The sequence below is a fragment of the Chroicocephalus ridibundus genome, chromosome 3 (assembly GCF_963924245.1).
Source record: "Chroicocephalus ridibundus chromosome 3, bChrRid1.1, whole genome shotgun sequence".
NCBI classification, from domain to species: Eukaryota; Metazoa; Chordata; class Aves; order Charadriiformes; family Laridae; genus Chroicocephalus; species Chroicocephalus ridibundus.
Window position 1 is genome coordinate 91453447 of NC_086286.1, and position 144179 is coordinate 91597625.

At 40.2% G+C, this 144179-nt stretch overlaps 2 protein-coding genes across 5 annotated transcripts in view; one reads left to right on the top strand and one right to left on the bottom strand.

Moving 5' to 3' along the window:
* Positions 1-543, bottom strand: part of TPBG (trophoblast glycoprotein) — a 6995-nt gene extending 6452 nt beyond the window's left edge. Inside the window, exons 1-2 of one of the 2 annotated variants that reach the window (XM_063330100.1) lie at positions 386-543; positions 1-23 (exon numbers count right to left, since the gene is read on the bottom strand). The exon at positions 1-23 is cut by the window's left edge and continues 6452 nt beyond it. The gene's annotated coding sequence lies outside the window, so the exon portion shown is untranslated. Of the gene's footprint in view, positions 24-332 lie in introns of both variants that reach the window. The other variant, XM_063330101.1, reaches the window with a different exon arrangement.
* Positions 544-28016: 27473 nt separating this feature from the next.
* IBTK (inhibitor of Bruton tyrosine kinase) lies at positions 28017-90068 on the top strand. Of its 3 annotated transcripts, none has more exons than XM_063330103.1 (28): positions 28018-28244; positions 36087-36756; positions 40141-40237; positions 41735-41859; positions 42838-42948; positions 44176-44346; positions 45446-45563; positions 47349-47529; positions 48772-48895; positions 51112-51289; positions 52740-52914; positions 53741-54337; positions 55649-55735; positions 56689-56771; positions 56883-56920; positions 58658-58754; positions 59147-59248; positions 60207-60324; positions 61925-61985; positions 62714-62841; positions 64636-64748; positions 65385-65533; positions 66271-66434; positions 68139-68231; positions 69395-69550; positions 76639-76791; positions 85399-85531; positions 87862-90067. In XM_063330103.1, the coding sequence occupies exons 2-28, from the start codon at positions 36433-36435 to the stop codon at positions 87985-87987; spliced, it is 4002 nt and encodes a 1333-aa protein (XP_063186173.1). In that variant the 5' UTR covers positions 28018-28244; positions 36087-36432; the 3' UTR covers positions 87988-90067. The 3 variants fall into 3 exon arrangements, with proteins under 3 accessions (XP_063186174.1, XP_063186173.1, XP_063186172.1); XM_063330102.1 differs by having other exon boundaries at positions 28019-28244; positions 69392-69550; positions 87862-90066; XM_063330104.1 differs by lacking the exon at positions 76639-76791 and having other exon boundaries at positions 28017-28244; positions 69392-69550; positions 87862-90068.
* The last annotated feature ends 54111 nt before the right edge of the window (positions 90069-144179 follow it).

Consider the following 144179-nt stretch of genomic DNA (forward strand, 5'->3'; position numbering starts at 1 on the left):
CGCTCCGCTGCCCGCAGCGGGACCTGCGGTAGGGGAGGAAAAGGGAGAGGGGCAGCGGAGGGGCGGCGCGGCTCCGCTCGCCCGCCTGCCCCCGGCACCGAGCCTCGCCCCCCGCTCCCCACACGTGGGCGGCCCGGGGGAACCCGACGAGCATTAAGTTTTTCCCTCGTTTCCAGCTCACGCCGCCGCCTTCCCGCCCGACCGGCGGAGCACGGAAAGGAGGGAAGGGTCTGTCTAACCCGCCACCCTCAGCCCGCCGCCCTGGGGCTCTCCCTTTCCCTCCGCCCCGCTCCGCGCCACGACCGGTGCAAACTCCCGCCCGCAAAACCCACCGCCGAGCGGAGCCGAGCCCCGTCCGTTCCCGGTCTCCGTCCCCGTCCCTCACCTCCCGCCCCGCGTCCTGAGCAAACTCCGCCGGAACGAGGAGGAGCCGCAGCCGAAGCCACCGCCTGCCCGCGACCCCGCCGCCAACTCCGCGCCCACCCTCGCTTCGCCTGGCCCTGCCTCCGCTGACAGGAGAAACCAACCGCCGCCCCGGCCGGGGGGGGAAGAGCCGCCGGCCGCGCCTGCCCCGAGGGGCGGCCCCGCCGCCGCCCGCGCCCCACCCGGCTCCCGCCCGCTCGCCGCCCCCGCCACCCTGCGCCGCCGCCGCCGGGCCGAGGGAGCCCGCCGGGAGGGTCCGCTGGGTTTTCCCCCGCTCCCCTCGCCACCCCCGGGCCCGGGTGGTGCTGGCGGAGGCTCACCTTGCCGCCCAGCGGAGCCGCGCCATGTGGAGCTCCCTTCGGCGCGGCTGAGGGGGCGGCTGGCTCGGCTCGGCACGGCATGGAGCGGCTCCCGGCCGCCCCGCCATGGGAGAACCTCCGGCAGCGAGCGCTGCCAGAGCCCCGTCCCCAGCTCCCCGCCTCGGCAGCGCCCTACGTGTGCCTCGCCCCGACGCGGCGGCCGGGGCCCGGCTGCTGGCCCCCGTTTTCCATAGTTTTCTCCATCGCCGCGGTCGGGCCAGCAGGAATGGGAAATCCCGAGGGATTTTCCAGGGCGAGGGGCGCCCGGATCCCGCCCTGGGCCTGGGTGCGGGTCGGAGCGTCGAGACGGGGGGGTGGGGGGGCGCCGGCAGCTGCCCCGTCCGCTCTGTTCAGGGTAACGGTTTCGGGAGGCGGCGGGGTCGGGGGGGGGGCGAGAAGGGGGAGCAACAGCAGCAACAGAACAACCTGAACAAGCTCCACAAGCCCCGCGGGAATCTTTAAAATTTGTGAAATAAATGATGATAATCATTAAAAAAAGTGGAAGAAAACTTGCAAATTGACAGTTCAAGTGTGAGAATTAAACTTCATTATGGTCTAAGTACCTATACACGTGTAAAATATTTACCGGTTTTGGTTGCTATGGCTGTTCCAGAACTGCCTGGGCACGGCTAGACAATTTGGGTGGTACAAATGCTGTTCTGCAGAAGGACAACTCGCTTGAGTTACTCCACAGGGGGGATATTTGAGGAAAACGTGATTGGTGGGAGCCATCACCGGAGCTGCATTGCGCCACTGGTCCCTATGAAGTGATTGAGACAGTTAAATCATGGAATCATAGAATGGTTTGGGTTGGAAGGGACCTTAAAGATCATCTAGTTCCAACTCCCCCGCCATGGGCAGGGACACCTCCCACTAGACCAGGCTGCTCAAAGCCCCATCCAGCCTGGCCTTGAACACCTCCAGGGATGGGGCATCCACAACATAACATCTAATTAACACAGAGGACATACCAATGTACTCAAATAACCACAGTTTCAGCAATGTGAATCTGAGCGCTTTGGATCTGTGACTCCTTTGGGCTTTCCTTACCCTTCTGATGACTGCTTACACAAGATTTCCTTCTCTCCATATGTCAGCGTGATGTTCCTTCTGCTTTCCTGATCAACTAGAAGGTTCCCACCTTCTGGAACCTTCTTCCATTTTTGTCTCCTTTCAGATTTCCGCAAATGCACAGCAGTTCTGTGCATGGCCCTTAGTACTTTCAGGTTAGTATGCTTGTTTTTTTGGGTAAAGTCAGCACAAATCTCACAGCTGTCAAAAGTCATAGGGGGAATGAAGACATGAATCCGTTATGAAAGTCTTGAGAAAATTTCTCCCAGTATCTGAGGAATAATGAGCTAAAATACTGATACCCATAGGATTGCGTTCCCTTCTCTGGACAGACAGCGGTATTATGGCACAGAACACAAACTGTCTGGGGTCAGGGTGGCAGCAGGGGCTGCACAGCTGATAGACCAGGATGCTCTTTAGGTGAAGATTACGGAGAAAAGGACGTACAGAGTGGCTGAAGTAATAGTGATACAAGTGAGATCTTGGACTCGCAAGCTGTTCCAGAAGTTTGGGAACTTATTGCTTTGATGTTGAGTTTGAGAAACAGTGACACTGCACTGCAGGAGTTTTTTAGTTTGTTAAAGGGTATATGAGTTCCAGATCCAAATGCCTCAGTATGATGTTTAGAAAAGTAGACAGGTAAAGATATCACACATTTTGTAAGAGAAAGACATCCTAATCTATTAGAAATCTTTGAAAAAGTTTTTGGAAAAGTTTTTTAAAAAGTTGGCCTCCTAGACAACAGTGAAATTCAGTGACCAGTAACGGATAGTTTCCAAAAGGAGACAGCTTTTAAAAACAAGTAACTGAAAATACTAACAACAACATCTGAGATAAATTATAGAAAAATATTTATGGAGCGTACCCATAACTGTTTTTTAGAAAATGTTTAGATATGATGTCAATTTTAATGGAAAATACAATTAAGGACAATTACACTGATCTGCTCACGGGGCTGACCAAAGTTGTCCTAGTGGCTCCTGGCTCTCCACGACTGTCTAGATGGATCTGTGCTTCTTGCCCTGGACACCAGGTTCGCTCTTTGGGAAGGGAGCATGTTTTTGTTATGTGTTTGTGGAGTGCTCCCTGACAGGTGCTTGTATGTGCTATAGTAATGCAAATAATAAATAACAAATATTTTCCTATTATTTCCTGTTATTCCAGTAGCAAATTGCACCTGCTAAGCCTTCTTAAACTTGCTAGAGGGAGAAAACCACTTGTACATCTGCTCTCTTTTCTTCGTATTTAAGTAAAACAACTTTTCTCCAAAAAGGAAACAGTAATTTCTGGTGAATATAGTTTTACTGAGTCGATTTCCTGGACATGTTTGTAATCTGTACTTGGAAAAAGAAGAAAAAAACCCTGATGTATTTTCAGGTCAGTTTTGGCTATTATGATTATTGATTTGTGAATTTGCATTGCCCAGCCCATAAAATCTCATCGCATAGTTTTTTGCATAAATTTTATGCAAAAATTTTGAATGAGTTAAAATGTAGTACTTAAAAAGGTATGGTCTTGGCTAAAGGACTCAAACTGGAAGATAACTTCCCATAAGGAAACTGTTCCTGTGGATGATACTCCTATGGCTTGACTAAGAAGCTCATGTTCAGGTGGGGGGTTGAGGCGATGCTTCAGTCTCTCGGTGGTTCTGCTGCTCCAGGCTGCGTCTGGGTGACCTGCTGGTCTTCTGGAATCCTGAAGGAAACCTCTGACCATCCTCCTCCAGAAGATTAAACTTCGCTTCACATGACAGTGATGAGAACTGCTTGCTTTTGAAAACCAGTACCCCAGTATTTCATGTCCCCCAAAGTGAAAATGTGACACCTCCCTAAAGGAATGCAGAGAGTCATGGGGACAACCTGCGGTAACTATTCTGCTTGGCATTGTTGGAGTTGCTATACCCCTTTTATGGCTCTCACCTTAGCAAGGAATAAAGTGGCATTTGTAGATGCTTATCTCCACTGTCCCTAGGAAAACCTGGAAGATTTTTCTAGACACTGACATTTAAGGCTGTTAATTAAGTTAATTGAGATGAATCCCATCCTAAATAATCTTCACGAAGACCTTTGGCCAGTTACTAAGTAATGCTGGATGCCTTTTATGAGATTTTGAGTGGCCTGACTCCAGATGATGTCCAAGGAGTTGGAATAGTGTGGAGCAGGACTTCATGAAGTAGCTAACACCTTTTAATTAATTTATTTATTTATTAAAACTGACTGGGAAATTTGTGTTTCTTCTGTGAGATGTTTCTGTGTTGTCTCAATATTACATGAAGATACTCAGCACTTCCCAGGAAGTGGCCTTGGAAGGGTATTTATGATGTGCTAAAGATTATACACCAAGTGAGCAATAACGCAGAGACCAGAATTCTTTTCTTCTACCAAAAATATCTTCCCACAAAAGTGGAAGAACAAGCTGCAAGTTCCATCTGCTTCCTCACATGGAGAGATCCAGCAGGTCCTCCAAAGGACACCTTCTGTTTCCCTCGGGACTTGGTTTCATTTGAAGAAACACCATCAGAATTCTTAAAATGGTGCCGTAAAAATACTTAGGCAACAAAATGCTGCCTTGAATTTTTGTTTGAATGTTTTATTCAGCATTTACATGCTCACACCCATAAACACTCCTGTTCCGGTTTTCTTTCTAGGTGCACGTAAGCTTCTGTGATATTTTTAAATTTTTGTATAAGTTGAAGCAATGCAGAAGACAATCTTCAAGTAATTTATTTCTTTTTAATTTAGCACCTTGTTCCAGACACAAAAACGCCCTGTCTAAATGATCTGCTGGTCTGTTATGGTTTTCACTGTCTATATGATGAACGCAGGATAAATCCTATTACTATCTATGTATCTATGCGGAAATCATGCAGCCATTAATCGCTATACAAGACAAGACCATGTTTGCATTTTCCAGTATGCTATCCATTTTTATGTTGGAATATCAAAAGTCAGTCTAATAGAAAGAATGTTGATTTTTAATACCATGGAAACATTAAACTTTTGCAGTACTAACAGAAAAAGATGTTAACTAACTTTTTTTTTGGGGGGTGTCTTTAAAAATATGTTAACTGGGTATCTGTAATAATGCACTGTTGCAAATTCTGGGGACTCCTGCATTTATGTGGAGACTAAAGGGACGGCAGGAGACAAAGCGCCCCCACCCAAATATGAGCAACACTGAAAACTGGTGAAACTGTGAAGACAGACTCTTTACCTGTTCCCCCAGTTTCCTGGTAGTGTTTTTTTGTTAAAACCTGTTACTCAGATGAGAAGGAAACGATGGTGACTTCCTCCAGCGAAGCTAGCTACCAGAGCTGGGGCCAAGAATACGCTAGGAAAAGTGACTTTTCCTAGGGAAGAGGACCTGCTGTGCTCCAGGTGCTGCCGCTGTGTGCGCATCCCTCTGTCCGTACTCCAGCTCCGCATGCTCTGACATGTAGAGTGTCTGCAACAGGAGCCAAATTGAACAACCGCTTAGAAGTTCATCAGAATACAACTGAGAATTTGACATGCTTAAACGGGTCGGGTTAAACTTTCAATCCTGCTTTTATTCTTTTCTTGCTCAGGAACAATGCACGTCTTTTACTTTCAAGCTACCCTTGATAGATTGCTATATGGATTTTAAAATGTTTTTTTTTTTTCATTATTTTGATTTTAACAATTTGAGGTTTAGTGCTATGACGTAGAGTAAGTTTCATGTAAATTCTACTTAGATTGCAACAGCCACTAAAACTCTTCCTTCTGGGAAAATAAGCCCCCTGATTTTAGTCCATTTTGAAGGATTAAAGGGACCTGCCTTCTGATTACTCCTTATTCCTCCAGTTCTCACTGCAGGGTGCTTTATGTGAGCAGGCTTCAGCTAGCAAGCTTGTATATTTCTCATGTCCACTTGGGACATCCTTTCAAGGAGCAGCAATCTGGAGGTCTGACGGCAACGCTGGGAAGTCGGCAGAGAGTATGTTCCTTTCTGCCACGGTGACCTGCCTTGCTGCACACAGTCACTCCCAGCAGATGCTGAACTCAAAGTCCTGGTTCTTGGGCCAACTTGCAATCTTGTCTTAGTTGCAGTGTGTGAGGAAGGCACCTGGTTGGATCGAGGTGCCGGGTTCCAGCTCACGTCTGCTACTGGTATTTAGGTATCTTTCAAAAGACAGCATAGGTTAGGGCAGTCGCCTAGCCGCAGTGAGGGAAGGAAGGGAGAGCTGAAACACGTTGCGTTCCCTCCCGGCTCTGAGGAGCAGAAACCCAGATCTGCAGGGAATCTGGGCCAATGTGTTCCTCACACTTCAGACGACAGTCCCACTCATTCCTCACTTGGCAGGCTGTGCTGTGCCGAGGTTTCGCAGCTGCTCGTGGTGCTAAGGGTGTTTCCCGGTTTGCCCTGCTTCCCCGGCGGGTAAGAGCGGCTGGCTTCAGCAGGCAGGGCTGCCGGAACTCTGCCTGCGGAGGACTGCAAGTTGGGGGTATTTCCGTGTGAAGCCTTTTTCATGAAAACAAGTTCGTCTGTTGAAACTGAAAGTCTTCATAGGGAAGAGTTGAATTTGATGAATTCCCCATTTAAAAAAAAAAAAAAAGGCAGCATATAAAAGGCTCAGCAGATTTGTGAACATATGGGGTTTGATTCTCCACTGTCTTACACGTTGTGCTGTTGTTTACGATCTGACAAAGCAGATGTAAAATGCCACCTCGCTGCCTGGGTAGGATTTGCCTCCACTTAGTTACAGGTATGACTGAATACACAAGAATAAAAAGCCTGGTGAATCAGTTCCCTGCTTCTTTTCCTCCATGATCACTGACCCTTTGTTACCTGCTTTTGACCACCATCACCTATGTAGGTTTATATTGTCCTCCTCTACAGAACTCTTCCTCTTTTGCTTTGCCTTGCCAGCCTTCTCCTGCTTTATCTCAAGTCTTTGCATCTTTCTGGGTTACTACATCCCAGGTGTTTTGAAAAGAATGCGTATTTAGGACCTGGAAGTGGGTGGGAGGAACAAGGAGGACAGTGATTATTTTGTGGGCGTCGAACATTCTGTCAGCAAAGGAGGAAGATGATACTTTCCCTCCCCATTAGCACCAGTGACTACACCTGAAATACTGCATTCCATTCTGGCATCCTACGGCTAGAAAAAATGACAAGAAAGAAACAAGAAAGAAAGAAAGAAAAGAGCAGTAAAAGTAATTAGGAGGCTAGATGTACGCTAGATGTACGCTGACTTATGTGGAAAGACAAAATTAACTTTAAAAAGTTTGGGCAAAGGCTTGCCCAAGCAAAAGGCTACAGAAGATACCTCTGTTTCAAAGCAGACTGTAAAACAGTGAAGAGGGGAGCTAGTTATACTAATTCAAGGTGGGTAGAGATAATGGGATAAAATACAAAGAAAAATGCATGCTTGGTATAAAAAAAAAAAGCTTGCCTCCACTATAGAACTGTCTCCTTAGTATACTGCATTAGTGGTAGCTTACCGTACCTAGTTAAAGAAAGTACTTCAGAATTCATAGTAGGTGGTTCCCTGTGCTGTAATCTGTTGAATAAACAAGTGAAGACACGACTCTAATACATACTTATATTTCTGCCATGCTTGGAAAGAGTCAAAGACCACAGTGGCAGGTGGGTATATGTAAATCTGTATGTATGAAAGGCAAATCTTTGACTTTTCCTGACTGCTTCTTGCAGCTTTGTGAGTGATTGCATGTTTTGATAGGAATGCATGTCCCGAATTTTTTCTTTCTCTTTTGCTGTGACATCGTGGCCAAGAATCACAAGTTCTTCTGCAATAATATGTAGAAGAAGAGCCTGTTCTGGCAATCTCTTTCTAATAAAATTAACATCGGATCAAAACACCTCAGCTTTCTCTGTTCAAGTTTGCACGCTTAAAAATATACTAGTTTTAAGGATTTCATGCAATAATGAAGCATGGTAAGTGTCATCACCAGGTAGCCATTGAAAGTTAATGCTACTGGGCTTACTGAACTATTTTAGTATCTTTTATGAGTATTACATGCATTTTACATCATAAAATCTGTTATTGTATATTGTATATAAAAAACAAATTATTTGTTTGATGCCATAAATGGTTTGAGGTCTTCCCCATTAGGTTTTTATTCCTGAATATAAATGGTAAAGAACTTCAGTGCCAGAAAAAGAGCCAAAGTCTTGTTATGGCATAGGAGCAGAAGTCCGCCTCATCCAGCATTTTGTCTCTTATGGTGTCTTTCCCTTTATGGAAGAATGACATTAAATTCCATACAAACATGAACTCCACAATATTTTTTTCCAACCTCCAGTGATTTGTGGCTGAGGGACTTCTCAAGCATGAGCTCAAAAAATTTCAGTACCATGAACATGAGCGCTGTTAGCTGTATTTTTTCACTTGCAAGATTTTCCCATCAAAAGATTCTCCCTCTGTTAAAATACTCTTCTCTTTTAACCTGAAATTTCAAAGCAAAATTCGCATCCGTAGTATTTGGAACGATTTTTTAAAAAAGTAAAACAGTCAAAAGTTTACAGCATCTCTTTCCATTTTCTAGCTCTGAAAGATTTCCATTGTAGGAGGCCAGAAGAATGGAAAAGATGGAAGTGAAGCAGCGGACCTAATCAAATCAGTTACACTCTGTGGCAAAATAGAGGGAGAGGCATGAGAATGAAGGGAGCAAAATTCTAAAATATTTAAATTTGTTATTTCTGAACATAAAGAGAAACAGAAAACATTTGGGTTTTTTAATATATTTTTGATCTATCTTTTCATATGATATAACTAACATGTGACAAGGAAAAGTATTTGAATATTGTTCTGGGAGAAACTTTTGACCAATCGTAGTTATGAAATTCTCTGGTCCTCTGAATATATTTATTTACAAATATTGAAAATATTTATTAAGGAATTCAAAACTACCTACTCTTAAAATTAAATTAACGTACAAAACATGTTAATTTTAGATTTTTGATATATTTGTAATGCACTTCGGCGTCACAGTGCATGCTTAAAACTCTTAGAAACACACTTGCACAATATAGGTCCTGCAAAGTCCGCAGATAAAGTTGTTGGCTTGTTTCTTTGTTTTATTAGGGCCTCCTTGTGACATATTCACAGAGCAAAAATGCCTTGAAGGGGTTAAAATGGCTTTCTGAAGCTCTTTCCCTTCCCTGGGTGCAGATGACCTCCACAGAAATGCAGTATGGACATGGAGCCCATGGAAGGGTTGTGCTGGTTTCAGGGTGAACCGTGCATACCTGCAGTTTATTTCACTGGGACTGAGGAGAACAGAAGCTATCTGAGACTGCTCTGACTCACATTTAGGACAGAACAGTCACAGCCCACAGCACAAACTAAGGCTCTCGGATCCTATGTCCTTTTCCCTACTATTCATAACTCAAAAAGGTAAAAGGTATTTATAACCTTGAGTGCACAGATATAGGGGTTCCCCTAAGTGGAAGAAAACTGTTTCTATAAGTTACAGACTTTTTCGAAAGACAGCATTAAAATGTTTTTGTTATGCAATGTTGAAACAAAAAACCCCAGATGTATTGCTTGAAACACAGCAGAGTGGGGAATGGGTGGCAGTGTCACAACCGCCAGCCTGACTGAGCCTCCAGAGGGGGTGATGCAAGACAACGTAACAAAGGTGTTCTCGCTGAGGCTTTCCTGCTTGAAGAGTTTTATGACATGAAATTAGATCCAGGCTTGCAAAAGTCCCTTCTTTTACAACCAGGTTAAAATATTCTGAAGTTCAGGATGCCGATACCAAGTAAATAAACATGACATTTTAAAATTAATGTGGTGCCAGGGAAAATGGCCAGAAAGCAGTTGTTAAGATGGTTAAATCATCTTTAGGTCATGCTGGGGAAAAAAAATATCGCACTGAAGTTTTCAGTGCTGGATATGTTTTATTGCTTCTAATATAAATTGGCTGATGATCGTTATTACCATAACTGGGGACTGATCACATTGGGCCTGGAGGTCTTGGGTGCATTTAAGCTGCGCTAAATGATACTGGCAGTGAGTGCTTTCTTGAATGGAAAACAGTTTCCGTACTTAATAGCAATTCTCATGTGAAAAAGCCAGTTTTTACTACTTGCAAAAATACAGGGACATGGCTTGTTACATTTATATATTGCTATTCCAATGAATAGGTGCTGCATAATACCTTGACATTTTTGAGGCTACAAGTAAAACTTTTTTTAAAATTTTACCATTCTACAGTGACAGAAAAGTAGCTTGCTCACTTTTTTTGCACTTTGCAGTATTTTGTTTATTCCTTCCAGTCAGCTTGTTCTTGCCGGCATGCTTAGACAAACTGCAAACTCATACCGTTACAGCACTGCTGCAAGCCAGGAAACAGAACCAGATGAGATATTAAAAAAAAAAAAAAAAAAAAAGGCAGGATGCATTCATTTGTTCTTCACTGTGTTTTCAACTGAAACCCAAAAGTATTACAAAGATAATCATCTATTGCTTTTACATAAAGTAGAGGTAGCTTTTATATATGGCATGACAGCTGAATCTCCAGTCAGCTGGCATTTTGTCCAGCATCTTGTATCAGTTTGAAAAATGCCTTCACTTGCCAATCTCACGTTGCCAAGTCACAGTTCAGAGTCGCAAGAGAACAAAGGCAAATTCAATAGCTGGAAAAATACAAGAGAAAAAAGACTGTCCTCGGACAAGATTTCATTTAATGCTGCTAGGAGCTCTAGCACTGGCTAGAACTGTTTCAAAAGCCTGTATTCTTCTGCTGTTCCTTCAGGAAATAATACGTTAACGTACCTCAAACCCAGTGGAGCCACCCAATGGAAAACTAACTACAGAACGCACACACTGCCAGATGCTGTTCTTTGTAGCTGCGGCTAGAGCTAGAGCTACGAGTATTTCAGTTAACCTGCTCTGAAATAATTCAGGTATCTCTAGCCTTACAGTGCAATCTGCAGTAAAGATAAAGGCTCTTCTAAGTTTTGTCCTCAGAAGTTACTGATACTAAGAAGCCCATGTTTACTGGTTTCTAAGTCTTTCTGACGTTTTTGAAAATTGTACCCGTATTCTAGCAAACATACCAAAAAGCATGCCTGTTATTTGGTATGTAATCTGTACAGAGGGTATTGGCACTTGGGACAACAATGCACACATTAATATTAATGGACATTCTTAGATGCTCTGTCCCCTCTCCCCACCCCTTACTTTTTGAGGGCAAACATGATTGAAAGTTGATGGAGAAAATGGTTTTGGAAAATAAATGACAGGCTGATTTTTAGCTGATCTTTGAGCACGCATACAAGATGTATGCTTTGGAAAATACTTAAGATACAATCATCACTGATATTTCCTGAGCACATCCATCACCCTCATGGGACATGTCTTTTCAGAACTCTCCTTCATGCATACATTTCTGTGATTTTACAGATACTTGGCATCATTCAAAAAATCCCTTTCTCCTATCTAAAGTTAATAAAGGGCTTCAGAAGCAAACACAGAGTCACACTTGGGTCTTTTGGAATCAATGAAGGAATCACTCATCGAGCTGAAAATCTTTCTTCATTACAGCAAAGAGAAAAAATGCTGACCATGTCATCGTGGACCTTTCTGGGCAAGTCTTTTCTGTTTTAGTGAATTTGTGACAGAGATCAAATATAGCTTGCAACCCTTTGTCAGCCCTGCTGATTAACTGAGGTTTTACAGACTGCCTGAGAAGCACGTAGCTCCTTGGACAATTTGACAGCCATAACGTGGCATCCATCCCTTGCATCCCCTGAAAGCTTCTGAGTGCCTCTCAGCTTCCTGCTAGGACGTTCTGCTCTTTTTTTCTTCTGCTCCTTCACATATAGAGACTTGCATGGCTATAACTGACTCCTTAGCTTGTGTATGTGCCGTCTGTCCCATGAACATTTCTCAGATCACAGCTTGACTTGTCTTTTATGCCCACATAGAGGTGCCTTTAATTACTTTCATCTTTCAGGCTGAACAAAGGGTTTGGCATTTTCAAGGATGCTTTTAAAATCACACTCCTTTTCAGTGACAGCATGTTACCAGCTTCCAGGAGCACAGGATGATTGCCAGGACTACTGGCCACAGTTTCAACGAGCCAAAGATTTTAGTGACTTGGTAGACAGTGACGGTTCCCCCAAACCCCATGGATCACTGAAGCTTGTGCTTTGCCTCAACTCTCAGCACTTCATTCGGTGTCTCCTAAATCTCTTTGAAAAGCCCAAATAGAACCCAGCTGTATGTGCCCACTGATGGATCATTACTTAGATATTTGCTCTGGATGGTGTGTGATTATTTGTACAAAGTATTAACCCGTGTAGAAAATGAGCCTGTATAAGTAAAGAAGGAAAACATACATTGAAAAGCTCTCAAAAAAGGCTAGGACTGGCATTTTAACCAAGATGTGCACCAGACAGACAATGCTGTAAAGTCATGAAAGCCACAGGTAATGTGACAGTCTGCAGATGTTTTCAATGGGAGCAGAAGCTCAGTAGAAATGTTTTAATCTGATTACATAATTACTTACATTGCAGGCTCAGAATTAAATAGTTTTCCAATAGGATGAAGTAATTCTCAGGTTTTATAGTTGCCATTTACACTGGTAGAGATACGGAACACGAAAGCTAGAACAACCATTTTGTTATCTCAAGTCTTTTTCAGCTTTCTCAAAAGCTTGTTAACTCTTCTCAATATTTCTTCCTCAGTTAATGCCTTTGTTTGTTTCCTTCATGTTAATTGATAATAGGCTAATGAATAATCCATCAGCATGTGAATTCAGATTCTGATTCTCTGTGAAGATGAATTCCTTCATTCAGAAAAAAACAAACCCCACTTTAGCAAATGCTAACCTTGTTGTGGTTCCAGGTGTTTAATTTATTCATTGTGAGTAACTAAATTCTCAAGTCAGGGCACTTTTTAGGACTTCTGTTTCTTGGTTACAGAGATACTGTCATCCCCAACACTCAGTCGGTGCCTCTACAAGGTAAATTTATACTGTTTGTAGACTCTTAATGAGTAGAATAGCATTACTTAAAAATGAAGGTTCTATGTGTAATATGAAATATCTCCCTTGGGAACAGGGAAAAAATGGAATTAGCATTTCTTGTTGTTGCGTAAATTTTACTATTCAGTCTATAAGGTAAAAAAAAAAAAAGATATAAATTGAATTACACTTACTAAATCTCATGTGTTACCTTGCCAATTGTAGTCTTAAAGAAGGTTTAGTCATTGTTCGGGCAATGTCATTAATAGTGAAACATGAATGGGGAGATGCATCCCATAATTACTTTTTAATGGCAGCTTCATCTTGGAGAAAAAAGTGCTGTAATTATTTAATCTAAAAATAAAGATAATTTGTAGAAAGCAATACCAAGTGTCTGAAAAGGTCAAATGTTGATCTTCAGAATAAAAGCGAGCTAAATATGTTTAGGCACGTGTTAATTGTGTATAGCAGAGGTCTTTAGTTGGATGGAGAGGAGGACTAGTTTTTCATTCAATTAATTAAAAAAATAACCTTACCTCAAAGCTTGGGGGTAGATTTGAACAAATCATCTTTTCTTTGTTTAAATTATGTTTGCTAAAGGCTGAAACTTTTTTTAAGCACAGATGTCAAGTGAATTTTGAGAGGAGTATTTTTAGTTTGTTAAGCCTACAATTGACTTTCCGTATCTCAGTGGTTGGCTTGTTTACCCGCAGTAATAAAACATTTCTGGTTTTGGAAAACTAACCTGTCTTATATTTATACAATCAGGCTCGTTTATATTTTTGGATTAGTACAAAACTACTTTCTCATGGATCTATGCCGCCTCTGTGTAAATGCGCATGGGACTGCGTAAATACCTCCATCCTGCGTGGAAGAGGGGGGATCCACAGCAGAACACCTTTGCACGTGGATATGTTAAGCTGGAACACCAGCCACTACACAGGTTCCTTTTTTTTTTTTTTATACTAACCATTTCCTCACTGGCAATGGCATTTGCCTACCTGAAACTGGTCCTGATGTGTAACATGGAAATGTTGTTTTTTCCTATCTGTAAGTGACGTTGGACTGTTCCGCGCACTGCCAGATAGCTTTGGCAGTGAGGTGACTGACCACACTCTAAGTTTTAAGTCAACCAGAACTTTCCATTTTATTCAAAATTCATCACTTACGTTGGCTTTTTTCCTATACTGTTTGTTCCTTATTGACCTGCTATAGCTGTTTTCATTTCCTTTGCGTACCAGATTGCTTTGACTGCGTTAATATGCTGAGACCCACTATTTTTATAGGAATGGAGTATAATTTTTTTCTTTTTCACTGTAAGCATGTCATATAAAATACCTGGCAGCCTGAGAATCCCAGAGATGCATTTTGTGGAGCAGAAGTAAAAAACCTGCTTTTGTTGCAATGGGAGGAAATTATTTCAGGTGCAATGTTACATGCAAATTATAGAATGTATTATTTTGCTTGCAAGATAGTCTTTGTATAAACACAATAATGTGAAGATAAAGAAAAGGATTATTTTGACAGCTTAAATGACTTGTTTACTGTATCTTTTTGAAAAGTTAATATCTTTGAATATTTTCCACTTTTGATGAGGCAGTTTTTATCATGTTCTTTTTTGCTAAAGTAGCATTTCTCCAACCTCAGATATGGCTCCTATTACAGTTACGACAGACTTAATTATAGAAAGGGAATAACTCTGCTGGGTCAGAATGGATTTAAAACTACAGAAGCTGCTTGACTAAATTTCAATGCTGATTTTACAAACAGCTCCATATGTTACATTTCCGTTCCTAGCCGAGTCCCATGAAGTGAGCTGCACTCCAAACTGGGCGCCGTCTATACAGAGACAGAAAGAAAATCAGCCCTGTACTAGCATTTGTACTAACTAAAATACTTCTACTTGCCTGTTATTCAGTGTAAGAGTAACAGAAATCTAGACCCTTGGGATAACGCAGTGCTTATTTCTCACCCCAGGAGAAAATTTTACTTTAGGAAAACAGGTAATGAGAAAGGACTACAGGTACTGTTGTTTTTTAAAAAGAAGCCTCTCCTACTTTGTTTCTCTGGAAGGCACTGATTTTCATTCAAGCAGAGTTAGTGCTGAGCTCTTTTAACCCATTCCTGTCCCTTGCTAGTTTCTCCTTTCCATGTCTGGACTTTTCTGGGAGCCTGGTTAAAGCTATTCACCAGATTGCATTGCTATGGTCACCCCATTTTATTAGTGATGTTGTTCCTTTTTTGTACTTTGGTATCCTAAATTCGTCTACAACTTTCATGCTCTCTGATACTGCCCCTATGGACAAAGTAGCTCTTCAGCTGTCAAAAAGCTTCTGTGATGATGTGTAGAGCATCCTGGAGATATCCAATGGTTTTCTATAACTCACCATAAAGAACAGCCTCTAGACAGTGTAACAGATGTATTAAGTATTAATGTTTCACAGTAATCAACAGATTTATGAGCTCAGCTGAATCAGTTTTTGTTATTATCAGCATTTCTCACAGGATAGCTTCAAAACTAATTTTGAGCAAGCTGATAGGTATAACCTTGTGCAAATGTTTTTTTCCTTCTTTCCTTTTTATCTGAATCCTTCATAAGGAGTACTGGGATTTATGTGTCTATCTTATTTTAGAGAATTAAAATGTTAATAAAAGGGCACGGGGGATAGACCTAAAAAGTATTGCGAGTTAAAATGGCTTGTGAATGGGTCATAGCTGAAGTACTTTGAGTCAGCCCCGTTTGCTTAGTCTGACTAGCATTGGTGTAAACAATTATAAGCTGTATATATGTATGTCTGAACTATGCACAAACACTGTAAATACCTACTGCTGCATGACTTCAGTACACATATTAGTAAAAAACACCAATTAGGCATATTACAGAGTCACAGACCTGAACTTTTCCCAGCAGCTGTAGTCTTACAGGGAGGCTGTCATGTCCCCTGGGAGGCAAAGGACTGCAAAGGAACGCTTTCCTCTCCCCTCCTGCAAGCGGCACAGGCAGCTGTTGATAGCCTGGCTTCTTTATACAGAAACATTATTCTTTTCAGTACTCCTCTTGAAGCATAAAGGATGCACCGGGAGAATTCTCTCTTGCATTGAGAGAAGAAATTACCTCCCTACCAGTTTTTCAGGTGCGTGAGGCAGCTGCCTAGCGTTTCAGCGATATTGTTACAGGCATTGCTCTGCTTGCTGTCCATCGGTAAATACTGATAAGTGCCACGTAAGCGTGCTATAGAATGAATCACTGCCATTTGTTAGAGTGACTGAGCTCTCCGTTGGAGGTAACGGGATGACATTGGTTCATATGCTTTCAGAAAAACTCCTGAAGACATTTTTATGGACTTTCTCTCATTACGTACCTACATTTTGGGATATAAGAAAAGCAAACCTAGATGAAGTGTCTGAGTTCACTGCAGATTTTCTTTTTTTGCTTCCTTGACTGATGGGAGAATAATAGTTTTGTTTATCTTCTGCTGTCCTAGGCAGCTGGTAATTCCTATTATCCTTTTCTCCCTAGATTGTTTTTTCCTTCTGCAGGACAGATTGGAACCGCAGACCTAATCTTCCCCTACTTTATATCCTACGCAACCACTTACAGGTGTGTGTATAGTGTCACCTTACCAAAATGGCAATGCTTTACAGAGATATAAATTAGAAGGTACAAGCAGTACAAGCAATATAAAGAGCAAGATAGGAGAAAATCAAGTCCCACGGAGAGAGAGAAACTATGTTTAGGTCTTATACCATCTGGACACGACTTTTTGTGAGTGCTTATGAGTTTAAAATATCTGTAGGTGCTGAGGCATCTGAAGGTTCAGTGGCATATGCCATTTTTACGCCAGGAGCAGCTGAGTCCCAGATCCGAGATTTACTAGATATTAAAGGGAGATACTCCTTAAGAGACTGGAGCAGACAGATTAAGCTTCTTATTTTTCAGAAGCTGCCCTTAAAAAAGAAGTTTTCTGTTATTTTCTTCCCCTCCAGCCTGTTCTTTGCATAAAGCTGTGCCAGCTTTGGTGTTTGGCTATGTGTGAGGACAGGGGAAATGCGTCTGTGCAAGGATATTGCCTGTACTGGTAATAACAGAGCTCTTTGTTGGAAGGAGGTGAGGAAAAGCTGGCTGTAATCTGCTCATGCTGAAAAAGGCTGAGCACAAAGCTTTAAGTCATATAAAAGCAGCCTGCAGAAAGAAAAAGGACCCTGAGGAGGGCTTGTAACAGCAGTGTCCTACAGAGTAACCACTGAATCATCACATTGACTACATGATATCATTAAACCCCATCTATTTGGACTTGTTTATTACAAAAATTGTGTATCATGTCTCATCCCTTTCGCAGCTGTGCAACAGCAGTCACTTGAAAATTCCTTAATGGGTCTCTAATCTCAGAATACCACCTCTGAGTATCTTTTGCCCCAGCCGTGGTTTAAGGATAGCATAACGCCACTTAGTATAAAATGTGCCTGCACTGGTAAGAACACAATAAAGGTTTTGTTGTGCTGCTGTATAGCTGAGCCAAGCCATAAGACAATGCTGAGGTGAGACATTGCTGCACACTCTTTACTGAGGTAACTAAAAGGTAGACAAAAATAATTTCTCACAGGTCAGCTCATTAAGGATGCTACTGAAGTACGGGGAAAAACAGGCTCCCAAGTTACTTTTTTCCTTTCCTCGCTTTTTGGGAGCTGAACCAAATTTGCTTAATGAGCTTTGGCATGAAAAATTACCTTTATTTGTTTCTTCCTACTATTTGCTATAAAAATAGAGCTGAGAGAGCAAGGAAGAGTAACTGGCAAACAAATGGGTATGTTCAGAGAGAAACAACCATTAGTGGGGAACAAAAAGTGGCAAAATAGCTTTTCCTACTCTTCCTGACCTCTTCCTTGAGATGAAGCAAATGTCAGGGCACAGTGGGGCAGGGGGTCGGGGTGGCAGGGGATCCCCCTGGGGCGGGCAGGGTCTTGCAGCCAGGGATCCCCTGGGGTTTTCTTAACTACATCATCGGTGGGTGAACTGATATCCAGCACTCTTACAGATGAGAGTTGCCCCCGGTCTTTTTTTTAAAAAAAAACATTTTCATCTGTGAATTTTTCTTACTTAGTCTTTTTCTGTACTATTTTGCAGGAGAAGGAGCCTGTACTCTTCGTGTTCCCTATTATATTTTCACTGTCATTATGTGAAGTGGCTGAAATAGAATTAGTACGGTGAGCCGGCTTGGAGGTTCCTGGCTGTCATAGTGATTTTAAAGTATTTTACCACTTATCTGGAAAATGTTACATACCTCTGCTAAAACTTGTGGTCTGGGCAGTATTACACTAATATTCCAGCGTTATTGCTGATAAGAAAGGTGTTGGAAGGGTGCTGTGAGCTGTGTAATAGACTATGGTGTAGAATGCAATGTTTTCTTTGTTAGCAAAGCTGGCCTGCGAAATTCCTGCCTCTCTATCCCATCCTCTGTCCTAGACATTCATTCCCATGTCTGTGCTGCAGTTTGCTCAGTTGTGCTCAGGCAAGTTTGTGAGGCTCTGCTCAAAACAAGATCTGGTCTGATTTGGGTCAAAAAGAGGGTTTTTTTTTTGAAATCCACATCACTTCAGGATGTAGCGTAGATCTAGTGATGTGGGTCTACAATGTCTTCACTGACCTGAACAAATACTTACTGGCTTGGTAAAATGTAGCCCAAACCTGCATGTAATTTGCCCTCACAGGTTTACTCTGTTTAAAAACAATTTTAAAAAGCACCAAGCTGATAAGACTGCTTTTCAAGAAGTAGCAGCCACTTATTCTGGAAGCAATTTACTGCTGACCAAACTCTCAAGCAGCAACACCTAAGGAAGTTGTGTGCATGGTAAAAAAAGACTTTTAAAAATGAAGAATGAATGAATGCCTCTGCATTTTTAACATCTTTTTGAATTTCAAATGATACAGGTTTCATTTCATTTTTTGAAGTACTGAACATTAACTGAATTGCCACTTACAGATTCTGAGCACAAGCCCTTTTATCTCTCGTCCGAATGGTGCCAAATTAAAACAGTCGCATGTTTGCTCAAAACAACATCGAAATTACATCAGACTGTGACTGTTCCTCAGTCGGCACTTCAGGTCAGTCTCCCTGTTCTGCGAGCCTGCCCGAGCCTGGAAACGCTCCCACTGCCTGCAGGTACCTTGGCAGTAGCTGAGCAATATTTAGCACTAAGATAGCTGTTCAGATAACCACCAGACCAAACAAATGCGAGAGCGTGTGGACGTGCTCTGCGTCAGAAGGAGAACTGCACATGACTGAGGGATGATTTCAATTTTCAAGGTCTGGAAATAGGATTGCAAATTTGCTCTAGTTCCAATCAGATATCTGGATGGAGTCCTCCTACTCCACGCAATACCTTTAGGTATTTAGGTATTCCCTATTGGGAAAAAAAGGGGAAAGAATTGTCCATCTTATGGGTTCCTTTCTTTTTCTCCTGGCTGTTGGTTATTAGGTGTCTTTCATGTTAGAAATAGACGTTTCTCAGCTGAGTGAGGAAAGCATATGTTCCCAGATAACAGGACTTCAGCAAAACTTGGGAAAATCTAGTGTTTTTCCTGGCTGAATTGAAGTCTCACACACCACCCTCTCTCCCTAATTTTCATTCTATAATATTTGAATAGGCTTGTGATTAGGTAAAAGAAATTCACTCTGTCTCTAAATGGTACCATAACTATTTAAAACAGCTAAATACAAAATGAACTCATTTACTTGCTGTAGTCTGAAAAGATTTTTCCCTGATTCTACTTCAGGAGACTATACCATATTTGCTAGAAATTTTAGCTTTTTCAATTGTATTTTCCCCTCATGTATTAAGAATGAGGCTTTCCCAAATGCTACTAATAAATATATATTGCTTTTTTTTTTTTTTTAAACTCGGTTTTCCTGAATACCTTTGGAGAAGCAGGATGAAAGGAGAACAAATGTGTCTCGACAGTGTCATCTAGTGGCAAAATATGTACGAAGCTTTTGAAAGAGCAGCAGCAGCTGAGCTGAGCTGGACAGTTAGCCATCACCTTCTTTTATACACTAATGACTGATCCACAGATCTGTACTTTTTTGGGAAGCCTCCCTGCAGGCGACTGGAAGACTTATTCTAGCCAGAACAGACGAGAGAGTGCTTCTAGCAGTTTGCACAGGAGACGATGAGGCCATCCATGTTGCTCTGGGGAAGAGGTCCACGCTTTTAGTTCAGTTGCTAAGAAAGATTTGCCCTTTGCACACCTAAAAATATTGCCTGTGTAGTGAAGGCAATAAAGGAAGATTGGTATCTTCCAAGTGTTCCTGAAGCTAGCTTGACACAGAAAGTCAAACTACATGAGCATAAGGACTATGAATTTGTGCTTTGTGGGGAACTGGTATAGTGAGCGGAGAAGTGTTGTCTCAGTTAGCAGAGCTAACAGGGACTATATAGGAACTATTCAAACACTGGAATATTTTTAAAAAAGACAGGGAAAAAAAAATCACCTTTTTTTTTTTTTCCTGTTTTTCCAAACACCTTCACTTTGCTTATGTTTTTGCTACTGTGCTCTGGTGTGTTTGCTATATTGCAAAAATCCAGCCTACCAGTCATGAAGATGTGGATCATCATCTTGATTTGTCATCTGGCAGCATGAGATGTACCCTCTCAGTCAGAAGAGGCAAGAGAAGCATACGTACAGGCAGCACACATGGTTGCCCAGGAGCAACTGAAGAGTTTAGAATGAATGTAAATATAGGAGCTGGCTTGATTCTTCAGAGCAAACTTTTATGAAAATAAGATACAGCTATGAGTGCAGTGAGAGATGCTGAAATTGCATTCCTTGGGCTCCCTTTTTTGGAGGTCTTAGTCTTGGGCCCTAGAACTAGGTCATTAAATTTACTGTCCATTTGAGAAAGAAAGCAGAAGAGAGTCAAGTGGTTTTTGTATTACTGTTGTTCAATCCATGCTGTCTCACAGGCACTCATGATTTTTTTGGCCTACAGTTCCAATAAAACACCCCTTTGTATCTGCAGTCTGATACTGGCAGTTCATACTGCAGCAACCAGCGCTAGTAGGAGAGAGAGAAGTTTTCTACCTGGAAGCAAAAAAATGTAAATAATTAATCAGAAACAATGACATCAAACTTTATTTTTATTTACTTTATCAAAACTTACAGATCAGCAGAGTGTATGAAATCCATCAAGTATTATAAATCCTCTTTGTGAAACCAGAACAAATCATATAAATGATTATTTCCATCATGACTTGACTGCTAATCTGTCACTACACCTGATTTTACTTTCAGTAAACTTTGAATAGCATATGAAGATGCAATTTTTTATAATGGAAAAATGCTCATAAGTTTTCAGTATCCTTAAAGGCTATGATCGTGGTTCTATGGTGACAGGTCATAGAAAAATCGTACTTATGCCCATTAGAATGGCAGTTCATAGATATGCTGCTGCTTGGCTTTTGCTATTAGAATCTTTAGTAGACACTCACATGGATGTATCAAAGTTGCTAGAATTAATGTTGAAAGCTATTAATCAAAAATTCTTACAGCTTTTATTAAAAAAAAATATTCTATACATTTCCTGATATATTCTGTCTGGAATACAATGTACATATGCATGATCTTTTTAAAGTGGGCCTCAATGATAGCTGGGAAAGTTGGAATTACTTGAAAGAAAAAACGAACTTTTTTAGTTTCTAAGGGTTTTTTTTTCCCCCTCCTACAATTTGGCATATCTTTGTTTCAAAAATTGTAGAAATAGAGACTCTACTCATGCCTTTTACAGTTTTGCCTGCGCATTCATTTGTAGTTTCATCACACAGTAAACCAAAACTGAATCTCAAATTTTAAGTACTGAAATATTTACCATTTCTTATACAGACTTTCATTCATAGTTTTCAACATACTTTTGATAGCCAAAATCATAATCCCCCTATTTCGCAGGGGACTCAATGGTCAGAGTCACGCTCATACAAGGGACAATTTAAAGCAGGTAAATTAAGTTCCTGTTTCCAGCAGTCCTAGTAGAGGAGCTTACTCTGATTCTGCATGGAGACGGCCCGTGCTAGGAGTAAGGAAGGATGAATATTGTCCCCACTGCCTGAGGCAATATTCAGTAAGGCACTGGCAGAGCTGAGACAAGTTCAAGAGAACCACCTTCAGTCCTGAGCCTGCACTTGACAACCTCCGCGTGTGAAGGAAACTGTGGTGTTATGTTTTTTGCAGCAGGTTTGCTCTGCTAAGCCTGCGACCTGCTAACCAGACTGTACTGTGGTGTCACCTGAGTGTCAGAAGAGATTATCGACTGTAGATGGCACTGCAAGGTAAGTGCAAAGGTGCGTCTAGTAGCTGTGGGGATTTTAATCTCTTGAGGTTTTTTATCTCCCAATCACTCTGAAATCAGTGTCTGGAAGATTAAAAAACCTCAAAAGAGGTTTTTAAGACCCAGAGAAGACCTAGAAAGAAGTAAGGTAAGGCCAGAGGAGAGACCTGTGTGGAGGTGATGTAAAGGGGATGCTATGCTGTCTTTGCTAACGTACTATTTAATGCAGGGCTATCTCATTTTGGGAACCAATACCTCCCACAACAGTGGTGGGTCACTGCAGAGATGGACAGGAGTGGTGACTCCAGCTGCTCCCGGCATCCCTGGGTCATGTAGCTGGAGCAAGACAACCCAGGTCCCCAGGCGCCACTTCAGCTGGGCCATGAAGTCCTGCAGAGAGCATGCTGGTAGACTCAGAGAGACAGGCTGCATTCCACTGTGCCCAGTGCTGTGAAGTGCATCCTGACCCACGGCACTTTGGCAGTAGGTGGGCACCCTCTGCCACCCAGACTTAGTGCAGCAGGACCATACTGGCAGCAGTTCTGGGGACACTGCAGCTCTCAGAGTGCCAGACAAGCATATCAGATGTCTTGTTCAGGGATAGCACCAACCTAGCCCAAAGAGCTGCATCTGGGCATGCAATGGCCAGAAAAAGAAATCAGCTTGTCCTGGTTTGAGGTAAAACAGAACCAATTTTCTGATCTGTAATTTTACTTTTTAGCTGGGCCTCTTCTAACTGACTGAAGTCTGAAATTAACAGCATATTGTTCAGACACTGTTCACTCTCAGAGTGATAAGACCTGATTATACCAAGGAACGGTACGCACAGAAGCTCTTGCTTAGACTTATTGCTGTAACAACCAAGGTCAGCTAACTTCACTGTTTGCCCCGTTAGAGGGTCAGAAGCGGAGAAGTGTAGAGAGGTCCCACCTGCAGGGAGGAGTGGATGGGACAGGTGACCCAAAACTGACCAACTGACCATATGCATCACACTCAGTATAAAAGCTGAGGGATCAAAGGGGCAAGGCTGCTCTGGCTCGCTCTTTCTTTAATGGTTGACGTCTGAGGAGGACCCTGTCTGTTCATCTGCCTTTGATACCGATCTGAGCATTCCTGACTCTAGTTCCGGAATTCAGCTCCTGTCCGTCGCTGACGCCAGTCTGGGACTTTCCCTGTGTCTGCTGGTGATGTGATCGTCATCCTGGGAGCTGGATACGGTTTTGTATATATTGTATACTTTTTTCTTTAATTTTTATTATTCTATTATTATTTACTATTTCCTTATTTATTATTATTTTCATTAAAGTAGTTTAGTTCTTTTTTCTAAACTCGTAAATCTCCTTACCTCTTCCTCTCCTCTCTGAGGAGAGGTGGGGGAAGGGCCATCTGTCGTTCTGATCGGCCAATCCAGCCAAAACCACGACACAGCTGTACTGCAAACTGGATGTTTACCTACTATTTACAAAAAGTTTTTGAAAATAACAACCCCTTTTTTCCTATCATCAGAAGGCGGCAAGAGAGGCAGTTCCTCTCCACTCCCACATATTCAGAAGCTATAAACAGATCCTCCATGCCTCCTAATCACCATGATCTTGCCTCTCTGTCCGTGAGATGGCCACAAGACCACCAGTGTTATTTGCAATGGCTATGGAGTCCGAGATATGCACTACAAAGTCCTTAGGAAGACCAAGAGAACATCCTTGATTCTCATGTCCTTCCATCCAACCTCTCCCTTCCAGAGGAGGCTGACGTTCTGAGGTAGCCTACAGCCTTGTGTCTTCTATTTTGGAAGATGAGCGTGGAAGATGTGCAGAAAAGATAGACTACAAATTGAATTTTCTTGCTGCACTTATACAATAAAGTTCCCACAGAATAAGAAAACGCTTTGTTTAAAATTACTCTTCTGCAAAATATTTAACATCACAACAGATAACATCCACTTCACAGGTACTGCAGTTTCTGATTGTATTGATTATACTCCAGTCACTGCAAGTAGCTGTCCCTGGAAGAGTTCCCACAAATTATTATCTCTTACTACCATTTCGTTTTATGTATGTTGTGCCCTTTTCCACAAGTTTTTGCAATTTTTTTTTTTTTCATATGGCAATTCTGTACATATGTGAGACAATGCTTTCTTATCACATACACCTCATCACTGGTGACAAACTATCCTTTTGGGGTACCTGGGCTCATATAATAACAGAAAATATACCTTGGACATCAGAAATGCTCCCAAGGTCTAATTACACAAGTTGGAAGTCTCATGAGTTAAAGAAGAGATGTCAGAGTATCTGACACGACAGGGCTACATGGAAGTGTTCCCAATCTTGTGAGATGAAGAACCCACTTTGCTGAAGCCACGGTTTGCGACTGAGTGAAAGCTCCTGGGCACTCACTGCATCTCCATTTCCTACTTCACCTTCACAGAGGAACTCTCAAGTAGATTGAGCAGAATTCAGGGAGTCCCCATACTTCACCATCCTCCTTCCCTTATTATTTGATGCTCAGGCTTCTCCACATTTTTCTCAGAGGGTATATGGAATTGAGTAACCCTGCCTCTTTGAGTTAGAAGATAGGCTTTCTTAAAGCAAGATGCACATATTTTAAATAAATTTGGAGATACTTTACTAGTATAAAAATGCTAGAGCGTGTGGCTATCTGATAAAAAAATAGTAGTTTTCATTACACTGAATTTTCCTTTATTAGTTCTGTAATACAAATTTCCCAGTATTTTGTCATCTTTTTTTCAAGTTCATAAAAGAGAAAGATCATGAGGAACTTAGTTAGTATCAGCAGAAGGTAAGCCTGGAGCAGATTAATTTTTTCTTCAGCAGAGAGTATTACTGCTGCCAATAAGAATTATTACTCAAGGCTCTAGAGGATACTGGTAATAATTAGGCCAGCTAAGGCACATTAATAGAAATGTGAAGGAGGAAATCTGTCACTCGACACTTAGTATAGCTGAAAAGGAAAAAATTAATTATTTTCATTTTTGATATATAGACTGAGCTTTTTGTTACTGGCTGGTAAAAGTAATTACCATCTTTTTTCAATATTCAGAATCAATTTCTGAAATCTGTTATGAGATTGTTACAGTGATAACAGAAAGTGCAGAATACATTTTTTCCCTACTGTCACTTACATCTTCCCCTCTAATTCCTCCATTAGCTTAAGCCTGGTGCAGCAGACAAAGCATGGAACTTTACCTCAATATTTCTGCAGACTACGATGGATGGATGGATGGATGGATGGATGGATGGATGGATGGATGGATGGATGGATGGGATCCATAGGTGACCAGAAAGCTGCCTAATGGGGTAGTGTGTTCCCTATAGCCTAGATCTATCTCCCCTAACTTTAAATGAGTATACACATTTGGAGCATGCTCAATCTATAACCCTTCAACAGTGAATGAACTGAGACAAAAAATACACTCTGTAGACTAATTAAGCCTCTCAAAATTGATGTTCCTCCTCAAATTCTGAAGATGGGTAAGTATACTTGGTTTTCAAGTGCTGCTCTTTCAAGTCTTTGAGGGATTTTTTGACTTAAAAGTCTAAAGCTGCTATAAAAGCTAACAACAGTGGTGAGAGATACATTTTTTTTCCTATAAAATAATTACATATTTATTTGTGATAATTCAGACCTTTTCACCACAGACTGAGAAAAAAAAAAAAAGATGAACGATTCCTAACTGCCAGGAAAACACTACATGCTTCAGGAACTCACAAATCTGGCTGTTGGACTACCCAATTAAAAAAGACTCTTTGGTGACTTGTTAATAGCTTTTCATCTCCACTGCCTGTAATTTCTTCTTAAAGGCTTAAAATAGTATATTTTTCTGCAACAATGTTGTCATTTTCCACTGGTAAAAAGCCCCGAAACAAAACCAGTAATTTAAACAGAGCCTTGAGTCAACCTGTTTGAGCTATTTTTGTTTTACAATGTTACCTTATCACCTCAACATATCTCTGCAAATCAAACTACATCATTCTGATTCTGTGAATGGTATTCATTAGCTTGCTGCTTTTGCAGAGGCAGCACAAGATAGCAGGAATTTCTATTACTGACCAATGAGCTGGGGACAATTAGAATTCCTGAACAATAAACAATAAATAAAGTATTTAGTATCTTTTTTTTTTCCATGAAAATATTAAAAGTCCTGCAAAGGACATCAAACTCTTGCATAGAAACCCATTGCTAAAAGTCTTTGGTTATTCTGTCAAGGTTTTGGCTGACTCAGACTCCATCAGGTCCTATTCATGACTCAGTATTATTTTCCAACTTTTCTGTGTCCTTTGTTGTAGTCTTCTATTCTTTGCAGTAGTATTTTTTATGAAAGAGCTGAAGGACAGTCCAGCTTCTCAGAAACTATTTTCCTCATATAGAGTCTATTCATGTTGTCTTGGGCCTTGTTCTACCTTAAGCCTCTTGATCTTGTGCTGTTTACCTCTCCAAAGGATGCCTGTCCCAGCTATTCACCTGAATTCATTATTGTACAACAAAGCATTGTTTGTGACTGACTTCAGCTGTGTTTGGACCTCCTTATCTCCCCAGACAGTCATTAATGTTCTTAGGCCAGCTGGCAGCATGCTTGGAGCAATGCCACTTCTGAGATGTGTATATGACTGAAGCAGAAAGAAACTAGAAAAATAGAATCACTATCAAGATCATGCATAAATAAATTTCACATAGCATGCAGGGTTAGTTACAATGCTGAATGACTGCTGGCAAACCAAACATTTATACAGTGAAATACAGAAAGCAGATTGCACAATCCCCATTAACTGGGTTGGATGGCACAGGTAAAAATGCTTGAGATTCACCTACATACAATTTCTACTCAATCTTCCCCAAACTGAACTGCTGCTGAAGAACACATGTAACTTTTTTCAACTCCAAATGTTTTGTGGTTTAAAAAATAACTAGGCTGGTTTACATTCTTTTAATGCTTGCACCACACAGGGGACAAAACTGTGGCTTCAAAGAAACACGCAGAAACTCTGGCTGTTGGTAGTAGTATGTTATTAATATATTTCCTTATTTTAGAAAAAGTGATGTGTGACTCTTTTACTCTGTATTTTATGTTAGGTACTTGTCTTGGTTCCTAGCTTCCCACCCTAAAACACTAGACCTTAATCCTGTTCCAGATTAATCTATACCACTTATTACACCATCCAAGACATTACTTAAGAAGTAGAATTGAATCGAGCCCTCATGGTAGTTTACTTGAAACACACATCCAGCGAACCACAGGTAATTACTTTCCAAGGGGAGTTTTTCAAAGCCTTGTGCACAAACCAAATTTCCTTATGAGACTGCTGCCTGAGTTGGTGTCAAAAGCCTCACAAAACCCAAGCTGCTTTCTATGATTCTGTCTGTATTAGGCCACTTGCTCTGTCAGAAATTTCATTGACTTAAGACAAACCACCTCAACACAGCCTTTTCAATGCTTTCTCTCACTTCACTATTTTCTAGAAACCTGCCAGGCTCATTATGTGACTGTTTGCTTTCCAGTCCTCCTGGAGAGGCATGATCTTGCCAGAAACCCATCGTCTCTCTGCACAGCCACCCACACTGCTTGTCTCATGAAGGCTGACAGGAAAAGGCACTGAAACACCTCAGCTTTCTCTCCTTCACCTCCTCTTTCCCCATTATTTTCATCCCCTTCCCTCCCTCCCTCACGACATGCCTCGCCACACCAGCCCCTCACACCTCCGCCGGCCATCTTGATTTGACCCTAGCGCCCCGCGGGACAGCCCGTCACGGCAAGCCCCGCCTCCCTCCCGGCACCTGACCGGGCCGGGCCTGTCAGTCAATCCGGGCTCCTCCGCGGGGGTGTGAGAGGCGGAGCCCAGGCGGCAATCGCAGCCAATCGGCGTGCGAGGTGCGGCGGCTCTGCGGCCAATCGGCTGCCTGCTTCTTCGGGGGTGCGGTGGTCGCTGTTCCTGCGCCCCGCCGTGAACTGCTGGCACAGGCTGTCGCCGCCGTCGCTGCCTGAGGTGTCGCGGTAGCCTCAGCAGCCTGGCCCTGCCCCGGTGTCACTGAGGATGAGCCCCTGCGCTGCCCAGCGCCCGTCCCACCCTGCCCGCCCGAGTCCATTCATCTAGCGACTGGTGAGGGGCGGGCCGCGACCTGCTGATGTGTCCGGAGGGGGAGCCGGGCCTGCGGGAGGGGCAGTGACACGGCTGACCCTGCCGGAGGGGACGGGACGGTGGCGGCGGGGGGCTGTAGGAATGGGGAGAACCCCAGGCGGGAGAGCCAGGGAGGGTGAAGGGTAGTTGGCCACGTAGGATGGGAGGGAACCGGCTTCGAGGCGGAAGAGAAGTGCCTCGGTCGCTTGTTAAGTCTCTTCTGTCGCTCGTTGCTTCCCGGCTACGTGGACTTGTGTAGTGTGAGCCAAAAGAGCCACCTTGCCTCCTGCCTGGCCCTCGCCTGTGGGTGGCTTTTTGAAACACTTCGGACCTTTCCCCCCTTGACGCTGGCAGCAGCCTCTGCCAGGTTTCCTTAGTTGGAGGTTCCCGAGAAGGCCGTCGTGTTTCTGGCCTTCTTGGTGATACTTGTCTGTGGTTTTTGGTAGCAGCTCACAGTGTTGCTGGCTTTGAGCAGCAGCATAAGCACCAGAGAGCTGAAAACTCGTAGTTAGCTTAAAAGGATATTTCCGTGCTGTCTTCTTAGGGGCCAGCCACCTGATCTCTGAAATCCAGACCTTTATTTTGCTGACGTGGTCAGTGTAGTTGTCTGTCTTCGTGGAAACTGACCACAATTTGTAGTTTACAAAAGAATAATAATCACCCAACAACATCTGATGTGGGTACTCTTTAATAATACTGTACCAGAAGTTCAGAGTTTATCCAGAAAAGTCAGCTTTTCCTAACGTTTGATGTATTTATCTGATACAGTTTTAAGTGTGGTGAAATTCTAGAACACATTTGTGTTTCATTGCTCTTGACTTATCTTCAGGTTATCTGTTTAAATAAAAAAAATCTAGAGCAAGGTCCCAGTGTATTGTGGAAATGCCTATAATTACACTCACTGTACTTTTTTCTATGCCACTTTCTGTATGTTTTAATTTTTTCATCAGTGTTAAGCTTTTTAAGTAGTTTTAACTGTTTCTAGGTAAGCCATGCACAGTATTTCACAGTTTACTGTTTATGTGCTATGATTCCTGACTAATAGATCTGCTCTGACGTGTTGTAGCTGAATTTAGCTACCAATGGTACTTTGGTGGTTTTTTTTTTTTTTGACAGGCGTGTCTGCCTTTAATTGGTAGTGCTTGTTAGCACTATTAGGAGCACATGGATTAGAGTTGCTGGATCACTGAATGTCTCATCCTGATAAGGATTATGCTGTTACCGCTGTGAAGGCAGAAGTTATAGAAAAGTCTGGAGAGAACCTCTAAAGGTCACTTGTGCCAGGGGCTGTGCCAAGCAGTGTCAGAGAGGCCCTGGCCTAGTGAATGAAGGGGCTTGGATCTGCCATGGCCCGGGGGACATAGCAGGCATGGTGGAATGTGGTGTTTTTTAAAGCAGGTTGGGTTTCCTCCATAGCTTTACTTCTAGGCAGGCCACATTTATTTAAAACTTGAACAGATTGCTTGCTGTCTAGCCCACTTTGAGAGCCTCGTTAGCATTCAATTTATCATTTGAAAGTGCTTCCTGACATATAATGTTAATCTCTTAAGAAAATTGAACAAATGACTACTTATCCCTCTGTCACGGGTAACGTGGACTAGAGTTTTGATTTTTCTTGTTTATGTAACAGCTGCCTTATTCAAAGGCTCTGGGTGGTCTGTAGAAAACACAGCTGAAGGATAAAATAGATCCAATTTGCTCAGCCTGTACTCAGCGTTTTGTTTTGTAAACCTTCTGAATCCTGGTTGCTCTTTCCAAAGTTTTCTTCTACTTACATACTTCTCTTGGTGTCTGAACTAGAGGCAGCACTCTACTTGATCTTTTGTATATTGAGAAGAGCAGAATCCTTGCTTTCTGTTCCTTGTATTGTAATACTCCTGTAATATGGTTGAGAAGAAGCTAATTTTTTTTAAAAGACTCTATGTGGGAATTTCTGACTGCCAAACCTATGTGGGAATTTTGGACTGCTGGGATAGCTTAGATTTACCCTTTTTTCCTTATATATTCAATCACTTTTCCCCTCATAAAATATATCGTGTATTCAAATAATATTGTTCAAGGGGTTAAAAAGTCTAGATTTAAACCCAGTCTTCAAAAAATGTGCAGGAAGGCTCTAAACAGTTTAAACTGTCTGTGGCTATGTAATCTGAGTAGAAGTTTGTAGTCTAGCTGTTTTTTAAAGCCTTGGACAATGTGCTGCTTATAGCTGAAGGGTGTGTTTGCTGTTATTTATCTAGGAATTCATCTATGTTTCCTTGAGGATATGTTGCTTAATGCCAGGCCTATGTTTATTATATTGCTACCCAGCTTCAATTTGCTAGTCGCTTTTGTCAGACTCTGAACTACTACTTTAACATGAGTTAGTGAAGTTTGCCTTTAGGTAAGACTGCAGTCAACAGAAAGTCTTGGAAAACCAGTAATGTGATAGGAAATTCACATGGCTTTACTTCTGTAAGCTTTAGATTTGGTAGTTGTTTTTTTTTGTTTTTTGTTATTAGCTTAGTAATCAAGTAGTCTGTGTGGTTAAGTTTGTTTTGGGTACAAATATTTTCAGGATTTCCATGCTGTTACGGTTACAGGTCTTTTGTGATGTTATGAAACAAGTATGAATGGACCAACGTGGAGAATATTATTAAATGTCAGTGTGCTTGTTTAAAAAACAATCCCCCCTCCGCTCCACCCTGGAAGTCTAAGAACTCGTAGTACCCTTATAAGGATGGACTTAACCTTCCTGGAGTGTATGATACTGCCAGTCATATCTGTCTTCATTTAGCGACTAACTGTCGAAAGGAAGAGGAAATGAATTTTGAACCTTCTGAACAGCCGTACTATTTATACTATTTCTTTTTTTAAAGTAGGGGTATTAGGATTAACAAGGAAAACTGTAGGCTGCTTCTATATGGAAAATAGAAACAATTATTTAGTTATGTTTTAGGAGACCCAAATACTAGGTAGTTTTTCACCAAGTACATCCTAGATGCAACTGGTATTTAGAAAAAAATCAGGACCACTTTAAAAAATAATAAATAAAAAACAATGGGAAAACAGCGAAGGGAATGAGGTTATGCCAATTTAAAGATCAAATAAGGTTTTGAGAAATATTTTCTTAGGAAAGCGGCCTAAAGCTGGGTTTCAAGGCCATGTCACTAATTTGACAATTGAGTTACTTTAGTGCAGTGCACATGGAAGATGCAAAAGTAGCAATCTGTCTTCAAGTGTCACTGAATTCTAACTATCTGAATCTCTTGGTTTTCTCTTCCAGTTCCATGTGAGACCACAACAGCAGCTACTAGCCACTGCCTTGGTACTGGTATCCACATCCATGTTAGACAGATCTTGCTATATCTAATACTGAGTATTCGAGGCATCACAAAAACTTGTGCTGAATATGCTCTGCCTTCACTGGGTTTGTCTTCTGAAAGACAGTGACTAAGAGACAGATATGTAGCAGGGGATCCTAAAGCTGCCTTGGTATCATCTCTTTCTTCTGGCTTAATTTTTGTGAAATTTCACGTTACCAAAATAGAATTGATTATATATATTTTTACCTATTCTGGGAAGTGTCCTGGATAACAAAAATAGGTAAACAGAAGCCTTGGACTTGAAGACCACAAACCCATCAGAAGTCCCTTGTAAGCAGCTTTGATATGCAGAGAGATTTCTGGAGCTCCTCAGTGGGAAGCTTGAACAGAATCTCAAGACTTCACATCTGTGATCTGCCCTCTGCTGTTTGCAGGAAATGAAATCTATCATCATCCTCCTTAGTCATTAAACTATTTGTTAGCTTAGTCTTACAGATGTGTAGAATACTAGTTAATTTCATACTTAAGAGGTATGACAGCTATGATTTTGGACTTTTTAGGCAAAGATTTGGCACTTTTTTTGCTATTTGTAGTGACTTCTTGAAAGTAACAGACTTCTCCACAGTAGGTGGAGAGCTTCTTTTTCAGCTGTAGGAGTCCTGACTCCATAAAGTCGGATGACACATCTGACACACTCCTCCTTGCTCTGACAGCTGTTGTGTGGTGGTGCTTTGCCCTCTCTGAGGGGAAGAGCTGGGTGAAAGGGCTCTACCTACTCGCTTCCAGGAGGCAAGATACCACAAACACTCTCTTGGTACTTAAGAATTGCTTCCAAGTTGGTTGCGATCTTTTAAATTTCTCTAGCTGTGAACATGTATAATAAGTAGCTCGTGTCTCCAAGGGAAAAATTAGAAACCCACTTGCTACTGAAATAAAACATCTTTGGGATGCTCTGAATACTGCTCCAATTCCTTCATTTTTTGCGACATTTTCCTATCATGAAAATGTTGATTAGGGTCAGTTTTTAAAAAGAACTTGAATTCCAAATGATACCTATTGTTTCATACAAATGTTTAAAATATGATAATCTTATTTAGCTGTTTGTCTTTCACTAATTACAGCATTAGGAAGACACTGGTATTATAACATGAATATGATTAGCACTGAGAAGCCTACAGAAGTATCTGCAAATAAAAGCAGAGATGTGTAATCATAAGGTCACTGTATTCTAGACACTTAGATTCAAAGTTTAAAAAATGGTGGTGCTGTTCCTATTTTGTGATTATTTTAGGTGCTGATCGTTCAGTTGGGACTCCATATACTAGGAGTAAACATTTGGACAGCAATCACAAGGTTTTCACATAGATGTAATAATTGATTCACAATTTTAAAGTTCTAAGGTTTTACTTAAGGACCTACTTTGTATTTAAAAACAATCAGATCTGATGGTTAACCCTTTTAAGATGTTCTAATAACACAATATTGTGTTACTGGTGTGCCAGTCTTTATTGCAGAGGGGTGAAAACTTGATCTACGGCCTTCTGTCTTGAAATTGGAGGTGTATATATCAATGTACTAACATAGTATCTAGTGTTGTAATGTTTATAGTAAAGGAGGGCTGGGTTAGAATGACTTATAAAGAAATAATTCAGCAGACTCGAATTTCACATAGCTGCAGTAAATGTCACCACAATGAAATTAGTGTGAGGTAGGCAGGGTTGTGGTTCTATATAATAGCAAACTTTTTACTCTTCTAATGTGTGTTTTGTTGTCCACGTTATTTTCATGTTTGGTGAGGCTTGAGCTCAGGTGCTTTAAAGAAGTTTTTTCTGGCCTCACTGTTCCTTTCTTGTAATGGCATAAGTTTCTTTGGAACCAGGATTTACTTGCTTCTGAATCCTTTTCTCATGCGATTCAGTGTCTTAAATAGGTGTGTACTGCACAAGGGAAGGTATGGCATGGGGCACGGCAGGACTGCTTCCTTGGGTGGTGGTGACATTTCATACCAGTTTACTGAACAGATTAGTCAACTTCATTTTATGACTCCCCTATGAGTATTTTTTCTTGGTTCTGTTTATTTTTACTTTTCTTTCTTTGTAGCACTAACAGCAGTGCCTTAAAAATGAGCTATATTTAAGATACACATTACAAGACATATGTAAAATTCATACTTCTTCCACAGCATAATTTTATTGCCTGGTGGCATACTGATGAAACGTGAGAAATTGGTTTGAGGATAATAACACTTCAGATGTTTTTCCTATAGATCTACAAATATATATTTTTTTAAATTATTACTATTTAGAAGAGTGTTTGTTGCACTGGCAATCGGAGTCTGCTGATAGCAGTCACCTGTCATGCTTTGATTCCTTGGAGCAGCAAGTCAGGCTGCGTTCTTGAAACTAGAGCTTTTTTTCCTGGGCTTGCAACAGTGGTTCGCTTTTCTTTATACTCTGAGGCTTTGGAGAAGGAGGAAGGAGAGGAGTCCACACAGATCTATGTTAAACTTCTTGTGTTACTGCTGAAGTTTGTACGTTGGTTGTAAAATGCCCTGTAGAGTGAACTCAAGCTCGCTGTGACAAATGTAAACTAAACGGTTGTGTTCAGTTTTGGTCTCTGAAATATTTCTAAATGTTACTCTTGGGCAGGGATGGGAGACTAAATTGTAATCAATAAGAACTACTTTTTTTTTTTTCATGTGCCTGCTGTTTGAAATTTGTTTGAAGGTAGATACTGAACAACTTTGATTTGTAGATTTCCATTCCAAGTATTTAATCCCTTCTGCCTGAGGTGGAAAAGTAATTGTTGAAGGCTGTGTCATGAGATATTTAAATGAATACACTTGGATTAGAATATTTTTTTTTTTTATTGAAAGTTTAGATTCCATTACTAATGTTTGCTCTAGACTGATTGCTTTCAACTTGATGGCAATCTTGATGATAATTCTTAAAATAGGAGGAGGACTGGGATTTCTCTTTTCTCTTCCGAACAAAGTAATTTTTTCCTTATGTGTCTTTGCATATAGAGACATTGACAAAAACATGGTTATGTGTTCTGTGCCTGACAAGCAATGGAAGCTAAGATCAGCAGGCTGGAGGGGCAAGGAGTGGGATGTGCACATGGTTACAATTATACTGACAGCTGAGCTGGAAAGATAGCAGGTGTTATTTGTTTGCTGATTTGTCCTGTGGATTTGTTAACATATTTACTCTTACTTATTCGCCTTTCATGGTACCACTGTCCAGCTTCTTTTGGAATATTATACTGATTGGTAGAACAATTTTAAGCTACAGTTTGCATAGCAAGCATACACATCAACATGTGATTGAATACTACTTCACTCAGTTTGCAACTTATGCTTGAAAAGATTGAAGTGTGAAGTTTTTGGGGACTGAATAGCAGTTCACATTAAATTATGCAGTGTATCTGTGATGTGTATAGCTCACTTCTGTTTTAGATGGGTTTGTGTGTGATTTTTATACTGCTGTCTGCATTTCTTGTACTGTAACCCATTTAAATGTGACTGCATGCATTTAATAGGTGAGATGAGTGCTTCTGTCAGGCCTTCTTTACTTTTGAGAAAGTGGGTGCCAGAGAAAGTTGGACGGACATACTCTAGATGACCAGATAAGTAGAAATGCCGTATGCCCCAGATGATGTTTTCATGAACCAGAATTTGTATCTTTGCCTCGTTTTCCTTCTTCCTCCCTTACCCTTTCCAACCTAGGCCTTCGTTTCCTCTTGCCTACTTCAGGAGCTTTAGACCTTTGCCTTTCATAAGTGCTTATTCTGTCTGAATTCACGGCCTTGTACGAGTTTTTTTTCTTTTGCTCTGTTACCATCCTTCCTCTCACATTTGGCAGCAGCTCTGGGGATTGTGGGGAGGAGCCTTCATGTTGATTGTGCAGTAGAGGCTTAGCAGGGAGATGGGTAGGCATTCAGGCCAGGGAAGAGAAAGTAAACCAGAAAAAAATCCTTTTTTTCAGTGGCTAAAGTAAACTCTGGTGGTCCTTCCCTCCTTCTGGGTGTGACTGACAAAGCTTCTGTTAGCCAAGATCTACTCAACATTTGTGGGGATTTTTTGGGTGGGTGGTTGGTTTGTGGTTTTTTTTTTTTTCTCCAGCGGTCTTTCAGTTCCGTCCTTCCTTTCTGATCACAAAGTAATGATATAATTACACAGAAAACAATGAGGGTCTTAAGGACCCTAAGGCTGGGAAAGCAGATATCTTTTTTTCTCTTCAGATTATTTTTTTTTTTGATCCAGTTCTCCGTGTAGCCTCAAAGGTTTATGTCAAAGAAAGGAAGGAGGTGCCTTTGGAGATTGGGGTGGGGAGTGGAGTCATGTCTTTTTAAACTGACTAAATCCCTGAGTATAAGCTCAGATGGCGTGGAGCAGGTCAGTAAACCCTTGCCATGTTGCTCCTGTACTTGGAAGTGCTAGTTTGATATGCACTGAAATTGGTACAGGTGCTGGGGAAAAGAATTGTTGTTGACTAATCTGTTCTGGTTTGTTCTCTTTCAGGTCTCCCTTGCAATTATGGAGTTTTAGAAGAATAAGGTAGTGTGGAGGGGGAATCCCCCTCTCCACACTTGAGGTAGTTCACTTTTGGAATTTTCTACGGACAAGAATATTTGTTATATAAGATGGTGAAATAAGACTTCTAAAAAATATATATTTATAAATATTTATTTGGATCAAGTGCCAAATATAGCAGTACAAAAACTTCTAATGGCAGCTCAATAAAACTGGACTTACATCCTTGGAATTACAAGTTTTTTAAGGCACTGTGTTGTGTACTGAATTGGAGTGCCTTGATATACTTAAGGGGTCGTTCCCCTTAAGAAGAGGAGCAGCTTCAAAAGTGAAGATGAATTCTCTCATGCCAGACTGCACTTCAAAGTGTCGATCTCTACAGCATGCTTTGGATGTTATTTCTGTGGTAACCAGAGGAAGTGAAGGCCAGATCAAGGCCTTTCTCTCTTCTTACTGCTACAATGCTGCAACTATAAAGGATGCCTTTGGTAGAAACGTTATACATCTTGCTTCATCTTGTGGCAAAAAAGGTGTGCTAGACTGGTTGGCTGAGACCAAAGGAGTAGATCTCTTGGCAAAAGACAAAGAGTCTGGATGGACAGCTTTGCACAGAAGTATATTCTATGGATACATTGATTGTGTTTTGTCATTACTGAAGGTGAGTGATTTAGAACTGTAGTTTTCCTTGGTGTCTACAATTTTTAGAGTTGTATTCATTATGTAAAAGTGGGCTTTTAACCTCCGTGAAAGCCTCTTGAGGGTTGTCCTAATACTGCATTTAGATCACAGTGCATTGATTTACTTGAAAGTTGCCTCTGTTCATAAAAGATCTCTGCCTTTCCCCATGAAGAAATCAGCACTGAGTAAGGATCCATGATTAATTGTGGACTTCCCTGAAGACTGGTTTGTGTGGATGGTATCAGGGTCAGGATCTTAAAAGTGGAGAATGGTCAGACTAAAGATACTCTAAAAATAGACTCTTCAATACTTACACCAATTAGTGTTTTCAGAGAACATAAAATAAAAGCTTAAATGGAGTTCTAATTGGAAATTAATCTTACATTTGGGAGATAAGCACTTTGAGATACGGAACATTTTATTAATTGAATCCCCATTTAATTCATATTTTAACCAGGGCTTTTGCTCAGTCCCCCTCATTCCTTTCTTGCGACTGCTATTTCTTCCCTACCATTGAGCACGTTGTGTATTTTTTTTGATTGCTTTTCTGTTCCACCTTTCCCAAGTAGAACAAAGGGAAGAGCTACATATGGTTGGGATCTTCAGGGTCCCTTTAACCACGTGAGAAAATTAAATATTTGTGTCTCAGGGTTACTTAAATGTAAACCTTTCATGGTTGGAACTCATTTTCCATTTTGAGTTCAGCTTTTTTAAATTGCAGTGACTAGCTATTTGTAAGCATTAAACTCTGCTTTCAACAAGCAGTTTAAGCAAAATGGTTGTGGATCTAGCACACTGTAATTCTTGACGGCCTGGTAACTGTTAAATATGTATTTCATGTGCTGTACTCTTACTTAGTGAGGAGGTTTTCATTAAACTTCACAAAAGTAGGTGTTTGTGTGAGAATTGTATATGATTCTGTTTTCTAGAAAACTGGAAACTGTGTATGTGATGTATGAAAAAGTTTTCAGTTCTCTAGTGTATTTGTGTGTATCTTTTGATGTTTGCTTACAGGAGGCCTATACAGGTTTCCCCACAAGTATTTTACTTTTCTATCAGTTGCAAAAATGAGTGAGGTTTTTCTGATATTCCTCTAAGAAGCAGAATGAAACAGCTCATGGAGTATGCTCTGTCACCCAGTTCCTTAACTGAAGCCTCGCTGCTGTACTGCATTGTAGGAAGTTATTATAGCAACAACAGGAAGGGATTATAGAATAGAATTACGAAATAGCTCAGCTAGAAACATATCTCTGAAGATTGTCTAGTCCAACCCCCGTGCTCAAGCAAGGTCAGCTAGAGCAGGTTGCCCAGGATTGTCCAGTTGGGTTTTGAATGTCTCCAGGGATGGAGACTCAGACATGTCCGTTCCAATGTTTTAATACTAGTCCAGTAAAAATGGTTTTTAGGTTTAAACAGAATTTTTTGTATTTCAATTTGTGCCCATTGCTGCTTTTCCTGCCACTGGATATCACTGGGATCCCCACCCCCTGTTTCCAGTCAGGTATTTATTATACAAATTGATGGGACGTCCTTCCCCACCCACCCTGAACCTTCTCTAGGCTAAGCGTCACAGCTCTCTCAGCCTTGTCTTCTGTGTAAAATGCCTCAGTCATTATTTTCATGGTCTTTTACTGGACTTGCTCCTGTACGTCCATGTCTGTCTTGTACTGGGGAGTCCAGACCTGAACCCTGCACTTCAGCTGTGGCTTGCCAGTGCTGAGTAATGCCTACTGGCAACACTCCCTCATGCAGCCCTGGATGCTTTCACCATTCTTAGCTGCGAGGACACACTGCTGGCTTGTGGTCAACTGGTTTGTCCACCAGGAGCCCCAGGTCCTTTTCTGCCAAGCTGCTTTCCAGCCAGTTGGCCTCCAGCTGTATTGGTACAATGGGCTGTTCCTCCCTAGGGCCAGGATTTACGCTTCACTATGTTGGACTTCATGAGGTTCTTCTCAGTACATTGTTCCAGCCTCAAGATCCCTCTGAATGGCAGCACAACCCTCTGGCTTATCAGCCACTCCTCCTGGACTTGTGTCATCATCAGCCTTGCCGAGGGTGCACTTTATTCTGTCATCCAGGTCATTAGTGGAGATTTTAAACAGTACTGGCCCCAGTATCAACCCGTGGGGTACTCAACTAGTATGGATGACAGACTTCTGTTGCAGGCTGGAGGCAGTCATGACTTATTCTCAGACTTTATCTAACAACAAGTTTTGCTGCTCAGCAATTGCAGTTTGTTATTACAAATTCAGATAATGTGTTACTACAAATTCAGATCAAGAAGCCTCTGTTCTGCTTGTGAATGATCTGTGCAGCTGCCAAAGAGAAGAATATCCAGCTACCCATTAAATGATAGAAATAGGTTGGTCTTTCTGTCATATAGTGAATTAATACCAGCACTGTTGCTAGTAGGGTTGCCTTTACAATTTGCAGAATGTGTGTTGTTCTTCTGGCTAGTGTTTTTCCAAATAAAGTTACAGGTTAAAATCCCTGCTGCAGATGTGGCTAGCTGTCCTTCGGTCATGCTTGAATGGATTGTGGTCCCTTGATTTTTGTGTTTCATGTGTTTACTTCTTAAGTGTGAAATTCTGTAAGTTTTTCTTTTATATTAGGCGTGAGCTGTAGTACATAGGTACAGCCATATTATCCATTAGGTTCTGCTTGGGGACATCTGCAGTTCTTCCCTTCAGTGGTCTGATTGATGACACTTGACTTCCTTAAAACCGATGCTGGTGTAGCAGCACTTTTTTGTATTGAGAAAATGGTATTTACATAGAACATCTACTTCTCTCAAAGTTCTAACACAATGAATAACCAGTTCATGTTTTATGCTTCTGAAGCTTCCTTGCTATCGTCTTGTGTGGCTGTTCGTATCCTCTTGCCCTTTTTCAGCAACTCTGAATCACTGTTCCCTGCTTGTTTTCAAAGCCATAGTAGGGTTTTTTGATCTTCTCAGTTTTCCATTTTGTCAAAACTGATTCTGTAAACATGCTGGTGTAAGAAAATGTTTTCTTCAAAGCTGGTAAATGCATTTTTGGTAAATACTTGCCCTTCCTAGATGGCAGTGCTTTATCTTCAACTGTATTTCTTTTGTGTTTCCCTGATTACATTTTATTGCTCAATTCCAGTTGATAGGTCAACATGATGTATATGTAGTTGAACAGAATGGCACTGTTTTTTTTTTTTTTCATATCTGCTTACAATTTACTTGAAAGAATATTAAGGTTTTCTTTTATCAAAATTAAACTTAAATTAAAGATTTGTTGATCTTCTTAAACATTTACTTGTCATACTTAAAGCTGCAAAGTTTAATTTTGTTTGTCTCCCCCTCCCCTTCCCTCCCCTCCCCTCCCCTCTCTTTCAGCATGGCGTTAGTCTGTATGTTCAGGATAAAGAAGGCTTATCAGCCCTGGATCTTGTGATGAAGGATAGGCCAATCCATGTGGTCTTCAAGAAAACCGGTAGGAAATCAAGTAGTTTAAGTTGTATTTTACAGGGAAATATGTTTCAACAGGGCATAAATGTATGTACCACTGTGGACAATATTTTCTGTTTCTAATTAAGACTGTATAAGTTATGAGATACCTCAAGCTAGTGGTAGTGGAGCCACTAATATTATAAGACAGCAGGTGCAGAATCCGTATAAGGTGGTAGGCATAGGATGCACGTATGTAGCAAAAATAAAGGAATAATGGCTGACTTAGAAGTAAAAAAAAAAAAAGTGTGGGTGATGTAATAGGTAACCCAAAGAGGTTGTGGAGACTACAACCTTGGAGATATTCAAAACCTGAGAGAACATGGTCCTGGGCAGCCTGCTCTGACTGACCTTGCTTAAACAGAGTTGTTGGACTTGATGATCAACAGAGGTGCCTTTCAACCGCAACTATTGTGTGATTTTTATTTTTTTCCCCCTCTTTTATCTCAATTCAGTTTATCAGAGAGACTTCAGTATCTTTGAATTTGATACAGTACTTCACATCACTTCTGTGTCTTTTGTGAAAAGGGAGGGAATATGTTCTTGAATCTTCAAAGTATTTTTAGGCAAGGCAGCTTGATATAAGCTATTTACAGTCACTCTAAATCCAATTTCTCCAAATTGGAAATGAGTATGTAAAAATAACTCTGAGCACACAAGTTTTTCTTTGACAGGGGGTAGTTTTTGCAGTGGCTTCCATTTATTTTTACACTGGTTTATGCTTTTTGAGAGGGGGTAGTTTTTGCAGTGGCTTTTATTTATTCTTACGCTGGTTTATGCTTTTCTATCCCCCTTCATTCCCCTTTTCTCCATGTCCCCAAGTTCAGTCTTGTTGTACAGAAAAATGTGTTCTTTTCAACTTGTTTCCAGTAAATTTAAGTATTTTTGGTGACACAAATCCTGAGTTTGGCCTATTTTTAATTTTATCTTGTAAAATATCTTAAAATTGTTTAATCTTTCAAGTAGTAGCTCAACGTGATCAAATATACATCAATTTCAGTTTCTTACTCATCAGAAAATGGTGGTCAGATATCATTGTAACTGAATGATTATTTAAAAAATATAAAAAGGTAGTTTTTGGTCCCACCTCTGATCCGAAAGTGTTTATGGTTTTCATGCATGACAGGATAACCTTTTTTTGGGGAAGGCTTTTTACTAAATCGAAGCAAAGCATGTACAATCTAAGGTAGTAGTAGAGTCTTCTGAAAACATAACAAATAAATTTGCTGGTGAGGAATGCTTGCATGTTCTGCAGCTGGAAAATATGTATAAGTAATGTTGATCATCTGTACACTGATGTTAAACATTTTGTCGTAGCACCTTCCTTCTCCTAAGAATAAAACTTTTAAAAGTTCAATTTTAGGTAAAAATCAGCTTTCCCCTTCAAATTTTAAGTAGAAACAGCAGGAGTTGATTTTCAAAGTCATTATGTATGAGACTTGTAAATTTCCAAGCTGCAGAGAGAATTTTTTTTTCATTGCAGATCCCACTGAGGTCTACACCTGGGGAAACAATATAAATTTTACTTTGGGTCATGGTGGTCAACAGGGTAAACATCATCCTGAATTGGTGGACCTTTTTCCTCGGAATGGCGTGTATATCAAACAGGTATTCTGCAAGTATTTACGTAGGCACGTTTCTTGGTGAACTTGGAGGGGTGTGTATGGGGGAACAACTATTGAAGATGTTACCAAGTTTTGAAAATTTGAAAGAAAAAAAAAGTTGGGTCGGCGGGTTTTTTGTTGTGTTTGGTTTTGTTTCCCCTCTCTTCTTCTTTCTTCCCAGTTATTTCTGAGCAAGCAGTTCAGAGCAGCTAAGGAGTACTAGAGTTAGGCTTGCTGTATTATGTTCTTGCTGCTTCCCCCCTCCCTGATCACCCTCAGTTAAATCATGGTTCTCTATTTTGGTGGAGAAAATGTTTTTTGATGTTATTTACCTTGGATATATGGCTTGTATATCATTAAATAAATTCAGAAGCATGATACTTCTGTAATTGTGTTGAGTTTCTGACCTCCTGTGCAACTCCTATAGAGAACTGAAGTGTGACAGTGAATCTGATACATGTTGAATTAAAATTCTTCTTGTGTTGAAAGCAGCATGCGCTGTTTAGCGCTCTTCCTGTAACAGTAGTTTTGTTTGTAGTAACTTCTTGGGACTTCAGTTTAAGACAGTTTGAAAGTTTAAAGTACAACTTGAACAAGCATTCAGGGCAGACAATCAGTGCCGCAGTCATAATGTGTTTCCTTCATCTCTTCTGAGGCAGTATTGTTGCCCTTAAAACTCAATCTTTTGAGCTTCTGCTAGCCTGTAGGCTATCTTATGTTAATAAACATGAACTGTAGGTCTCTTCAAGTAGGTTAAGGCAGTACATAATAAATTTAAAGTAAAAATTTTGTGTGCCCTGTGGCTTGATTTGGCAGTCCTGTGCTTTAATACTAGTATCTTACTCGTATTTACACAAATGGATCTTTATTAAAGCTGAACTTCTTCACAAAGTAGTTCTGGCAGATGTTTTCAGGTTACCAAGAAAATTAATTTGTCCTATACCACCTTCTCCCTACCACTTTTTTGCCCTTTTCCTTTCAGGTGGTACTCTGCAAATTCCACTCTGTATTCCTTTCCCACAAAGGTCAAGTGTATACATGTGGACATGGACAAGGAGGACGCTTGGGTCATGGTGATGAACAAACATGCCTGGTATGCTATCTTATGCTATCTCACGTAGTCTACATTTATTTCAAACAGCAGGTCTAAAAAGTGAATTAGGGTTTCTGTGAGACTACTTTCAAAATCAGTTTACTGTTGATTTCAAACAAACCCCCTTCCTCCCTACCAAATAACAGAAAGAAACCCTCTCCAGTACTACTAGTGAAGTGGCAGGGAGTAGAAGAATGCGCATTTACATGTATTTTAATTTTAGGTAGCTAGGTGGTGCAGCCAAACTTCTGTGTTATGGCTAAGTTGTTTTAAAGGCTAGCTGATGCCAGATAAGTGGAAGCAAATGGTTTTTGTCTGGGCTGGCTTCTGAAAGAGGTTTGCGATACCGTCTGATGAGTGTCAAGGCTGGCACAAAGGAAACAGCAGTACTGTGGAGCTGTAGTGGCACGACAAGTGATGGTAGGGTTGCTTCTTACTAGACTTGCACAGATATTAAGTGAAAACTTACCTATCACTTTCATTTGAACAGTACACTGTTGCAATATGCAAACACAAAATTTGAGAAGACTAAGATACGATGACAATACAATTCTTAGACTGCAGTATCTTATCCTGTGCGCGCTATCTGATAGTGTGCATTTAGTTTGCAGCATAATAATTTTTTGAAATTTCTGTTATCAAGTATCTGGTAGAACTTGATATTATGTTGCTGGATGTTATAGTGAAGACTAGATCTCAATTTCTAATGCTTTTTAAAAAAAAATGCAGTTCCATGACATCAGAATTTTTTGCAAATTGCTGTTTTGAAATTGGGATGTTACCCAGTTGAATAATGGAGAACTTGCATTAGAATGCATGAAGAGTCAAAGATACAGAACTGCTTCCTTATTCTCTGGAATTTTCCTAGGGTTATTCTGTATTTTGGAGGAAGGGAGAAGTCTTTATTACTCATGGTAATTTAAAAAGAAAAACAAAAGAAGTAATAGTTGATATTTGTCCATCTGTTCTGAAGATACAGTTTCCAGCCTAATTTCGGAGCAGGTAGTTTAAAAATCATTTCCCCTGATAGCACAGGATGCATTTCAAATGAAAGCAGTTTATCTTATTGCATTGGATGTGGTAATTATATTAATGAGTGTATTATATGTTCAAATGCATTTTCGTCTGTAGTTCAGTATTTTGTCATGACTTTCTGTTGGTGTAACTTTAGTTTCACAGATGGCCACTGGTCAATATCAAACTTTTTCTTTTTTCCCCCTTGTTCAGGTTCCAAGACTTGTGGAAGGCTTAGCTGGCCATCAGTGCTCCCAGATAGCTGCAGCTAAGGATCATACAGTTGTTTTAACAGAAGATGGATATGTTTACACATTTGGCTTAAATACTTTCCATCAATTGGGTATTCTTCCTCCTCCTGCTAATTGCACTGTTCCTAGACAGGTAAAAATAACATCAGGCAAAGCTTAGTTGTCTGTTGGTTTTTGTTTGGTTTTTTTTTATTTTAATATTTTAAACTTTTTCAGAACAACGAAGTTGAATGTGAGTTTAGGTGAGATCTTGATTCTGTGTTAGCGTACATCTCAATCTTAAATACTTAACTACGTGCTGATAAAAATCCTAGTTTGTCACCTGAACTGTACTAAAGTTTGTAGTGCTAAGTGTGATACAAATTACAATTGCCAAACCCCTTTTCTTCCCCAAGCATTCTGTAGCTGAAATGATGTAAAAGTAATAGGTATGTATTACTTGAGATTCATGGTCTTTACTCCTTTTGAATCACTGGATGATAGATCCCAGGGTTGATGTTTGTGTCCTTTGCTGGAAGCACTGTTGATTCTTGGAGTAATAATGCTTTGGGAAGAATAGCAACAGGGAAGAGAGTGTATGAGCGTCACCAACCTGACTATATTTCTATGCTCAATGTATAACTTTTTCTAATATTTTAAGTAAATAAGAATTACATTACCTTTTATTGAAAGGAAGCTTCATCTAGAGTAGAACAACGTTGCACCACCAGTGTTAAAAAAGTAGGAAAGAATAATTGGCCAGGGTGCAACAGCATAGTGCTTTGGGGTATGATAGGATGCTCTTCAATAGTGTAATATATCCACAGTATTTGCTTTGATCTTTATCATCTTGATTTGAAGTGTGGAGTTAGTAGTATAGTGTTCTGCAGTGTGTTTAGGGCGTTAGAAGCTGAAACATTTTAGCTGATACTTTTGCAGCACCTGAGTTTTCCTTGGCTGTCTTATATGTGACCTGTGCAGTCTTGTTCAACATCTTGCATATAAAGACAGCCTAAGGAGATTTGATTCTAGTTCTGATTAGGTAATCCAAAAAATTTACTACTTTGTCACTAGCGCAATAGTGCCCCACTTGACAAACTTCTGAAATAATGCTTAGTTATGAGACTGTATGTGGATGGATACCAATGCTTCATTCTTAATCACTTTAGGAGTTAAATGTTGTCAGAAGTTTGTACATGTGAAATTCACCTGTTGCTGCTCAATATTAAGATGTACTTTGGATTTGTGCTTAGGTTCAGGCAAAAAACCTGAAAGGTAGAATGGTGATTGGAGTGGCGGCAGGCAGATTCCATACAGTGCTATGGACTAAGGAAGCAGTGTATACCATGGGGCTGAATGGCGGCCAACTAGGTAAGGTAGAAGCGTTCTGAAAGTAAACCCCAGCCATTAAAAGATGTTATTCATGTTGTTTGTACTAAAGCTGTCATCTGCTTCTCGCAACAGAAGCCTGGTTAGAGCTTTCTCTTTTCTCTTTTTTTTTCTGTGTTTTTTTTTTTTTTCTAAAGCAGTCTGATGACATCATCCCTTCACACTTCTTTTGAAGAATATTTTTCATTACTGCCAGTCACTTTAACATTTTGAGATGATGGGAGCTAGTCAGAGTTAGCTTTGTTATTTGAACTCCTTATAATTCGGTTGCCTTCCATTTATCTTATGTGGTCCTGCTACTGAAGACTTTTAGGAGACAGAATGTTGCTGTTTGTGTGGCACATAACCCCAAGGCATGCTTGTCTCCTTCCAGCAGTCTGGCCCCTAATAAATTATAAACTAGCATTCATCTCTCCTGCCTATGTCCTTCTTTCACCACGCACTATAAACATGCTACTGATAACTTTTTCCTAACTTTTAAACTGAAATGCTTGCCCATATCTAGAGTCTTTTTCAACCAACACCATTACCAGAATCTTCACTTAACTCAGTATTATTCTAAGTCAAGAAAGAACCTAATAAAACGTATGACCAACTAGTGAACTTCTTGATTGTTTTATGAATGGGATATTTTAATTGCTTTTGTCTTTTTTAATGAACAGGTATTGCAATATTGGTTTGGATTTGCATTTCCGCAGTTCTGTATCTGTGTGCAAACAAAACTGTTAGCTAGCTCTGGTACTTACAGTTAATCTGCATCAGTTCTGACATCAGGTTCAGACACTTTTTTTTGTGTTCCTATTTAAGATTGCAAAGGTATGTGAAAAAACTTGTCTTTATCAGAGAAGTATCTTACTAATGTATTTTTTTTTTTTGTATGCACCCATATTATAAGTTTCTTTGTAGTTGCTTGTGTTGTTGAGATTATTCTGGTATGCACATGGGCCAGTGCAGTACCCTATGGACGCAGTAATTGGATTGTTAGTGGTATAGTTGTGTCAGCTGGGCACTATGATAGACCTGTGGTAAGAAACTTGCCTCTTTAAGATGTTCTGACATAGCACTAGGCTGTCACATTACAGGGTCGCTTCCAGCTCTGGAGGTAGCTCTGCTGCTTGTTCCTGGATATTTGTACCCACATCAACTCTGTGGTGCAGACGTAAGTGCACACACAGCAGGGTTATGTTATGTATGAGATTGTGTCAGGTTTCCTGACGCAGCAGAGCGGTAATGGCCTGTTTGGTTTTGTTAATATGTTTTCAGAGATCTTCCATAATATCTCCAACTTTCTCTGTTGTTTCACGTAGCTGCCTGCCTTCATGCTTATGTGCACTTACAGCAATTTCTAGGACAAGCTTGTTTGGTATCTTCCAATGGCTGAAATCATCTATAGCGTATGCCAGTGTGATAGTATTTCTAGTGTCTTGAATTGTAATATGGTCAAATAAATGTTCTTTCTTTGGAATCAAAGGCAGTACCACTGCAGAGTCTAACCACATTAAATAGCTTTCCCTGTGGAGTATGCCTTGCTTCACTTTTTTTTTTTTTTGTTTATCGAATTTTGAATGTTTTCTGGTGTTTGTGGTGAACTAACAAGTGTATGTGGTGAGTCTCTTATCTGTCTGATTATTTTGAAGATGAATTATCTAACTACATAAACAGTCTTTTAGAATTTAAAGGTTCTTCAAAGTAGTGTAGCAAAGGTCCTTTAAATGAACAATGTGTGGAATGGCACATAATGTTTTTGGGGTATGTTGTCTTTTCTAGGTTATCTGCTGGATCCGAATGGAGAAAAATGTATAACTGCACCTCGCCAAGTTTCTGCTCTACATCATAAAGATATCTCTGTGTCCTTGGTCTCTGCAAGCGATGGTGCTACAGTATGCGTTACTGAAAGAGGAGATATTTATTTGCTTGCAGACTATCAGTGCAAAAAGATGGCTTCGAAGTATGTATTAAATTTCTAATTTGTCATGAAGCACAAATAGGTGAAGATTTCACTCTAGTCTTACACTTGCAAGCTATTAGAAAGGTTTTTGTGCATAAAGTAGAGATGATACAGTGCTCCCCTGAGTTTTCTTTATTTGCAGTTCTTTCATATGAACTGTGGCTATCTCTTTTGTTTATTTGGTTTTGTTATTACATGAGGCTAAGGTGCCACGTGCTGTATACCAAAGATATTTTAAAAAAACCCCAACATACTAAGAGGAAATATTTTGTGCCATAAGTTTAAAAATATTGAAACTGGTATTTTTTTGTTCATCTATTAGCCTGAATTTGTATACATGCACCTTGCTAGAAGCATTAAAGATCTTCTGTTCTATTTAGTTATGTGGTTATGATTTGGAATCATTAATTTGGGGTCTGAATTTGATAATTACTGTGGGGATATGGTATGTTATAAAGGGTAATTTATGTTGCAAGGGGGAACTTAGGACATCATCTGGTCCATGTGCTAAAACCTGAATGTAAAACTTGTTGAAGAAACTGGGCCCATGACTCATAAATCAAGGAAATGATTTGATCCCATTTTGTTTTACTTAGCTTGCAATAACAGATCAGAAGAGGTAATTAGCATTTTTGAGCAGTTAACTCCCAGTTAGCTGTTCAGCTTCAGACTTCAAATTCTAGCAGTATTTATTGACATGTTATAGTTTAATGATTATTTTATACTTAATTTTCTGCATGATTTTAAGTGAAGAGGCTGGCACTTGGAGAAACTTAATGCCATATATTCTGTGCTTGCGCTAAGAAACTGAAAAGAGATGACTTGCATGTTTTTGATCAGGTTAAAAAAACAAAACCCACCAAAAACCTGAGAAACAGCCTACTGGGATAGGATAGGTCATTTAATACAAACAGCTAAATTAAATTTATACAACTATAACTTTTGTAATGCTGGAGATCAAAGCCAAATCATATGCTGATTTTCATTTATGGAATTTGTGAAGAACCTGTGGATGTTGTGACTTACTTAAAAGCAAAGCAAAAATTACAATCTACTAATAGTATTTATTGGCAGTTATGTTAGCAATACCAATGGGGAGAAACTAAACTCCAGCAATTTTTTCGTGTCACTACCTCATCTATTTTTTTTACTGCCTTTCCAAATGAAAAAGGTAACTCTGTCACAGAATCAACATCAATACACAATGAAGAAATACTAATTTAGCCTTTTGTGTTCTTTCAGACAACTGAACCTTAAAAAAGTTCTTGTTAATGGTGGATATTTGGAATATAAGGTAGATACCCAGCATCTTAAAGAAAACGGGGGTCAGAAGATTTGCATTCTAGCACTGGATGAAGCTGGAAGAGTAAGTTGTGTCCCTAGAAATCGTAATTATATAGCAAGTTGCATACTGATTAATGAAACTTTAAACGTAAGAAGTTGACATGACAAAATCATGCATAGATAATACCCAGTTTGTTTCTGTAGAGCTGTTAGTGATTTTTTTTTTTAAAGGGCTATGGGAAGGCTACCAAAGTAATATACTGTGGTTTATATTTAAATCTGTGAACATTTAATAGCTTTTCAGTTAAGGTGTGAACTTCTTTACTTTTACATAGATAAGTGGTTATATAGTGTATGTGGCGTGTTGGTTTTTTTGCTTGGTTTTTCTTTCCCCATCTCTTCTTGCACTCCACCTACCCGGTCACCTTTACGCCCTCCAGAAATAGTGTAAGAAATTGTCTTTGGACTTGAAAGTTTTAGAGCCTTTGCTGAAAAAGCAGCTGTTCTGTGGATGAGGTGTCCCCTTTATTATTGAAAAGTTGCAGCTAAACCTGGTGAATGGCTTAGTATTTATAGTTAAGTGTAGACTCTGTGTTGACTTAAAACTGGAATACTATGGCCGATTTATTGTTTCCTTCCCTCATTCTTTCATAGAGCAACAGTTTATAGGACCCTTCAAGCCGCCAGCCTTTTCCAGATCTGCTCACCAGGCTATCTAATCCTTCAGTGCCATCTAGTGGTGTTTACAAAAAGGTTTTGTTACTGAAATAATGCCTTCTTAAAGAATGTTAAAAACTGAGCTTGTATATCAAAATAGGGAGGAGTGTGGGTATTTCCTTTTCTTTCCTTGCATTTAACTGAATTATGTTTTGGGATGATCTTATCTGTTTATTAGGTCATTTGTTGTCTCGGAGATTATAAACTTCTAGTTCAGTATTTGTTCATGTGAGGTTTAGCCTCTAGCATCTGTAGTATTGGTAGTGCCCCTTCAACATCTTTAGGACACTGCTTTAGCAGTAACTAACTACGTTGTCTTCCCGCATCAGTTAGGCATTATGAAGTTACTGAGTGAGGAGAAGGATAGGGTCTTAATACTTCTGTTTCCTGACTCAGCACTTCCTGATCTGGCTTGATCGTACTCTTTTTTTAAGAGAGTACTGTTTAGCCTGGAAAAGAGACAGCTCAAGGGGGATCTTATCAATGTATATACATACTTGAAGGGAAGATGTAAAGAAGATGGAGCCAGGCTCTTCTCAGTGGTGCTCGGTGACAGAACCAGAGGCAATGGGCACAAACTGAAACAAAGGAGGCTCTAGTCTGAATATCAGCGAGCACCTTTTCACTGTGGGGGTGAATGAGCACTGGCATAGGTTACCCATGGAAGATATGGAGTCTGCATCCTTGGAGATATTCAAAAGTTGTCTGGTCGTGATCTTGGGCAACTGGCTCTGGGTGGCCCTGCTTGTGCAAGGGGTTGGACTAGATAACCTCCAGAGGTCCTTTCTAACCTCAACCGTTCTGTGATTCTGTAGGGCTCAAGACAGGGGCAAGGAAATGGGTTACTCAAATTATTTTGTCCCCTCCTTATTTAGGTGTTAACAGACCTGTGCAGGCCCTTCAGTGGGAGAAGATGAAAGAGCGACTTTAGTGCCGCTAATGCCCCATGTGGGCTTTACTTTGTTGCTTCATGCTCTCTTCTTTCAGACATCTGCAGTATACCTTGTTGGGGTCTTCCTGTGCATGCATTTCTTCACATTTCTGTGAAATGTTTTGAAGTTGTGTTTGGTCGTGATCTCCATTCCAAAACCTTGGCTGGTACAGAAAAAGTTGAGATTTTTGTCAAACAATTAAGAGGAAATGGTTTACGTTTTTGGTGTGCTAGCTTTGAATTTTGTCTAATTTATAAGCAAACCAGTTGGACAAATCTGTAAATTAAGAACTAGATTAAACTTATTTCTTGGCATGATGACAGCTTTTGCTGTCCTTGATGAAATGTCAGTAAACACTGTCCTATAGATGATTGCTATGAAGATGTTTGAATATTCAGAGCAGCTTTTCAAATGCCCTTCATGGGCAAATGGATCTTGATATCATAATAGATTTTTCCCTGGTTTACTTGTGAGTTCTTTGTAATAGATGCTCTCAACACTTTAGGATATAATTTTGGAGAATGTCTTTCTCCTTTTATATGCAACTTTGAGATGGCATGTTCTTGTGTTTAAAAAAGCAGTATGTAATATAAAACTGCTTTTGTATGGTAACAAGACTTCCCCTTTCTCTGAAAAAATGATATTTTAGGTGTTTTGCTGGAAGTCATCTAACAACTCCATGAAACAGTGTCGTTGGGTGTATGGCCGGCAAGTCTTCATGTCCGATGTTGCTTTAAATAGGAATGAAATAATGTTTGTCACACAGGATGGTGAAGCCTTTACAGGGAAGTGGCTGGAAGAAGGGAAGAAAGTCTCAGAAAAGAAAGGTTAGCTATGACTTCTTAATCGTTTTTAAGTACTTCAAATCAATATGAAAGTTTAATCTTATCTTTACAGTCTCAGTCTCTAATGTGGTGAGTCTTTTTTCTTTCCTCTGTGGCTTACAGTTAGCAGCATTGACCACTACTGTTCTCTTTCCTCGGTAATACTAAGATTTACTTGCTTTGCAGCCTTCAGCTAACCTTCAGGTGGAGATGGCCAGGAACAAAAATACTTCTGAAGAGTAATAGTAGCACAAAGGTCCGGTGTAATGTTCTTGTCGCATATTAGATGACCAGACCTAAGAGACTGGCATTGAATAAAAGAAGGAGCATGTACTTGCAGTACTAAGTCTGTGAAACCTTATCGTGTTACCAAACCCTTATGTGTGCATAATACAGGGTCCAGAGCAATTTCTGCCTTATTAACTTGGCCCATGTTGCTGAGAGTAGGTCCTGATGGATTGTTTTTCTGTGAGGAAGATACCTGTCTACTGCAGGACAAGATTTTAATTGAAACCGTCAGTTCTATTCATGTAGGGCTCTTAAAACTCTATGGACAGAAATGGATTTATTTCCAATCTGGGGCGTATTTGAACTTATAGCATTATGTTGTAGTTCTACTTCCTTTGATACAGAGATTCTATCTTCAGTTTTATCAGTCCATTTTTGCATTCTTTCACAGAAAAAAAATAATCTTTCCTCTTGCTCAATCCAGAGTTGCATACTAGTTTTACTCTGTTGCTACTTTCTTTTATTTTACACGTCACATACTAGTTCCCTCATTACAGAGGCACCAAACGCATCTCCTTTCTGCACTATTTGTCCTGGTGCTGGTATGTGTCTGTAGGCAGTCGTCTTTTTTTTTTTTTTATGCTTATTGCTCTTCTTTTTTTACTTGTTCATCACTGATCTGTGATGGAGAACTTCTGGTTTTTCGAAAGACTTTAATGAATGTGGTGAATGGTACGCATGTATTCAGTTATCCAGTTCTTGAAAAACAGTCCAGTATTTGGAGAATATCACATTTTTTCAATAGTATTTTTTTAGTTTGGGTATAATTTAAACAGGTGTAATATGAAGTCTGAAGGCAATTGTATTATATCTGCTGTAATTGACATGACAGGAAAAGATAATCTCGCACAACTTGTTTCATTCCACAAGAGGTTGCATTGAATATTAGGTGGAGTGTTTTCCCTTACACGAAGAAGTCGCAAAACACTTCCACAAGAAGTTCTGGATAAAGACTGTCTTACATGTAATGTAAAGGCTTATTCTTAAAATGTCTTACTGTATTTCAGCTAAGCGAGCTGAAATCTTCAGCACAACTTAGCCTTATTCAGTGACTCCATCAATGGATTTACAGATGTCATAAATCTTGCCTTTTTGTTATATCAGTTGTGTTTTAATTAGCTGGACGTTTCTTGCTTTTTCTCAATTTTTTTTTTTAATTTATCAGAACTTGTATCAAGCCTTCAGAATTCTTCATGTGATGTGTCTTGTGAACATGATGCAAACAGCGTGTATGAAAGAATTCGACTTCAGAAGCTTACTTTTGTCCACCGAGCTGTTAGTATTGCCACCGATCCTAATGGCTGCAATTTTGCTGTTTTACAGTCAGATCCTAAAACAAGGTATATTTCAAATATCAACAACTGCAATTTTTCTCTTTTTTTTGTGTATGTTATTGCAGTTAAATCATTCTGCTTTTCAAAACCACTTTTTGGCTCATAATAGAAGTCACAGTAAACTTGGTTATCCATACTGCTGGAGAAAAGCACTTGCTAGTAAACAACTGTGTTGAAGTTACTCAAAGACCTCAGCTTATATGTTTGCATAATTACTATAGATAGTCTTGATGTTTTATCTAGAGTATTTAAGGCAAACATTTGCAATGTATTTCTTAACACACTCTGAGCTCTAAATACTGCAGAGATTCACACCTTCAGTAATCACCAATGATCGTTTTCAAATAAAAGTGAAAAGTGGATCTTTCTTTGTTTGGAAAAAAAGTTTAAAATAAAATGAATGAGTACTGAACTATGTTCCTTGCACTCTCGCTATAGTTTCTAATATATCTGATAAATAAGTATTTTCTTTTCTTTCTTACTGCTTTGGATTGTAATATGAAATACAGCAAATGTTTCTGTGTTTTCTTGTTGGAAAAATTAGTTGAAGATAAGATAGTTCTGATAATACATATTTACTGCCTACATTATAAAGACAAAATACTATAATTGATAATCTGAAGCTAGACATATCTTACATATGTGGTTTAATTGCCTAAATACCATATTATTAGTTTGTTTTGTAAAGAATAGGACAAAAAATGTTGAGTAATCAACCAATGTAAGAAAAAAAAAAAAAAAAAAACAAACAAGCCAAATCACTAAACATGCTATGTAAAATTTATGGAGCTTGTAAATAGTGGGGTTTTTGATGGATTTCATTTTGTTCCAGTCTCTATGAAATTCCAAGTGTGTCATTATCAAGTTTTGGAGAGGATTTTGGCAAACTGTTAGATGAAACAGATGAAATGGACAGCATCCATGATGTGACTTTTCAGATTGGCACAAGAACTTACCCTGTGCACAAATACATCTTGGCTGTACGCTCCGAATTCTTCAAGAAGCTGTTTGTTTCCAGTGACAACCAGCTAGACACTCCAGACGTCTACCGTAAAGATGAAGATGCTGTTGGATGTGATCTTTATGTAATAGAGAAAGTTCATCCAGATCTGTTTGCGTATCTTCTGCAGTTCATATACACTGATACTTGTGATCTTCTGACTCACGGTTACAAACCAAAAATCCTGCATAAAGGAAAATCGGAAGAATATCAAGATACTTTAATTTCTAACCTGAGCAAAATGAGTTTTGATGAAAATGTTAATGGAAAGTCTGCATTTGAGATTTATAGAAATAATCAAGTGCAAGTTATAAATGAAAAACAGAAGAGCAAATCTAAAAAAGGCAAAGTTGTTGGTGAAGAAGCTAACCTCATAAAAATGTTGCAAAGTGCTGCAAGGAAGTTTGGACTCAGCAATTTAAGTGGCAGGTAGGTGAGAAGAAACGCATTTATATTCTGGGAAGCTCTTCACAGAGTGTTTTTATGTAGGCTGATATGACTTTAGTTGTTATTAAAGTAGAAGGCTAGTTGGGGTTGATAAGTTTGCCTTTTTTTATTGCTTTTATTGTTTGTAAGTATAAAAGTCTACAGCACACACCATGCCATCTCTTTAAAGCAGCATCAGTTTGTTTTGATGCTCTTCGCTAAGAGAAAGCATGTATGACTTTTTTGCATAATGTCAGAAGCAGACTTTCGTAGCATGATTATGTACTTAAAACACCATTTTTCAATAGGCTTCTATATGATGAAATGTGCTGTTGGCCTTTATTGTCTCCTAGAAACTCTTGGACATTTGTATTTAAAATATCTGTCCTGTGTGTCTTTTAAGGCATGAGCTCTCTGAGACTTGACATCTGATGCAAACTATCTGACTTTCCAGAACGACTGTAATAAAATGTCAATTCTTGTTTTGTTAGAGACAGCTGATCTAACTGAGTCTTGGGTTGATGAATTTCTATGCTGTGGTCTGTAGTCTACCGTTTCTTTTTTTCCATTGACAACGAACATATTCAGTGTAAAACTACACACTGCAAAGTTAAATTCTTTTTTAACTGATGCATTTTTAATGTTAACTTGATGAGACTAACGAAATTGAGACCAAATTACTGTAATACTCGGGTTTTTGGGTTTTTTTCTGCATTTGTCTTTTCCTTTCAAAGGAGGGTAGTTTTCTTCACTGTGTTTTTCCAAACACTAAAATTAATCAGCAGAGGTGTGAAGCTGCTGCTAAAACTGAATTCCCAAGTAAAATTTCCATGTTAAAGCACTTTCCTTTTGAAAGTGTATTGATTTGTAATCCACCAGCAGCAGTCCTGTGTCTTTACCATCCCATTCATAAGCTTCCTTTGATGAATTAGGGTGCTAAAGAAGCTTGTGGTGAAACACGCATCTCTTCCAAACCAGTCTTTGCTCAGATAACTGACTGGTAGCAGTATATGTAAACTCCTAGGTTTTTGACCCTGTGATGATGGACCTAACTGTAGCAGTATAGCTTTCATCTAAGATAATAAATAAGGTAGCTAAGATCTGGAAAGAATGTCAGTTACACTTTGCATCTGCAGTGAAGACTTTCAAGTGATAACTGTGCTTTTCAGGTTTTCTGTGATGAATGATTTTGATACTTTTTCATATTCACAGTATGAGCCTGCTGAAGTGCTGTTACTTTGTGAAACTGTTCTTCTTAATGGTTTGAACTGTGTACTAATTGTATTACTTATTGCTAATGTTAATGATTTGCAGGTTGGATGGAGTCAGGTTAGAAAACGGAAAAATTAACGTTGTCAACAAGAAGAATGGGAACAAACCGAAGTTACATCAGAAGAAATGGTAAACTTTTAAAATCAAGCTTCCCCTACCCCCACCATTTTCCTCTTAGGTCATCTCTTTATCTGTTAAGTGTAGGCTACTGTTGATCAGCTGTATTTTAACTTCTGGTGTACACTTGTCTCTTTCACAGTAACTCATGTTTTAAGGTCTCTGTAGACGCTTATAGGCTGATCTATGAATTAATAATCTCTGATAGATTGTGTATGGTGTGGTTTTGGCTCTCTTGCCATATCTTAATGTGTTCTGTGGATTAACTGAGTCATAGAATACTAATGCCAGGAGAAATGTTGTGTGTAATCCAGTCAAAAGCAGTTTGACTTTTGCAAATATGCTTGCTGTGACAGTAAGACTACATGGATTGGAAATAAGTAAATGTATAATATTTTTTCTAATTAAGAAAATCTCTGGAATATCTTTCAACAGAAAAATTCTTTACGCTTTTATCAAAGTGATACTTGGTTTTTAATTTCATTGGTGTGATTGAGTTATACTCAAAGGCTTGAATTGTCTATTTACATAGTAAAAGCTATATTGCACAGAAGTAGTGTTTTCACTGAATTTGGATTACTTCATTCTCAAAATGCATTATCAAAGCTTATAGTAGCTACTAATGTAAAAGAAATAACTAAATTAACATAGAATGTTTAAGATTGACTAAAATTAGACATAATTAATTTATTCGGTCATATCAGTTTTGAAACAGTAATTGACTGTTTTGAAGGAAATACTTCAGATAATTTTTTTTGTCCAAAGTTGAGCTCTCAAAATTCTATCTCTTGAAACTATTGTGCCTGTACTTCTAAGTTAGTTTTATATGATATTTTTAAAGTTTATGTGTGTTTTTATTTTAAAGGATAAATCCTAATTTGCTGAAGTAAGCATTTACTTGTAGAGTTTACAACTTGTTGCTCTTCTGAATAGTCTCAGTTCTGATCATATTAAATCTCTCCTAGTTCATACCTCTGCGATGTGACACTGAAGTCTTTAGATGGAAAGGAATTCCCATGTCATAAGTGTGTACTTTGTGCAAGACTTGGTATGTCTGTGTATTTTTATAGATATATATACACACATATAAAATATAAGTCGTATTGTGTTTTTAATTGAAACTTTATTGCATCGTGAACTGAAATGCCTTTCTTTACAGATTATTTTCACAGCATGTTAAGCAGCTCCTGGATTGAGGTAAGCTTGCTAATAAACATGTGTGGTAGTATGTTTTGTTGCATCAAATAAGTGACAGCTTTTCAGTTTTTCCTAGAATTGCATATCCTAGGGAAAAGGAAAGGCTGGATTTTTTTGGATCCTGTTTGCAAGAAAAAAAATCCGCACATTTTTGGTTATTCTATATTTGTACTATTGAGATTGTGAATTAAATGAGAGTAGTAAAAGTAATAATATACATCAAAGGAAATTAAATTATTACTTTTGTTTTAGAGGCTTATTTTGAGCTAGTTCATGAATTTATAAAAGCTGCTGAGCTGTTCTTATTGGATACTGCTTTGGATGAATTTTCATTTTCTTTCTGTAAAAGATAATTTAAATAATATGCATTATGGAATAGCTTTTCATACATACTGAGTGAAATATACAGCAGAATGGAGAGTCACTGTGTAGAATCTCTAGTTGACTTTTACCGTTAATAAATATCAGGGACTATTCCTATTAGTCACCATCTACTGCTTCAAAAGGTGTGGATCTTTTATTTGTCTTGGTTCCTATTTGTGTGTCAATGCCCTGGTTGTTCCTGGACATTGTAATTTCACTAACTGCCTCAAAGTATCTGAATACTATTGAGAATGCTTATTGAAAGAGAGGAGAGGTGTAAATGGAGAAGCATTTTTCAGAGACTTAAGAGCTGAAGCAGCGTGCAAGAGTTTTCTCAACTTTCATAGCTTTTTGGCAATACGTAAATCTAAGAAACTAGCAAAGTACTGGCAGTTCTCTTCTGCTGTGTAACAGAACTTTACCTGTCCTCTAAGTTACTGTGCTGCCTTTTCCTCAGTCATCCCTGAAGAAACATATCTGAAACACTGTGAGACAAGGGATTGATTGATTATTTTTTCTGAAGTGTTGAATGTCTGTTTGTATCGGTGAATTCTGTATAAGTTGTATGTAGTTCATAAATTATTATTTCATAAGTAAATCTAAATCATACTAAATTCATAAGTAAATATTTTGTGAATCAAGTGCTCTAGGTGTTGTATAAAAATCTTAATGTCTGTAAGAGGTTTTTAAATTTCATACAGGGAATATGTCAGTACCAGTAGCATGTTCTACAGCAAAAGAAATTTTTGTATAAAGCTTTGCTTCAGTACCACCCGAAATAAACCAAAGTTGTTAAGTAGTGACGTTGCATAAACTTGAATGGTGACAAACAGGTGGTTTAATGGGTAACGTTTACTTATACAAAAGCTTTACCTTAATGGTTAAGATGGTTCTTCAAATGGAGGGTTTGCCGAGGACCTTGTTTTCTGAGGGATTAACAGTAGTGGCTACTTTCATTCTATTCTTGCATGGGAACTTGTGATTTCACTAGATCTTTTGCCTTGAAAGGAAAGCAGTTCAGTACTTTCATGGGGGATTCTTGTTCTACTCTTAAATGATTGTGGGTAAAGTAATATAATCAGGAAAGATTGTTAGAGAAGAGCTCAAACTGATGAAACACTGAATTGTTTCATGGATATTTATTCAGAAGTTTGGGCAGATTTTAATTGTTCTGCTACAATCAATTATTAATTTAAGAACTTGAAAAGATTTTGTCCAAATGCTTAAATAATTGCTTAAGTTTGAAAATGTGACCCTCAGTCTGAGTCATTTGCTAAATAATTGCTGTCTTAATTTTGTATTTTATTCCAAGTAGTCAGCTTCTTTTTTTGTTTGTGTTTTTTTCTCTTTTTTTAAAATCCTTTTGCCTTTTAGGCTTCCTGTTGTTCAGCTCTGGAAATGCCAATCCATTCTGACATACTGCAGATAATTGTAGATTACCTGTATACAGATGAAGCTCTTGCGATAAAAGGTGCCATTAATATATTTTCAACTCAACTGTAACTCCTGCAATTTTGATATTTTTAAAATAGAAAGTGAATACTTAATATGCTTGTGTTGAAGTTTTATGTAGAAAATCCAAATTTTTGTGATGCTTGCTTTAGATTTTGAGGTGATGGCTGTACCCCAGGCCTTTTGGTACCTTTTCTTTAGTTTGTCAAACTGTAATTTTCCTTTTTCCCTCCTTCTCTTGCTTCAAAAAGTGACTGCTTTTGCTCTTCTAAGCTATTCCTTGCGCTGCGAAAATCCAGTCACAATTTGCAAACCCATTACATTTGTCTTTTGGTAAAATCTCATTAAAGCTGTATGTGTTAGAGTTGCTTTGACTTGCCCACAGTGTTTATATGATGCTTTGTTTTCCAGATTCTCAAAATGTGGAATTCATATGTAATGTTCTTGTGGTAGCAGATCAACTTCTTATATCCAGACTCAAAGAAATCTGTGAAGTAGCCATTGCAGAAAAACGTGAGTTCTTCCACTTGCATTATAAAGGGTTAGAGAATAAAAAAGGCTTTTTCTTTTTTTAAGATGTTAACATTCTTGCCTATTACAGCACAGAATTACTTGGTTATATTCCTTTGCTCTAATTAGCTTTTGCTGTTCATTGCATGGCTGTTAACAATTGCTTCTTTAGTCTGGGTGATGTTCTAGGTTAGCATAGTTTTACATTTCTTAAGCATGGTTGTCTTCATCTTGCACTCTTTAATAAACAAAAAAGGCAAAAGGCAAAAAAGAACCCCACCACAAATCACTACAACAAATAAACCAAACTTTTATAAAACCTTTATTTCATTGAATTCAAACTTCTTGTCTTTAAAACATGATGAAATGTATTCTGTGTTCCTATTTCTGTCCTCGTATTTGGTTCTAGTAGTCCTTCTGTTGTTTGTTTGACACTGTGCCACTTCTATATGACTGTGAAGGTCTGTGTCTTCTAGAAAACACTAAGTGTCTTTGCTTACCTTCATACAAGAAGTCAGCATATGATTTTTTTGCTTGGGATTTCTTACTGGCTTCCATTTTTCTCTTTCTCTCCCCCTCCACTCCCCTCTTTTTTTAATTCCTCCCTGCTAAGGGAATATTTGGAGCTTTAAGAACTGTTTATGCTGTATATGAAACTTGCTATTTTTAACTTTCTTTTCGCCCTTTGTTTTGGGCTGCCGAGTTTCAATATATTGAAACTGTTAACGTTTGTAGATAGGGCCTTTCTGTTTCTGTGAAGCATCCATTGCATTCAAGCTGCTACGAAGTTATGTGGAGCTTTCTGTAGTTTATGGCCATTTGACCATTAGCATTTTTTCTAGGAATGGAGAAGTATACGGTATGTTTCAATAACAAGGTCACGCTGTGCAATGTGTTAAAAACTGCTGCATGATACTGCAGCATGTTATCCAGTTTAGTTTGTTGTTTTTCTTCTTTGCAGTTACTTTAAAGAATGCTGCCGAGCTGTTGGAGTTCTCAGCAATGTATAATGCTGAACAGTTAAAACTGTCCTGCTTGCAGTTCATAGGGCTCAATATGGCAGCTTTGCTTGAAGCAAGGTAAGGAGGAATGCAAACGTCTTCATGTACTAGCTGTTAAATTCAAACATCCCAAAAAGGCAAAAGGGTTGGAAGAACTAATAGAAGCAGTTAAATCGTCAAATGCAACTGAATGTTGCAAGTTTAAAGGGAGGCTCTTTTTTTCCAAACAGGGAGAGAGAAACTAGTTAACTATCTGTACATACTGTACCAGTTCTACGGTACAAAACCTTACGTTACAATTTCTCATGAAGAGCTTGAATTAAGCAGAAGAAACTCTTGAATTCAGTGGGCTTTGAAATTATGTCTAATCTTGTTTGGGTTTTTTATATTGTTTTTGAAGATGCATAAAACTGATGTTTTTTTATTGTTTGGTTTTTCCTTTTTTTTCTTTTAAAGACATGATATTAATATGCAAACTGAATTTATTGTAAGTAGGTTTATTATAGCTGGTGCATTTTCAAAAGAGGATGGGCCTGCCTTTCCGGTCTCTTTGCTTTCATTGTCTGCAGTGTGGGCTGAACAAATTAATTGATTACTTTTGCTTTCCACAATGATTCATCTAGTGTTCTAAGAAGTTGAAGGTGTGCTCTGGCCTTCCTTCTCTTGATATATTTGGACAGGGCTTCAGGTTGCTTCTAGAATACATATCATCTTCTCAGAGCAAGCCTTATCAGCACTGATGGAACCTATTTTCTAGCAAAGTCTTAAACCCACCCAAAACCCCAAAAAACCCAACCAACCAAGAAAACCCAATTCATTTCTATGATTGGTCCCCTCTGTCCACTCCTAGGCTTTTCGTCATGCTTCCTTTTATCTATAGAACTTCTTAGACATCCGAGCTAGTTCAGAATGCCAGCACTTCATTGCTATGTCACGCAACTGCTCCGCTTGTATCACAGTTATGGGAATCCATTCATACAAACAATTTTCCTCTTCACATCTTTATAAACATTTGGAGAGGAGGGTAAAAATTTTTTAACGTTATCTTAGGTATTATTCTGAATTCAGGTTTGTTTCATCTTAAGCCTGGAAAGGACATGCAATATTCTTACTACAGTTAAGACTGTATCTGCATTTTAGTGAAAATCTGAAAATGTCATTATTGGATAGAAAGATTTTTAATCTGAGACAGATAGAATTTAGTCATGACAGCTTTGGGCAAGGAGAGTGGCTTAAGGGGGCAAGACAGTTCTGATGAGTAAAGTTTGTTGCGGTAGTATTATTTTTTGCAATTAATATCAAGGAATGTTGTGTCTGAGTTTTATAGAAGAATTTACATAGACTTGGAGTGTTAAGATACATGTCAGGAAGACTTGAATGTATGTAGAAATAGGTAAAGTAATGACCAGTTTGTGGTAACTTAACTATCTAGGTCTATGTTGGCTGTGGCCTCAAGTAAAAGTTGGGCTATCTGGAAAGGTTGTTGGTGTAATCCTGCTTTACAACAAGGGCATTGACTAGTTTATATTTTGTGTTTGTGTTCTTCCTTCTGACTCTGTGACCACAATGAATAGGTAATAATGTAGGTGATATTCATCTAAAAAGTTAATTTGAATTTTTCATTAATGTGATTTTTTTTTTTTAAGCTGGTAAAATAAATTTGTATTTATTTTTTTAGGACTCTGGATGTATTAAGTGATGAAGTTGTAAAGGATCTTTCTGTTTATTACAGGAAAATGGTAAGTGGTACAACTTGAGTGTAAGCTGACTAGGTTTAAAATGAGAACGGATGGGTAATAAATACATACCTGCAGGGTCTGTAGATGACAGGCTGCATGTGGAACATCTGACTCAAAAGCTAAGGTTAGCTACTGCTATTATCGCTCTCCTGGAGCTCATATTTCATTATTCACTATCCACTGCTGTAACAGTATTGTGGCCTTTAAATTAAGTAATTATACAAATTAAACATATTAATGTTCTGTAATTAACAATTGTTGCATGAAAAAACAAAGCAAAACCTGTGGAAAAGAGCATCTATTACTTAGGAGAAAGTAAATGGGAGTTCTCCAGTGTAAAGTTCAGGGTGATCATATAGATCTTAAAAGCACTAAGAAAAAGAATGTGAAAGCTGTACTTTATGCAAAGGGAAAAACCAAGGCACATTATAATCCAGTCGTCTTCAACTGTACAATAGTAAAAGATGAATGTTTGCAAAACCTTGAAACATTTTTTTTGTCATGAGTTACAGGCAGCTGAAATGTATGCATTCTGAGTCTGTTACTTAAAGTAATTCTCCTTCTGTTTTGCTTAAAGATGTAATTTAAGTTTATAAGCTGGTTAAATAATTACTTGATCTGTAAAAGTATTTCAAATGACAGTTGGTTTTGGTCCTTTTACAAGAGATCATATATTTGCTAGCATACAATTTAAGAGAAACTTAGTGTAACGGCATTTACAACTGCAGATTCCAGCTATGGTCAGGAGAGTAATTACTCCATATCCAGATGGACCTGATATAAGTTCTTTTGAGCCTGAGGAAGGAGAGAACTTTGTCTTTTTAAGGGAAGAAATGAATACAGAACAAAACTCTCAGTAAGTATCTATTTTTTGTCAACGTTTTTAACGAGGTGAGATGTATATGACATTTATCCCCCTTTACATGGTGCCTGACTCTGTTTGGATTCAGAATTGAATTCCTAAGAAATAGGAGAAATGGAGATTTCAAAGACTGTTCTCAGTTCCCTTAAGTATTTTAAAATGTTGCAGAACTGCAGTGGAGCACTTTTTTCAATTTATAAATAGCATGTAAGTAAAGGTAGCAAAACAAGCATGCACAGTAGTATTTGGGAGTTATGCATGTGATGAGAGTACCTGTGCATGTAGGAGGCCAGCTGTGGAGTTCATTGAACTTCACTGAACTAGGAGAAATCAAAAGAGAAAAAAACCCCAGACTTTAATGTACTATAGATTTGTGTGGAAAATTGTGATGATCTATGTTTCTTAATATTAGCAGAATTGTCATACAGAATGGGAAGTTTTGTAGTATGAGTTTTTAATCTGTCAGTTTAAAGTGGCTGCTGTCTGGCTGTAGTGTAACAAAACAAGCAACTTGTTTTTAAGAGGTGCTAGAAAATGTGATCCAAACAACTGTAGATCAGGTAGTTTGGTTTTGTGAACTTCTGGTATTCTGTCTGTGAACATTTGTTCTGAAGACATAGGGGTGAGAGCAATGCAGTCTGTAAAGTCTTGTCGTGCTGTTTTTCTCTGATAAGCAAATAATAGAATTACAACTGCTTTTTTTGGTACCATTTTTTAAACTGGAGAAATTGACTATGACATCACAACTATGAAAAGTTAATTTGATGGGATGACTTGGTAACATGCTTCCAACATGGATAGTGAAATATGATGTTACTGTGCAGATGAGACCTCACCTGCGTATTGCGTGTGCTGTTCTGACCACTTCTGTCAAGAAAAGTTATGCTAAATGAACTAGGACAGATAAGGACTCATAGCTCAAGGGAACTGGGAGACTATTTTGTATTAGACTTCAAGCCTTTCATGTTTTTAAAGACTTGACCGTAGCCTTTAGGGGATAGGGAAGTCCAAGGACTAACAAAACCCCCCCGACCGTTCTGAGGTTACAGTATTGATGCAGGAATGAATAAGTACGTATGTAGTGTAGTTATTCCACAGAAAGCTTCTCAAAGAAGCTTTTTGAAAATAGGGTTACTGTAGCTGTGACTCACATAACTCTGAGGTTCTAGTCTTGATAAAATGAAAGATGCCTTTTATTTGATTCCACTGTTCCTAATATAGATAGGAACAAGTGACATTCTGGTAACGTAACCATATACTTACTTTGTTGTAGAAGTACTATTATCTTGGTGGCAATATTTGTGTTGGGGAAAAATGAGACCAACTGTGGAGTTTGTTGAACTTCACTAATTTAGGAGAAATCAAGAGGGGGGGTAAAAAGTGGAGACTTGGATGTAGTTTCCTTTATGTCAGCTGCTGTGATGTGTAGCAGGTTTAATCTGACCTAGGTGGCAGCGCCAGCCTGTGCAGCTGCTGTATCTTCCACTGTCTCAGCAGAAGGCTTTGTGCAATGAAGTAGACCAGAGACTAGATCTGGACTGGAGAGAATTATTTTTCTCTTCCTCCTGGATTTTTCACCACCATCCCCACCCCCCCCCCCCCCCAATTGTGTACTAAATTGTTGTGCCAGTACATAAGCAGAGCAGGAACAAGCAGCAGGTGACAGCTGGTGGGACCAGGTATTACTGCTTGAAGTATAACCGCTTGACATTGACACTGATAGTTTTGAGGCTCAATTTCTTTGACTTGTATTCATCTTAAGTTTTTTTGTTTGTTTGTTTTCAATAGGGAAGCCCTTTTCAAAAGAGCAAAAACTAAGGCAAAAAAGAAACCACGAAAACGATCCGACAGCTCTGGAGGATACAATCTATCAGATATTATTCAGAGCCCAGCCTCTACAGGTCAGTGGGAAAGAGGTATAAAACCAGAACATAATGTTTAATATGCAATGCGATTTCTGTATTTCAGTAAGGGAATCTTGCAAAGATTATTTCTTTTCTAGTGAACACCATAGTTGAATTTGAATAGTGAATTCTTAAGTTTTGTTTAAAAGCGTGTGTGTCATATTAAGCTTGTGCCCAAAGTTCAGATTCTGTAAAAGCATGTATTTTATCAAATAAAGTTAATGGACAGTTTCCCATGTGGTTTTAATAAGTGGAACACTTCTGCTGCTGTGGTTTTGGGCTTTTTGTAGGTTTTTTTTTTTCTGGAATATATAAAAAAAAAAAAAAATTAGTCAGCGTTTATTGGAAAGATCATAGAATTCTTCATTTTCAATGGAAAAGTGTCGATGTTACTTCCTAAAACTATATGTTGTGAGACAGAGAAAGAAAACTGGGAGTAATCTTATTCTGAAAAAATATTTAAGATGGTCTTAAATTTGCTTATACTTATTACAGTCTAGTGTACTGGCCTAAGTAAACTTCTGGTTATTTTGTATTCATCACATCGAGTGAATGACTTTTGGGGTTTTTTTTAAGCATTGTTTAATCTACCTCTCATGATTTAGTAGTTTACTCTCTCTTCTTATTTCTTAGGCTCAGTAAAACTGGATAAAACTAACTCTGTAGAATCACTTCCAGAACTCCTAACATCTGACTCTGAAGGTAGTTATGCAGGAGTGAGTAGCCCCAGAGACTTGCAGTCCCCTGACTTCACAAAAGGATTTCATCCAGAGAAGACTGAGGTTGGATTTCTTTATTCCTAGCCATTTTTTTTTGTGTTTATCTACTTCATCAAAAGCAGTGTTCTTATTTTGGAGTGTTTCTGAGAAGCTGTTGTCCTTAAAATGGAGTAGACAACTTCAAGTAGTTATTGTTTGTCTGATAAAGCAAATAAAAATGAGTATTCCTTATTAAATCTTCTAAGGGTAATTTCGTCATGTGATACCATAATAATTTTTATACGCTGTAGTGTTCAGACAAATTCAAGCTGAAAGAGTAGTTACGTAAAGTCTTCATCTACTTCATTTAAAATGCAAAGCAAATCTGAAGTTCAGAAGCCAAAAAAACAAAACCAGAAGCCAAAGAACTCCAGGGAAATCCTGCTGTTCTTTGACTACCGTAGTTGGACAGAAGTATGGTCCAGCATAACTGAGGCATAACTAGAAAGAGAAATAAGTTTGAGAGAATTGTGCCTGTGTTAAGTGTTAAAACTTCAGAAGTTAACATCTCTGAGTGAATTTTCCACTATCAAGATGCATAATTGGACTTAAATGATTTGGGGTGAAGTGAGGGAAGGAAAAAAAAAAAGGTACAAATAGCAGACTGATATGGGATTCACTTTGTTTTTGCTATTTTTGGGGTATCCTTTAAAATCTTTTCACTTAAACATCATTCACGTTTTTTGTAGGATCACTTTTTTTTTTTTCCTAAATGAAAAAATACAAGAATATTTATTCAGCATTTTTCTGTCTTTTTTTAGATGAAGGACAAAGCATGCAGTCAGGGTATGAAACCCTCTCAGCCTAACAAGGAGTTGAAGTTGTACAAGGGATCATCAGCACTGACGCAGTCTGTTCCACAGTGCATTCCCAGTGCTAAAAACAGTTCTGCAAGCTCTCCCAATTGGGTAGCAACCAGTTTCAGGTGGAGTAATAGTTGTGGTGCCTACCTAACTTAGAATCACTGTTCTACACTTGGTAGTGAATGCTGATAACTTTTTATTTTTTTTTAACTGCTACCAGTCTGGACTATCTGGACAAAAGATAATATCTTTTTTTTTTTTTAAGGCCTGCTTGGTTAACACTTTGTAAAATACTTGGCAGTTTTTTGTAGAATCAGACCGTGCCTGAAGCCATTAGAACCACCATTGTACTTTGACATTTTTAAGGCATGCCTTTAAACAGTCTGTGAAAATCAACGCCACAGGTTTAACTGATGCAGTAATAAAAAAATTATTAATTTTTATCTGTAGCGGTATCTGCATATGAAAAAGGAGCGGTACTGTGATAGATTGAAGTTCTGTCTTGCCTGGTGTCCTGTCTCTGACAGTTGTCAATAAAGGTTGAATAGAGAAGAGTTTAAAGGTTTAGGGAATCATATAGCGATAATTTCACACAGTTTTCCCAGGCTCTGTTGGTTTGTGGCTAATGGGCTTTGGGCTTTGTGGCTACAGGTGATAGAGCTGTAGAAATTAGAAGTTGCAGCTCTGAAGTATATTGTTTGGTGAGCAGGGTCCGTTAGGAATCTGTTTTGTCTCATTATGTATTTGGGCAAACCTAGTCTGGGCAGAGAGGGTAACACATCCCACAACCAACTCTTTGGCCTTCAAACTGGTTGGAAGAAACTTCGCCTTCATCTGCTATCTTAGAGTTCTTTCTGAACCTTTTTTAGAGGATTGCATGAAAAGAGAACAAATAAAACCGTAGGACTTTGTTGTAATGTCACTGTGCCTTTATGGGTTTCCCTTGTACTCTTTCTTCACTTTTTCTAGTATTGCTGATATGATGTCAAGAAAAAGAAGGCAGCACTGTTGTGTAGAATGTTTAAAGGATTAATACTGTAGCATATTTGGTTGAACTACTGTGGAGGAGCAGTGACAACAGGCTTTGGTGTGACCTCCCAGGGGTTAATTCACTAGTTACTCTATGGCAGTTGGGTTTATGTAGGGAGAGACAGAGGCAGTGCTGCTTATGTTTTATTTCAAAGCTTGTCCTTGAATCTAGTGGTAGCACTGCTTAGTTTACAAATGTCTTTATGTGCACAGGTTTTAATTTCTAGTTTCATGTAAAGCTTGGAAATGTCTGGATTTAATTCATGTTTATTTCTGTGGAAGTCTAAAATTAAGCCATTTATGAAAAATAAACTGATTCCTAAAGTTTGAGAATATTACTAGTGTTTGTACAGAGCTCAAACTTTGCAAAGAGTGTTCTGTTTACCATGTGAAATAATTTTAATCCTGTTCTTCAAAGAAAGATCTAATTCAACCTTCATGAAAGAGCAGTGAGTGATGCCTCTGTAGTACTTGGCATGAGCAGTTGACTACTAAATCAGTATCCTGGATTTAGGTATCTGATTTTTTTTAAAGTAATCATAGTTCACATCTTTTTATTTCATAGTGTAATGCGTCTTGAAAGTATTTTTATAGTGAGCTTTTAAATATGTATATATTTATAAAAGTTTTGTCAGAAACATTCTATTTGAGGTTTGCCATAATTGAGGAAACAGACATAAATTATACATCCTGTTACCAGTCTTATGTATGATTTAGAGGATTTCAGTGAAGGCTGGAACTGTGGAATGTAAGTGAAAATGAGTGCCTTGTAAGGTAACTTTTTATTTTTCATTTAGCCCTGCCAGCCCTCCTGCTATGGATCTCAGAACCATCATGGAAATTGAAGAAAGTATGCAGAAATGTGGAACCATGCCAAAGGCAAATTCAGGGTTGGTAAAAAACCAATATCTATAAAAGAAAAGTGTGATAGACCAGGCTATTACAAATTTACTTAGTGGTTCAGGCAGTTCAGAGTTTAAAACAAGCAGGAAAAAGTTGTCCGATTTGTTTTTGAACAGCTTTGTTTACTTCAGTTCATTATATTGTTTTTCTGTGAGCATAGAAAATTTATCCCTGTATTTTCCTGTAGTCATGTTTGGTCAACTACTGCAAAAGGTGTCTTAGCTGTTGAAATGTGAAAGAGTAAGCTAGTATCTGAAATCAGTGGCCTGCTCTGCTGAGCTTTCCTGTTTCCCACCAAAAGAATTAGTTCTTGTCCCTAGCACTTTGGAAATTACTTGTGGACAAGTACTGTAGTTGATCCTGAAGTCTGTTTCTTGTCTTGCGTTCTATGACCTCCCTCAGCACCCATGTGTTGATATTGACAATTTTGCTCAGGCAGAAGCAAGCGTGGTTCTTGGAGAAGCATCGCAAAGACGCAGGGAGATAAACGTACATTTTCAGGAGGCAGTGGATTAAACCTAACGTGTCTTAACTGGTGACATATGGAAGGGAACTGGAGATGACTTTCATGACCTTTGAAGTGTAGCATCCTTTTAAAGGAGAGCTGGGACAGTAGTCCTGGAGCCTAGTAAAGGGTTGCTGGCTACGTAGATTCAGAAGTTGTGAACAAAACAGCCAAGACCGAAAAATCCAAATAGCTTAGAAAACAAATTATTACAAATAGAAAAAATGGCTATGTTATGTTCTATATGTTTTTTATGAATTAATATTGTTGGTTTAAGGGAGCTAAGCTTCTGACAGTCCCTAAAAAACCCACAAAATTAGAAAATAGTCTTCAACTGGTGCTGTTCCATCTCTCTTGGCGATTTGATTCATTCTCTGCCTGTTTTCATTTGTAGACGTGTAAGTGAAGAATAGTTTTATGATGCTTTTCTTTCTGTCACTCTTGATATTCATTGAGCCTCCTTTTGATCCCTAGCCACCCAACCCTTCCCCCCCACCCCCCACCTGTACTTCCCTTTTAGCACCCTAGTCAAAGTAATTTGGTCGAAGAAAGAAGTATTTCTGAGTTTAATTTGCTAGATTAAAGGTGAGTCATCTCAAAGGACACTGATCTTACATCTCTCTTTGCAATATCAATTCACAGCAGAATGGCATCTCATGGAATCAAGCTTTCTCAGAAGCAAAGGAAAATGATTGCCCTGGCAGCAAAGGATAATGGGTCAATAACTAGCAGCACAGAGCCTACTACATTAATAACCACACCACCTCCACCTACAAAAGTTGCGAAACTAGGGAATGCATGGTATGTTATAAATCAAATACCCCTTCTTTTTCTTTGGAGGGTTTTTACATTGAATAGTCTCTTAGATGCAGTTTCATAAATAAAAATGGCCTAGGTTCTGTTCACTAAAAAGACTGGCATTGAACTATTTGTATCTACATTTGGTAGTAATCTAGAAATTCAAAGGGGGCAGGGAAATGCAGTGGTTGCAGTTTAACAGTTTCTTTAAATTTTACTATAGTGAGTCAGAAGACTGCATCCCATCTGGTTCTTGCCTGTGTGTGATGTGGTATTTGCAGGTGGTATCAAAGGGAAGTATAGAAAAAAGAACATGGAGCACAAGCTCTGAAACTTAGTCAGGAAGAGGTTATTGAAAACCATTATGAATGCTGTTTTTTCTCTGTCGAAAACATAAAGAAAAATGTTAGCCCTTCCTGGGGGAAAGGGCTAGAATGACTTTGGAGTAGAGCAAAAATAGACTGACATTGTAGATAACAAAGTTATCTAGGTGGCTAGGAAATGGAGAGAGTGACAGATGCCGCTTAGAATTCTTATGCTGGAAGGATGCATAATGGGTTTAAAATGACTTTTAATGCTGATTACACACAATGTATGTTCCAAGTTAATATCACTGTATGAAATAGAAAAACGGTTTATCATCTGTTCAATGAACTAGGCTCACAACAGTGAATGTAATGAGGTGCTGCCCCAATTCATGCTTTGTTCGTCACATTTACAGTTGCTATTGGATAAAAGCATAAAGGCATAAATGTAAAAGTTGTAAGCTATGTAAATTTAATTAATTTAATTATTACAGAGTAAATACCTTATGTGCATGCTGGGCAGTTCTGCCTCTTCCTGTTCAAGAATGTCTAGACTTTTATTGCAGCTTGCTTCTGTACTGGTCCCTAGAGGAACTCTGTGAGTCAGTCTCCTCTCTGTAGAGCTTACCTGTTTGTGTCTTAGTGGGAACAAAGCTTGCTGCAATACCCACCATGGTCACCCTGTTGTAAATGAAGTCTTTTTTTAGACAATTTAGCGCTTTTAAATGCTATTGTAGTTGTTTTATTTTTGTGCTGGATAGATTTCAAAGTAAAATAGGAGTCTGTCTTTCAAAGGATAGGTTTACGTTCCACAATTAGAGCCATCTCCCTCCTGTTTCTTTTGTCTCTCTTTTCTTTGATCCTTTGTGTTAATTGGTTGCTCCTTTCAGAAGTAAGAGTACTAAGTATCCGCTGCAATCTTTGCCTTTCTGCTATGCTTCTGTATGTTCAAAGCAGATGTGTAGCCGGTTAGCTAATTTAATGAATGTATGGAGAGAAAAACAATCACATCACTAGCTGGCTGAAGAAAAGGTAGGCTGCTTCCTGGCCATAGTTGCTTCCTGAGGGGCGTTACGCGTCGAAAAGATACAGGCAATATCTAGAACTGCTTGCTTCTCTGCTCCATTTCATGTATCTGTTACCTCATCTTTCTTTTTTAGATGGATGTTATTATGATTAGCACCTTGAGTTTGAAGTGCCTTTAGATTTATTTGAGATTCCACATAGGTGTGCTGTTATCTTAGTTTAAGACCGTAGCAATAACAGTAATATCCCAGAACATAACAATGGTAAAATAGAGCTGGTGTTCAAAATATTCATCATGGGGAAAAACTGAGAGAGTATGTTGTAATCATCCCAAAATCATGCGTTATAAATCAGATAATTATTAATTCTACTTCCAGTTACGACACCAGCATAAACTTTACTTCTCTAGTGGACACCATGCAGCACATCCAGCCTTGTGGTTAAAGGGCTTCAAGATTTTACAGGGCCATTCAAGGATCACTATCAGTCTGTTCTGCAGTTGTTTGATGAATTCAAGGTAGTGTGGCATGATGTGTCCTTCAAGTAGTGATTTGGACAGTGAACACAGAACGTAGGGTTTGGAAGGGCCCTCTAGAGATCATCTAGTCCAACCCCCCTGCTAAAGCAGATTCACCTAGAGCAGGTTGGAGAGGAACGCATACTGGCGGCCTTTGAGTATCTACAGAGAAGGAGACTCTGCAACCTCTCTGGGCAGCCTGTTCCAGTGCTCTGTCGCCCTCAAAGTAAAGAATTCTTTCCTCATGTTGAGATGGAATTTCCTGTGTTCCAGTTTGTGCCTGTTGCCCCTTGTCCTGTTGTTCGGCACCACTGAAAAAGGGTTTGGCCCCATCCTCCTGATACCGGCCCTTTAGATATTTATAAGCATCGATGACATCCCCTCTCAGTCTTTCCTTCTCCAGGTTAAACGGACCCTGGTCTCTCAGCCTTTCCTCATAAGACAGATCATCTTTGTAGCCCTCCGCTGGACTCTCTCCAGTAGTTCCTTGTCTGTTCCTTGATGGCTAGGATTCCTCCACGGGTCAGTGAGAATAAGTGCAAGAAATCTTCTCTGTAGACATCTGTATATCATGGGTATATCGTACGTATATTGTAACTTTAAAAAAAAAAGTTATATGCCATGTATTTGTAGTGTCCAGCTTACAAGCTATAGAGGTATGTTACTACAGTAGTCATTTACAAAAATGAACTGCCTAAGATGACCCGGTTTTAAAAATATGCAGCAGACAATATTTCAAGTGAACCTGAGAAAAGGTTGAATTATTTTGTTTTGATTTATGCAAGCAGGATTTAAATTTCTGTCTTCTGAATTTGTTTTCAACCATGTACACCTAATACCAAAATTTAGGGTCTCATTTACTCTCACAGCCCCCAAAAGTTACTCTGATTTAACATTTGGAAAAGCCCACATTTTTGTCTTAAAAAGGAAATAGGGTTTTCTTTGCACTTAAGGATTCAGACTCTACCTGAACTGTAATTGGGACCTTCACAATAAGAGAAACAAGGTTTGCAAGATTTATCATCTGAATTCTGAGTGGATGAATTTGAAAATCCTTAACACTGATCCTCTGAAATGCTGCAAAGAACACGCTACCTGCTTTACACAGGTGATACTGATACTGCAGGTCAAGCGGCAAATTAGTTATTTGGCTTAGCTAATGCAGGAGTCACAGGGCAGTTAGAGCTCTGAGGCTTAAAATTTGCTGGGAGAGACTCACAGTTGAATCAGATGGTGACCAACACAGGAAATACTGAGTTATGTTATCCTTTATTACATTAAAAAAAAATAATTCCATCTATGATTTTTAATTTTACTATTAATGTTATAATTATGCATAAACAATGTGTAACCTAACATCTACAATGGTGATGTACAGTCTTACATACACAAATTACACGGGCTCATTCACATACTAATTTACGCGTTGTTACAAATCCACCGCCTTTCTCCCCATCAGTGACTTGGCATGGCAGCACCAGGGAAGCCCTGCTCTTGTGCACTACCCGATGGGTGACTCAAAGGGGTGTCTGTGCTGATGTGGTAGGACAGCTGCAGCTGGCCAGGGGTGCTGCTAACGAGGTGGACCAGGGCCTGCATAAGTCAATCCTTTTCCGCAGACACCCAGCAAAGTCAGGGGCCTTTCAGTGATCAGCGCTCACAAGTGGGTCTTTGGAGTCTTCAAAAGAACTTCCCCAGACCTTCCATGCCATGGCTTGGGCTGATGTTAGTGATCACTGTGTAGGCATTTCATGGGTATTTTCAACCAGTAGTCTTAAATATCATCAGTTAATTTCCTTTTTTGTTTTACTAGCCTCTTTCAAGCTGCAGTTTTATATGCTTGTCTCTGACAGACTTTGGGTATTGAGTGAAGGAGGCTATGAGAACTCCTCTGCAGAAGGATGTTTGTATAGGGTATCTGTCTTTCTCCAGCCTGGTCTTTTCCATCTCCCCTTCATAGACAACTTTTAGGTACAATAAAGCCTGAATCGGGTTTTGGAGGACATTGCATAGCTTATGTAATTATCTGGGGTTCTTCAAAAGAGTTTGGTTTTTGGTTTTTTTTTTTGTTGTTTTTGTCCCTAAGTCCTATTTTTCAGTGCAAGATAAATGACTCTGTAAAAGTATTTGTACTAATTGACTTAAGCACGTGAGCTAGATGCCTCTAGTTAAATAACTTTGCTTCTTAATACAGAAAATAAGATATTAAGAGAAGCTCTGATAAAAGGCATATAAAAATATCGGGCATAACTTCCTTGATCTGATATCTGAATAGTTTGACTATCCAAGCTATTAGGCTACACTCTGATAGATAATTCTTTACCTCTTGGGTGTTATTTAATTTTAAACTACCAACTGCCTATGAACTGTTCCTTGCATTTAAAAAGCAAATATGGACTGATTTTTTGAATGTACTTAGATAACTGTCTCCAGAAAATATATTGTGGTCTTAAGGTTCTGATTAAACAGTTTTTGAAAGTAGCTGGGCTCTACTGTGTTACACAAACCATCTTAAGTGGAAATTCCAGGATATACTTCAGGAGGGTGGAATCCAGTCTAACGCTCATGTGGTCACCACGCATGATACTGTACGTTCCTCTGGCTGCTGATCTGGAAAATGCCAGTAGCTCAAGAATTCAAGCAAAGAACCAGTGGGAGGTATATGGATATTTAAAATTATGCCTAGCTGCTGGAAGGGAGCATTTGTTGAATAAACTTTAAGCTACTCTAGGGAAGGCATCAATTATTTGATTGCCCCTGCTAGTTGTTTTGTATGCAAGATAGAATGGTGTTACTCATCTGCTCTAATATTGTATTTGCAAAGTTATATCTGTAAATTCACAATGGACTATTAGAGTGCATTTGGCAACAGACTGAGTTTTCCACGCATGCAATAGAGTCAAAGCTGTAGAACTTGTGTTCCAATGAAATAAGATATTCATCTTGGATGTGCAGTGAGCACACTTGCCAGAAGGGTGTGGGACCTTCCGGTTCTTTTTTGGCTGACTAAAAGACAGAGTCTATCATACACGATGTTTTACCTTTTCCACCAAAAGAAAACTCCAGTTTCATAGTTTGGGGGGGACTGAACCTAGGTTTCCTCCTTTAAAGAAAAGTGGAAATTAGAAAGGGGGGGAGGAAATCAGGAAATCATACTAGTAATACTTTGAAAGTATATTGTGCAAGAAGCTAGGACCTACTTTGATTGAGGGAGGGTGGTGTTGTTTATTTGCTTTTCTTTTTTTAAGCTCAGGAGAGCCTATGGCATTTCAAAATTGGAGGCATAAAGAAATTTGAAGTCTGTCTTGAGAACTAACAATTGTGTATTTTAATGTCTAGGTTGTCAGTTTGTCAGTATTCCAGTTTATACTGAAACATCAGCAGTTTTGGAACTTCATACTTTGTCTTGTAGCTACAGCCTAGAGCTTTGATATCTTGTAGCTACAGCCTAGAGGAACCTACCTAATCATATTAACGCTTTTTAAATAAGATGTATAAACTAGTTTTTCTAATGCTACAAATTAGATAGAAATAGCAATGTATCAGGCAGGATAAGCTGAAATTTAGAGTTGTTACCGTTAGGAAAATTTGTACCAGCTGAAGCCGAACCATTTAAGCCACTGGTCATTGTTTTGGATACGTTCACAAGCTGAGAATCGCTCAGGGTTGGGTGGTTGGTTTTGGGTTTTTTTTGAGGGGGTGGTTTTGGGATGTTTTTGGTGCTGTGTTGCAAGTGTATCTGATTGCAGTACAGAATTTTTGTGAAAATGGGTAGGCTACTGAAATTGTTACTAACAGAAGCAACTTCTGTGGCAGAAAATCCTAAGGGAACCGTTCGCCTACTTGATACAGTAAGTTTGGGGAAGTTCTGGTCAAACACTTGCCCGGACTCTTGTGTGCTGGCTGGTACCAGGAATAGAGGGTGTGCAAAATAACTATGAGCCCCTGCACCTGCAGGTTCCAATTCTGCTTTCTATGTCTTCTGTGCTGCTCATGCAGTGGTTAAAAAAAAAAAAACAAAAACAAAAAAAAACCCACCAAAAAAACCCCAACCACCAACCCAAAAACAAACAAACAAAACAAACAAAAAAACCCCAACAACACTACCCTACCTCACCCCCTGCCAAACTTAATCCCAAGTGGTCTGGCATGGGGTTCAGACATCACTTATAACTTTCAGATGCTTTTGCTGTAAGATTTCAGGTACAATATTGACTATGTTGCAATATAGGTGTAGTTTGAAAGTCTTTGGCTTGAAATGCTTCCCTTCTTATGGTAGCTGCATAAACAATTAGCATGGTATAGAAAGCTTGTTTTACTTCAGTAGTGGTTATAATTCATCTCTTATTTCCTTGAGAAAATAATGAGCGGAGCTATTCTTCCAGTACATATTTCGTATACTAAGCATAGCAGTGACACTCATTGTCAAATAAAGATAAATGTAACCAATGAAGAATTAATTCCAAAGTCTTGATGGGTAAGGGAAAGACTAATGGTAACTTCCTTGAATTCTGTAAATAAAAAGGCTTTTGGATCAGAAAGTGTTCAGAATAGCTATGATGCTAAATTGCTATGTATTCATACTGGTTTATTTTTGAAAGATAACATGCAGCCTCTAGCTCAGTAACAGTGCACATTATACTTGGGCAAGTAAAAGAAAACAAAGCATATCAGTTTTATGAACTTCACTGTGGATTAAGTTATTTATAGAGCCTCCAGCAGGTGTGAGTAACTCATTCAATATTTTGGAGAAAGAAGATGAGCTATATTTGACTTCCATGGTGATAAACTAACAGTACGAAAGTACTAATTGTGTGATTTATGAGCATACTTTTCAAGGAGTAATACTGTTAGAAAAGGTACAGCTTGTCTAAGACAAGGTGTCTGTAAAATAAAATTGCCTTTTAAGAGGATGGGTTAGGGGGAAAATAGATGGACGGGTGGTTTTGGATTGTTTGGGGTTGTTTTTTTTCCTTCTAGTGAAATTTCCATACTACTAGCTTGTTCTGTTTTCATAGGTATTTATTTTCTGATGTTTACCTATTTGATCCAAAGTGACTTATTCTAGTGAATGGGGTCGAGCTGGCATAATGGTGAGATACAAAAGCTAAGTGACATAGTATTTTTATTTTTACTAACTGAAAAAGGCCCTCTTTGCTATATGAATTGCGGAACAATATGAAGTCCTGGAAGGTGCAAGTATAAAATGAGTTGTTGTGTTGTGGGTTTTTGTTTTTTAAAAGGTCATCTTCATTGCATTCTGCTTTGCCAAAGTCATTCCGTGATCTTGTAATGGAAGAAGAAAAATGCATGAGTGCGAATAATTCATCTGGTACTGGTATCAAAAGAGCTGGATGTAAAGGAACTGAGGATTCATCAGTCCAAAACACCACAAGGTGAGGGAGCAGTCTTTTCCTAATTGATCAGCCACTATACAAGAACCACAATAACCTGTTTAAATTTTGGTGAAATAATAAAGGATAAAAATGTCATTAAAGAGAAAAAAATCCTGTAAACATTCTTCTAATGAATTCTGTTAATAGGATTTTATGAACTAAACGCTCCCATGAATAGGAACCTTAAAGACTGAAGCAATATAATGCCACTGCTAATATTTTGTTTGAGGTTCGAAGTGTTTGTGTCCATATATATGGGCACGTATATGTGTGTGTGTGTACAGTAGTACATGTATGCATGTAGAAAAATGATAAATCTATATTTTCTAACTTCTGTAGAAATTAGATATTGCTTTGCATTCAGATACAGCATGCATGAAACAGTTTGCTTAGGGGTATTTCTGTGTAACCACTGAGTGAATAAAATCAGTTTATTCAACAGAGTTATGGCACTTTCTGATCTGAGTTTTCTTATAAACTGACTTAATTGTTTAGGTCCAACTTTTCATGGATTAAGAGGGCTTACTAAAATATTGATGCATCGATTATGTCTGTGTACTATAATTAGTGGGGGACTACAATTCTAAGGGCAAAAATAACTTGTTCTGAGGTGCATGTGAATTATATGTCTAGTTATTAGACAATATTTCCCCTTGGTCAAATTGTTTTAGCCACGCATCTTCTTGCTGCCTCCAAGAAAACCTCTGCTTGGGTTTAAAATAACTGTCTAAGCTGAGGAAAGAAATCTCAGCCTTATTCCTGAAGGTCTGTATGACTGAGTTGCCCACCCACCTGCATCTCTTCCCCCTATCATCAGTAACTATGCTATGTATTTCAAATACACTTACAAGACAGAGGGCCTGAAAATCTTGCAGACTTTCCCACATGCTGTCTGGAAGCAGCACAGGCCAGCTGCCCCATGGTGGTAGGGAAGGCAAGGGTGATGGCAGGACTGGCCAGGTGGTGGCCTCCCTAAGGAAGGGCACAGTCCCTCTGTGCCCGAGTGAGGTGAACAGGGCTCCAGGAGGGAAACCAGGGTGAGACACAGTCAGTGAGTGCAGACAGGTCCATTGGGATGAGGCAGGGTTAAGGTCAAGCCTGGAAGTCAAGTCAGGGTCAGGAACAGCAAGGCTGGGCTTGGGCATAGCTGCAGTGTAGCTCAAGAAAGTCCTTCGACTGAGGGACTGAGCTTAAATGCAGCTTCTGAGTAAAGAGGGGGAACCCCTGTGAGCATTTGCACAGCTCCTCCTTACAACTCTGTTTATAGCAGCCTGACTCAAGTTTACACAGCTGAGGGAAAAGAGTTTGCAGAGCCTGTTGGTGCACAGGGAGCCCTGACAACCATTACCTCCCAGTTTTTCTTATGAACTCCTGTTCCATCCCCCTCCAAAAACCGTCCTCTTTATAAGGAAAAGAAAGTTCTGCTGGACCTCCCTCTTGGTTGCTCAGCTTGTGTAGGAACTGGTGTTACTCTAGGACAGAAGTAGTATGTATCCTATTGGTAGATAAAGAACAAAATAAGGGTAGAAATATAGGAACATTGTGTGGGGCATTGTGTTAGGGGAGAGAGGTAGGAGGGATTTGGAGAATGTGTGTGACGGGTGGGTATTCTTCAGGAACAGAGCAATAAAGCTAAAGATATTGCTGTGAGTGGAGATGTAGGGACATGAAGCACAAATCTGCAGAAAAACATCATTAATTTTGTTGCTAGCAAAATAATAAAGCTTTTCGTCACATGGGAGATGACAAGGGCTGTCAATAAGGGAATTTTCACTGGATGCTATTATTTACTGTGTCACACCTGCTCTGTGATCTTCATAAAGTCATTTCTTTTCCTTTTGGATTGCTCTGTCTAGTCTGTGCAATCTGACCAGCCTGCACGCTCTCGAAGTGGATTATCTGAGATGAATCCAGGCCTAATACGTTAGCTGCCTGAAAATGATACATTAAGCTAGTGGGAATAGATGACTAGATTGACTATAATCAGTTGGAAAAGTCGGCAATTCCAGAGCTATTTCAGGTTTTGAATTGTGTCTGAAGATGCTTATTTCTGTCTATTAGGTATAAAGAGCCTAGGTGACTAGTTCATCCATCTGGAAGTTAGGAGTTGAGTTTCTAGTTTGAGGTAATTTTATTCTTGGACTGTACAGTTTCTGTCATGGTAGGCTCTGATTTTTGCCTGTGGCATTCAAGGGCTATTTCTGTGAAGATTAATTATCCACACCCTTACCCCTTCCTTTTTAAGGAAAGGAAATTACACGTGCATAGTAGCAATTATGCATAGCATAAGTAATCCTCATCTGTTGACGTCAGACTCACTGATGGGACACTGAAGATACTTGCATGCCTTCTGTTCCTGCTTTGTCTTTTTCCTTTGGATAAACTGCAGTAAGTAAGCCAACAGTTTTCTTAAGTCTGTGGATAAGGGATTTTTGGTGGTTGTATAAACAGTCTTCCATGTACCGTCACCTTCCAATTTATGCAACCCAGAAATTTTCTGTAGATGAACCATGTCATGAATGTGGAGATGTGAACTGGATTCAGTCCAGAGGCAGATCAGCCCAAAAGTTGGTCTGTGTGGATGTGGCTGCATTGTTTCCAGGGACAGCTCAGCCTTGGGAGGTATGCTGTGCAGCTGTGCATGTGTAGCTCATAGTCCAAGCTGAAAACATAGGCCTGACATGACTTAACTTTGTTGTGGCAGCCTGGGTTGTCTTCACTGTGTTACTCCAGGGAGCAGTGAAGAGTCTTAGTGGAAACAAGTCTTTGTGGCTTCGCGTGGGAATGGCCTAGTTCTGGCAGGGCTAATAATGAGCTAATAAGTAGTACATGACTCAACTGGTACAGCAAAACCCAAGAGGTTCTGCAGGAGACCAGGCTTTGTGTTCCGTTTCTGAAAGCAGTCATTAGATCAGGGAGGCACTGGACCTGAACTGGCTTCAAATGAACCAATCCTCAGGAAACAGTGGGGAGCTGAGTGCTGGGACAGCTTGGTGGCTGTGCAGGAGTCATGGCAAGTTCAGCCAACTGACTTAATCAGGTTGGTTCAGTACTGATGATACTTGGCTGGTTTGTTTCCATGCAGAACCACTTATGTCTCTGCATCAGTCTTTAATTTTCAAGACTTCCAGGTTTCCAAGTTCTCTATTTTTGAGGATTTTTTCCATTTTTCTGTATATGCTAGCTTACCGTTTCCCGTCTGTTCCATTTCTCTCAGTTATTTTGATGCCAGCTGAGGAATTAATCTAGCATGTTGAAATATCTGCATTTGATTTAATATCTGGACCGAGTGTCTTGCTAGCAAGAAACACAGATGTACGTATGTACAAACAGCTTCAAAATATCTGAACTGCTTCCTACATTTTAAAGCCACATTTAAATTGAGGGAGATGACACAGGTTATTTAAACTTATCTTTTTAATTGGTAACTAGAGCGTGCTTACACTGGAACTATTAGTAAATTTCTGCTCTGGTGGGGTTTTTGGTTGGTTTGTTTGTTTAGAAGTCTTACTCTGGAAAGAACTTTTTATCTGTACTGAAACAGGTTTAAGTATAACAGTCTACTTGGATTAATTTATAGTAGTGCTGTGAATACTTCGAATTGTGAATGGGAAAAAGTGTAGCTGTCAAATGGTCTGAATAGGTGTTGGTCGGTGTTACATGTGCAGGAAGGTGAGCATTATTAAAGCAGGTGGAAAAAGAGAAACTTGAGAGATGACACCAGAATAAATGCATTTAGTAAGTTGTACAAACATGCTCTTGATCAAACCAACCAGCAAGGAGAAAAACTGCCTTCATCTCCTTTTCTCCTTCATTCCTTTTCTCTGGTTCTTTCCTGCTTTTTATTATGTTATTATTTGTCTTAAGTGCAGTAAAACTGGAAGCTGACTTATCTAGACTTCAGCTGAAAAGTAGTCCCCTGCTGTTGAAAGCATAGAATAATTTAGATTCTCTAGTTCAGCCTCCTGCTCAAAATAAGTCAAACTAGATCCTGTTGCTCAGGGCCTGGTCCAGTTGAGTTGTGACTGCTTCCAAGTATGAAGATACCCCAACCTTTCTGTGCAACATGTTCCAGTGTATGATCATCCCCATAGTGGGATTTTTTTTTTCTTACATCTCACTGGAATTTGCTATTTTGCAGCTTGTGTATGTTGCCTCTTATTCTATCACTGTACATCTCTAAGAAGATTTCCAAGAAATCTTTCTAGTACAGCCCAGTATGCAGTTGGTCACCTTTGCTGCTGCAAGGGCGTGTGCTGATTAATCTTTGACTTGCTGCCAGACAGGACTCTGCAGATCCTTCTCTGCAGAGCTGCTTTCTAGACAGTTGACCCCTGGCCTGTACTTCTGTGTGGAGCTAGTCTCTTCCAAATACAGGACTTCCCACTTGCCACTGAAATTAATGAGTTCTCATTTGCCCATTTCTCCAGCCTCTTGAGGGCCTTCTGTATGGCAGCCTGCTATCGAGAACATGGACTGCTACACTGTCCCCCCCCATCCATCTGTGGCCTTTCTGAGAGTGCGCTCCTTTCTACCAAAGGTGCTAAACAGGATTGATCGGAGTATCAGTCCCCGTGTACCAGCAGTAGTACTTGGTTTCCAGTTGGACTTTGTACAGGTAACCCACAACCCCTGAAGCCCTTCGATCCAGCCCATTTTCCACCCATCTTGTCCATTTACTCAGTCCGTATTTTTCAGACTGAGTATAAGGATTTCAGTCTTCCTCTGGTGTAGACTGTCTCTGCTTGCACCATTTCTATGTGTCCTTTTTGAATTTGAATTCCATGTACAGTTGCCTGTTCAGTCCTACTAATCTTCTGCCATGCTTGCAGGGTTTCAAGCACATTGAAACAATCTGGTTTTGTGTTTGGAGGAGGCTGTCCTTGTATATCAGAAATCAGTCCAGATAGTGTCTATATGAAGTGCAGTCATTCTCTCTAGTTCTCTCCTTTGCAAGGTTAGAGAGAATTTTTCATCTTCTCTCAGAAGATGATCAGTGGAAGACTGAAAAATCAGTTACTCTCCTCTGCATCTATGACAGTTTAAATTATTCTTCCTCGAAGCTGAGAGACCAAAACTGAAAGGTTGTCCAAATAAGCTTTGTCCAGTGTGGTATAGGTTGTCTAAAGTATTTGTTTCAAATGGAAACAACTTTTTTTTCTTTTTCCCCCTAGCCATATACTTCTGATTCATTATTGTGATCAGTACACCCGGGATTCTCCTTTTTCTCTTCAAGCTGAAAAAACCTCCCAGTTTATAACTACTACAGCCTTCACTTCACAGTCTTGTTTCCTACTTCTGAATTTCCTTTACCATGGCTTTGTTCCACAATCGTACCATTAATTTTTATCCTTTCCTAAATTAATACCATCTCTTAATATTTTCTAGTGGTTTGAGCTTTGCTGCTTATTGTGTCTACCAACATTACATTAGTTACATTTCTTTTAGTGAACTTATTCTCAAAAATAATGATTAACCCAGCTGTAAAGTGAGTAGCAAGGTTGAAGAGGTATGAGAAACTTGTTTAAAAAGGAAAAAAAGTTATGTGGCACTTGATTCAGTGTCTTACAGAATTCCCATATTTGTTTGTCACACTTTCCTGGCATGACCCGATACCTTTCTTAAATAAAATAGGATTCTCTCACCTGCCATGGGTTTTCTTGTACCAAAGATAAAACAGAAAAAAAATATTTACAAGATACTGATTTTTCTATCTTTTTTCCGTTTTTAACTATTCTCAACACCTATGGAAAAAGCATTGCATATTAATTAGGTCAAAATAAAGGCACTGCAGCTATATAGATACTCAGTCTGGAGAATCATACAGCAAATTTGACCACTCCTACCATGGAGCTGTTGCTTTATGTGACAGTTCTCAAAACTCTGGAATAGTGGTTATCCGGAAACATCCAGTTCTGAGATTTCCACACCTTTTTGGTTTCTTCTCCATAGAGTGTACCACTGTCTGTCCTGTCAGTGTCTGATATAGAATCATAGAATAGTTTGGGTTGGAGGTGACTTCAAAGGTCATCTGGTCCGACCCCTCTGCAACGAACAGGGACATCTTCAACTAGATCAGATTTCTCAGAGCCCCGTCCAGCCTGACCTTGAACTTTTCCAGGGATGGGGCATCTGCCACCTCTCTGGGCAACCTGTTGCAGTGTTTCACCACCCTCATTGTAAAAAAAATTTCCTTATATCTAGTATAAATCTACCCTCTTTTGCTTTAAAACCATTACCCTTTGTCCTATTGCACCAGGCCCTGCTAAAATGTTTGTCCCCGTCTTTCCTGTAGGCCCCCTTTAAGTACTGAAAGGCCTCAATAAGGTTTCCCTGGAATCTTCTCCAGGCTGAACAACCCCAACTCTCTCTCAGCCTGTCCTCATAGGAGAGGTGGTCCATCCCTCTGATCACTTTTGTGGCCCTCCTCTGGACTTGCTCCAACAGGTCCATGTCTTTCCTGTGCTGAAGACCCCAGAGCTGGACGCAGTACTCCAGGTGGGGTCTCACCACAGCAGCCTAGACGGGCAGAATCGCCTCCCTCGACCTGCTGGCCATGCTTCTTTTGATGCAGCCCAGGATATGGTTGGCTTTCTGGGCTGCAAGTGCACGTTGATGACTCATGTCAAGTTTTTCATCCACCAGTACCCCCAAGTCCTTCTCGGCAGGGCTGCTCTCAATCCCTTCATCCCCAGCCTGTATTGATATGGGGGGGTTGCCCCAAGCCAAGTGCAGGACCCTGCAGTTGGTCTTGTGGAACCTCATGAGGTTCACACGGGCCCACCTCTCAAGCCCACCCAGGTCCCTCTGGGTGGCATCCTGTCCCTCAGGTGTGTCAACAGCACCACACAGCTTGGTGTCATCCGCAAACTTGCTGAGGGTGCACTTGATCCCACTGTCTATGTTGTTGATGAAGATATAGAAAAGTAGTGGTCCCAATACAGACCCCTGAGGGACACCACTTGTCACCCATCTCCATCGGGACATTGACCACCATTACTGAAAATGGAGGGTAACGATCATTTTGACTGATGTGAACTGTGGAAACACGGAAGCAGTGTGACCTGGCAGAAGGTGTATTTGATGGTTTTGTTTTGAGGGAGTAACACTGTGAAAAGCCTCTTTTGAAGTCCATTGTTATGCCCTGGCAGCTGTTGCTGCAGATACGTATTTTTCCCTGAGCGTTAAATTTGTGTTCATTCTGTTCCAGTAGTTGGCTGTTTGGTGGGCAAAATCATGTTTTGTGACAAAAAGCTGGGCATGGTTCACTTAAATGCCATTTTTGATGATGGATGTTGCATTTCAGATTTCTTGACATCTTGCCCTCATTGCTTAGTGGTAGGAATCATGGTTTTTGTTGTCCTTGGAATTGTGTTCTGGGGAAAATATTCCAGGCAGAGAACTTAACAGTTACTGGAATTCTCCTTGCTTTCTATAGATTTTTCCTCTTTTCCAAGAGTTTGTGGGCACTTACAGAGGCTTACTAAAGCCTTAAAGAAAATTGAGACTGATTTATTGAAATACCAACACCCTTTGGTTTTTTTACAGTGCTACAGAATAATTCAAAAAAGTCTGATAGCATTTCATAGTATGCTGTAACAGTTTTTTAGCATTCCGGAAATCACAAAAGCTGCCAAAGATAGGTCATATCTTTATCTCAATAATGAGAATAGGTCCCTCTCTTCCTACTGATCTACTGATGTAGGATTTTTCTGACAAAAATACTTGTTTCTTAAGGCATACAATGTACTAAATGTGACTTATTTTTCTTGAGAGGTTAACATTTTGCAACTGAATAAAATATCCTCCTGTTGGGAATTCTAGTGATATTTCAGGATTCATTTTTTTTTTCAATGCTGTTAATTCTAGTTTTATGCTCTTCTTATGAATGTGGGAGATGGTTGCAGGATATGTACTGAAAGCGTGTAACTTCTGGGCTTACACTTGAGGAAATAATTTAGTAGTGCTGTTGTAGCCCTGGTTCTTTTATATGAACCGCTTGATTTCAATACAGGACAGTTGTCTTTTTATAAAAATCTTGAAGCTATATTCTTTTCGTATTAATTGCAAACATTTATAGTCAATGCTGTTAGTGCAGAAGTCAGTTGACTATTTCACATGTAAAAAAAACACTACTTTTTTTTTTTTTTTTAAAAATGCCTTTATTCAAATGCTCAAATGTTAGGGAGTGCTAGAATTAACACCCAAGCTGAAAATCCATTAAGTTCTGGTAGTCAGAAATGAGCACCAATGTCTCCTCTAGTCACAGTATCACACTTAGAGACAAATTCAGCATTACATCCTAGTGCCTTTCTTATGGAAAACCCCTACACGTTTGTAATTGCCTACTGTAAATTTGTACTTCACAATATGACATAGGAGAATGCTCTGTCTGTGACTGTCACTCTCCTATCGTACCTGTCTCCAGGTGCACCTCTAGAAGTAGCCCAGGTCTGGAAGACTATGTTCTGGATTCTCCACAGCTGGAGAGTCATAATTAAGTTTGACAGTGGCTTAGATTCTGGAGCTTTTTTCTATGTGTTGTTCTGACCATGTTCTTGATGTTGCCTCATAATGTCATTTGGTTTTTTTTTCTTTTTTTTCCAGTCCTTGGTTATCAGCATCACCATCTAGCTCTCCTGTGATAGCACCTGTCATGTTTTCAGCTATTGTAGAAGAGGAGCTCCAGCAAGAAGCTGCTCTTATTAGGAGCAGAGAAAAACCTTTGGCTTTGATCCAGGTAAAGTGCTAAGTTACTGCAGCTGTGAAGTAACACAAGGAGTTTCCAATAGCTGTTTCAGAGATCAGATTAATTATGTATTGGTACACTTAGTATAATTTACATAATGATATTAAATATCATTTAATAACTTCACATTGCTGTTTGATACGGTAGGCCTATATTAAAGTCAGATTGACTACTAAGTCCATGATTAATGCATTCACAGCATCAGAGAGTGGTTGAGGTTGGAAGGAACCTCTGGAAATTGTCTAATCCAAACCCCTGCTCAGAGCAGGGTCAGTTAGAGCAGGTTGCTCAAAGCCATGGCCCTGCAGCTTTTGAAAATCTGCAAGGATGGAGACTCTCCATGGCTTCCCTGGGAAACTTCCAGTGTATAACCACTCTCACAGTAAAAAAGATTTTTATCTTTAAATGCAATTTTCTTTATTTCAATCTGTGCCCATTGCCTCTTCTCCTGTCACTGGTTACCACTGAGAAGAGCATGGCTCAGTCATCTTTATTGTCTCACATCAGATATTTATACACTTTGATACACTCTCTAAGCCTTCTCTTCTCCACGCTACAGCAGCAGCGTCTCATACATCAGATGCTCCAAGCTCTTAATCACTTCTTGTGTCCCCTCACTGGACTGTCTCCAGTATGTCCATGTCTCTCTTGTACTGGGGAGTCCAGAAGTGGACCCAGCACTCCAAATGTGTCTCAGTAGTGCTGAGTAGAGGGGAAGGATCGCCTATCTCAATCAGCTTGTCCACTACAACCCCACGTCCTTTTATGCTAAGCTGCTTTCCAGCTTGTCGGTCCCTAGTGTGTACTGGTGCTTGGGGTTATTCTTCCCAGGAGCTGGACTTTGCATTTTTCTTTGTTGAATTTCATTAGGTTCCTCTTAGTCCATTTCTCCAGCATGTCTGCGTCTGTCTGAGTGGCAATGCAGGCATCTGGCATATCAGCCACTCCTTCCAACTTCGTATTGTCTGCAGCTTTGCTGAGGGTGCACTCTGTCCCATCGTGCGGGTAACTAATGAACATGTTAAGCAGTACTGGCCCTAGTCTCAGTCTCAGTATTCGTGCTAGTGCCTGGCCTGTAGCTAGACTTCAAGCCACTGATCACAACTCTTTGAGATCACTAGTTCAGCCAGTTTTCAGTCTCTCTCACTGTCCATTTATATTGTCCATACTTAAGCTTGTCCACTTAAGCTGTACCACTTTCCTAGGGATCAAGATGAGGGTGACTGGTAGGTAGTCACCCAGATTCTCCTTGCGCTTCTTGAAAGTAGGAATGACGTTTGCTTCCTTCCAGTCCTCAGGAATCAACCTTTATTGCGACAACCTTTCAAAGATTTTTTTTTTTTTTTTGAGAGTGGGCTTGCAGTCATATCCGCCAGCTCTGATCTGAGGGGCCTGGGATTGCTGAAGGCTGATTTTGCAACTAAAGACCAAGATGAAGTCTGTTAGTTCCCCAGCCTTTCCCATCTCCTTTGTCATTCAGCAGTGAGCTCGTGTTGTCTTTTTGCTGCTCTGGAAGCCTTTCTTGTTGCTCTTCATGTCCCTTGCCAGAGTCGACTCTGGATGGGCTTTGACTTTCCTAATTCTCTTCCTGTGTGTTCAGTGTCTCTGTTTTCCTTCTGAGTCGCCTTTCTCTGCTTCTGCCTCTTATATGCTTCCTTTTAGTTTGAGTTTTGTCAGGAGCTTTTTTTCCCATCCATGCAGGTCTCCTGCCATGCTTCTTGCTCTTCGGCATGGACCATTCTTGAGCTTGGAGGAGGTGATCCTTAAAATCAGCCAGCTCTCCTGGACCTGTCTTCTTTCCAGGGCCATATTCCATTAATTTTTTCCAAGCAGATCCCTGAACAGATCATAGTCTTCTCTGAAGTCTGAAGTCTTCTGAAGTCCCAGGTTGTTATCCTGCTATTTGTCTTGTTTCCAACTCTCGGGATGCTGAGCTCCACTATCTCATGGTCATTGCAGCCAAGGCTGCCCTTGACCTTCTCATCCCTGACCAGTCCTTGTTTGTTTGTAAGTATGAGATGCAGCAGAGTGTCTCCCTTCATCAACTCCTTGATCTGTGTTAGGAATTTTTCACCACTGCAAACCTTCTGGAGTGCTTGTGCCCTGCTGTGTTGCCTTTCTAGCAGATACCAGGGTGGCTTGTTTCCCATGAGGAGCAGGGCCTGCAAACATGAGGTTTCTTCAAGTTGTCTGAAGAAGGCCTCATCTACTACTGCTTCCCGATTAGGAGGTCTGTAGCAGACATGCATTCAGTAAAGACAGTTCATAACAATGATACTGGTGTAAATATAGCTCTGACACATGTTCTTTTTTCCTTCCAGATCGAGGAATGTGCTATTCAAGATTTATTAATCCACTATGAAGCTTTTGACAACCCTGATGAATTTGTGACTGTTGAAAGGGCTCCGCAGGGACCTATAGCAGCACCTATGTGGAACAAGCACTAATTTGTACTCTTCACAGTCCGTGTTGTATGTGCACTTCTGAAGTTCTAATCCTGGTTACAAGTAAAACAGGACTGGAAGAACAGCAATCATGTAATTTTTAACATCAGCATTAAAACACTGCACATGACCACTAGGTATTTGTTAGGGAGAATGGAAGTAGTGTGTTCACTGTGTCCTTTACCCACAGTAGATATTGTATGTATGTTTTGAGAGAATTTCTTTAACAAAACATATTATTAGTAATGTTACATGAAGCTGTAGATTGGAAATGTACTTGCTAATCTTAAATTGTGAGGGTTTTTTGTTAAATTCACAGATGGCTGAAAAGCGAGTGCTTATTTTGTGATTTAATGTGGAATTGAATGTGTGGAATTATACATCTTTAAAGTCAGGGGAGGGGGGTTATGTTCTTCAGAGCTTCCTGGCAAATTGGGAATATTGGAAAAAGCTTGTGCTTGAACTTCACGTAAAAGTACAGTTTGATAATGCAGTTTTCCTTAAGTTGTGTGTAAGTACGGGCTCTCTGATTGTTGCGGCCAGTGCTTCTTGCTGTCATGCTCCACCATGAACCTCTATGCTGTACCGAAGTGCCCTGCCGTTGCCTGCCCTCAGTTCGGTTGTGCATGTTTTTTCCCTGTCGTGAGGCTGGCCTTCGAGCAGTCAACTCTGTTGTGAAGTAAAGCACGCAGGTGAAGAGAATGTGGTGGCACTTAATGAGCTCATCTTATAGTCTTATTCCGGTAAATATGGTACAGTTTTAGAACCACTGTGTTTTAAGGAACAATTCACCTGAAGTGCTGAGGAAATAAAAGATCTGTGTATTCATCGTTAAAGCTATAGGGACGAATGCTTGACTGTGGAATTTGCAAACACCTAACCTTCAAAGATTATCATAGGTGGCTTTCAGTATTGTGTGTTCCAAAGTTCTCTGTGCCTGGTTTAAACAAATTTACATATATATATATATATAAAAACAAAAAGTAAAAAAAAAGTAGCCTTATCTGCAATATTCTGTCTAGTTTGTTTGTATAGGTGTTTTTGAACTTGTACTTTTTCAGTAGTGTCAGTACTCACAAACTCTGGAAAACTGGAATTGAGAGAGCTACAGAAAATGAATGTAGAGCGTTGATCACTGTGTGATAAAAAAATCTTGGGGAAAAAAACCAAACAACTATGTAGATAAGTTTAATGGTTTCAGGTCAAGCTACACCAAAAAATCCCCCGTAAGAATTGTAAACAAATGCAATAAACCATAAAGTCTTGATTTACACTAAGATAATGTACTTTTATGTGCTGTGTATATATAATCAACGCTTTAGGTAACTATAAAGTAATCTAAAAGTATTTCTTTTGTGTATGAAACAAGAACTGTTGGCATTTTGAAGCTACACAGGCAAAGGAAGATGTAGCTTTTAATTCTATTTTTAAATTCTACTGGTGATTCATTCACTATACTGATGAGAATGCTCGCATTAAGCGCTTTACTTGATGCACTGCAGGGCCTTAGGGCCTGCTGAAACTGTCTTTTGGAATTAAAAAACAACCATGGGAAATAGCTATAAAACCAGTGGGCCTTTCCAGGTACGAACCCAAGTTGTTCTCCAATATAAAATCATTGCAGAGGTCCTAATTTGCATTTTGATATTTTTTTTTTCAAAATCGATTAGAACATGCTGTTTAAAATGTCATTCTCCTGACATTATAAGAGGATTCGTGCTTCCACTGTGCCAAGAAGCTTGACTGCTTATAGGTTCTGGGTTTATTGTAGCAGTTTGTTTATGCATCATCACTGGTTATACTTAATATTCACAAACAACAGTGAGGAACAATCAGTGTACCACTCTTCTAAAACTGAGAATGTTTTGGTTTTTTTTTAAACTGTGTTAGAACAGCTTAAAGTTAAGGCTGAAACGTGTCACAGAAAGCTGTGTAAACTTGCAGATGCCATTTTTATTTGTCTGAAAACTTGGAAATTAACAGAGTTTAAAATGTCTGAAGCGTACATAAGAAATTCAAATTATAGTGGGAACAGAAATAAAAGTTTCTAAATCCCTGGATACACCCTGGGGATAGCTTATGGTACACATGAAAAAGAGCTCAAAGAGCCGCTTTCTGTATTATTTCCCTATTATAAGCACTACTTTTTTTTGATTTAAAAAAAAAAAAAAAAGTGGGGGGGTGGGGACACAGGTAGACACCAAAATAATTTGAAGTCCAAAAGCATTTAAAGAAGTTGAGTTCCATAATTTGACCGTAGCAGAAAACTTCAGCAGAGCCTTTGTGAATACCTTCCTCTTAGATTATGCAACTAGAATGTCCTGTTGCCATCTACCAGTGATTTATCGGGGGGGCTGGGGGGGTGGAGAGGGGGAGGAATTCAGTTAAAATGCATATCGTAGAATGTGTTGGGTTGGAAGGGGCCTTTAAAGGTCATCCAGTCCAACCCCCCTGCAGTAAGGAGGGACATCTTCAACTAGATCAGAATCAGTACAAAGGACAACAAACTCGCACGCATGCAATACGAGTTTGAAATGAAAGAGTTTTTAGTAAGGGTGCAGCAAAGGAATTCTCTGAGTTCAGGGAGTCCCTCTAATGGCTTGGGTGAGTCTTTCCTTGGATGGAAGAGTGGTGTCCGACACAAACTCTACCTAGAAAACTTTTGCTTTCCAAGCAATTATTTCCTGCACTATGGTGTATATGACGGCACCAAAACAATTCCACTTTTGTAGCAGCGTCAGATACCTGCATGGACACGTGTGGCACTAGTGCTGCAGCACTGGGAGCCTCGAAGGCCTTGCCTGGAGCAAGGGAGCTGGGTGTGAAGAAACAAGAATCTCCTGGAGGTGGAGCTACTCCTCAGGTGAGCTGTCTTTGTTGTTATAGCAAAGAATCTGCCTTTTTTTTTTTTCTTTTTTTTCTTTTTTATTTTTTCTTTCAGAAACACATATAGAATGCTATTTCTTTAGCATGGCCTGTCTTTTTCCCCCTTTTTTCTCTCTCATCGCTTAAATAAAATGAGAAAAAGAATTGAGGAAACATTTGCAAGAGCTTCAGATAACGATTAACAGGAACTAATACTAATATACGATACTTATACAAGTTGAAACTGTATGTTAGCCTTGAAGAATTTACCCAAGTTAATCAAGGTGTTGCTTAAACCGTGTTTTTGAGTTTCCTGTAACTCAAGTGACTGGAATGCTAGCGGTTTTCTGTTTTGATGCAATGTGTATGGATTTCAGCCAGAGCCTGAAACCTGAAATTCTGGGCCTCAGGGTAGATGCTGGATGACAAAGCTCCTGTTATAGGCAGCGTTGGGCGAGAGAGTCAAGGGAGTGTGAAGATCCTGGAGTGGGCTCCTGAGGGCTGGTCGGTGGAGTTCCCCCTAGGCTCTGGTGCCTGCCTTGGCTGGGTCTCCAGCAGCTCCATTCAAAGGTGAGACGTTTGGCATGTAAAGGTGCCTTTTTGAATTTACACATCTCAACCTTAACAAAAGAGGCAAAAGAACTTCTTGGTTAACGTTTTTATAGTTAACGTCACCATCAGTTTGTCAAACGCCTAATCTTTGTGCAAGTGCATTGCCTTTGGGTGGCTCTTCTAGGAAGATGCTTTTGGCTGGAAAAATCCAGTTAAAATTGTGTGTTAAATGGTATATAAAATCAGCATAGGATCAGTAATCTCATGGTGTGGGAATCTGAACAGGGAGAGCAGTGTTCTTGTTCAACTGTAGCTGAGGGTTTTGAGGGGAAACATGATGCAGGGAGGTCACCTGGTCTGAGTTAAGCGATGGTTCAGAACAGATAATCACACTCTCCTCCTTGATCTCGATTTAAGTGAGTTCTTTGTGTGTTAAAGCAATTCTACAGACCAACGTAGTTTTAATATTAGGGGTCAATTCTTCCAGATCGTGCAGGAGCTTTTAAGATAGCAAAGGGAATAAAGCTGTTAGCAGCCTGGCTATGTGTGGGTTCTTTTTTTTTTTTTATTATTTCATTTGCATAGATGATATCGCCTACATGAAAAACAGATAATCAAGCAAACAAACAAACAAATGAAAAGCAAGTTTATGTAAGAGCACACTTAAACAGGTCGTCTGCGTTTGCTCTCAAGTAATAAGGTACAGCTGAGGGAAAGCCAAGTCAGCTCTCTCTCCTCTCCTAATAAAAAAATCATTGTTTTCACGAAATGTTCTCAAATAAGAAAGTAAGCAGGGAAAATTGACTCAAAATACTTTAAGATAATACTTTAAGATTTCTTGCCTTTTTTCTTCTTTTTCTTCCTATCCCTTAAAAGTTTATTCCAGGAAGATACAGAGAACGCAACACCCGAGGCTGGATTCTCAGCTAATTTCTCACGGTGATAAAGCGTTTATAGATCACTGCCTCCTCCGACTGAAGTGCCATTATTGTAGAAGATGAGCCTTTCTTTCCATTTTGTCATTTCACCGTCCTGTAATTCTGCAGGAATATGTCACGTACGTTTGTCAGCCAGTGAACCCTGACGAGGAGGAAATAGCTGCCTGTCTCGCAGGTTGCGCGGTTCGAGGTGGGAGGATGCCAGGTGCCCTTTGCTTGAAGCGCAGCAGCCGTGTCTGCTACGTGAGGCTGGTGATAATCCCTGTATGGGAGGTGAAGAGGTCGTGAGAACTGCGTGGGGAATACAAGCTACCTGCTCCTGCTCTCTCCCGTCGTCGTGATTCATCGGCCCTGACTGCCTTTGCAGCCTGGCTGAGCTGCTGGGGCTGTTTTCTGCCCCGGTGCTGTAGGTTTCTTCTGCAGGGGACCTTCTGCTCTAATGTCGTTGGTGGCAGCACAGCATCGTGCGAACTGTTCCCGTGCCATCTGGTGATGCAGGGCCTGAACAACAGGTGATACATTAGCAAAAAGGAAAAAAAAAAAAATATAAAGAATATATTAAGTGTAAAGTTGTCGTGTGTTTTCCTTACGCACATGTACAGATGTTTTTGTTTATCCTGCCTTCTGTATGCTGCCTTTACTGCAATGGAAGAGAAAAATATGCAGAATCTTAGTCGCTTCCCCCACTGCGTGTATTTTAAGGTGTTTACAAGACACGCTGCCCACGTTTGTGTGTACTGCAAGGATGGAACTGATCTGTAAAGCTCTGAACCCAGCGGGGTTTTCAGGATGACATCTCTGTATTGCACAAATAGCTGATAGCATCAGGGCTGAAGGAGATTGTGTGTGCATGCACGTGTGTCTTACCAGGACTCTTCATTTGATTTGTTTGCAGTAGCGGAATTGAATTCCATTGCACCACTTCAGCAAACAGAGTTAATGTGTTGTCTCTTCTCTCCATCTGTGTGTACTGAGTGGCAGTGAACCTCTTCATCTGACCTTTATCTCTGCGCTTTGCAAATGGTAACAATTAAACCTCACTAAATTTGTGAGGTAGAATAACTGAACTGTTAGCCAGCTTCCAGGTGGTGGCTATCAACACACAAGTAATGAGTTGATTAGTCTGAAGTTAAGTAGTAAATTTACCATCATGTCCTGGAGGAGAATCTGTAAGTCTCTTCTTCCAGTTACCTGTTTCGGCCCCATGTAGAGCCTGTAGCTTTTCTGGGATCAACTTTATGAAAAAAATTCCTTTCAACCAGGACTTGTTCCTCTCTTTCTCTGACCCTCTTTCTGAAGCAAGTGGCTCTGCTGCCAGAACATGCTCCCCTGGGCTGCCTGTTCCTCTTCTGAAGGGGCTGTGAGCCCTTCACAACCTGGTCAGGTCATATTTCTCTTTTTGTTTTGTTTTGGGTTTTTTTGTTTTGGTTTGGTGTTTTGGTTTTTTTTTTTTTTTTGAGCAATTGCTAGTCTTGTAAACAAATGTTCTTGTAAAAAGCGCTTGACCTGCTATTGCCAAGTCCTTGATGATCGTTACCTATGAGTTTTAGTGTCATGATTTCACTTGAAATAGGGAAGGTTAAGTATGTTAAATATACTGTATTATCCTAGTAACATCAAGACGAGAAAAAAAGCAAAGAGAAGGCAAAGGTTTTAATCACAGCTTGTTATAACCTCAACACTGATATTTTCGTCCAGGTGTTTAACAGGCAACATCTTTCAGCCTACCTGTAAGAACAGGCAGTAAGTACTTCTTGAATCTCTAAAATGTCCTCTAGTAAATCTAGGAAAGTTCTGACCTGAAATTCCTGTTATTTGAAGCAATAAAATCAAAATGATTCCCAGTAATTAAGCTGCGGGGGGGCAAGGGAAGTGGGTAGCAGCAGAGGGACAGGGAAATGGCAAAACAGTATAATAAAAATAAAAAAAAATGAGCCTAACTTGATTGCTTGGGGGGAAAAAGAGGTATATGGTTACTTTTCAAAGCACGTGATATTATTTGATGTGTGTGAGCTTTCAGAGCGTCCCATCAGGGCTGGGCAGCAACCTGAGCAGAGAGAGGTGGAAATTGCAGCCCCGGGGCTCGCTCTCCTCTGGCTGATGGCATCAAAAAGGAGGTTTTGGCTGGAATCCTGAAATATCTTTGTGAGTTGCAAGCTTGCATTGTTTCTGCTGCCCTATATTCATTCTCATTTTACAATGTCCAACCTCTTCTTTCCTAGAAACAATAAACCCGGATTTTACCCAGTCCTTTTCTCCCCGCTCCATTGGAGCTTCAGAAGGAGCAGCAGTAACTGAAGGCATAGTATTGATTAAAGCTTTGGTGGACAAGGAGATGCGAAGATTTAAGTAATACTGTGCAGTGCAAACTCAGTCTGTGAAGTGCTATTGGATATGTTAGAAAAGCACCGATTGCAGAAATTGTGAGACTTTCACTGTAAGTGGCGATGACAAAATGTGTATGCAATGTTTTGGTTTTTTTTATTGAAGAGTGGACTTGGCATAAACAGCACCCAAAGATACCCCATGTTCCCATATAAAAGTCTTCCCTGCGTAGCAGTCATTAAGCTGTGCACTTTTTTATGTTTTTCAGATTACCACCTTAATTTCAGTAATGTCCAAGTCCATGTAGTTCTGAAGCTGAATTTAGTTTCTCCTGGGTTGTGGTTTTATACCTCTCGTAACTTAAAGCGTGAGCAAGTCTCCTGCTTTCATGATAAAAATTTAGCTCATTAAGGGGATGGGATTTAAAAAAACCCAAAAAACAACAAACAAACAAAACACCAAAAGGAGTGATACGGAGTAAAATTTACACTACTGAAAAGGCTTTATGAAACACAGTAGCAAAAATCTGCCGGATCAGAGGCATCGTAACCGTGTACTGTCTCTCAAACGCGCCTTTTTCCCAGTGACTGCAGTGCTGATAGCCTTGGCACGGCGGCTGCAGTGCTGGGCGTTTCAAGTTGGCTCTGTCGAGTTGTGAATATTTTAGTAGTTTTCTTCTGCAAGCTTTCAATCTTAAGTACGGGAGGTGCTTGCCGAGTCCCACGGGGCCAAGGCAAAGGGGTCACGCAAGAAGCACACTGATGTGTCAAGGGCCAGCTCCTGCCTGGGGTATGGTGGAGTCCAGCCCCACCGCGGCTTTATAAAACAGGTATTTTTTCTCTTTTCTCTGTCTCAAGTGATGTATGGTGGTGGCATACTGCAACAAAGGGCTTAAGTCCACTGTAAAATAAAGGTAACTGCTGATCCAGTGCAAACTTTTTTACAACGTGAAGTCACTTTTTAGGTGTTACAAATTCCCATAGGTACATCTTTACTAAGGCTTTAGCACTGTGCAGAATGCTTGGGTATTTCTGTGCCTGTGCCATAGCTCTCAGTCCAGATTTTGTTGTCTGCCTCTGAGCTTGCCGAGGTGCACCTCTAGCAGCTCCGGCTGAGCACAAAGCGGGGTTATAAGTGCAAGTTACAGGGACTACTTTTCTGGTTTTGAACGTATAACAACCAAATATTTTTCCTCTTGTCAGTGTTATCTTGATAATTAATATTTTTTTTCTGTTTTTGTTTGTTTAGTGCTCTCTTCCTATATCTCAGTTGCATTGTTTTCATGTATAAGCATGTGCATGCATGCATATATGTGCGTACACACCCGTGCAGACACAGAAATCTACAGTGAAACTTCGAGTTGAGATCTCCACCTGCTGTAAGGTGAGCCACAACTAGAAATGCCATTGGAGTGTAACGGGCAGCCTTAGAGCCACCGCAGAGTAGTGTCAAAATCCTTTTGTTATTTGTGATATACTGATAGCTGCTACTCATTTTGCTATCACAACGGTGGTGGGTAAAATTACAGAATCACAGAGTGGCTGAGGCTGGAAGGCCCTTGGCTGGACTCTCTCCAGTATGTCCGTGCCTCTCTTGTACTGAGGAGCCCAGAACTGGACACAGCACTCCCGATGTGGCCTCACTAGTGCTGAGTAGAGGGGAAGAATCATCTCCCTCCACCAACGCGCCTCCTAATGCAGCCCAAGAGGCTGTCAGCCTTTGCCACAAGGGCACACTGCTGGCTCATGGTCAACTTGGTCTCCACAGGGACTCCCAGGTCCTTTTCTGCAGAGCCATCTCCCAGTCTGTCAGCCCCTGGCCTGTCCTGGTGCATGGGGTTGTCCCTTCCCAGCGCTAGGACTTTGCACTTCCCCGTATTGAAATTCACGAGGTCCCTGACATCCTGTTTCTCTGGCCTGTCCAGGTCCCTCTGGATGTCAACACAGCCCTCTGGTGTATCAGACACTCCTTCCAGTTTTGTGTCATCTGCAGCCTTGCTGAGGGTGTGCTCTGCCCCATCATCTGGGAAACTCAAGGTGAACCCTCACTTGTCTTCTCTTTCCAAGCATGTTGAACACGGCTTTGACCTTTGCAGAGATTTTTTTATTTTATCTTTATTGTAAAGTGTCTAATAAAATGCTATTGTTTGCATCGAAGCAAGAACTGAGGCCTCCAGCCTCTGTGTCTTGTCTTCTTTTGCCAGTGGTCAGCACAGGGCTGTCTTCTCCTGTTACCGTTCTGTCACGTGGTGTTGGCAGCCACAATGGCCACATCTGTAGTCTCAGGGTGCCGCTTGACGAACTAGTTACCTGTCACCAAAGGGAAATTAAATGTCCATGCCTTTGGACTGTCTAGGAACTTCTAAGGTGTACGCTTTCCAGTTTGAGTGCTCAGAAGCTGCATTCAGACAATGGGATCTTCAAAGGGGAATGGTCCTAAATTTGGGGAAATATACTGATAGAACAGGTAAATGGAAGACAACTTATACTGTTAGTCGTAGTCCATGTCACTCCTTTTCATTTGCTGAAGAGAATGTTCCCATTTCTCTCCATTTAGGGGATACGCCGTCTTTCCTTTTCCTCCCCCCAGTTTGGATGGGACGCCACTGATGGATCAAATGGGTCTGTACTGGCTGCATTCATCTGAGGCCTCATGACGCACTTGCCTCTGTGTTTCTGTGTTGGTGAGATGTTAGCTAGGAGGAAAGCTGACTTGACTTACTGCTGGTGGCTTTTCTTGCTTGTTTCAGCGGTTTCATGTGTGGGAAAGGAGCTCTCTCTTTTCATGCCTCCCTCCGAGTCTGCATTTGTATGTCCTTCTCAGCTTTGCTTAATGGAGTTGTTGGTAGGGAATGTTGACACGGTATTATCCATAAACAATAGTCAGGATACTGGCTATAACAATAACCATGTCATTAATTGTATAACCTTGCAAAATATGCACTGCTATTACTGTGATTCTGTGCTTACAGCGAGGCCTTGACCAGATTCTTAGAAGCTTTTACTGCAGGGCCAGAAATACGAAAGTGCGGCAAGCTCTTAAAGCTTTGTTAGCGCAAAATGTATTGAATGTTAATTAGGAAAGGAAATTAATTTATGAGCTACTGAAGGCAATCTACTTTGTGAAGGATTCCTTATCAGTGCTACTGTAAGATGGGTACGCTGGAGATAAGGAGCTCGGAAAAGAGAGTTTCTGCATCAGCTATTTTTAGGCAAGGAAAACACAGGAACTTAATCTCCTTGTGTAGCCAATACAAGTAGGTGGATGCCGTTGAAAGGAGCAGTTTATTGGACTGGAAATCAATGCTTTGCTTTATCACGTTTATACTTATCGCTGCTTCTTTGTAGGGTTTTTGGCTGTGTCTAACTGGGTTCTCCTGAAGGACTGTAAAGCTGTTTGCTTTAGTAGTCTCTAGATACAAAGTAGGGGAATATTTTGAAAAAATCAAATTTTTTTTTGGCAAAATAGTTCTCTGTAAAACCTAGCTCCTTTAAATACTGCCTGACAAGGTTTTTGTGTGGAAGGATCATGCCCAGCCCCAACTTATGTGGTAGGCATGCGGCTACGTGGAAATAACAAACTTATACATTCTGCTGTTTAACAAGGTCCTGTAAACAACTGAGGACTACTTATCATGGCCAGAAAGAGCACTGACGTTCACTAAAATGTGACATATGGATCATAACTTGGGTTTTTTGGGTACGTGGCCTGTTCTTTGTTTTGGTTTTTCTTCCCCCTGCACCTCCCAATTGAAGTTACAGATGAGAAATGAGAGGTACAGAGACATCTGCTCTGGTTAGGGATCGTGTATGGGCATACGAAGAGTCTCTTTCCACTTCAGTCGAAGGAAAAATTTGGTTAACTTCAGTAGGAGTAGGACTGCGTTATGCCTTGCATATTATTTGCAGGCTTATTTTCAGCAAGCATGATGGGATCAGATAAAAACTGTTGGCAATGTCACTCTGTTTCATTTTTGTCAGTTCTGACATTTGGGAAGAGACAGGAACAGTTCCATGTTTTCATTCTGGAAACGTTACTAACAGCTTAGAGCAGCTGGGGGGGATGCAGTGGGTAGCACAGGGGAGTGCAAACACATCACAGCTGAAATAAAATGGCATATAAAATAGAATAAAAGCTGATGATCTTTCATTTATTGACAACTAATTAATCAGTGTCCGTTCTGTAAGAAAGAAGAATTTGAGTTCTGTATTTAACATTTATTTAATTAACTCATTAAAAGTGTCATCACTAAGCTCAGGGTTGGATGTTGTAATGCTGCTTTGGAGTCTGCAGCAATATGCTGACATCCAGTAGACTCAATAACTGGCTCTTTGACTTTTGTCTAAATATTTCTAACATTTTTTAATAACATCTTTTTTTCTTTTATTCTACTGCTGACAGTGTAATGGTGATTAATTTCAGTTACTGGATGTTAAATTCCTTTTAGCCTTATTGAACGGTTTATAGGGAGAGAAGCTAAAGCTTAAGTTTTGTGAAGTTCAGGTGTGAGGCAGAGGTGGAAAATGAGTCCGTAGTGTCCTATGACCTATTGAGTTATACATATATTTCTCTTGCTTCCCAGATTCAAATCGGATACCAGCTTCTGAGCTCTATTTTCCTAAAGGTATCTGTACCTTGAAAACTTCCAGGAACTATGACTGCTTTTTCATGTATTCTTCTATGGTGTTGCAGCTGTGATAGAGTTCAGGAGTTCAGCTGTGCTACGGTTGTAGGTGCAATATGTCGAGCCTGAGCCTTTACAACATTCCAGGCATTCTATCAATTTAACACATTTCGGGTCCAGCTGAGAGGGAGAAAAAATTCAAGCTGCCTGTATTTTAATGCATTATGCAAGATTGACTGAAACACTGCCTTGCAGTAAGGACAATACCAAGGGCTAGGGTAAGGTTGTCTGATGATATTTTGATAGTAAATATAAATTATATAGTACCAGAAAGCTTGCTTGAATAGAAAGGAAAAAAGATCAGAATTATTTTCTCATTAAACAATCTTATGTTGACTTAAGCTCTGTAAGTGCATCCACTTTACAAAAGGTTAAGAAATATTTAACCAGAACGAGCTAAAACCAAAGAAATTGAAAGAGGAAAGTCATATTCCGCTTCATTATCTACACCAGCTCTTGGTCACTTGGCATGGAGGTTGCAGTTAACTCTTAGACGATGGTATGGAGGTGTAGGCAGCTAAGCATAAAAAAGCAGGATGGAGAGCAGACCGAAACCAGGAACCCATTCCCTTCCCGTGTACCTCCCCACGCTCACATCCAGGACAGAAAACACTTCCAAAGGAGCATCGTAAATTGCGGGCAAAATTGCCTCAATCTCTTGTGGCTAAAAGCATTTCAAACAGGTCAGTTATCCCATGGACTCTTTCAGTTCCCTCTTGTTCTGTGTGAGAGAAGAGCAAGACGCAAGAGTGCAGTGTCCTGGTCCTGTTTTTTCTTGCACATGCATTGTCCTCCCCAGGTAAAAAGTCCTGAAAGCTTTTTCTAGTTTCTTTACGTAGGATCATAGCACCCAGTACGGGTACACTGCGTAACTTGTTCCTCTGTCACATTTGTTTGAGATGGCAAACTTAAAACCAAATAACATTGTGTTAGGGTGGGTGAGCTGACTCCGTTATTTATTTGTCAATACAAAATCATCTCTAATCTGAAAGACACACAGCCCTCTCCACACTAATGGTATTTCATGGAAGCGCTCGGTCTTTCTATGCTGAAGGATAATTAGAAATAAGCTCTTCCACATCAGCAGTAACTTGTCCAAGTGAGAAAGATTGATGCTGACAAAGTCTTTGTATTTCTAACAGGGCTGGATGACTTGGGCACTGCAAGTCATGACCTTTGCAATCATCTCTCTTCTGAATGATCAGTTCTACCGTTGTTTCTGCCCAAAGGCATGCTGGAGCCAGCGAGCTCCTTAGGTAATGTACATTTGTCTTCGTAGCATGTGTTGAAATAGTTTGGCATTAATGTTTCTGAGGGAGAGGTTCTCAACCCACAAGTGCACTTTTTTTTTCTTTCAATTTTAAAAATGCATGTTGGGGGATTTTAATAGAAGATTTGGCTTTCCTCCTTGCGTGAGGGTGATATGGTGGCGATGTGATACACAGAACTCACTGCAAGACAACGGCCAGTTTGTGATTCTGTTCCACTGAAACGCTGTTGCCGTGGTTTCCTTTCTTTCTTCCCCCCCCCTCCCCCCACCCCTTGTGTAAAGGTTTTTCTGGGACCAGCAATACCCTAAATTCTCAATTTTGAGTGTTGTTTCATATTCTAAGAAGGTAGATCTGTGGAATTTTGCAGCAAAACCTGCTGCTAGTCCTACACGTTGTCATTCTCCCTTTGCCACTTAGCTGGACTTCTGCAGGTGTCATGCCCGCTTACCCCAGTGTCCTTGGCTGAATTGGGCAATTCCGGCTTTTCAGAAATAGCCGCCTCTCTGGTGGTGGCTCTGACTTTGGACAACACTTTTGTTCTCGATGATCCACTCTACTTTTTATGTAATGCTTTCAAGCTGGCTCAGCTTGCCTCTGCAGTTCTCGTCTTTGCAGGCAGTGAGAAGATCCCCCGTGGGATCAGCCTGACAGAATGACGAATACGAGCGCTTGGATTCCTCTGTTTTGTTTTCCTGTTTTCTTCTAATGCCTGCCTTTAAAATTCTCAATTAAGCGGCACAGCTGGCACTTTCCATTTGATTGTGAGTTGAATGTTCTTGTTCAGTTTATGCGTTTTCACATAGCCAGGCCACTCTCTCTCAGCAGTTATCTAGCTATCTTTCAGTCCCTTTTAGTGAAGTACCTGTTTTGATTGGGGTATTTTTTGTTCAAAACAAAACAAATACACCCCCAAATTCCCACAACCCACTAATCAACTAAGTGGAAAAAAAAGCCTTCTCCTCACTGGCTACGCTCCTTTTCTGCTAGTGTTGTTTTTTTTTTTTTCTTTTACCTACTTTTAAACACTCTGGCTAGACTTTTATCAAGCAGACGTTGGTTTTAAGTTTGTTCTTTCCAAGTATTTCTTTACCATCTGTGGTGAACGAAGCTGGTGCGCAATCCAGCAGCTCACTGCCTCTTGCTGGAGTGGTACTTCTGCTCCGCCTGGCTGGTCTCGTGCTGGATGCCCGTTGCCTTCTCATCCACCACTTTATTTTTCAGGATGTGGTAGCTGGCTTCCAGCTCCTATCACCATTGGAGTTGGAGCGTGCTGAGGCAGTATCCTGTAGAAGCTTGCTCCAACTGTTGTCTCAGGTGGTGAGCGTACTTGGAGGTCTTTGAGAAAATATCGGATAGTTTAAAATCCTAATGATTATCGCACTTGTAATGCTAAGGACGGGTATCTGCAGTAGCATTTTTTCTTCTTCAGGGTCAGCGATAAACAAATGTCTCGCTTCTAACTTGTGACTGACTCATAACCATCCTTTTTCTATTCTATTTTACATTTGTTTGTGTGTCTTAAGTTTAGTGCAAGTAGGTTAATACATGCACTTTCTTTTAGTTGGAAGCTGTGACTTTTCCACCCTCTGTGAAATTTCAGTCTGTTTACCTTTTCATAACTGTTGTTTATAACAAGGATCCCAGTCTCATCTTGTTGCACAGTTTTAATTTGCACTATTTAGTACAGACTTTTACATGGAAAAAAACCATTCATTTTCTCTCTTCGGCTTCTGATTTCCTGTTCATTTGCTGCTGTCCTGTTTTTTGCTTGGGGCTGGCAAACCTTCTTATTTTTGCGTTTCGTTAATGTCTTACGTGAGAAATCGTGAAGTCACTGGCAGGTGAGTTTGTTTCTGAAACCCTTGGCATGATGATTCTCTGTGTAAGGTTGTTCCAGTAAGTTTTCTACACAACATCACTGGTTTTCTTGTATCCTCTTTGCACCGTGTACATTTGCTGTTGACTGAATGCTGGTTTATTTTCCATGCCGTTTGCCTCCCTCTTTCTCCTCAGTGTATTGTCTCTGCCCCTGTTTGATTTGTGACCTGTGTTTGCGTACAAGCTTGTTTGTCAGGTTTGTGCCAGTCTCTACGGTTTGGTAGAGTTTGTGTCAACTTTCTGTGCTTTCATTTCAGCTATTGCCTGTTTCATTTCTGTTACTACTGCCATCTGTTCATCTCCAGAAAGTGGGTAATTACATGAGTCTGTTTGTTTTTTTTGTAGCTTGGTGAAATGCTATTGTGTGGTTCCTTCAACTTCGTGATTACACCGGTCAAAAACATCTTTCACACATGCCATTTTTTTTTTATGGACTTAAACCGCTTTTGGAGAATTACCAGGATTTCCCTCCCTCACCCCCTGCAATCTTCTGATTTATTTAAATGCTCTGGCATTCTGTAGCAGCATTTTTTAATTGCTGCTCCTTGCTCGGCTGCACTTGGCTTCCCGGGCTCCTGCCCTTTTTCTCTCCTCTTACTGCAATTTCACAGTGTCTCTCATTATCTAGGGAAACCTTACTTATTAAACATCGTCCCTTTCAAGTTCATTTGCTTGGAAACAAGAATCTGATCTACTAACAGATTCTCATTGGTTATATTTTATTTATACATTCCTCTGCAATATTCATAATACCTGATTTTCATGCCTGTTTCCGCAATGTTGTATCTAGACTTGTTTCTAGCTTTGCTTCACCATGAAGCCAGAATCACCCTCCAGGTTTTTTTTTTCTAGTCTTTTTATTAAATCTGGATGCAAACGGTTGTCTTTTTTTTTTTTTTAGCCCATATTAAGTTTTCTTTTTTTTTAATACAATTTAGAAACTGGATTAAAGTTTACTATCTTTTCTATGCTCCTGCAGGGGACTGTAAAACAGCAGTCAGACACATCTCTGGAAACAGTTTTCTGTTCCCATAGTATTTTGCTAATCTTTAGCCAGTGCATTGGACAGTCAAAGCCATTTCATACCCACCTGAGATCCCCCTTATCTGATACACTTTCAGGTACTATCTCATACATAAGTTTTCAGCAGTTAGTGATAGTGTTTTAAGTAGCTTAATTAAATATCAGTGAAATCAAATTAAGAGAAGTCAAAGGGAGTTGAGTAAGATAAGGTAAATCAATAGAGGAACTCTGCCAGGAAAATAAGTGTCTTTAGTCTTTCAGCTATTGCTGGCAGAAAATCGCCAGTACAAAGCCTGGTTCCTGCATCCTGACTTGTACAAACTGATGTAATTTTGGAAAAAGGCGATGCAGGTTTGTGTGAGCAGATGCTGGAGGAGCAAATGTGGAGCTTGCGGTGGGAAGCACAACAGCACATTTCTGTCTCAGGAATGGTGTCCGCCCATGCCACCTGCAGAAACAGGCAGTTCAGGGGAAGGTCTCTGCTGAGTTGCCTCTTCTTGTGGGCCTGACGGCAAGACTGAGGTATCGCAAGAGGCTTTCTCACATGCTGTGTGATGCTTCAGAGGAGCTCAGAAATGCTGTGTTGGGTGAAAGAAGAAATAGAGAAAGCAGAGAGGACTGTGACTGGTGAACAAAAGGAGCATGAATGAAGCTTTATTGGTTGTCAGCTAGGTTCCTGTTTGAGTTTTGTTTGTGCTATAGATGGAGGCTGGAGTGGAACCCTATGATGGTTTTGTCTCCTCTCATCCCTGTTTTGTTTTTTTTTTAAATTATTCTCTACCTATTAGGTATTTTTGCATGTGAAATAAAGGAATAACCAACTTCCCACTTTCCTTGTGATGAAAAAGACTGGAATCGAGCTTCTCAACTTGACAATCTCAGTGGCTCTTCCAATCTAAAACCTCATATTCCCACCTTCCCTTGTTGCTCTGAACAAAGAAAAATGCTGTATCTTAAAATTATAGTCAGACAACATCCCAGTGAATATCAAAACCCAGATTTTTAACCCAGATTTCAAAACTCAGCAAGTTTGGAAATTGCCATAGTAACATAATCAACTCTCGATATAAGTGCAACTCCTTGATATTTAATGCACACAGTCTACCATCCAAAAGTTAAATGACAGATCCGTAGGTCCAATGAAATACTCTGAGCAGTCTTGTCTCCTACACCTGGAGTTTGAATTGATTTCAAATCTTATTTGCTCAGCTTCAGCTTCCGCTCGTTCGTCTCGATAACTGCTTTATCTGTAGAGCCTCAATGTATTTATAATCCCAAGGGATGTAACTGAGTACCTTTATGAACTAAATATGCTGGATTTCATTGATGCTTCTCTGTAGGGCCATTTTCTCGTCTTTTAGTTATTTTAGATGCTCCTGTTTTAAACTTTCTGGATTTCCTAATTATTTTTTTTTTCTTTAAGTCCTCTTTGAAATTTGAATGTTTGTGTGCCATGATCTGATGCAGCACTCCATCATGGTCATAGCAGAACCAAAGGCTGAGATAGATACAAAAAGAAGGGAAAATGTATCTGACTTGTTTACATGCACAGAAATCCCAGTAACCCTTCAACCTAAGCATTCTGAGTGCCTACATCCGTCTCATTATTCATACTTTTTCCATTATCACTGTTTTCTTGGCTAATCTCTCATATTATATGTGGCTTTAATTTTTAACTCTATATGTATGATTTTACATAAATGTGTGATGCCATGTATTAGGTGCTTACACACAGGGTGCCTGTTGCATTCTGAGCTCACAGTGGACTTCTGGAGCACCTCCCATCATGTCTCTGCAGTAAAATGATACCTATGAAGGTTGGCTGGGCTTGCTTTCCTGTTCAGGTTTCTGGCTGAGATGGACACGTTTGCTAACAAGAATCATTTCACGTGTAGAAAATTTCACCACTGAGGAAAGACTGTAAATATTAAAGTTGTTTAGCCTCAAGAAGATAATAGTAATGGGTCTTCCAAAGCAACAGTAATATACTGCACAGGGGAAAAAGTATCATGGCTTATTGATGTCTATGGTGAATAAGGAAGAAATAAGCTGGACCATGAAGGACTCAGCTTAAACACTGGAAAAATCCTTATGGTAGCAGGTATGATGAAGCCTTGCCATGACTTCCCTAGGCAATCTTAATCACTGAAGTCTTTAAGAATAGGCTGGAGGAAGGCAGGTGTAACTGATCCCGACTCAGGACAGGGTGAACTAGGTACCAACTCATGCCATTTCTTCCATTTCTCATGCAGATCCCCTCCTCTCCTGCTCAGTTCTCCTGAAGTCATGACCAGCACCCTCCTAAAAAGGAAGCATTTGCTGCCACTGCTGACCTCTGTATGAAACAGCGGCCTTTGTATAAGGACAGTTATTATGAGAAAAGGTTCTGCATTAAAGGCTGTTATTACTGCAATGAACTCTTAGTATTTTTAGTGAGGAGTTCTTATTAACAGTTGATGTTCATGAATCATGCAGCTAAGCACTCAGACTTGCCGCTTATTAAGGGCACTGACAATTTTTTCAGGACAAATTATTTTAGAGTAATTGATAACAACCCCAGAGAGCTATCAAATCTCAACAAATCAATGCTTGAAGGGAAAACAATTAAAGAACTAATAGACATCAAAACATGAATCTCACGTGCCATGGCTGAATAACAAGATTTGACTGACTATCAGTTTTTATTGCTCTGAAATGACTTTTCTCTAAGCATAATCGGAAATTATTTTAATTGCTTCAGTTTATTTCAGCAAGTAGCTTTCAATATGCATCTATGTACTTGAAGTGCCGTTCAAAGCAGATAGAGCTTGGTGTTTTCTCAATGAAAATAACATACTAACACTACTATGCCTGTGTGAACTTATGCAAAACATCCATTTTTAAAAACCATTATGTTCTTAAAACAGGGTGACTGTGATTTGGAAATTATGGAAACAGAAGAGAGAGACAGGTGCTTTTATCTCTGCAATCAGGAAGATAAGTATAGCATGTAAGTGCCTGGCTTTTAGTGGTGATGTACAATAGCAGTATGAATGTGCAAGTATGTATGAAAAAATAAAGCAGGTTGACGCAAATACCTGAGTGCATCTGCTCTATTTTACATAGTTTATAGTACCTGCATGATGTCTTTACCCCTGACCTTCTTCATATGGTGTCCCCGACCCCTTCAGTTTACTGAACATTAATTATTGGACACCTTCTTAGCACCTTCTTTTGTGTCAAATCATCTACAGAAGCAGAAATTAAGCCATTCTATGAAATGTGCTCTGGAGTGCCAAGTCTCTTAATTAGGGATAGTAACGGTGGGTTTCAGATTAAATTAATCTCCCACAAGGAAAACAGAGGACATGAAAGCACAGTTTTGGTAAGAAATGGCAAGATCTTTCTGAGGTTGTACTTACAGAGCATAATAGTTGACTTTCTAGTGAACTTTGCATGCAAACAAGCAATAAAAGAAAAGACTTTGTTTAAAACACAGTGATCGAGTCCCAGTTAAATGATATTGCAATATTTTTAGTTTAACTACATTTCTTGTGGTGATGGTTTCACAAAGCTTTTTGTACTTGTTAGTAGTTGTGGTTGGGTCAGTCAAAGTAACTGTAGCCTCACTGATTTTACTTTTTTTTTCTTTTTTTTGTTTTTCTTTTACGCTTGTTGATGTTATTAAGGAGGTACAAAAATGAAGTCTAAGCGAAGGACATAAATTGACATTTCTTGAGAAAAGCAAGAGCAAAGCTGAGTAAGCATTGGAGAAATGCATTGTTTCCATTTGAGATTGCTCGTGCTAGACGCCATTGCAAGAGAGAGACAGTATGCAGCACCTGAATTTAGTGCCATAGGCTCAGCTTTTACAATGTATACAATTAGTATTAGCCCAGGATTATGCGATCAACTTGTGCTTGATCTTTAAGTGGATGGGGGGATACTCACGTTGCCGTAAAGAGAGTATTTTTAGACCTCTTACACTACAGCGGAACATTGTGTGGGTCTATGGACAAGGGAAGTTCTTGAGTAACAGAAGTAGCTAAACAACATGCACAAAACAAAGCAGTTTTGAATAAAAAGGAAAAGCTACCATAAAAGCACCCTCTCCACCTCAAGGAAAACTCCCTTTCTGCCTTCAGAAGTCTTGCCCTCTCACCCCATTTGCCTCCAGTACATTTGATCTTGCATCTTGCCACTAAAAGCATCTCCCATGTCTGCACTTTGCAGACCTGGGTTGGTTTTTTTTCCCCCCCTTTATTGTGAGAGTTGTACCCATTTCCAGCTCTGGAAAGTTCTATTTATTTCCCGATTTATCGCATGAAGATACTTGTGAAGAACAATTCCCATGGTGCCCCATCGTATCTTTTGTGCCCCCTGTTCTCGTGAGGAGATTTAGCGGACTTCTGAATCAGGACCCTCTACCAACGAGTCTTAGCTGTGAATTTGGAGGTAAACCACTGAATAAGATGAAGAAGAATCTGGGGCTGGGGCCAGAACAGGGATCCCGTGAAGGGGCTGAGTCTCTCTGTGCCAGCACCACTGACACACACCAGTAGGATTGAGAAATCAGAATTTTCTTTTAAGGGCCCCCTTTCTCTTAAGCAAGGTTGCCTTGAAATCATAGTGATTAAGGAGGGACTTTTTCAAACTAGCAAGTGGATCACACTTGCTCCTTGGCCTCCCAGTTCACAGTGACATAGGACTTCTCATCTGCTAATCGTGACTACACAGCATGTTTTTTTGAAGCTACACCACTTGCTGACACGCGGAAGTAATGTGGAAAACAAGAAGGCTGAAGGCTCGACATTAAAGAAATACCAAAGGTGAAAATTTCTGCCATAACATAACTACTTTTTATGGCAATTTAGCAAGTGGAAATGAGGAGGAGAACCAAAAAGCCTTTAGCAAGTTAGGTCTCCACAGACCACGGACAAGCAGTGTGTTCTTGGTCTGGAAACTGGAATAGAAACTGGCTCAGACAAGCCAGTCCCAGAAGAAGAGCTTGTTGCTATGCTTTCCCTTGTTATTCCTCCTCAGCACACACACACCGCGCAGAAGTCACCACTGTAGTTAATGCCTGACCATTGGTAAAAGGTGCGGGGTTAATCCATAGCCTCTAAATCAGCAAAGATCCCAGAGTCTCATGGTGAAGATGTGGGGAGCTATACAAGCCTTGTGCAGAGGTAAGACTCTGGGTACTGGTATTAGAAACTGTTGGAAAGAAAGCTAGCATAGCTTTGATCATTGTGGATAAACAGGGTCTGAATACATTTTGCATCTGTCCGTGAACATTAAATCTGGAATTTAAACCTCTCACAGTCGCTTGCACTCTTGAGTTATTGCCGTATTCCCTCCTTTTTCTTCCTACTACATTTTTTTCCCTTCTCCTTCCTATGTGATGCCTTTTTCTTTTACAATTTCTTGTCATCTCATCATTGCATAAAACACTTTTTCCTGGTTTTGTTTTCAGAAATGTGTTTTAGACACAAAATATCCTGTAATTTTTGAAGATCCCTCCTTGCTGCTTTTCTGCTTGCTGTATCTCACATCTCGCATCTCCAGTCTCTCAGCAGGCACGTTTAAGATCTTCATTTTTATTTGATATAACCAAAGTGTTTTTACCAAGTCTCAGGCAGTCATTTAGAACAATGGGGATTACAGCAATTTTGTGGTGTGTATAGAGACTGATGGTTGTTGCTCTGGAAAACAACCTTATTCTCAGCAGAGCGCTGAAGGGTATTATTTCACAAAACGTACACCTACTCCAGAAATATCGGGACGCAGGGTAGCAGCTGGAAGCCATAGCACATTATGAGTCTTTCCCTGCTCAGCTACTCTCTGATGGGTGTATAGGTGGGGGTTTGCAGCCACTGAGCTCACCATGAAGAGCATATGGAGCGGTTTGAACGTCTGGGGGAGGAATGTTCCTTCTTAGCTTTTATTGCCAAATGGAGTGACAACATCTTCGGATTATTTTTATGCCAATTTTTCTCCAGCTGTGAAGTCAAGGCGAGCAGCAGCCTCTTTGCATCTGCTGATGACTCCCTTTCTCAGAAGCATGGAGTGGGCAGGGAAGGTCCCAGAAAAGGGTGAACTCATCTTTGGTACATCCCTGGCATAATGTACCCAGCACCCTCATCACTAGCTCTGGGCGGGAGTGGCCAAGTTTGGGTCTGAAGATTAAGCCAAATTTCTGGAATGCTGCATGTCATGTGTTGACTTAAACCAAACCAAACTCTGAATCCGAAAAGTATTCAATAAGAAAATATTCCACAGATAAGGGCCAGGTCTGAAGTTCTGGTTTGTTCCCTTGGGCTGCTGAGAAGAGATGTGCAGCTCTGAGTTTCTCTGTTATCTCTACCATGTAGGGATCTGTTAGCTGGTTTCCAGCCCAGCTACCCTATTTACACCAACAAGGTAATATAATATCCTGTCAGTCACTTGTGTGGGCTTTTATTAAAATATGTATTTCTGAAAAAAATAAAAATACTGAGTCATAGCCACCTACGGCAGTCGTCTTCGTAAATTGCATTTTTTATTTCTTAAACAAAGTTTATTTTCAGTGCCTTATCAACTGACTGATGAAAGACTAATGTTCAAGTAAGCTATGCAACATAACTTTCTTCCCTCGCTACAATATTCGATGCAAATGAGTACAGAAACAGCATTGTCTGCTTTGGAGTCAGATTAATCTTGCTGAAGCTCATGCAGTAGCAAGCCATCAAGCTCTCAACACGAAATCACTGTAGGATTTCTACTGTTTAAAGAGAAAAGCCAGAAGAAGAGATTCACAATTCATGGGAGAGAATTTGTCCTCCCACATGGAAGACTTGATTAATGTGGTAAGTACTCTTTGAGAACGTTTCTTCCTTATGGATATTAGCTTTACTTTAACAGGAAAGGTAAGAACACTTCAGGCCATGCATTTGCAACCATTATCTCATCCCCGTTTTGTAATTAGAGATACTAATCTGTTCTTCTTTTCCTGCACAATACCCAACTCCGAGGTTACTTTGGACTTTCTTCCTAGCTCTCTGTCCCACAATTTCAGAATCTCTTTTACTTCCATATCAGATTTGTTACCGTGTAGGGAAACCTCTGTGTGTACGTGGAGAGGGTGTTTTGCAGTTGGGTGAAAGTGTGCAATGATAAATTACAGATCAAAACTATTGTTGCTAGTGGAATAAGTACTGAAGGAAAAAGAATCTTTCCATATAAATAAAAACTAGTAGAGCCTGGGGAAAGGTGTGCAATTGGTAGACATATATAGATAACATCTGCTAATCTCCTTTCTAGGTTGGTTATAGTGTTCAACACTTGCTTATCTCACATGGAACTGGAGGTATCTTCACATTGTTCTTCCTGCATCAAAGGTATCTTTACAATCTTCTTCCTGCATCAAAGATGTTCTAAACTTTGTTGTTCGATTCCTTTTTCATAAGGCTGGATTTCTCTGATGCCTTATATTCAGATGCCACCAAATAACAGTTATTTTTATTGCATTTAAAAGGCCCTATTCACTGTCAGTATTATTAAGTAAAACATACTGTGAAATGAGTATCATGCTTTACACTCAATGATGCCCTTACTGTCGGTTTGATGTTTTGCCATTATCTGCAGAAGTGCTCACTTTATACCGCATTATTCACTGGCTCATATCAGCGGTGACTGATTCAACATGACGAGATGACAGTCAGTGCTTTGCTCCCTACCAGCCAGCTCTACCACTCATGAATGCTAATAAGGGCACAGTGAAGTAACTTGTGGAAGAGGGGCTTGTGTACCGCCTGCATTGCTGCGGGCATCTCTAAAGTTATCATTTTTATGAGGTTGCTTAGGAAGTGATGAATTTCAGATGCAAAGGATATTTTCTAGGGCATTGCTACGAAAGTGTGCTGTGAGATATTTGTGACTCTCTTGATTGCTTTAGGGCTATATCTAATATCGTGAGTCACTAACTCAAGTGCAGAATGTTCTAATGGCATATTAACATTAATGAAAAAATACTGGGAGATCTGAAGATAGCCTGAGCACACCAGTAATTCTTCTACTTATAATTTTGATGAAGTAATGGCTAACTGAGCACTGAAAGAGTTAGTGCAAATGAGACAGTAAAATTCTTTTCAAGGAGTAAGTGGTTTTATTTATTGGACTCTTTCTGTAATTTGGTTTTCTTTTGAACAAGTAGGTCCTATTTATTCACTCTTACTATTTTAAATTTTTTCTCATTTTGGTCTGAATACCTCTGTATTCTTCTAACACGTTTAGTAAGTCTTTGCAGCAAAATAGAGAACATTTGAAAAAACCTGTCACTATTGGAAAATTATTTAAACACAATTACTGAAGATGTTACAAGGTATTTGTCATAGAAGATATTCAACCTCTCACCTGAGACTCTAAACCTGGAAGACTGACCATGTTTTTTTAATTCTTAAATTAGATCATGCTGACATTCAATGCAACTGTGGTATGCAGGATCTCATAGGGTTTACAGCTCAGTCGTGTTAGCTACTCAGTACCTTCCTCCTCATTTATATGAACTTTCCTCTGATCATGATGTTTTCATGAATAAATGGGGAGTTCTTTAAAATGTTTTTCAAATAAGGGGATAGGCTTTTTTCAACCAATTAGTCTTCCTAGTCTTCCTTCTTCTTAGACCCAAAACCAATCTGCCTAATAAGTGAATGTCTATCTGAAGTTGTACCAGCACTGAGAGGTGATGGCACAGGAATACGTTGCATCAAAGGTGAGGAGGAGCTCCATTTTGGAGGCTGGAAACTAGTGCTTTCTTGACTTCAGAATACCTTGGCTGACCAAACATGTCAGGCAGAACAAAGATATTAAAAAATGGATGTATCCATTGTAAAGCATCAGTTGCCTGCTTTGAAAAACAACTAGATTTCTGAAATTTCCAAAGCACCTGTGTGGGTCTTGGTCCATGTTCTGAATGCTCCTCACGTGCCCTGGTCTAGATCAGATGCCCATTTCAGAAGATCATGTTTAAGGAACTCTTCATGCTCTTGGAGTCATGCATTACACTAACTGGTAGATGGGATAGATCCATGTGGATAACTGCTGAAAGAATACAGAAGGGCTACTCAACCTACAGCACGCAGGCTTTTTGAGAAGCTTTCTTTGCATGGATTACTCTTTTCCCCCATGTTAAATACCTATGCTTCTTGTCCCCTTGAATCCTGAAGGAATAGGGGTAGATAAGGTATTCCTATGGGACAGGACATACAATGCCAAACCAGCCCAATCTTACTTACCTGAGCTGAATAAGCCCCAAAGGGTAGAATCCAAATTAACAATTTATCTTAAAGTTACAGAGTTACAATAAGGTAAAAAATTTTTCTTTCGCCCTTCCTTCTTTCTTTCGCCCTTCCTTCTTTCTTTCGCCCTTCCTTCTTTCTTTCGCCCTTCCTTCTTTCTTTCGCCCTTCCTTCTTTCTTTCGCCCTTCCTTCTTTCTTTCGCCCTTCCTTCTTTCTTTCGCCCTTCCTTCTTTCTTTCGCCCTTCCTTCTTTCTTTCGCCCTTCCTTCTTTCTTTCGCCCTTCCTTCTTTCTTTCGCATTTCTAAACTCCAAAAGGTTCCATGGCAAAGGAAGAGTAGCCAGACTGCTTATGAAAGCAGCCGAGGCCACGTTAGTCTTTGAGCCTGTGAAGTGTAGGTGGGATTCTGCCAGGGCTCCTGTGCTACCATACGGCATCTGTGCATGGCTAGAGGTCTCAGCATCACATCCAATGTTGGCCCCCATTTCATTCCACATTCAGCACAAAATCCTCTGAAAACTTGCACATGCAGCACCCAGGACCTTCTGTTGATGCTTGGAGAACCTTACCTATTTTACCAAAACTGCCTGGTGGTAACAAAAAAGCCCCATCAGGAGTCACTGCAAGTGACTCGGTTTGTCACCATGATTGCTGGCTGAATAGACTTAGTGAAATTGTGAGTCTGGTAGAGGCCATAACTTTTAGAGAACCAGAATCTCTCTGGAGTGTTCAAAAGTTTATAATTTCAGAAATGCTTGTGGGTATTTATTTAGTTCGAATCCCCTGTCCCTGCTGTTGCATCTAGATCCATCTGCATCTAGGTGCATATTTTTAAAACACAAGTTAAACAATTCAGAGGCTAGAAATCCAGGTCAGAGTTGACATCTGTGTAAAAGACTTCATTCATCCTGTGAAAGATCACACACCGTTTTGGTTTAATCATCAGTTTTTATTGAGGTGCAAAAGCTCTTTTTGTTCTGCCTTTCCCAGTTCCGCAGTGGTCGTTGGTGCCTGCGAGTCTGGGACATCAGGCAATTACGTTAATATGACACACTTCCTATTCAGATGTATTTGTTTATTATGTTGGGTTTTTTTTTCTGAAGAACTGTAATAATTGTCTATTAAATATCCAGCAACCATATCTGGACAATATTCTTTTACTTTTAATCAAGCAAGGTAACGTTCGTGCAGGGAAAAAAAAAGTCATGCCTGGTCCTCTGTATTTGTCCTCGATACTGCTACAGACTGACTATAATTTTGTTCCAGGCTTTTGAAATTTAAAAAATTAGTAACATAAAACTAAACATAAAACTAACCATAAAACATAAACTAAACATAAACTAAAAAATTAGTAACATAAAACTACACATAAAACATAAAACGTAGTATTTTATTGTTTATTGGGTTGAAATATCTCAGATTATAATACGGGAAAATGCTCTGTGAGGAGCTCATTCGAACAGAAATAAATTTCTGTTTAAAACCAGTGCAGCCATTCCTTCATAAGAAAAGTTTTAATAGCCTCATAATCTCATTAGGAAAGCTTTGTCTCTAACCAGAATGTTGAACTTGTCTAATGTAAACATAGTTTATGGTGACAAAAGAACAATTTTGCTGGCAGAAATTCATGGCATTGCAAGTATACACTAAGCAATACCTAAATGAAGTATTTCCCCCCTCGTGATATAACTGAAACACCATTATGGTTTTGTCACTTAAAATAGAAATAGATCATCTCACCCACGTCCTGCAGTACAAAACTGGTAAAAATTTCTAGCGCAGACCTGGGATGTTACAGTTAAAGGAAAACAGCTCCACGGTATAGAGGCAGATATACTAGTGATAAAAATACTCTCTGGCCTGTATGAGCCATGAAAAAACTCTTTATACAGCTTTAAAATATACAGACAAGAAAGAAGCCTTCTTATTTTCTTTCTTTTTTTTTTTTTTTTTCTTTAAGCTATATCTAAACCAGTTTGATCTATAGCTAATTCTTTGAAAGCACTGACAAAGATGTGTTTTTGTTGAAAGATATCTGGGACAGCCATTACTTGATTGGGATTAGTGGACCAGAGAAAGCCTTTCAGCATGTACCAGGCAGGATCAAACTGAGATCATTATGCAATTTTTGCGTTACCCATAAACCAAAGCAAAATGAGGTGAAATTTGTGTCTCTATATTTATTTACCACTGTTGTATGTTTCAAATAATGTTTTCCCTGGTCTAAGAGGTAGCTTTATTGTCCTCCATTGGAAAGTTCATGTTGGTCCAGGAAGCAGGGTTTGGACTTCGTTTTGTTAGAAAAACATGTTTTATGGCATTCTGAGTAATTTCCGTTGGCGAAAATTATGCTTTTGAAAGAAGGGTAAATAACGCTCTGTGGAGCTTCAGCACCTCTCAGGGGAAACCTATCTCCCTTCATTAACTTATGAAAACATAAAACTAGGAAATGGAGCTGTTGTTTATGTGTGGATTGTTGAATTATTGTGAGTACAGATGTCGGCTGTAGCTCTTAACGACTATCAGCTTATCTCTGTTGATTTATGTTCATATACCACCACGCTTTGGCGACTGAAGCGCTGAGATGTGGTTTGAAGTGAACTACTACTCTGTGTCCAAACAGGAATCAGCAGATTAAAGAGGAAATGAATCCAGAGAGGAGAAAAGGGTCAAGCAAGGCAGTCGTCGCTGGAGCCTGTGGGAGGCTCTGTTGTGTGCTCCCTGGGATCCCCAGCTCCCACTGGGAAGAAGTGGAAGCAGAGAGGACAACTCAGCCTGTAGCAGGATAATATTTTCACACGAGTTATAGATGTGTTGCTTTAATGTGTCAAGCACTACTATCACTGTTTGTGCTACCTCGTCTTGCATTTACCGTTGCACACATCCCGTAGTGCCGTGTTGCTTCTGCTGCTCTGAGGACCCCCGTTTCTCTCCCGAAGGAAACAGATTGGAGGTGAAACGATTGTTGAAACGTTTAACAAAGTCGTGTGGCAGGAATAACTGTGAGGTGTATATATCTGGGCCTTGACACCGTACATACCCTGCACACAATGGAAAATGTTTTGGGTTTTTTTTTTTTTATTTAAAAGTGGGAACTGGCAGGAAGTTACAAGCACCCAAACCCAGAGCTTTAGATTTTAGATAGGTTAGCTACTGTGATGCATTCATTGCTGATGACAATTTCCATTCCCGGTCAACTATTTTCTTTTGAAGTCAGTGAGTGAGTCTGACAGTGGAATAATTGTTTCTTCCTTATTAGAAAATGTGTAAATTTAGGAGATTGTTTATGTAGTGTCGGGCTGTTTGAAAAGTGCATCTGTTTGACACTTTTGGCACTGTCATTTTGCGTGGTTTTATTGCTCGTGGTGGATGATGACGGTTTCTCCAGTGGCCAAATTGAATGTGATGCTTAAGTCTATCCCCTCTTTCACAGTAGAGACCTTGTCTTTTTTTGCTTGACCACAGATAAACAGATACGGGGTTTGAGCTATCCGCTGAGTTTTGTATGCATGTTTTAAAATAAATCAAGTGAACAAGGAACATCAGCTCTGTGAAGCTGTGTTTTACTTGGCTACTCAACCAGCATCTGTAATGCAGTGTAAGCCAAATATCTGTAGGGGTGACCCTGAACGCAAAATGTGGGCTACCAGAACATGGGCCCTTGTTGTTGTGTCTGTTCATAAGGCTGCGGACAAGCCAGCTGCATGCTTTTTGCATGCAAATGGCTAGTTGGCTTGGAGAACTGTGGTCAATTAGCAAGTGCATCATTACTTGTTTTTTGGGACTGTTGAGTCTTTAGATGCAAGAGTGCCTTGCCCAGCAGATAGAAATGTTGGAGCCTCACAGGATTCTGAAAGTGGGTTTGTGACACTAACACAGGGAATAAGTAACAAAAATGGTCACTAAGAAATCACATGCTGAAGGGTCTCTGTCGGACTTGATGGACCTGGTGAGCTCCCTGGCTGTTCCTGTTACGCCATGTGACACTTTTTAGAAAAGTCCTCTGCTCCCTACCTGTTAAAATGGATGTAGCGCTGAAGGTATTTGTCAGGTATCAGCAGGTAGGTGACGGGCAGGGGGACACCACTGTATACATTCTGGGAGATCTGCCCTCTGCTGCTGCACTGGCATAACAAGTTAACAGCGAGTATCTGAGTCGCTGTAACTATTCATGTGCGTACTATAAGCCTATGGCAAACATAAGGTAATACAGTGTGTACCTAATGGAAGAGTTCTTTTTTCTTAATATAAATCGCACAACTTTCTGCAGGCCTACAGAAGATCCCTGGGCATGCACTAATCTAAATTGTGTGTCTCAGCTGCATGGTTTCATTGTGGGGGGAGAAGGTAAGTAACGAAACAAAAGTGAGTTCTCAGAATTACTGGCACAGACTGGAACAGCAGCGCAATGCACAGCATCCCAACTCTGAAAGCATTGCCAGCTGTAACTCTTGCTAACACAGGTGGCATCCATAGAGCACTGACTTCAGTGGGACCTTTGGTGATTGCAACACATCAAGATTTCACTGTTTGTTCTTGCTCTGGCCCACACCCACTTGAAAGTTAAATAGATAAGTACTCTAACACACCCACCAACTTCAACAGCTCTATCCATGTGCGTAACCTTAGTTGTGTGCTGAGCTGGGATTGCCTCTCCTGGGTGTTCCCGCAGCACCCACTGCGCAGCACTGTTTCCTACTGAGCTGCATAGACTCTTGTTGTTTGCAGGCTCCCAAATTTCAGTGCAGATGTTCAAATGACTACTCAGATGCAATAGCTTCATCTGGAGCCAAAACGAGCTGTTACTGCCAATAGTATGAACGATGTTGCAGTCCATTCTTTTTGGGGCTGAGTTTATTGGGATGGGCTGTGAAGACAGTCTTATCTTCATAGAAGTGTTGTCCTGGTTTAAATCGGTTGAGGAAGTTTGTTTAGTCAAATGTATTCTGCATGGATACTGCAAATAAAATGAAGGGTTTTCATGGCAGATTTTGCAGTATAATCAAACCAGTTTTTAAACTCAGGGAAACAAGACAGGCTGGTCTGATGTTGAGGAACTACCCTCGGACCTGACGGCCTTGAATTTAATTCCCTGCTCTACTCTCGGGCTTCCCATAGGAATTTGAGGCACGCTTCAAACCTGACTATTTAATTTTTGCCCCTGCTGAGGACTGCAGTGCTGTGGCTACTCTGGACCTAGGAGCAAGCTCCATTTACCCTCAGCATTGTTGGTGCTTATGGCTATATTTGCAGAATGGGGATAATGGCAATTCTTAGCTCAGGGAGGTCTTGTAAGGAGACATACATTACCAGTAGCAAGCAGCACAGATATTGCAGAAATAATCACCATAGAAGTCTTGAAGACAGTTAAATTTGTGCATTTAGCTGAGAAGGACCAAACCACTGCGTGACAAGAAGAACTCTGAGTTACTGAGGAGGATTTTGTTTAGCACTGCCCGCCCTTTCCAGCTATCTCTTTCAGGGGCAAAACTGCTCAGAGTTTGGCTGTCAGCAGTTCTGTCTTTCACCTCTTACTCTTGTGAGCTCTTGCAATCCTATTCATCTATCCATGCACAAGTCAGGCCATGATGGATGAGTTGCTCAAGCATGATGGTTGGCTTATGGAGAATTTAAGACTCAAACCAAAGTTCAAGGAAGTTTTTGTTTGTAAACCTGCTGGGCATCTTCCTGTAAGAAAGAGCAGAATCTTTGCCAACGCCTTGTTGCTAATGGTCTACATAAAATCTAAATTACACTAGGACATCTGAAGAAGAAATAAGGATGGAAGTGATAAAGTGTGAGCAAATTAAAGAAGGCAGGATGTTGGTCACCTTCATAAGAAGAAATTTGAATTTGTTTCTAGCTCACTTCTGAGAATTTTTGTGATGTTATTGTCTTGTGCATTCAGTTCCTTTAAAAAAAAAAAAAAAGGGACTGGGAGTTCAACAGAGCTTCACCGTGGTCATTATCACTAGCTCTTATTTGTGGCTCCAGAAAAGGAAGCATGTCAAGCATTGTTTACTCAAAAAAAAAAAAGCTTATCTGTAATCCTTTATATTGTCTCACTCTCTGTACATACTGCCAATAGGAAAGGAGGCTGTGTTAGCTACAGAATAAAGAGATGTTGTATGCGTTGGCAAAGGGAATTCCTAATTATCCCCTCTGTTCTGCTTTGGGATTCTGTTTGAGGCGAGCTCCAGTGAGATTTCTTGGAACTTTATGGGTTCTTGGACAGGAGAAAACTGATTGCTTGAGATTTCCAGCCCACCACTTGGACGAGAACATGTAGGTCTGCATGTCAAGCAAAAGACCTGTCTCTTATCTGTTATGCTGGACAGGATTTATTGCCTTGGAGAAACTAGTTGCTCTCTAGCCAATTCTCTTGAAATAGCGGCATTCCTAAGCTTGCCTGTTGGCACCAGCCAAGTGAACACCAGGAAACTCATACCGTTCTTAGAGGCAGAAGGCTTTTGCTTTGAATTTCCTTTAGAAATTCTTTAAAAAAAACCTCACTGTGATTTACTGGTCTGAAAAATTTAACTTTGTGTAGCAGGTTGGATATCTTCAAATAGGTGATTAAAGAAAAGGAAAAGCTTTTGCTGTTTCTGAGGTGGTGTTATTTTTTTAGTAATCATATTAAAGTAGGGCTCCTGTATAATGTCGCAAAAAGTGACTAATTTCGGAACAACATCTTTCCATCTGTTTTCTTTACTCTGAAATATGGTTCTCCTACATCTTGAAGGCCTGTGTCCAGCTTGTGAAAATATATGAACTTCTATGAACCATATCTGTCATTGTTCCGTGCACTCAAGTTCCATCAAATCAATAAGATAACTTAAAAATCTTGGGATGGGATATTGTCAAGGATGTGGTCCCAAGATATACAATAAACTGCAATTTTTTTTGTATGACCACATAAATGCATTTTTTTTCCAGTCTCCCAGCCATATGAACCTTTGTGTTTTTCAGAATATTACACTTAATGTAAATGATCAAGAAATGTCTACTGTGAAATGTTGGAGTGATGGAGGTTTGTTTTTTTTTCCAAAGATGTACATTTTTTCTTTAAGGACAAAACATCTTTTCTAAAGCGGCTTTTAGCACTTTATCTTTCCCGAATCTTTATTCTTTCCTTTTGCTCCTGGGATGCTGAAAGGTAAAAAAACTGAACTATAAAATGCATTTTCACTTTCTGCATTTCATTGTTTAGTGGAGTTATAGTGCTATGTGTTCCAGTTTTGGAAGCTCTTTATGGCTGCATCTAATTCTGAGAATATACATAGCCTCATATTGCTGTGTTGCAATGTGCTTATCTGTATTGCTGGATTACAGTCAGAATGCTCAGAAATAAACCCTTGTAACCCAGCTCTCCTCCTTCTTCCCCCAAAACTTGGCCCACTTCTGTCAGTGTATATTTTGAGTAACCTTGAGCAAATTGTGGAAACTATATGAGAAATGCAAAATGACAGTGAATTCCAGTCTCCCAGTCATCAGTGTTTTGAGGTCACCAAAGAGGCACAAGTTCATTAGCCACCTATTATTTAGGGGAATGCTTAAACAGCAAGAACAAGATACTGATGATTGGGTGAATAGAAATCAAATATGTGTAGATTGCTGCCTAGATTCACTGTTCACTTTCTCCTTTGCAACCCATAAAATATTTATAAAATTAAGTAATTTGCTTCTCCTAGTGTGGTAGCTGGCCGTGCTTGGAAAAGCGGAGTCAATAAAAAGTACAAACTGTGATGCTTGCATTTCAGTTTTCTGCAGAAACATCCCATGCACATGACAGCGTCTGTCTCCCCAGCTGTGAGTTGAAACAAAGGGGCATACAATGACTGAGAGTTCAAAGCTGAGCATCCTCTCTTCTTGCTGCCTGGTAACCTGAGCTAAACGGTGTGCTCTTTTTTCAAAACATATGGAGTATATCTAGAACATAAGACAGTGAAAAATGCAGCCAAACAGAGAACATTCAGAATTGTTCCCCAAAAGCTGTGAAGGACTTTTCCGGGCAACATTAAAGAGCTTGGGGTTGATGAGAGCTGAGGCTGCCTTAGAAGCTCCCCCTCCTTCCTCAGAGAGCTGACTTTCTGCTGGGACTGTCACCCTCATCTGAGCTGCCTCATGGGTATGTCATAGAATCACAGAAAGGTTCGGGTAGGAAGGGACCTCAAAGATCATCTAATTCCAACCCCCTGCCATGGGCAGGGACACCTCCCGCTAGACCAGGCTGCTCAAAGCCCCATCTAGCCTGGCCTTGAATGCTTCCAGGGATGGGACATCTACAACTTCTCTGGGCAACCTGTTCCTGTGTCTCACCACCCTCACAGTAAAGAATTTCTTCCTGATATCTAATTTAAATGTACCCTCTTCCAGTTTGAAGCCATTACCCCTTGTCCTATCACTACATGCCCTTGTAAAAAGTTCCCCTCTAGATTTCTTGTAGGCCCCCTTCAGATACTGGCAGGCTGCTATAAGGTCTCCGCAGAGCCTTCTCTTCTCCAGGCTGAACAACCCCAGCTGTCTCAGCCTGTCCTCATAGCAGAGGTGCTCCAGCCCTCTGATCATCTTCGTGGCCCTCCTCTGGACCCATTCCAACAGGTCCATGGCCTTCTTGTGCAGAAGACTCCGAAGCTGGACGCAGTACTCCAGGTGGGGTCTCACCACATAGGAGGAGAGGGAGAGATGATGCCCACGTCCATTGCTGAGCCTGACCCACTGATGGGATTTCCTGGCCTGACCACAGATGACTCCATGGCTACAGACCAGCCTGGTGGCAGTGGGGTCTGGGCTGAGCCCATTACAGCCCCATCCTGGCCCCACAGTTGCATAGTGGGTCTGCTCTTGGGCTCCCTGATGCGGATGTGACTGGGACCTACAGCTTGTTCCTTGAGCGAGCAGTCTTGTGCCATCTGGATAAGCTAACAGGAGCTCTTCAACACATGGTTATTCTGGTGGAAGAGGCTGCCACTAGCCATAGCAATTTCTGCTTTTGAAATTGAGGGATTGTTTAACATTTAACGCTTGTTCACTGACTAACAGAGACTCTGTTACAAAATACAGATGCGTGCACGTGAGTGTGTTCTCTGGTGCTCATGCCAAAATCCTTGGTGTGGTGTACGAGTTACTGACTTGCAGCTCGATCGGCCACTCAGTTGCCCTAGGAGCCTTCCAAACCAAGGAGCCCAGGAACTTGCAGGGCTATATTAATTTGCTTTAATTGCCCTACAGAGGACAAAATGAGAAATATTGCATCACACCCAGCAGACTGACTTGATTTTGGTTTTAGTTATTGGTAAGGCTCAGATGAGTGGCTGTGCTGTTTTCAGAGCAGATTACTACTCCTCTTCCCCAGTAAAGAAATCGTGATGTCTCCATTGGTTGTATTGTGTCATTGAAAGGGGATTCCAGGTATGATGAAAAGAGCAGAGATGATCTGAGCTTTGTGAGTAGAAATGCACATTTCAGAAGGCATCAGCCGTGAGCTACCCTGCAGTCACCAGGGAGACAAGATCCTTCTTGGCAGGCAGAAAGGGAAGAGATAGCCAGCAACAGGAGAATGAAAAGGAGATGTTCCCAGTAGTATTACAGTCTAAACTCCTCTCCCTTCCATCCTACCAGGCTGTTGTTAATTAATCATCTGTTGAGAAATTGTATTCCCATAGGCTCTGTGTCAGTGTCATACTTGTACCTTGTTGTTTCCCAGTAGCTACTTCTAGGGTTTCTCCAAACAGTTGTTGCTTGCCCCTCAATTTTATGGACAAGAAAGCTGCAACCCGAACATCTGATTTGTGGGACATTACGTATCACCCTAGAGGAAGCCTGGTGAAGTGCAGACTTTAGGAAGTTAGTGCCACCCGTGCCCGCATCCCTGCATCTGGCTGGGGAGGTCATTACACAGAGGCTGCTCAGATGGCCCTGAGGGATGAGCTGTGCCACAGAGGAAGTACAGGGCTTTCCCAGTGTGTCTCTGGAAAAAATTCTTCTTCAGCACCAAGTACAGCCCTGGAAACACCTGAACATGGAAGCCAGGCCTATTAGCTAAAAACATAAACAAGGGGATCTTCAGAGTCCCGAGAGTCAATGGCTGGCACCTCTGCTGTCCTTTGAGCTGCTCTTCCATGGTGGGGTGGAGAGATGCTTACTCCTTGCCTGATCCCTCCCCCACAACTGCACACACCTGGGAGTTCAGGTCATGGGCTGAAGTGGTGTAAGTTGAACTTGCTTTATACCTGTTAGTTCAGAGCTGCAAACATGCTGAACTCAGGGATTTCTTATTCCCTGACCGGCTTGGAAAAGCCAGGGAAGATTCAAATTTGCAGATCCTTTTGCTAGAGGGACTGCCTAGCTTGACTCCAGCTATATGCAAATTATTTGCTTTGCATAGGCAGGGACTAAGAGCGTAAATTGTACATTTAACCTTATTTGGAAAAAAATAAATCATAAAGCATTGAGCTACAACGTCTTTCTTCAATCTCTGTTCCCTCTGGCAGAGACCAGGGATACAGTGAGAGGGGTGATGTGTTCTCACCCACAGGACCTGAAGTGGGGCTCAAGAGGAGCCTGAGGAAAAGAATGGTTGTAGCTCTGTCAGAAATGGGGTTCTTCTTTGTCTGCTCCTGTTGACCTCTGTGATTTCCTCAGGTGCTCTGCGGGCAACACCACAATGACATAAGTGACCTCTTACAGTCCCACCAGTCTGGTTAAATGAAATCCAGAGAACTGGGTATTTGGTTTGCTTTATTTCTGCTGCTTTGAGTGTTGCGTAACAATCTGAATCAGACAGTAGGAAACTGGGAACTGGAAAGCATCATTTATTTGCAGGAGAGAAAATTGATCCTCGTACCCCTAGTGTTACCACTGGATCCTCTTCCAAAGTTTTCTTTTGTTATTGCGCCCAAGGGTTGGAGATCCATTGACTGTTTGCAGGCAAGTAAGTTTATTATAAGATGGCCTGATAGCTGTGCTTCTCCTTTTCTACAGCGTATCTCTAAACACAATTATAACATAGACATATATTTTAAGGTATTACTATATACATATTTAGTCTAACATAATTTCTCTGTTTCACCATTTTGCTGTAAGAAACAATAGACCTTTCCTCTTTTCTTCTGCACTGCTGTTGCTTTGCTGTATGTGACTGTGTTCCTCCTAATGTATATCGTAGTAGGAACGAGCCTCCTTGCAGGTATTGAAGGCTTTGCCAGTGTCATTTGTCATCCCCAAGGAAGTGCATCTCAGCCCTGTGCATCCTAGCAGGCTTTGGGAAGAAAGTACACTATGCGAAAGGTCAAGAAGGAACAACTGCAGCAGGCTGATAGCCAGCCGCGATAAGAGATCAAACACAGCTGAACAAATGCAAACGTCCAAACAGTGTGGAAACAGCAGGTCATGGTAAATCATGCACAGTAGCAGAGAATCCTTCTGTCCTGAATTTTCACTTGATCTCGAGGCTAGTCTTTAATTCTGTCCTCAAAATTGTCAAGTTTAAGGTCTGTCATTTTCTATAACGATCATATGCTTTTCAGAGCTGTTTCCAAAAGAATAGAAAGGTAAAATTTCTGTGTCAGGATGGAGCTCTAGAATCGCATGAAGGAAAAATCAAACCAACAACCAAAGAACCTCCAAACTGATCGTTCCATTAAAAAAGCAGATGTGAGTTTAGTGTAGAGCTGTAAATCTCAAATATACCTTTAAAACTCATTGCTTCCTCTGCTTGGAACATGGCCACTACATTTGCTTTGAAAGCTTTTCTTTCCTTTCCTTTCAAAGCAGTTCGCAAAAAGTCACCATATGGAACGGCAGCATTTACAAAGTGCTGTGGAAATGCTGTTTCGTCTTCACAATGCTTATCTTTCCTTTTTATTCCCAAAGAAATACTAAAAGCTTAAAATTCAAGAAAGAACTTATTGCTGTAAGATAACATATATAATTTCTAGAAGTATTCTTTGTGTGTTTTCCCGCAAATATCTCAAACAGCTGGTTAAAGATGCTGGCCAGCAGGCTTAGACTTGTGGATGTAACTGTACTGCGCCTGGCTGCACAGTTTGTTAGAAGCAGGAGCTCAAGGTTAATCTGTGTCCCCGGAGGGTCTTTTGGCCAAGTGCATCCTTTTGACATATTTTTTCTTTATGGGGTATGTGCTAACTGAGTACTATTTAACTTATTATTGAAATTTTTAAGGTGTGAACACAACATTTTCTTTTAATAACCTCTTTTCACATTAATACAGCTTCTGAATGAATGAACTGGAACCCCCAGCCAAAGCTGAGATGAAACCTGGAGCCTCCTGAAGAGCGGAGAGCAGTACAATTTAACACCTAATGATGAAAAGTGAAGAATACTATCGCTGGTCTTCATGAGGCTTTTGTAGCATTTTTTCTGCTTATGTCTATACAAGCAGATGAGGGGAGGGCTGGGGCACAGGTTAGAGCACTGTCCTGTGGTCATCTAATTGCTAGCATGCCCCCAGGCATGGATTTGGTCAATGGCAACTAGTGTGTGTTTGGGTAGTGCTTTGACATTGTTCAGGCACAGCATGGCCCAGGATTATTCCTAATAAGCAGTTAGGACAAGGATACTCTTTTGTGGGAGAAAAGAGAGGCAGATGGGAGGGGGAGTGGGAGTGGGATGCAGCCATGGTATAAAATCTGAGCCAGAAAATGCAATTCTGCTGTATTCACTTGTGTAGTTGTAGGCTTTGATCACCAGGTTTATGTGAAAGCATCTTGTTGGTTTTAGTGAGGGACGGGTCAAACTCTTAGTTACATCTTTGCTTAAAGAAGCTTCATCAAGCAACTCTCTTTTATCTACAACCACTTCCCTTTACTTTCTTCTAATCTCTTCTAGAGCTGTAGTTTATTTCCATGACTTCCTTTCCTTGAATTGCTGTGCAGCATTTGTCTTCTTGTCCTTGACTGTGACTGCATCACTAAACAGCAGTAAGCTGGTTTACAAAATTTGTGAGGTCCTTCAAAGACACATCAAACACACAGTATGAGCTGATCCCCTTCTCAACAGCCATAGCAAACTGTTAACATCAGTGACAATGTATTGGCCTAAAGTTACCAACAAGGAAATTGAACTGTTTCTTAAAACCAATATAGCCACAGAGACCAAGAAGTTTCACCATCTCTGACTTAGGGCGTGGTGGTCAACTTCTGTTGACATCAGTGGAAAGATTCTTCTTTTTGAAAGAACCACTGGACCAGACCATTACTCAAAAGGAAAAGTCACGCTTATTAAGTCACCCACACCTCTTCTTATGTTTTCCTTGGAAATCTGAACTATCAGACCTTCTGAGAGAAGATCATGTCTTGAGACGATGAAAGAAGACAGTGTAACCCAGAGACTGGCTGTTTGGTATAACCCTCGTTTGCTGCTGGTGTTGCTTAATTCTAGGCTGTAGCGATGCATGACAGTGCTAGCAATGCAGTTGCACATTTTTTATTAGGCAGGTCCAGTACGCAGTACTGTTGAAACTTGGGGCACTATGCAGATGTAATTTTTGGATCGTTATAAAATCACAGATTCTTTTCCAAAGATGAAGTTACTTCTGAGGTGGCAACTGTAATTTGCTGCCCTCCTACATCTCTAGCAACTAGTTTTCAAGTGCTAATCTGTTTTGCTGAACCCCATCCAAGCACGACAGTTGTGGTGAGAATTGAGTCAGATTCTCTGGTGCCTCTGAAATTTGTCATCAAATGTGTCAGAGCTCTATCACAATATCCCTCACTTCTCAGAATAGGCTTCTATCAGTCTCTCTCAGGGTCATGGCCTTGTTTGAATCCCAGCAGTCAGGCTTCCACACCACATTTCCGTAACTTTAGATCTCATGTTAGATTTCCATTATTTTCCCACAAATGTAGCAGAAGGAAGGAATGAGATGCTAAGCACTATGTTGTTGAAATGTTTTCTGTTTTAGTTGTGTGAATTTCCATCAGCTTTACTGAGAGATGTAGCAGAGGCAATTGCTGAAAACTGTTAAAATGCAAAGACAAAAACAAGCTGTAACCCTCTTCCAGGCACTGAACATCAGGGTCCGCAGCAGAGCTCTGCTTTTCCAGCTAGTTTAATTGAAAAACATAAACTACCATGGCTCACTTACTTCATCCCAAAGCCTTTGCTATAAAATCAGACAGCCTAGGCTTCCCAGGAGCAGCACTTTTCCCTTTGGCAGCACTGTGTTAAACAAAAGACCATAAGAGAACAGATTTTTACTGAAGGAGGAAGACAGCAGAAAAGCTACAGTACAATTTGGAAAGCCTTAATAACCCGTGCACTAGCCCTTTCCCCTCAACGAGAGTGTGCTGGCCTCCTCTAAGGGGGGCCTGCTGGAGCAGTCAGTTGTTACTCTTCCTGCCTGACTTTAGGACAAGGGGCAATGGTTTTAAACTAGAGCAGGGCAGGTTTTGATTAGACGTTAGGAAGAAGTTCTTTACAATGAGGGTGGTGAGACACTGGAACAGGTTGCCCAGGGAGGTGGTGGAGGCCCCATCCCTGGAGACGTTCAAGGCCAGGCTTGATGAGGCTCTGAGCAACCTGATCTAGTTAAAGGTGTCCCTGCTTACTGCAGGGGGGTTGGACTAGATGGCCTTTAGAGGTCCCTTCCAACCCAACATATTCTATGACTCTATGAATGAGCCCCATTTGGAGTCTGTTGGCTGCCTTAGAGGGTTTTGACCAGTAAGAAGGGATGCTGCTTTCTGGACCGTCTATAGCTCCTTCTGTTCAGACCGCTGGACAGAAGGAGTCATTGTTCTCCACTGGGGGATGAAGGCCCCTGTGAGTTATTGTTGAACTGTAGTTGAATGGGAAGTGATACTCCTGTTTGCATGGCTCTTTTCTAGCCATTACAGCTGGCTGGGGCTGCTACTGAGTCCTCAGCCTCAGTGGTCTTTAGTGGGTTTCAGCTCCTTTGGATGAGGTGGAATAACAAATTGGATCTGCAAAGTCTGTAACAGAAAGGATGCTTCCTAAACAGGTTTTTAATTGATCAAGTTGGCGCCTACCCTTTGTGCATTCAGTGTGTTTGGGTTTCCAGTGATTGTCTTTATATTTTTATTAACTTCACAGCTCCCTCATTGGTAAAGTGTAGCTGATTTTAACAGAAAAAGCCACCAATCTTTGCTGAGCACAGACATAAAGCAACCTACATTTTGTTTGGCTTTTGCTAGTCTGCTTTGCTTGTTTTCAATAGTACTTTCCCCTGATGGGATTCTGTCTTTCTGGAGCTCTATGGAGAGCTTAATCCTTGCCCTCAAGCCTTAAGCAACCAGGCTCTTCTCCTAAGGCGGCGACTCCAGTGGTTTTTGAACTTAAAAGGCAGAAACTGTGGGTCAAATATCTATGATGAATCACTACAGTCTTCAGAAAATGAGACATCAGTGGGAACTTTTGATTTTGGCAAGTTTGTAAAATGAAGCACTTTTTTTCATCAGAAACCCAGCTGTTACCCTTAACGTAACTGTTCTGGGATGTTCTGTGCACCAGACCCTGCTATCTGAGAACCTGGACTGAGTTTTTTTTATAGCAAAAACTCTTCCAAGGGCCTATGTCATGAGACAATTTTGCAATTGAAATTAGCGTAACAGCAGAATTTCCAAGCATGCTTTTACATGAGGGTATCTTCACTGTATTGCCTTAATTCAGTTTCGCAGTGATAATCTAAGTCAGGCAGGCTTCTTTGTTTTAAAATAAGTATGTGAATTTGTTTAGGGAGCATCCAGCTACTTTGATAGTACCTTCAGCAGATTTTAAAACTAGATGAATGTTTCTGTACAATGACAATTTATGGCGATGCAACGATCATTTAAGAACCTACAACTCCCACCCCTACAACAGGCAGCCGGTAGGAAGACCATGGTGAGAAATCCTATTGAGATTGTTATTAGCATGTATTTGTAATAGGGTAGAACCCATTTTATTGTCAGATCTATGTTTAGCAGAAGCAGGTAAAATTAAAAGAATACAGATGTCGCTGTTGACGGTCTCCCAGTGGAAGATGTGTGGTGGGACGGGTGCTCCATGCAATAGACATGGGAAGATCCATGCTAACTAATTTGAACAAGATCTGAGTGGCCTTTTCCCCCCACCCTGTGGCACGATTAATGACAATGGCAATAAGCCAAACAGCTCCTTGTTCTTTTTATTATTTGTGGTAATAATAAGAAGAAATAATTATATGTGGGGCACATATGAACTAGAGAATATGTGTATATATACAAACATATACACATAGGTTGAGGTGACAGATTACTTAGCAAATCTATGGTAGGCCAGTGCCCAGAAGCCTTGGTCTGTGAGTCCTCCTGTGAGAATATTCCGTTCTGAATCATCAACAAGGCCTTTTGCTTGGGCAGGGTTTATCAGCTCTCTCAGCTGTTACTCCATGTCAAGTCTTGATCATCTGTTTGTGATAACAGGGGCGGAAACGCCAGAAGGAACAGACGAACCCCTCAGAAGCAAGCTTTCTATTTCTGTATAAATATCCTTTGCAATAAAGTGAAAGGAAGAGAGAACACAGCAGATCTGCTGTACAGTATCAGCAAAACCGTTGCTAAATAGAATGTTTTTATGAGCAGTCAGCAGATTGCCGAGGCTCAGATATTAGCCTAGTGACTGTATAACAAATTACAGTCATAATATAAGACTCAGTTCAGTTTCACCATCTTGTGCTTGTTTTAAAGGCAAATAAAGACCTTCTGTTTTTCAGGTGGTTTGTTGTTTGGTTTGGGTTTTTTTCAGTGAAGAATCGTATTCCCTTTTTCTGGCACTCGGCAGACTGCAACTTAAGCCAAAGATAGAGGGCTTCACAAAGACCTCATTATCTTCTTCTAATTTGTTACTGTGATTTTGCCTTCTCTCCATACAGATAAGTCCCTTAATTATTTTTTTTTTGCAGGCTTTTGTGTTTAGACTCCTCCAGGGCAACAGCTTAGTGAACATAACGTGTAGCTAACCTAAATTTTGCAATAAACACCCTTTCAGGATTTTTTTTCTTTTGTTCCCGGTGTACTTTTTGGGCTCTGTGTGACAATCTTAACTAATAAATTAAAAAAGTGATGGTTATGCCTGAGGTCCAATGAATTTTCTACTGTCCAATTCATGCCAAAGCAAGTTAGTTGAAAAACTTCCATGGGGCCCAGCAGAATTGGATCAGGCCCCACACCTTTAACAAAACTCACATGGCTTACAGGGCAGAGAATAAAGTTATAGTCTGCATTTGCTTACAAAGCCGAGGGAGGAAAGCATGCTCTGAGCAGCTACTAAATGGAGTTTATGCCTGAATAGTTTCCGGTTTGAACTGTCAAGGGAGAACACAGCACACTGGCTACATGTGGATCTATTCATTGTCTGCAATAATCAAGATACAGAGGATTTTACCCTTTCAGACAATTAAGTTCCTCTCCAGACAGCTACAGGAGATAAGATCAGGAAAAGAGAATTTTTTCATTATCTTCCCCCCTTTTTCTTCTGTAGCTCTAATTTTAGGGCAACAGCTCTTTATGAGGAAGGGTCTGTGCACCAGTGGTATCAGCTGAGAGATGCTTACGCTGAGCAGAGCTTTTACTGTGCTGTGGCTTATCTTCTATTTTAAAATGCTCTGGACTAATGGCATTTGTGGTAAACTAAAGGAAACTGCGTAATCCTGCCTGCAATAAATACAGGGTGTCTCAGATCATGGGGGTCTGAGGTGTCTCATATTTATATCTATTGCACGCCTTGCCCACATATATAATTTAGTGTTACAGAAATATTTCTTAGCACGGTAAAGATGGGTTGCACTGATTAAGTTTTGGGGTTCAGCTTGCTGTTTTCACTTAAAAGACACTCCTACATGTAAAAAAATCAGCTGAGTTTTTCAAGTTCATGATCTAGAAGTCCAGAAAAAGATGTGCAGTAGATAGTTGTTTATTTTTTTGTGATTCCCACACTCTGGTCACACCTCAAAAAGCATTGACGTTTCAACAGTTGGAGAACATCCAGCTTCTCTTTCAAGGCTGCATTTCATCTGCAACATCTGGTGTAAATAAGTGAATTCCTTTTAGATGCTGAATTCTTGCTCTTTTGAAATACTTTGCAAATTTTCCAAGATTGAATATTTTTCCTTGCTTGTGGCTTATGTTTGACTGCAGTTAATGAATATTGTGTGTTTGGGATAGAAATGCTCTCCTGCTTTACCTGAATGGAAGTCGTGTGTTCCTTTTCAGCATGAGGTAGTTTATAACTAAACAGCACATTTCCATAAGGTGTCCTATTAACGCTTTTCCTATTTTCCTTTTAATAAGAAAACCCCAAAGAACACCTATAAATGCACTTAAATGTCTTTCAGCGTTTAGATGAGTGGATGAGAGCTGCCAGCAGCGTTCTTGCAGCTCAGCTACGACCTCTTTCAGCCATTGCAACGCCGGCAGGTCGAATCGTTTCAGAAATCAGCTGGGTTACTGCTGAGGCAAGAATGTTGTTTGAACTTATTTTTCAACACAGGTTGGAAAAATCATGGGCTCTAGGGGGGTGACCTCCTTACTCGAGAGGTCTACTGAGATTTACAGCTGAGGTGCTACTCTGTGGGCCGTGAGGTCTGAAGGAATCCTACTGTTCATGGGGCCTGTCTGAAAAAGAGCTCTGAGCATCTCATCGTCTGCCCTGCCTCCCTCCTGAGCCCCAGGTACCAGCTACCCTGCAACCATCTGGGGCCGTTCTCTGATGTCAGGACCTGTTCCTCACGTTTGTATGCTCATGGCCTTGTTTGTGCAGTGGAACAGAGAACCCCGTGAGACATAAAGAAATATTTACACTCTGTTAGCAGTATGCTACGCTGGGAAAATGTAGGGAGAAGGCATTGGTATGGATTCTCAACAGGTGAAAACTGTCAAGGCTTAGATGAAGGGAAAGGTGCTTTGCCCTGCAGCAGCTGAGGATTTGCTGCTGTGTGTCCACTAGGGCAAGATTTTAGGGAGAGTTATCATCTTACCTCTCTCTGTTACTAATGATAGTTTTGGAGAAAAAGGATGAACTTTTAGGGCACATTCAGAGAAGTATTTTTGTGCTTGAAAACTTATCTATTGTCCAGTTGCTACAGTGAGTCATAAAAGACATTACTTCTCCTTTAGAGAATTTGCTTGCTTTTTGTATGCTAAAGCAAGCAAAGCAGTTTTGCTTTAGAAAAATTGCATCACGCGCCAAAGATGAATTATTGCTTATGCATCTCCCTCTTCTACTTTGGATGTGTGAACAAATTCCCAGGCAATATTATCCCAAAATTAAAAGAAATGGAAATTGACAGGTGCAAATCAGGACTGTATAATTTAATGCTCATTGGAGACTTTGCTTTTCACATGAATTTGTATGAAAACAGGTTTGGGAGCCTCAGTTCATATTTATAATCAAGAATGAATTGCAAGCGATACTTGCTCAATTAGACAGAAGTCGTATTCATGGTTATCTGGCAAAGGCTGCTTGGCTTGGTTAATTGAAGCGTGTAGAGTAAATTACTGACTGCACGCTGTGCAAAAATAGTCAGCATTTGGACTCATAATCAATGTTTCTGCTTGTGTTGTTAGTTTGATCTGATCCTGTGAGATACTGAGCACATGCAGCCAACGATAATGGGGTGCACAGCAGACAGAAGTACGCCATATCAGCACGCTGAGGGTTCTATATTGGTTTTGTCTCAGTGTTAGTGAGAACAGCTTGCACCTATTTTGACAACTTCTTGGATCTCGGATGCATCAAGTGGTGCTGAATGGTAGTGATGAGTCAGGATTCTTCTGCCTCCAACAATAATATCTGTGCAAAGCTGAATGACAATGAAATGAAAAAGTATCGGCTATAGGTGTGTTGAAGGTGATATTTTTAAAGTAAAAGAGACAATTAAAATCCTTTTGGATGATGTATTTTCCTCAGCCACTTTGAAACTTGCTAATAGAAGACTTTTAAAGTTTTAAAGTCCACTTGTTTCTGTTGCCTTTTTGTCTTTCGAGTTATCACTACGATCTGGAGATCTATATCTCACAGCCTGAGGATGAAACTGCAACCTTCAGCTGCCTATCAGGAACTCCTACCTGAAACTCAAACTGAAGACCTCTTTTTCCAGTTACTTAATTTTTTTATTTATTATGAAGACAATGGGTATAAATTTGAACCTAGAAGACTTAGCTGATTTTCAAGATTGTTTCCTTTACCTAATGGGCTCTCAGCAACATCATGACATTTCCTTTTATCTTTTAGATGGGCATCTGTGGTAAATAGCTATTGCTTTCAAAAATGATCATGCATTTTAAAGCAAATAACCTTCTCTGGTGGGTTGGTCCCAGCCAGCAGCCCAGCACCCACACAGCCCCTCGCTCATTTCCCCTTGTATTGTAGCAGATTACGCTCGGTGGTGATGGCTGGTGCAGAATATTAAGGTCAGGACATCGTGGTTTCTTTCTGCTGCTCCTTGTTCCTTGCACTTTTCTTTCTCTTTTCCTTCCTTCTTACTCCGATGTGGGTTGTCCCTGGACTGAAGTCCCTTTGAGGGTGTCAGTAGCTCCACCATGGAGCACCTCCTACTGCTCTGGCCTTGGAGGTCCTTTTTTTTTTGTTTTTCTTGGCATTTACTGCCCTTCCTTACACACACTGTCCCTGAGGCACCACGACCAGGGCTGAGGGGCTCAGCCATGCCCTGTGGTGGGTCGGTTGGAACTACCTGGAATTGGCCGTGTCCGGCTCGGGACAGCCCCGGCCTCTCCTCACAGAAATTGCCCCGCAGCCCCCACTGCCAGTGCCTCGCCATTTATATGAAAGGCATCTCCCTAGCTTCCCGGGTTTCAGATCCTGATTATTGATTTCCTAGATCTCTCCTACAGAAATATTTATCTATATAGGAATGTGTACTAACCAAACTTGTCACCCTAGTAGGGGGCAATAATTCAGTCATAACTCGTATCCTATTATTTAGGCCCTGTTCAAGGACTTCTAGACCTATCCTCCTGTTGAGAGATCAAAAGCAGTTGTTATCTTTCTTAACAGTTCTGGAGTATAAATTGCTTCAAAAATGACAAAAAGCAGAGATCAAAAGCACCAGAGTTGAGCTCTCACTTTACCTCGCTCAGTGGAGGGACATCTGCTCCCAGCCCTTGCACTTTGCCAGACAGCGAAGAACAGGGTTGAGTCTGGGCAGATCTTCTGCTTTTCAGCACAGTCAGTTAGTGCCAGCGTATGGGTTATACACTGTGTTTTCAGCAGCTGGAGGAATAGATTTGAAAGGGCTATGTCTGTAAACAAAAATTAAGACCAACACTTTCAAGCATGGCCATTGCATGCCCTTGCCCATGTCCTTTTCAGAAGTGTTTCACATTTCACGCTCTCCAAAGGGAGCAGCGCTTATTAAATAAAACAATTTTTTTTTTTTCAAACCAGTCTTGTTCTCTAGCGGAAGGTGTTTTTTTGCCTGTATTTGTAAATGCTGGAGTATAGGTTTGCTGCCCTAAATTCTGTGAGGCTTTCTCATAGAGGTTAGAGCCAGAGAAGAGCCCCAAACAAGACACCTTGACTCAGATATCTTCACACTGATGAGTTTTAAATCTAGATGTTTACCCCATTTGTAGCAGTGATAAATCTAAAAACTTGTAATACCATTTGGTTCTTTCAGAACCAAAGGTTAGTTAGGACTGAACCACAAGATAGTAAGACATCACTAGAACTTATATGAACATGGGAAGCAAAGGAAAAGAATAAGTGAACCACAGACTTTTCTGTAGGATTGCTATGACGGGCTTAAGCTGCTGTTAAGAATACAAGAATGTAAAGCCAACTCAGGGATCCTATTACTACCTGAAATTCAAATTAACTTAATGCCATAGAAAAAATTACTTTAGAAAATTAACTTGTCAAATTAAAAGATTTGTAAAAACATCCCTCAGTGCTCAGGTCACTGCAGTGGAAGGTCCTTTCCCAGATAACTTGGTTGGTTCACAGTAAATACAAATGTTAATCAGCACACTAAAGCATAGCTGCTTAGATTTGGGTTTGCTTTGTACTTGAACCTTTTAATGAAATGAGGAAAGAGGGAGCAGTAGGAGGGATCTCTAACCAAGGACCTAGAAAATCATTCTAATGCAAAATCTGCATGGTTTTGCATCACCTACAGCATCTGAGTATCTTCCAGAACATGTAGTTGTTTTTTTTTTATTTTAACTCATTTCCCGCATTGTATGAGATTAATGCCTTTGTGTGCTTTCAGGTCTTCTTTTATATCCTTCTATTTTAGTGTGAGTGTGCAGTAAATATAAGTCCACTAGAAGTTACCTTTAGATGTGAAACTTCAGTTAAGAGACTGGTTTCCTGTCCAAGTGGCAGTCGTGTCTCTGGCCCTGGCAACTGTTTTCTGCAGAGCTGAAAATACCATGTCACATCACAGCAAAGGTGACAACAGTGATCCTGGTTTTGGACACATAGGTAATTTATTGATCAGGTAATTTAAGCCAATCTCTTGAAGCGCTTTGCATATTAGGACCTGAATTTAAACTGAACCTTGATTCCTGTTGTGGAGCTGGAGAGGAGAGCCCTGGGGAATTGCATCCATACAGACTTGAGCTTTCCACGTGACCTGGTTCATTTCTGCTCTAAATCTTTCAAAAGCTGTTTCTTCAGTAAGCTAACAAAAGTCTGTTTCTGGAGGTATTCTGGACGTACACTAGTAGAATTTAATCTAGACTAATATACGCACATTAATGGTGGATACTCTTTATCTGAAGTTCTGCATACTGCTTGCCAATGACGTCAGTTTGACATCTGTGAATGAAGCATATCAGGAGGCTTTTGTTTCCCCATTGTTAAGGTGGCAAGTGAGCTTCATTGTAGCGTATACTACCCGGGAGGAAACCCTGTATTTAAAGATCAGTAGGCAAAAAAGATATTTCTGATGTTCCCTTTCTGAAAAAGATGGTGTATCATTTTATCTTATAGATCTTATTTATAAACTATCTGCGCACCATACACTGTGGAAACAATCCTTAACATGCTACAGACACTCCTATATCCCACAGTGAACGTCATACTTTTAGGTAGGTTCAGAAAAATTGCATTTTTCTTTTTCTGCTTGTCCTGTAATATATTTGTGTAACTCTTCCTGACTTTTTTGCAAATGTGGCTGCAATGACAATCCTCCTCTTCTTTCACCTACCCTACCAAAAGATAACTACCCAAAACCACACGAACTCACCAAGTGTCCTTGATTCTTAACTCAGTCTTTCAAACATAGCTGTATGCAGTTTGTCTAGCAAGGTCACCAAATTAATTTGGTACCATACTCACAGCTTTTATGACTGTCCTTGAAAACTACAGGCCCGTTCCTATCAGTTTTATACCCTTTTGAAAGAAAAGAGCTGCTAACTGAAAAAGTTTTCATCCACGTGAATATATCTGCACCTAGGAGAGCACTCTACTTATTTTTTCTTGTGCATCAGACCAACACGTGCTACAACTTCTGAGAAGCCAGCATCATCTGAGGCTTCACTAGCCAGATGCATCTGCAATCTGAGAGTCAAATTTTCCACTTGTGAAAATGGGTAAAGGTTTGTTTAAATCTGTAGAGAAACACCTAGTTGCACCATCTGATTATCTGATTCTGAAGATCTGACGGAATAAACATCTCACTTTTCTTAAATACTAGTTGTATCACTTAGTCACGTATCTAGCCTTCCTTCCCTTTGATAATTAGCCTTTTCCTTTAAAGATAAATGCAGGTCATTTATTTCAGCAATTTCATTTTATCTGTTTTTTTTTTTTTATTTCTTCTGGTATTAGTTCCAGCAAAAACACAAGAAAGACATTTATAAGCGAGTCCTTAAAAACTGGCAGTGCATCAGCAAATTAAGTGCATAAGCAAATGCAAGGTCCATAAATTACCTTTAAATGGTGTCTCATAGCGAGAAACTGAACTATCGTCCTTGATAAATCCGAGTTTTGCTCATTCATTGTTTTAGAAATAATAAATGGAGTAAAAATGAGAGAGAATGAAAGGTTTAACAACATTTCTCCTGACAATTGAAAGAAAACCTCTCAGAACCTGGAGAAATAACATGCCTAGCCCTGAAAAGGGAAATAGGAAACTACCCAAATGCAGACATTTTTCAATAAACTGTGACATTACTATTTGTCATCTGAAAGGAATAATCCAGTGCTTGCTCTTTTGGCATGTACTTTTCTTGGCCTGCTGAGTATATTGGTATTAGGAGTTTTCATAGAGGTATGTATGCACAAAACCTGCACTGTAGGATGTTGTTCCTTCTGGAGAAGACCATTAATATCCTTAATGTAGGTGAATGAACTGATTATGGAGGAAGTTCTAACACAATCAGAACTTCTTGTTGAAGAAGATGCTGTTCCTTTAGAAGTATGGGTGCTACAGTCAACTCTTTAATAGGGGGGATAAATAGAAGTGATTTTATTTAATTTACTTGCAGCTGAAAGACAACAAATGTTCATTTTTTTTTAAAAAATCTCTCTGATGCTTTTTTCACTGCAGTAGCTGAACACAGTAGAAATAGTAATCAATTAATAAATATTCTGTGAAGTGAGCAATCTGAATGCTTAGCTTTGAGCAAGAGAGCAAAAACATTGAAAACTTAAGTGTTATGCTCAAAATCACAGACACCGTGGCAAAAATCTGAAATCAAGACCTAATCTGGATTAATTGATTGTGCTCAGACCCCACTACCCTCTCTTAGAGAGGAAACATAGAAAAGGCTTGTGAACTTGCTGGATATTCAAAATGAGTTGCGGCCCCAAGTTGCCAAGCTCACATCCCATGTCCAGGTTTGAGTCTTCTGCCTTCCAATGCGAAGAAGGAGTGAACTGGCATCTGTATGAACAGAAATTATTTCAGTGTAGGTTTATCTGTTCCTCTGCTGGACTATAAATGGCAATTACTTTTCTGTGATCAGTGTTTCAGTGCCCTACTGACAAGTCAAAGCATGCACAAGTAGTGAAGATTAGTGCAAGTACAAATGAGCAACTGTAGAGAGATTATTCATTACACGCTGCCACAGCTCAATCACTGAATTAATTCGTTTCAGATGGTGAACAAAGGTTTTGAATTTTGTTCCAAAGAATCATGCCAGCGACTACTGACATGGGGAATAACTCCTGCCTCTGCAGGAGTGAACGTTGCTTGAACAAAAAGCTGAATTCAGACTGACGGGTTTTTTTGGCCATTTTTGATCCAGTTCGTTAGCAAGGTAGCTAGGCAAGGGAATCTCACATGCCTGGGGCTGGGCCACAGTCGCTTTGCTTGTATCCTCTAGCTATCAAAACTTGAAAGAGAAAGAGTCAATGGCTTTTGTGCAGCATTATATGCAGTGCTACTTATCCTAGAGAGCTTCTCTGGTATTGACATCCTGGGTTGACATCTTCATCAAGACGTATTGTAACTTATTACCATAATGTCCCTGGACTTTGAAATACTTAAAGGATTTGAATGGAAATACATTGATATCAAAGCTTCTTTTCAGCCTAGTTTCCACAAGAATCAGGTGTAGCTGGCTGTATGTTATAAAACCAGCAGGAGAATATTATATTGTTGCCAACAGTAGCAAACTTTTACAGATTTTTGGAATCAAATGATTTCTTTACACCCACACGTGATCAAATTAGCCTGTAAAATTAATTTTAGAATAATATCACAATGATAATTCCCAGTGGAAAAAGAGCATGTGAGAGTGAGAGAAATGGAGACTGGGAAAATAACTGGGGAGAAATTAGACTAGAAAAGTTTTGCAGCATCTTCTGTGGGTAACCAGTGAAATCCCCTGGCTGGCGTGGAACCACTATTATACTTACAAATTCACTGTCTTGGACTTCTTGAATCAGAGAGGTCAAGGTCTGCTAAGGACAAACTTCAATATTTTTCCTGGGAAAAGAATTCAAAGGTGAAGAGAAAATCTTATATTTGTAGATGGTTGGAAAGAGCTGTTTCTTGGCAGTCTTCTGTATGAGTGGCCTTGAGAGATCACCTTGTTTCTCCCATTGGGAGCTCTGGATTAGTTGTCAGGATGTTGTGCCAGGTGCATATAGAGTAACTCACCTTGGAAAGAGCTTTGGATGCAGATTCCCTGTTTTGGTCCAATAAGGAAAAATATCCCACAATTAAAGCACGAAGGTTGTCTTGGTGTATGCAGGAAGAGAGGTCATTTTGTGGCCTCCAACAACAAGGGGTTCATCATGCCCTGAAATGACATTAGAAAATGTGATGTTTTGGAGAATGGATGAGTTTATTCTATAAGGTTTGAGTCAGAGCCGTGGTCAGAGGAAATAAAAATGGAGAAATTGTAGCTCTGTGACAAACATTCTCCTGACAGAGCCAGGATTTCACCTGGCACACCCAGACCCATTTCATCCAAGAGGGCCATGGGAAGCCTCTCTCATGCTAACAAAAGAAATTGCCTTCTATAGTATGTCTCCCCTTCGTGTGGTGGCCTGTGAGATATCCTATACCTCAGACTGCATCACACGGAGGACTGCAATTTACAAAGCCTCTACTGGATTAGTGTAAATATATGCGATGTGCAAACCGGGAAAGGAATGTAATGGCAGAAACCAAATAGTTACAGCTTTTAAGGACTATGAACACTGAAAACAGCTACTTGACAGAAGCTAATATAGTCGTGGAGAAAAGAGAGAACAAGCAAATTAAGTGGAAAGATCAGGGCAAAAAAGGAAAAGATTTCAGAAGAAACCTACAGGAATAGATAAATATATCAGAAGGACACATTGCTTTTTGTTAGAAATAAATATGTTCTGGAGTAAAGCTATAAGCTAATGATGCTTTTAATTCTTTCTAGGGCATTTCAAGATTCTGTGTGATGTTATCTACGGGAAACGGCACCCTTTTTTTTTCCATATTTCCTACAGACTAGACAGAAGAGACACAGTGATATCTTGTGGAGATGATACCTAATGCTTATCCTGACTAGATTCAAAACAAGCTATCCAAGCTTAAAGGAAAAGACTGCTCATCACTGGAAATTTTAAGCGGCGACACATGTACCCATCTGATGGGGGGACATAAGCACGTCCTGTGCTTCTGTACAGTGCGTGGCCAAGAGCGATCCTTGGTGCCGTAGCAAGCAAACTTTTATACTGGGATTGCTATGGTGATCTGGCATTTTAATCACAATTCAAGGAGTAACCAGTTCAAGGCCCATGTCTGGGAATACAAATCTATCATAATTGCTTGGGGTTTTTTTCCCCATGTTATCAACCTCTGGAGACTAAAATCCTGAAAGTGACATTGGTCAAACTGGCAGACAAGGGGCTTAATGGTTTTCAACCATGGTAGCTAGTGGGATCCAGATGAGCAGATGATGATGATATGGTGATGGTTTCCAGCTCTGTGAAGGAAAACTCCTGCTGATTTAGAAGTTCTCCTTGATGAACACCACATGGTCTATACTGAACTTTCTGTTCTATTTATCTTAAATTTCCTATGAAAGCCATTTCTATGTGACGGGATAAAGAAGCTACGTGCTTAAAAAGAAAATCAAACTGCAGTGCTTAGAAGTATGTTTATTCAACTGTGAAGTCCACTGTTGAAATAGGGACTGACAGACGTTAGCTATATTTTATCACTACTCTCACAAATGCCAGGACTGGAAATGCTCAGAAGCAGCTGATGCCAACAGTAATTTGAGCCATCAGCCCTCAGTTGAACGTGTCCTGAGAAGATTTATTCTTGCTTTTTTTTCATTATGCTTATTCCAGTCTTCCCACAGCAGATCTTAATGAAAAATATTCCAAATTTCAGAGACAATTCCAAGTAACTGACTGAGGTGGAACAAAGTGCACAAAGAACTTGATTCAAAGAAGAGAGCACCTGAAATAGGACTTAGGAGATATGTAGGTGCTTACCTGCGACGCTGCAATCCCAAGACCTTCCCCCAGCTACAGCCTAATGCTGGGCGTGCCTAAAATGCGTTGGCACCCTAGTCTTTTACTTTCTGAGCAGCCAAAGTTTGACTTCTGCTCTGTCCAGAACAACCTTCTCTGTGTTAATAGTAATCATGTAGCAACCATCCCATGCCTAAAACCTAAGAGGACGCCAGACATGAGCAGCCTTCCTCTGCCTGCCTTGCTTGGAGTTGTTAATGCAGTAAGTGATGGGAAAATAGCACACCTGATGGTCTCATGACCAACATGCAGCAGCAATGGCCTTTGTCCTCATGCTGGCACCGTGCCCCTGATGCAGCAGTCCAGCGAGTGCATTGCTCTGTCTGCTTGTGGGATATTTTGTCTGATGAGTGTGAGAACTGCAAGGCAAACCTATGTCAGGACAGGAGGAAGCTTACCCTCTCTTACTGAGAGCACGTCACTTTGCCTATGTCATTTTAGCGTGTGGGCTGTAAAACGCTCTTTAGTTTTACCAGATGAGGATTAGCTAAACAGCCTACTAGCTCACGTGTGCCTCCTGGCTCGTACAGTGCAGCTCATGATAAGGAAAATATCCAGGAGTGATTCTTGAAAGTCAAAAGTAATTTTTCAGTTTTATGTCCTTACTGACCAATCTCTGGCATCTTAATGTGAACACACACACACACACACACAAACATTGGATTAACAATCTTGAAAAATCTTGAGAAAAGAAGAAAGGCTTAAAGATTCCCCACAGGTCAATGCTACGTTCAGCTGAACAGTCTGTTTATATTCTCCTCACACAGTGTTCTGCCTCTGAAAAGGGAACAGACACAAAACCATCTGATTTGTTAATGGGATGCAGTTACACACAGTGTCGTTATAAATATGTACAGTGAACTATTCACAAACAGCATAATATCCAAGCATTTTTTTGTTAAAGGAATTTACAAACTTCTGCTAAAACTGTTTATCTCATAACTTCTCTGTGAAAGATTTGCAGACAGCAAGTGCAGATGAAATTCATCGAAATAGTGATTTATTTCAATTACTTAACTTGCTCTCAAAGATATTAGTGTGTATATGCGTGGTAAGCACATAGAATTTTATGGAGGGAGAAATAAATAATTCAGTGGTTTATTTGTTTCTATACAAACAAAATCCCTGTGCAAGTTTTGGAGGTAAAAAAAGGGGAAAAAAAGAGCAGACCTTTTATGTTCCCAAGAAGTGCCTTGAGGTATCAGTCCTGATTTACTGCACCTTGTAAGCACTTATAGGGGAGGTTAGAGATATTTTTTTCCCACTGGGGAAAGCTGAATGGGGTTGATGTGGAGCACTGCTTCAGCAATATGCAGGAGAGTGATGTTCACTGCAGCCAGGTGAGAGGTGCTCCTTCTGCCTGAGAAGTAAGGCTACATGCTTCCCCACCACTCTGGGTATCCTGCCCTGAAGCACGAGCTTTGATCCAGAAATTACGAAAATCTGTTTCATAGCAGTGCAGAGAATGAGTTGCAGAGGCATTTATAACAGCCAAAATAATTCAGTTGTGACCTCTTCATGTTCCCATAAAACTGTTTTTCCCTCGGCATCAGGAGATGAGTCAGCAGTAGTGATAACAAGAATTAGAGAAAGACTGGAAAAAAACGAGTGTCCCAAGTACTTTGGCAGTGAAAAATTAAGCTTCAAAGCGATTTCTTCATGGAACATTTTTTCTCTCTCCAGGACACCAAATCGACTGACTATTAATGAAAGAAGAAAAAGAGTAAGAGAGAGAGAAAAGGACTTGGATGATATTTCTCAGCATCTGCCAATATCTAACATGCTTTTGGAAAAGTTGCGTAACACAACCTGCCAAGAGAGCCCTGTTTGAATAGAGGTTAGTAATCCTTTCTATTTGGTGGTATGTTTGTGGTTTTGCAGAACTGACCCACAGGGCCTCATTTTCAACTGGTGTAACTGGCTGTATTGTTTGTTAAGCCTATAAAGATCAGGAAATTGTCCTTGAATGCAGCTTAACAAACCACATGCCTGTCCATAAATTACCACCAGGTTACCATCAGGTCTATCATTTTTCCTGTAGGACAAGATGGGTGATGGGAAACTTTGAATGTCCTCTTCCTTGAAGAGCAATCTTTGCGTCCAGCCACCAAGCATATAGGTAGGAAGTCAGGGAGCTTGCAATACGAGGTGTTATGCTTGAAATAACTTAAACAAGAACTGTTGCAAAGATTTTTTCCGTTTTGCTATGTTTTCGATGTAATTTCTTTGGATTTTTAGACCTGCTCTGCATGATAAATTAAAAACAGTGTTGCAAAAAGTTTTTCAATACAGACAAGATTTAGTAATTCGAATTTCCTAATGGGGGAAGATAACTTAATATTTAGCTACTTTTGTTTTCGTTGCCTTTGGATAGTGGCTATGAAGGAAAAGGCAAGGAAAAAAAGGCAAGGAAAAGGAAAGGAAATAAACTAACTCATTTCATTTCCTTTTCATGAAATGTGCTGTAAAATAATTTCTTTGGCCCTTTGTTCATGAAAACCAGAGACAAAACTGAAGATGCACGTTCCTATTTGCGAGGCAGTTTGTGTTCAGGGAGCATGTGACTCCTAAAAGGACCTCTTCAAGCATCCAAGACTGACACCAACACTGAAAACTGCTGCCAGAGCCTGGAGCAGGCAGCCTGCCTTCTGAATAGCAGTTCGGCAGCTTGGCAGTGGGATGGGACATCATCTCCTTCCAGAGGTTTGGGCCCTACCTGCCATCCAAAGCTACTGCCTTGATAGCTGCATTCATATAACGGACCCACCAGAGCCCCCTTGCACAGACATAGGTTGAGCATGGTCATACCACACCTCTGACAAAAATCTCTTGTCAGCTTGGGGCTTCTGTTGTCTGGGCTATGTGTGTTTGATGCTGGAGGTCAGTGCACCTATCCTCCCAGATCCCTCTGGTGCAGAACTTTCCTATGGTGGTACTCTGTGTAGTTGGGACGAAGGAGTCTCTGTGGCACCTTCGTGCAGAAATGTAGCTGCCAGGGGGACTTTTTTTGGATAAACAGAGGAAAGAAGGGGCTTTGGGCATGCTTGCAGGTAGATAGCAGCTGAACTGCAGTGTTGAGACTCTTAGATGAATAGATCTCTTTGTGGATTGCGCCCTTATGATTTTAAGCAGGACACTCCAGAAATATCACTGCCTGTGTCCCTCATAGCTGGCTGCTCAATAGATAGCTTGTGTGCCTGCGGTATTAGAGAAGTGTAGTGATGCACTGGTGAGGCAAGCTGTGTACTGTTATCTTTCCAGACTATGCCAGAATACACATCCAGAGGCAAGCAGCATCTACCTGGGGGTGTCATGCTTGTTTTGGAATTGACTGTCTCTGAGGTTGAAAAATTGCCTATTTTAAATAGTCTGCAGGAAATGTTTGTTGCTGTGACTCTAAAATGATGTTTATTGTACTAATGAGTCTAAAAGAAGAAATGTGTTTCATAAGGCGTTTCCCAGGAACTTTG

Coding starts and splice junctions, on each gene's coding strand:
- IBTK (XM_063330102.1), top strand. CDS start 36,433: ATGAATTCTCTCATGCCAGACTGCACTTCAAAGTGTCGATCTCTACAG. Junction 52,915..53,740: donor CAGTCAGATCCTAAAACAAG/GTATATTTCAAA, acceptor ATTTTGTTCCAG/TCTCTATGAAATTCCAAGTG. Junction 64,749..65,384: donor TCAGAGCCCAGCCTCTACAG/GTCAGTGGGAAA, acceptor CTTATTTCTTAG/GCTCAGTAAAACTGGATAAA.